Consider the following 121,896-nt stretch of genomic DNA (forward strand, 5'->3'; position numbering starts at 1 on the left):
AAAAGAAAAGAAATCAAATCCTGAAGAGAAGACCTTTCTAAGTGAAAGAAAAGACATAAGTCTCTTATACAGAACATAATCATCGTTATTTTGTGCTATAATCCTTTCATATTTGGCACATTTGGTACATCAAACCATATTGGCAAAAAGGAAATCAAATCCTGAAGAGAATTTTTTTTTTTGAAGTAAAAGAAAAAGCACAAATCTCTCAAACGTAACAACAGTCATTATTTTGTGCCATACTATTTCTACATTTGGCACAGTTGTTAAATAAGATTATATGGGCAAAAAAGAAATAAAATCCTGAAGAGAAATTTTCTCTGAGGTAACAGAAAAGACGCTCTGAAACAAAGCTAGTGCTCTCTCCACGGCGGCGAAGAGAGAACTGAGGAGGGAGCGCCCCTCCTCCCTCCGTCAACTGACCGTTGGGCGGACCGTTGCTCTCGGCCTGGGACGGAGGTGAGGGGAAGCGCTCCAGGCGTTCTGAAGCTCCTAAAAGCTTTCTAGTCAGTTCTCCGCGGCTGGCCTGCGCAAGCGCAGTCCCATGCGGGACTGCACAGAAGCCACGAAGATGAACATTCAGTTTAAAGCCATACACCTGTTACTTCCATACAATGCCATAGAGTCCAATTGCCAAAGTGGCCATTTTCTCCAGGGGAACTGATCGCTATCGGCTGGAGATCAGTTGTAATAGCAGGAGATCTCCAGCTAGTACCTGGAGGTTGGCAACCTTATAAAGATGCCATCTTTGGTTGCCAAAATAGAGGCCATCTTCTACCTGAAACCAGAGCTTTTTCAGGAGTGACACTTGTATTATTCAATCGCCTTCCTGAATGTGTGTCAGGAATACACCCACGTTGTTGGCAATCCGGCACTGAGGCAGGACAGAATGATCTAGATGTGCCTTCCCAGATGAGTAACTTCTGTAGCCCAAGATAGGTCATCTTCAGTTGTGTGAAATATTTTAAATGTATTTGTGGTTTTTTAATTATCTGGTTTTTGGATATGTATCTTAAATAACATTGGTGGAAATGTTATTTCCCACTGGTGGAAAATGGAAGAGGGGTCTTCCTTTGACCACCAAAAAAGGCTATGCTGGGGAGCGTGGGACCTGCAGGGACAAAAGCCATGTGGAATGAGGACCATAGTAAGGAGGAGAATTAGATGAAGTGGAGTGAAAAACCTGACTGGATCTGATCCATTGTAACCGGCCTTGTGTTTGGGAGGAGAAAGGTGGGTTCAGAATGCCATTAATAAATAAATGAAAGCCATCAGGCAGGCCTCAAGGTGAAGATAATTTTAAATGACAGGGCGCCACCACCAAGAAAGCCATGCCTTTAGTTGCTACCTGCCTGCCTCACCTTCCTGGCTAGGGACAAAGACAGCAGGGTTTGAGACGAGGATCTTAACTGGCAAGCTGCATTTTATGGTGTCCGCATGGTTTTCCCACAGAAGCTATTTAGACTTACAGCTAAATTTAGCCATATCCCTGCACGAAACACATTTTGTGTGAAGCAGGCAACCCCGAGGCAGCAAATTATATGTGGACAATTCTAAATGGCATGCTTTCAATACTTAGGATGTTGGCTTGATGCCATTTAAGCATAAGGAACTGCTTTTAAGAGACAGGAAAGTATAAATGACTTCTTAGTGAAGTGAAAGATCATTGTATGGCAGTGGGGGTGGGGGGCAGGGAGAGAAACTGCCCTGTGGCTTAAAATGACTTATAACCATAAGAATGAATATAATTGGCAAAAATCTGACTGCTCTTCAAAATATTGAGAGGATGTCAGAAGCCAGGATTAGCAGCCTCGGTAAACTTATTTATTTATTTGATTGACTGGTTGGTTGGTTGATTGATTAGCATCCCCGGAACTCCAGAATTAGGCATGTTAAGTGGAAAGTGGACTCCCAAAATAGAAAATTGAGAGGAATGCCATCAACAAAATGAGGCAATTTCTCATGCTTTCACCTGCACACAAATGTGCTCTCCTCCTCCATTTAATCCTTACAACAACCCTGTGAGGTAGGCTAGGCTGAGCATAGGGTTGCCAGGTCTGGGTTGGGAAATACGGAGGTTTTTGGGGTGGAGCCTGAGGAGCGTGGGGTTTGGAGAGGGGAGGGACTTCAGTGCCATAGAGTCCAATTGCCAAAGCGGCCATTTTCTCCAAAGGAACTATTGGCTGGAAATCAGTGGTAATAGTGGGAGATCTCCAGCCACCACCTGGAGGTTGTAAGCCAAAATAGATACCTCTGTGTATAAATGTAGTCACTCCAAACACAGATCAACCATACAAAGTATAGCTAAACCACAGACTGTATTATACAATAACGTTGACAAGCACATACAAAAAGTCGTATTTTTAAGCATAAAGACACAAAGTCACAATATTCCAAGGTTTCCAAAATTCACTATCCTAAAGACAGACAAAAAGTCCAACAGGTACCAATTCTAGGTTTTTCTTCTTCTTTCAGGTGTGGATTCCAGGTAAGTATTACTTTTCCAGGTGAACTGATCTGTATTCGCTGTAGATCAGTTGTAATAGCAGGAGATCTCCAGCTACTACCTGGAGGTTGGCAACCCTAGCTGAGTATGACTGGTCTAAGGTCATTCAGCTTCATTACTGAGAAGGGTGTTTGAATCCAGGTCTCCTGAGTCCCAGGATTCGTATATGGACGAATACAGATAGATGGTACACATCTGAAAACACTAACCACAACATACAAAGTTGAGGTTTGTAACTGTAAAACAAAGGGCAAAATATCCACAGTACTTTGTGTGTGTGTGTGGGGGGGGGTGTTAACAGGATCAGCAGCTTTCAGCCGTCTTCTATTACGTCTGAAGAATTCTGAGATTTATGGTCAGCTTCTCATTCATCCCGGATGGTATACAAATAAAAATTCAAGAACGAACTACAGGTAAAGGCCACCCAATTAGCCATATTTCAATGATGAGTTATGCCGGTTGTTCACAAGCAGTAAGTCAAGCCGGACAGTTTGCCTATGAAAAATATTCTCTGGCCAGCAATGTGTAATGAAGAAAGAATTGATTTAAATGCCCGAGAGTAAGAACAGGCACTGGACTGCAAATATCAGCTTCGATCCAAAACCATTCTTCAGAACTGTGATTTTTAAGGTAAGTACTATCTTCTTCTTTTTGGTCTGTTATGCAGGGATGTTTCCCCCGGTCACCCCCGCCGACTGTTTCGGGGCTTCCTTTTAGGGTTGCCAACCTCCAGGTAGTAACTGGGGAGAGGTGGCAGCGGGTGGCTCCGTGAATACAGAATGAAAATTAAGAAGAAAAGCAATTATCTTACTAGTAAATTATGTTCATTTATATAACCAAACCTAGAAGACAAGTGTTCATTTCACACAATATGCCTAGCAGGGCTTAAGAACCAAAAGAAAAAAACAAGGAAAGCAAAAATATGTTAAACATTCATTGCAGCCAATAGGGCTAATACGATTTACACAGGCAAGGTGGAAATTTCACAATGGTAAATTACATATGATCACGAAGAAGGTCAAAAGCAAAAGTTCAAAGTCAATTGCAAGGTTGGGTAGCAAAGACGCGTTTCGAATATCTTCATCAGTTTGCTGAACCAACGATATTTAAGAAGACCATCACAAATAGATTAATCCCATTCGAGATCTCCTGCTATTACAACTGATCTCCAGCCGATAGAGATCAGTTCACCTGGAGAAAATGGCCGCTTTGGCAATTGGACTTAATGGCAATGAAGTCCCTCCCCTCCCCAAACCCCATCCTCCCCAGGCTCCGCCCCAAAAACCTCCCGCAGGTGGTGACGAGGGACCTGGCAACCCTACTTCCTTTTGATTATGCATGCCTTTTCCACCCATCAGAGGTCGCCTTGCTCTCCCCACGCATTTCACCCATGTTTTCCAGATGCTGTTTTAGCCAGAATCTGGAAAATGTGGGGAAATGTGCGGGGAGAGCGAGGCGACCTCTGATGGGCGGGAAAGACATGTGTAATCAAAAGGAAGCCATGAAGCAGTCGGCAGGGGTGACCATGGGGAAACGTCCCTGCATAAAAGGACTTAAAAGCAATAGCATCAGGATTCTTAAGGGGTAGGGTTGCCAGGTCCCTCCCAGCCACCGGCGGGAGGTTTTTGGGGTGGAGCCTGGAGAGGGTGGGGTTTGGGGAGGGACTTCAATGCCATAGAGCCCAATGGCCAAAGCGGCCATTTTCTCCAGGGGAACGGATTTCTATCGACTGAAGATCAGTTGTAATAGCAGTGTCAGGCCTTTGCCTTTTAGCTGGAGTAAAGGCTCTTGACATGAGTTAGGCCAGGAGGTTCTGGCTACACGTCAAGTCCTTGGTTCTCATGCCTGTGAACGTCTGTGTACAGTTTCGCTCCTCCTGTTTTCTGCAGCTGCGGTAATGTTTAGTCTGTCATCCTGGGAACCGCTTATTTCGGGGTTGCCTAGCAATGTTTACCTTTTCAGTCCGTAGTGTCTTAAGCATGTAACTTGCATGTGTTCTGACATTACCAGCCTTACCTACCTGAGGGTAGTCAGTTCTTTCATCTGTCTTTTAGCTCCTAATAAAGTCTTACTGCTTCAGATCTACCTGTCTGGATGAGTTTGCTTATGGGATGCTAGGAACAGACGCCTGATCCTGACAAGCAGGCGATCTCCAGCTAGTACCTGGAGGTTGGCTACCCTATTAAGGGGCGAAACAGTTTCGGCTTCTCAAACTTGCCTCCCTTTAAGAAAATGGTATCCCTTTGGGGAACTTTGGAGAGGCTCACTTATCTGTACCACGTTTAATGAGAAAGTGGAATTTACAAGATAGGGAGATGGAAAAGTGGAACTGGTGAAGAATCCGAAACGGCCGTCTGTTGTCTGCTGATCTCCCTGCACCTACAAAAGGAATATAATTATGGAAATTACATATTATGGACTATGAGAAGGGATTCTATATCCTATAAATCCTTGCTTGTATATTAAGTTTGTATTTTGATTTTTGTTATAGGCATATAGCATTCTGGCCATAGGAGCCAGAGGTTTGGGTGTTCTTTTGAAGAGCTTATTGTTTGTATTATATATATATATATATATATATATATATATATATATATATATATATATATATATATATATATATATATATTTCATCTATGGTGTAGCCGTGTGTTTGTTATAGCCAGCTGTGTCAGAATTCATTCGTCTCCTTTTAAGAAAGAGCAGCTTGCAAGAAAGAAAACGCCACTCTAGCACATGGCAATCTCCCGTTTCATTCCCCTTTGCAAGACATCCCGGGGAAAAGCTGTCTGACAGATAAATGATCTTTCTCCCACAAGAAGACCCTGTGCCGTGTCAGATTCCTAAAGTGTTTAAATTGGTGACATAGATGTCCCCCCCTCCCACCCAAGAACTGCTCTGTGACATGCTTTTAAACTTCTGCTAGCCAATCAAGGTTATGGGGGGGGGGGGCGTCCCTTGTCCTTGATGCTACAATGACTGCATTTTTATCCATTTGCAAGCAAGGCCCCCGTAGTAGCAATTGTGACACGCACCGACAAAATTGTGTCAGCCTAAAAATGCGGCACTTGCTTGAGTTAGCATTCGCTGGAGCCTGAGATGAGAATGCTAAGAGGCCAGGCGTGGCATTGTGACATAAAGCGGTACTGTGCTTTTACTGTAAATCAACGGAGGGCCCTTCTGGGCTGCAAAGGAGCCCTTTGGAACAACAAAATCTGCTCCAGAGCAAAAGGTAAAAGGTTAAGCTTATCGGATCAAATTGATATACATTACTGCAATACATATTGAAGCAATGATTCCCTGTTCTACAGTTTCTGCTGTGATCCTTTTTTTTTTTTGCAGGTTAGGCTGAGGATGTTAATGGATCTCAGCTGTTCGTTCATCTTTGGCCTTTTATGCACGGCTGTTTCCCTCGCGGTCACTCCTCTGACAACTTTGGGTCTTTCTTTTGATTATGCACGCCGTGTCCGACCATCAGAAATTGCTAGGGTTGCCAGGTCCCTCTTCGCCATCAGCAGGAGGTTTTTGGGGCGGAGACTGAGGAGGGCGGGGTTTGGGGAGGGGAGGGACTTCAATGCCATAGAGTCCAATTGCCAAAGCGGCCATTTTCTCCAGGTGAACTGATTTCTGGAGATCAGCTGGAGATCAGTTGTAATAGCAGGAGATCTCCAGCTATTATCTGGAGGTTGGAAACCCTAGAAATTACCTTACTCTCCACCTGCGTTTGCCCGTGTTTTGCCTGCGTGTTCAGGGACTTGTTTTATCACAAATTTGAAAACGCAGGCAAAACACACAGAAAATAGCGGGGAGAGTGAGGTGACCTCTAGTTGCTTGTAACCCTCTTTGGCACGCCAATGGAGGGAGGCGAGAAAGGCCTTTTATGCATGGCTGTTTCCCTCGTGGTCACCCCTCTGATGACTTCAGGTCTCTGTTTTGATTATGCATGCTGTTTCTGACTGTCAGAGGTCGCCTCACTCTCCCCGCTATTTTCTGTGTGTTTTGCCTGCGTTTTCAAATTTGTGATAAAACAGGTCCCTGAACACGCAGGCAAAACGCGGGCAAACGCAGGTGGAGAGTGAGGTAATTTCTAGGGTTTCCAACCTCCAGATAATACTGGAGATCTCCCGCTATTACAACCGATCTCCAGCCGATAGAGATCAGTTCACCTGGAGAAAATGGCCGCTTTGGCATTTTGGACTCTAGGGCATTGAAGTCCCTCCCCTCCCCAAACCCCGCCCTCCTCAGGCTCCGCCCCAAAAGCCTTCCGCCAGTGGCAAAGAGGGACCTGGCAACCCTACCTGTGGATGATTAATGTTTCTTTTTTGTAGCTTTCATAACGTTTTTTTTTAATACTTGACCGTTATTTGACAATATTTGGCCAACCAGCAGATCTTTCTTTCTTGACGGGTTAAACACACAACCCTAGAGCATACTTTCTTTTTGCTGCCCAGGTTTTTTAAAAGAGAGGCACCATCTTTGTGGAAAGACCTGACATTCTTAATTCCTGCTAAGGCAACTGATGTAAAATCATCCCATCCGATAACATAGCCCAGTGATTATTAAGGAATCTGGCACCAGTCCGGGGCTTCGATCTCCCAGCATGTGATGCCTTATTTTGCACCTTCCTGAACAGAGTGTCATGCCTCCTTTTGTGCGTTCGATCTCTACTCAGCCATTCTCATTTACAACATCTAAATACTGGGCACGGCTGAATGTGAGCTAGGACCTGTGAATGGGATAATTAGCAGCATTGATCAGCGTTTAACTCAAGCAAGGGCTCACCATCAGCCTAGGGAAATCAGCACCTTTTCTGGAAATCCAAAGGCAGGGCTGACTCTTTTAGTAAACCGATCAAATGAAATGGACAAAATTAGATGTTAGTACCAGGGACGTGTTATTAAGACCAAACACAGAACATGAGTCAGCAGTGTGATGCGATAGCTAAAAAGGCAAATGCGGTCTTGGGCTGCATCAACAGAAGTATAGCGTCCAGATCACGTGAAGTGATGGTATCACTTTACTCTGCTCTGGTTAGAACTCGCCTAGAGTATTGTGTTCAGTTTTGGGCACTGCAATTTAAGAAAGATGTAGAAAGCTGGAACGTGTCCAGAGGAAGGCAACAAAGATGATGTGGGGTCTGGAGACCAAGTCCTATGAGGGAAGGTTGAAGGAGCTGGGTATGTTTAGCCTGAAAAGGAGAAGACGGAGAGTGGATATGATAACCATCTTCAAGTACTTGAAGGGCTGTCATATAGAGGATGGTGCCAAGTTGTTTTCTGTTGCCCCAGAGGGTCGGACCAGAACCAACAGGTTGAAATTAGATCAAAAGAGTTTTTGTCTAGACATTAGGAAGATTTTTCTAACAGTTAGAGTAGTTCCTCAGTGGAATAAGCTTCCTCAGGAGGTGGTGAGCTCTCCTTCCCTGGAGGTTTTTAAGAGGAGGTTAGATGGCCATCTGTCAGCAATGCTGATTCTGTGACCTTAGGAAGATGATGAGAGGGAAGGCATCTTGGCCATCTTCTGGTCACTGGGGGTGTGGTGGGGGGAGGTAGTTGTGAGTTCCCTGCATTGTGCAGGGTTGGACTAGATGACCCAGGTGGTACCTTCCAACTCTATGATTCTATGATTCTAAATAGTCTATTTTTTAAAAAAAACAGTCGTTTTATGTAAATGAAAGACACAATATTTGCAGCTCGAAGGAAATACAGAAAGCATGTTACCTGGCAACCAGAGAGTGTTATAGAAGGTTTGGCAAAATCAGTCCCTTTGGGGCTGTCCTTCCTGGAAGTCAGAAGACACATTTTCAAGAAGCGGCTTATGGGGGCATCAAGGACATCTTTTCTCCAGTCTTCCCTTATCCCACCAGCTGTTTCCAGATTTATTTATTTATTTATTTATTTATTTTGGTGCCACGGCAGCTTTTCTTGGCAGAACATGGCCCTTGGCAGCAAGGTTGAAGCACAGACTGTAGCCCTGAGGGTCAAATGCCAAGAGGTTTGATTAAAACACCAGTAGACATTGGCCTTGAAACAAAGTGATCATAAGCCGTGGATAGGATACTTACTGGCTTAGAGAGGTTTGAAAGGGATTTGACATTCATGGCCATCTATCCATATCTATTAGCAATGGCAATTAAAAGTGACATAGTACACCTCCAATTACTATCATTTATTTTTTCCCCTTTTTTAAAGATCGGGTCATCAAATCAGTCTATAAGATTTTAAAATGCTTTAACTTCCCTCTCCCCCTTGGGTAGGGTTGCCAACCTCCAGGTACTAGCTCCTGCTATTACAACTGATCTCCAGCCAATAGAGATCTGTTCACCTGGAAAAAATGGCCACTTTGGCAATTAAAATGGACACTGTGGCATTAAAGTCCCTCCCCTCCCCAAACCCCGCCCTCCTCAGGCTCCGCCCAAAAAACATCCCACTGGTGATGAAGAGGGACCTGGCAACCCTACCCTTGGGAGTAGCTTAGTCTACACTATAAGGCTTGGTTCTATTCCCCCCAAAAAATATTGTAACGGATGAGAGAAAGCCTACACCATCACTGCTTCAACCCTTACTCCCTACCACCTATCAAATTGGCTCCAATTTTATGTTGGCTTCTACATAACATCAGCATACTTCCGCCAACCTTCCAGGTTTTCTCCAAACCTGGTGCGGTATGATGATTTTTTCTAAAAGACTATACCCAAAGCAGGTTTGGGGAAAGTTGTGGGTGGCAAGGTGTGGATTTCTCTACCTCCCTACCCACAGCCAAAGATGCTTTGCATCCAGAAAGTCTACAATTCGATCTCTGGCATTTTCTGTTACATAGCAGGTGTTGAGAAAGACTGCTGAAGAGCTGTTAGTCAGAGTAGACTGAACCAAACTAGAAGAAGAGTTGGTTTTATACCCTGATTTTTCTCTACCGTAAGGAGTCTCAAAGCGGCTTACAATTGCCTTCCCCTCTCCCCACCACAACAGGCACCTTGTGGGGTGGGTGGGGCAGAGAGAGTTCTGAGAGAATGGTGACTAGCCCAAGGTCACCCAGGGCTTCATGAAGAAGTGGGGAATTGAAGCTGGTTCTCCAGATTAAAGTCCGACCCTCTTAACCACTGCCCGATGCTGGCTCTAGAAGGACAAGGTGATGACAACGCTTCTGTTAAAGGGATGGGGCATTCTTTTCCCCAGGCCAGCTGGCCAACCCTATTCACTGAGACTGTGTCAGGGGAGAAAGAAAAGTGAAGGGGTGCCATTCTGCTCCCCTATGCATCATGACTGTGGGTGGTGGAAGTCCTGTCAAGTCATAGCTGACTTAATGCCAACTCCATTGGGTTTTCAAGGCAAGAGGCAGAGAGGTAGTCTCCCTCTACGTGCCTCTGCGTAGAGACCCTGAACTTCCTTGTTAGTCTCCCATCCAAGTACTAACCAGGGCCATCCCTGCTGAGCTTCTGAGATCTGGTGAGATTGGACTAGCCTGAGAGATCCAGGTCAGGGTACATATTGACCATAACACATACATCATAACACATGCACATTCCACTAGCCCAATCACTGAAAGGGATATAATATGCTTAGTAACAACACTGGCTCAGATCCTGCAAAGTATTTTCTTTCTTGCTTAAAGGTAAAGGTAGTCCCCTGTGCAAGCACCGGGTCATTCATGACCCATGGGGTGATTTCACATCCAGACGTTTACTAGGCAGACTATGTTTACAGGGTGGTTTGCCAGTGCCTTCCCCAGTCATCTACACTTTACCCCAGCAAGCTGAGTACTTGTTTTACCGACCTTGGATGGATGGAAGGCTGAGTCAACCTTGAGTTGGCTACCTGAAACGGACTTCCGCCAGGATCGAACTCAGGTTGTGAGCAGAGCTTTTGACTGCAGTCCTGCAGCTTACCACTCTGCGCCACAGGGCTCCTATCTTTCTCTCTTACTTCTTGAATTAATGGGCCAGCCTTCGCTAGAGAAGTTTGCTCAACGCTGCTATGAGAATAGAATGCCATTGTTGAAAAATTACCATACTTCCCCATTAGGCGTCACTTTCATGCATTAGATTTCAAACTTTAGTTGTTTCCTAGAACCCTGTGAATATTTGGAGATAATGGCATGGAACCACCCCTCACTGCCAAAAAGCTCCACTGGCTATAATGGACCAAGCCTGCCAAGTCCTGGTGAGCAGGGAAGTTTGAGAAGAGGCAAATTGTAGCAGAGGCTTATAGCGGCAAGCCGCTTAATGACAGAAAGCTTGTTTTTTTTAGAAAAACTTTACTTTTTTTAGGGCACCAGCTTAGTAATCAGTTTAAATGGGCCCATTTTAATTCCTTAGCAAACCGACAGGTTTGCGATTAGTATAAAAAGCAAAATAATATGCATAGCCTCTGTGCAAATTTATCATCTAGAGCTTATGGCAGCCCCTCTGCTTCCCTGACAGTTTGAGATTAACTACTGGGTTGGTGGTTCTGAGAAGGCCATTTATGGGAAATGCATTTTCTCCCTGGAGGTATTTAGAAAGTTTCTTGTCAGTAAAAGTATTCCCTTGTCTGTCTGAAATCCCCTCTAAAGTCTCATAGCACAGAAAGATTATCGTTCACCAATGAAGTCTCCTAGCCTTTAACAACCCCTAGACTACCACAATTCTACTGTTATGGGAGGCAGAAATGGATTTAGAGTCCACGCAATGAAAAGTCTGCTTTTCACCTTCATTGCACAGTATGGCAAGTTTGGAAAGGGGAAAGAGAAATCTCCATATTCCTTAAACTGATGGTTCTCAAGCTTTCTGAAGTGGGACCTATTTTTAATCTTACTCCTCTTTTGAGTCTCACTTAGCCCTGTTCACGGTAACAGTGAACAGGCAAACAATGGATGTACAGTGTATATATGTAAGTGTCGTCAAGTCACAAAAGAGTTATGGCGACCCCTGTAAGGAGCTTTCAAGCTACGTAAGAAGCAGAGGTGGTTTGCCATTGCCTTCCTCTGCAGAGTCTTCCTTGGTGGTCCCCCATCCAAGTACCAACCCTGCTTACCTTCTGATATCTGACCAGGTCAGGGTATACCACATCCCCTCCCATGTACAAAATGCACTTGGTTCTTCTTTATATGTTATTTTTCATGCGTGTGACTTAAACTGCACATTTAGCCAATCCCTAGTTTCATTCGTAAAGTGAACACATGTTGGCTCTTTCTTACAAACAGAGGTTGATCGTATACGCAGGATGTTTGTGTGTTCACTTTAATATGTGAGTAGGGTTGGCAGCTCCAGGTTGGGAAATACCTGGAGATTTTGGGGGGGAGACTGAGGAGGGCGGGGTTTGGGGAGGAGACTTCACTGCCATAGAGTCCAACTGCCAATGTGGCCATTTTCTCCAGGCGAACTGATCTCTATCAGCTGGAGATTAGTTGTAACAGCAGATCTCCAGCTAGTACCTGGAGGTTGGCAATCCTAGGCGTTGTGGACCCCTACTCTAAAAATGGGGTTGCGGGACAAAGGAAAGGACATGGAGGGAATGTGTGAGCTCTTCCCTCTATTCCCCTGTATTTTCCCCACCACTGGATGGAGGGAGATCTTCTCTCCAAGCTCCAGATTGGGAAATTCCTGGAGATTTGGGGGTAGAGCCTGGTGAGGGCAGGGTTTGGAGAGGGGAGGGACCACCGCAGGGTGTAATGTAAGGTTGCCAACATACATAGGGTTGCCAGTGTGGATTGGGAAATACCTGGACATTTTTGGGATGGAGCCTAAGGAGGGCAGGATTTGCAGAGGGGAGGGACTTCAATGCCATAGAGTCCAATTGCCAAAGTGGCCGTTTTCTCCAGGCGAACTGATCTCTGTTGCCTGGAGATCAGTTGTAATAGTGGGGGATCTCCAGCCACCAACTGGAGGCTGGCAACCCTAAACATACAGGTGGGGCCTAGAAATCTCAGAGAGTTACAACTGATCTCCAGACTACAGAGATCAGTTCGCCTGGAGAAAATGGTTGCTTTAGATGGTGGACTCTATGACAACCCTAGTATAATTCTATAGTCCATCCTCCAAAGCAGGAGGGGAACTGATCTATATAGTCTGGAGATCAGTTGCAATTCCAGGAGGTGTCCAGATCCTACCAGGAGGCTGGCAACCCTACCTAGAATCATAGAACCGGATAGGGCCATACAGGCCATCAGTCCAACTCCCTGCTCAAAGCAGGATCAGCCTAGAGCATCCCTGACAAGTGTTCGTCCAGCCACTGCTTGAAGACTACCAGTGACTGCCCTGTGCTATTGCCGCTCTTACTATTAGTTTTGTTGAGCTGCTGCTTTATTTTGTTGTTGTCTTTTTAACATCGTTAGCTGCCTTGAAAAGTGTACATCCAAAAGCAGAATATTAATATTTCAATCTAATGAATCAATTAAATCAGCAAAGGTCATGTTTATGGTTATTAAAACCATATTAAATTATGGGAACATGCTCTTCTCAATTTGTAATATTTAAGCATGTATTCAAGGGGGTAGATGAACATCCAGCTATCAGCTTGATTTAGGTTGTGCCTGGCAACCTTCAAGAGACCGGGAAAGGGGACATGGGTGGTGCTGTCAGCAATGGCATGTCACTTCTGGAGAAAACCTGGAAGTGATGTCACACCGCTCTAGGAGAAACCTCTTTTTTTTTGTTCCCGCAGTTGCTCTGAGCAACAGTGGGAAATAGGATCTGTGGACCTGGAATCTCTGGCCCCTACTGGGATCTTGTCAGCCCTAGCTTGATTTCAGTGGGCTTAAATCAACCCTGCATAGGACTGCACAATCAGATAGACCACTAGATCTGGAGAGGAGGAACCTATCCAGTTGTGGTGGTGGTGGCCGGAGAGATCTCCCACTATTACAACTGATCTCCGGCCGACAGAGATCAGTTCCCCTGGAGAAAACGGCCACTTTGGCAATTGGACTCTATGGCAATGAAGTCCCTCCCCTCCCTAAACCCCACCCTCCTCAGGCTCCACCCCCAAAATCTCCAGGAATTTCCTAACCTGGAGCTGGCAATCCTAGCCAAGGGTGATTTAAAATGTTAAAGGACAATTTCCAGTTCCTTTCCATGGTCACCGTAAGTCACAAGCAACTTCACAGCACATAACACATCTGGCGACAGAGGAGTTTGGGGAGGAAGGAGTTTAGTGGGGGGTAATGCCATGGAGTCCACTTTCTGAAGCAGCCATTTCCTTTAGAGGAACTGATATCTGCAGTCTGGAGACTCCCAAAATGTCCTATCGCTAACAGCCTTGCTCAGGCCTTGCAAACTGAAGGCTATGCCTTCCTTTATTGAGTCAATCCATCTCTGTTGGGTCTTCTTCTTCTCCTACTGCCTCCCATTTTCCCAGCATGGTCTTTTCCAGTAAGTCTTGTCTTCTCATGATGTGAACAATTGTGATAACCTCCATTTAGTTATCTTAGCTTCCAGGTCTCCCCAGGTACTGCCCCCAAATCTCCAGGAATTTCCCAAACCAGATCTGGCAACCCAATTTTATATCCAAACTTACTTTTCAGTCTTAACTACGTATCATATGATGGGATAGGGTTGCCAACCACCAGGTACCAGCTGGAGATCTCCCACTATTACAACTGATCTCCAGCCGATAGCGATCCGTTCCCCTGGAGAAAATGGCCACTTTGGCAACTGGACTCTATGGCATTGAAGTCCCTCCCTTCCCCAAACCCCGCCCTCATCAGGCTCCGCCCCAAAAACTCCTGCCGGTGGCAAAGAGGGACCTGGCAACCCTATGATAGGACTATAGAAGGGAACTAGAAATTGTCCTTTAAAATCACCCCATTGCCACAATAAATTGTTTCTCAAAACTATAAGCCGAGATGGTATACTTAAATTAGCCTCTTTGTACACATTGAAAATACATTTAGCTTTGTGATCAAATGAGATTTGTACATTCATTACACACATTCCATGACAGCCCACTTTTTAAATTAATCCACAGTTTCAAAAGTTCTAAATAACCTTAATTAAGAGACAGAGAAGGGAGAGCTCAGAGGAGCCGTTACGAGCAGTTTGATTGAGTAGCTCATTACTTATCATTATGTAACTGGTCCAAGTTTTACTCAAAAGAGCATAAATTATTCCATTGCTGGCTCCAAAACAGCAGAGAGACTTTCATTTTTGAGGTCTATCAATAAGGATTTTTTAAAACCATCAACAGAAGACCGTCACATGGGAGGAAAACATGTGTAGGTACAGAGTTTAAATTCATTATATCTGGGGCCTGATTATCCCCAGAGCTAACGCAATATCAATCACATAGCAAGATAAGAGGAGTTATGCTTGGTCAGGCCAAAGGGTAGGGTTGCCAGGTCCCTCCTGGCCGCCAGTGGGGGATGAGGGGGGATGAAGTTGCCAGATCCAGTTTGGATAGGGTTGCCAACCTCCAGGTGATGGCTGGAGATCTCCCGCTATTACAACTGATCTCCAGACAATAGAAGTGAGTTCCCCTGGAGAAAACGGCCGCTTTTGGCAATTGGGAACTTCTATGGCATTGAAGTCCCTCCCCTCTCCAAACCCTGCCCTCATCAGGCTCGGCCCCCAAAATCTCCAGGTAATTCCCAACTCGGAGCTGGCAACCCTAGTGATTAGGGTAACACCCTCCTCCATAATCTTCACATCCACCTGCAAAGTAGGTTAGGCTAAGAGAGAACCTATGTCTCCAAAATCCTACTCCAACCTGCTAACCATTATACAGCGTTGCCATCATCCAGGTGGGGCCTGGTGATCTCCCAGAATTACAACTGATCTCTAGATAACAGAGATAAGTTCCCCTGGAGAAAATGCAGAAGTTTGAAGGGTAGCCTCTTTGGCATTATACCTTTCCTCCTCAAACCTTGCTCTTAGGGTTGCCAGTCTTCAAGCACTGGCTGGAGATCTCCCAGAATTACAACCAGTCCCCAGGTTAAAGAGATCAGTTCCCCTGGAGAAAATGGCTGCTATGGAATCTACCTCACAGGGTTGTTGCTGTGAGGATAAAATGGAGTAGAGGAGAACGATGTAAACTGCCATTGGGGAGAAAAGTGGTAAACAAAGACCTAAATGAATTAAATAAGCAGATCCTGGCTTAATGTCTGTTAAAATAGATGGTATGGATCCATCCTTCAGGGCTAAGGAGCCTTCCTCCAATGTAAGGGCCTCTTCCATTGGAGGAAGGGTGCTTCCACTGGAGGAAGGCTTCAAACTTTGCTCTGTGGAGTAGTAGGATACTTGCAAGATTCATACCAATGTCTAGATGCTGTCTTGGATAACTACCACAGCTCAGATTCAACCAATCTATCAGCCATCTGTAGGGCTGCCAACTGCCCAGTTATGGCGGGCACTTGCCCACCAATTAAGGGGGCTGCCCGCTACCCCTCAGCTGGCCGGTGGGCGGAAGCAATCCAGCTGAGAGGAGGAGGGGTCCCACGCTCATGGCACGATGATGTCACGTCCAGTTTTACCCCAGAAATGCCAGCATCGCGACCGGGATGCTCTAACACTCTGCCCCCAAATTCTATGGTTTCCATAGAGTTTTTGGAGGAATATAATAGAGCGTCCCACACAATGCCGGTGCTTCTGGGGTAAAACCAGAAGTGATGTCATCATGTCATGCAAACCGAGTATGCATGGGACACCCCCACAAAGTTTCCGCCATTAGCAAGGGGGGACCTGGCAACCCTAGCCATCTGGGTCTGTTCATATTGTCCTACTGTATAAGGTTGTTGCAGGAAGAATCGGATACTGTATCAGAAGTGCTTATAACACTACAAAGTTGAATACAAACACAAAGTAGGATGATTACTACCAAGTTTCCAGGAAAATTCTTCTAAGCATACAACAGTTAATTCATACCACTGATACAGGCACACACAAAAACCCTGTATCACATAAGTGACTTAAAGGTTATTTGACTAAACAAATTCCCAGCTTTTAGATTAATCTCTTGTAATGTATGAATGTTCAGCTGGTGAAATATCCAAAAACTTTTCTTCTCTAGCGCTGGCAGTGTTCATAATGGTAATCATTTGCTTTTCAAACAAGCCTTGGGAAGGAAAACACATTAAAATGATCACAATGAAGCCGCCAGGGTATTATTGCCACCATTGGAATATCAAAGAAATTCGCAAGCACTGAGGATTTATTGTCATCTGAAAACATTCAAATGTTAATGATACCAATCTGCAATAGGCCACTCTCCCCGTTGATTAGATGCTATGCATCAATCTGACACTCTTAATACTTTTCAGTTAGGCTGAAAAATGAAATCAATTTTAAATTACTTTACACAGGGTGCCTGCTGGTTAATTTGGAAATAAAATTATTTCCTTATAAAGATGATCAACTGGGGGTGGGGGAGTGTAAATAGCCCAAAAAGAAGTGTCCTCCCTTCATTTGCTTTTTTTAAAAAATAGGGGCTGTATCCTTTGGGCAAAGCCTCAGGTTACAAAATTAAAGTCACCAGTTTAAAAGCGTTAGGTTTTAATATGTCAGTAACACAGGAAAATGAAGAGGAGGAGGAGGAGGAGAGGAGGAGTTGGGTTTTATATGCCGACTTTCTCTACCACTTAAGGGAGAATCAAATTGCCTTACAATCACCTTCCCTTCCCCTCCCCACAACAGACACCCTGTTGGGACTGAGAGAGCTCTAAGAGAGCTGTGACTATCCCAAGGTCACCCAGCTGGCTTCATGTGTAGGGGTAAGGAAACAAATCCAGTTCACCAGGTCAGTGTCTGCTGCTCATGTGGAGGAGTGGGGGAATCAAACCCGGTTCTCCAGATCAGAGTCACTCCAAACCACTGCTCTTAACCACTACACCACACTGGCTCTCCACACCACGCTGACTGTTCGGTCCCTGGGAATCTGGGTTGTGGGAAATCAGGATCCAATCCTAACAAATGTATGGCTGAAATTGACAGAGATTGCACCTATGACACTCTCTCTGGCCTTACTCTGGTCCAGCAGGGTTGCCATTGGGTTGCCAGCTCTGGGCTAGAAATACCTGGAGATTTGGAAGGGTGGAGCCTGAGGATGGCAGAGTTTGGGGAGGGACTTCAATGGGGAAATATTACAGTTAGCAGACTTCTGGGAAAAGGAAGCTTGAGTCAGCAGCCCGCGGTAGGGTGGGACCACTTTAATCAAACGGGTTAACGTTGTCCCAAAAAGTCATAATTTACCCTGTCGCTCAGTGTGGCTCAAATATGCAAGCGCCCTTAGATTTAGATATGTACTTGGTCTATGCTGAATTCAGCGTTTCTGCCGAATTGCAGTTTTGCCTCCGTTTCGATCTACAGGGCACCTTGCATGCAGTAACTCTTCCGAGTTATAGAAAGAGACAAGCAAGTTACAAAAAAAAATAGCACCCTATAAAAGTTAAGTGGATTAAATGAAATTACTAGAGCTATATTTTACTTTAGTATAATGGTAGTCTTGGAAATGATAAGAGGAGGCAGAAATATTAAAGTCAAGTCTCAAAAGGGTTGGGCTGGAGGGGGGGGGGAAATCCCACCCATCCTGTCTTCGTCAGTTGAACTGTTAAAAATTACATCCCAAGTCGTTTTTCACAGATCAGTACAACCCATTCATCAAATGTGCAGTAACGAAGCACATAATTTCTCCCTCTTTGAATCCACTGCAGGAATATGGTCTGTGGAAATTTTCTAGTCCTTAAAGGAAATTAGCTGATATCATGCTCCGTTTCCAACAAATGATTTTAGGTTCTACTTTGAAGAATGCCCCGACCAGGATGGCCCAGGCTAGCCCTCTCTCATCAGCTTTAAGAAGCTAAGTAGGGTCGGCCCTGGTTAATATTTGGATGGGAGGCCACCAGAGAAGTCCATGGTCATTACACAGAGGCAGGCAATGGCAAACCACCTCTGCTCGCCTTTTTCCTTGGAAACCCCATGAGTAGGGTTGCCAGCTCCTAGTTGGGAAATACCTGGAGAATTTTTGGGAGGGGGCATCTCTGTCATCTCTGAACCAAGTCTAAAACACAACATTAACGACAAACCATAAAAATTGTAGAGTTCCTCTTGCAGCTATGATAGCATACCCTGATAAATCCCCTAGCTGTTCCTAGGGTTGCCAACCTCCAGGTTGAACCTGGAGTTCTCCCAGGATTACAACTACAGAGATCAGTTCCCTGGAGAAAAATGGCTGTTTGGGAGGGTGGGCTGTATGGCATCAACAGCCTTGCTCAGGTCTTGCAAACTGAAGGCCGTGGCTTCCTTTATTGAGTCAATCCATCTTATGCTGGGTCTTCCTCTTGGGTTTGGGGAGGGCAGAGACTTCAATGCCATAGAGTCCAGTTGCCAAAGCGGCCATTTTCCCCAGGTGAACTGATCTCTATCGGCTGGAGATCAGTTGTAATAGCAGGAGATCTCCAGCTAGTACCTGGAGGTGGGCAGCCCTACCAAAGTACAATAGCCTCAGTTTCATCATTTTTAGATTCTAGGAAGAATTCAGGTTTGATTTGATCTAGAATCCACTTATTTGTCTTTTTGGTCATCCATGGTATCCGTGGAACTCTCCTCCAATACCATGTTTCGAATGTTCTGCCCAGGACATAATGCAGAATTACTCCTCCTGTATTACTGGCAAAACCATTATCCTCCACATTGCTGGCCTCTATCTGCAGCCAGGGAAGATTTCAAAATTGCCCTCAGCTTGTTTATTGATTCTAAAATGCATTTAGTCTTTGCAGGAAGGGAAAGGCAAAAAATCTATCACATTTATTTGTCTGGCCCTTCCTATACAGCGTTCATGGCAGCATACACAATTCTTCTTTCCCATAACAATCTTGTGAGGTAGGTTAGGCTGAGAGACAGTAACTGGCCAGCTTTGGGGTGGAATGGGGATTTGAACCCAGGTCTCCTCAGTCCCAGCCAAATACAACCACTGAGGGGTTTTTAATAAAATGGAACTACTGACTTGATAGTAACAGAAGAAATGAACTAACTGCCTACAGCCAGATGAGAATTTAGCAGTGTGATATCATAGGCCATTTATGTATGGGAGCTTTACCTGAGGTTCATTGCTTACTGGACCCACACTTTCCTGTTGGGAATCTGCACCAGCAGTCTCCAAGCTTGAATCAGGAAGTATTTGAATCCCCGCCCCTTGAAATGCTGCTACGTAATTGCTGTAGTGACAGAAATGTTCCCTCCCCACAAACCCGTAAAAAAACATTTTAAGAACATAAAACAAAAAAACGGAGCAATCTGAAAAGAAGTGGGGGGAATCCAAGCCTCGGTTTTAAAAAGCCTTTCTTCTGCTCAGAAAGAGCTCCCAGGAAGCAGGAAGTATTTGAATCCCCGCTCTGGACATACAGCTTTGTAATTGACTGTGAACGAAACCAAGCTTGTGTGTCCTGCACTTTGCCTTATGCATGGAGATTTCACCTGGGCTGAGCCCAAAGGACAGGGAAGAATCAGGTTAACAGAGGAACGGGAAGGTCCAGGATTTGTGAGGGCTGGCAGCGAGGTCATCTCTAATGGAGGAAAAACTCATGCATAACTCCAAGGAACAACCGAGACAGACCAGGGGCGAACATGACTGAAAGTACCCATAGGTAGATTGTCAGACTAGGATCTTGGAGAACCAGGTTCAATCCGCATTCTGCCATGGAAGTTTGCAGGGTGACCTTGGGCTGGGTGACCTTGGGTCAGTCATATGCTCTCAGCCCAACCTACCTCACAGAGTTGTTGTGAGGAGAATGATGTATACCACCCTGGCTCCCCATTGAGGAGAAAGATGGGGTATAAATGAAGTAAATAAAGAAATAAACACCTAGTAAGGAATCGGTGTTGTTAGGTTTTGTGGCATAAACAAGTCTTCCCAATACAGGCAACTGCACTGCAAGACAATATTCAACCACAGTCAGTTCCATGTTTATGCTTTCATACTGCAGCTCACGCCTATTTGCATGAGTCCTAATCAAAAGATATCGGGAGCGAGGAAAGGAGCCTCATTTTAACAGTACTCTACTATTACTCACCATACTGATCTGGTACACCCAAAGGTCTGGTTCCATACAAGGACATCAAAATACAGCAAACATTCACAAAGAAACTGCCATGCGTAAAATATATAAAAGGACAGCCTAACCAATCTCACAGGGTTATATTGAAGATAAAATAAGGAAGATAGAAATTAGGGTTGCCAGTCTCCAGGTAGTAACTGTACAAAGTCTCCAGGTGGTGGCTGGAGATCTCCCGCTATTACAACTGATCTCCAGGGGACAGAGATCAGTTCACCTGGAGAAAATGGCCACTTTGGAAGGTGGACAGCAATGGCATTATACCCCGTTGAAGTCCCTCCCCTCCCCAAACCTTGCCCTCCTCAGGCTCCACCCCCACAATTTCCAGGTATTTCCCAACACAGAGCTGGCAACCCTATACATAAGCCACCCAAAATTCCTTAGAGAAACACTGGGATAGGGCCGAGCAAGATATTTGCCTGCAATAAAACACACAGTAGTCCTTTATCGTATGAAACAGCGAGCTAATTCCTAAACCTAAGAAGATAGCTGTATTAATAGTCATTTTAAAGACAGAAAAGTATCAACATTTCCTGCTGTAACAGCTTTCATTCCTATCAATGTCCCCTGAGCCCAACACCCCCAAAAAAACTAGTTTCCCTTTTCTCCTTGGTAAAACAATGAAAAGAAAAAAAGTTTCCCCGTTACATTCTTTACATTTAAGCATCCTTAGTTATTTTTAACAATGTTTCAGGCCTTAAATGTATGAAATAAAAGGAATCTAAATTAAACACATAGGACGTGATGTATCATTAAACATTTAGGATGTGATTTTATAACTGCTACAAGAAAAGTAGTGTTTACAGCAGGCATTGATTGCCATCTTCTGGAGTCTTTGGGGAAATTGCTTTGGGTACAGCTAAATTCAATGTGGCCTAACCGGAATAGACCTCGGAAGCTAAGCAGGCTCAGCCCTGCTTAGTACTTGGATGGGAGACTGCCAAGAAACTCCAGGTCTGCTACGCAGAGGCAGGCAATGGCAAACCACTTCGGTTCATCGCTTGTCTGGAAAACCCTACAGGGTTGCTGTAAGTCAGCTGTGATTTGACGACACAAGTGTGGTTTTTCCAAGTCCAAAGATCTGGTCTTACATATAACACAGAATGGGTTTGTAGGAATGAGATAGCAGAATTCTGGACTGTACAACTTCAGATTCCAAGTAGTAGCATTGCCAACCTCCAGGTAGTAGCAGGAGATCTCCTGCTATTACAACTGATCTCCAGCAGATAGAGATCAGTTCACCTGGAGAAAATGGCCTCTTTGCCAATTGGACTCTATGGCATTAAAGTCCCTCCCCTCCCCAAACCCCGCCCTCCTCAGGCTCTGCCCCCAAAACATCCCGCCGGTAGCAAAGAGGGATCTGGCAACCCTACCAAGTGGAGGAATTGTAGTATTGAATGCTCCCCATCACCCCCATACAAAAAAACAAAAACAAAACACCCTCCTTTACATGTAGCAAACAAGCACATTTGAGCAAAAGTTTTAGCACACACTGTCCTCTTGATGTATTTGAATCATCGAATCTGAGAATCATAGAGTTGGAAGGGACCATACAGGCCATCTAGTCCAACCCCCCTGCTCAATGCAGGAACAGCCTAGAGCAGTTCCCAAACTGTACTCCACGGAGCACTTGGTGCTCTGCAAAACATCTCCTAGTGCTCCATGAAGAGACTGGAAAGAAAAATACTACTGTCATTCAGTTTTGTACTCCGTGACGATTTTCTCTCTTGAGAAGTGCTTCATGACTCTAAAAGTTTGGGAACCACTGGCCTAGAGCATCCCTGACAAGTGCTTCTCCAGCCTCTGCTTAAAGACCGCCAGTGAGGGGGAGCTCACCGCCTCCCTAGGTAGCCGATTCCACTGTCGAACAACTCTTACTGTAAAAAAAAAAAAAGTCCTAATATCCTAATATGTTTATTACATAAAAGGAGATTTTTGTATGGGGAGGAACAGACTAGAATAGGATCCTGAAGTGATACGGTCTAGGATTCCACCCTCCTATTTTGCTTCCTCGTTCGGGCATGCTTCTCAAGCTTGCTTTATCTGATCAAGGAAAGGAGGTGGCAAAATACTGAGGAGGAAGAACAGAATGCTGCACAGCAGGAGACGTTGGGAGATCACACTGCGGAATGTTCCTCTATGTTCCAGACTCTCCCCGAACGGGAAATGAGCAAACAAAGCAAGCAGAGGGGGGAAAGAAGTCGTCTGCCTGCTGCACTGGTTTTCTACTGGCAATGGAAGGTTTCCCCCCCCCCTGCATTTAGAGCTGGAACGCCTCCCCGTCTTCCACCATTTCAACCTTCCACCACTTCATTCGGCCGCACCTATGAACCAGGACTTATGCTGTGCTGGGTACAACCACAACATGGTTTAATATGCACTACTGGTGTCATGTGAGGAGTCCCAGGCCATGAGGGATGCTGTGACTCTTCCTTCTACCAGCACTGCCCCTCCTCAAAAGTGGGTCGGTGCCGCCCTGGAGAGGACTTACACCCATCTGAAGCATCCAGATACTTCTGAACAACCTCTGTACCTATATCCACCTGCATATTCAAATCCCGAAGTGGGCCTCTACTCTCCTTCAGAAAGATTTGGACAAAATAGACATTGACAGCCCATTCTAGACCTCAAAGGATGAAAGTCCTTTGGAGGCCAAAAATGGGCTGTGCCGGCGTACGTGGGATGGCCTCAGGCGGCCGTCCCACTTACACCATCCAGGTGGGCTCGGACGCCAGTGGGGGGACCTGGACGCCGGTCTCCCAGCGCTGCCGCAGCAGCACCACCCAGGGATGCCGGCTGGGCCTTCCGCCGGCATCCCACCGGCGCAAAGCCCCGCACTGGTGTCCCCAGGGGACATTCCCAAAGCATGCTAGGGGGCAGAGCTGCCAGTAGGCAGCTTCCTGTTCCATTTCGGCCCAGCACACCGGCATGGAGAACAGCATTGCTGCGCCTGCTTTTTTGCTGGCGCAGCCTCGCTGTTCTCAATGGGGCAAAATGCCCCATTTAAAAATTAAAAAGCCTCCAAAAGACTTTTTAAAGCCTTTCGGCAGCTGGGAAACGGCTTTGGAGGCACTGTGGCAGCACCTCAACCACGCCGTCCCTGCCGCCGAAAGCTCAGGAATGGGTTGTAAGCCTCTCTGCCTTTGTTTTATCCTCCATTAAGGGGTTCTCCATTTTCACCCAATAGCGGACCTAAAACCTCCTTCACCCTTTTATTCCTCCCATAACTGAAAAAAACCTTCTCATCATGGTGAGCTTCCCTAGCCAATCTTAGCTCATTCTGAGTTTTGGCCTCCCTAACAACCATCCTATAGTGTTTAGCAACCTGTAGGTATTGTTCCTTGGTAATTCACCCTTCCTTCCATTTCCTAAACACAAGTTGTTGTTTTCTTCAGCTTCCCATAGAGCTCTCAGTTGTAATGGCAGATCTCCAGATACTACCTGGAGGTTGGCAACCCTATGCTGGGAGGGGAAGACTACAGACCCAGTTCTAAGTCAGTATGGTAATTGGGCCAACTTTTAACTGGCATACAAGAGAACCAGATGCTATGGTATAGTGTCATGTACAGACTAGAGTTGCCAACAACCTGAAGAAAAAATGTCCTGTCCTGAGGGTGTGGAAATGGGCAGCTGAAGCTTTTTCGTTTAATCAAGGCTGCTGTTAACCCTAGTACAGGCTGAGTTTGAACTCCCCAAATAGCTGTGAAGCTTACTCGTTTCATATATGATTTCATGATCTCCAGGAGTTTCTCAACCCAGAACTGGCAACTCTAGAAACCAGCTTTGGGTTAGGAAATATCTGGACATTTGGGGAGTGGAGCCTGGGAAAGGTGGGGTTTGGGGAAAGGAGGGACCTCAGTGGGGTACCATACCATGAGTCCACACTCCGACACAGCCATTTTTTCCAAGGAAACTGATTTCTATTGCCTGGAGATCAACTGTAATAGCAGATCTCCCAGCCCCACCTTAAGGTTGGCAGCCTATGGATGGGAGACCACCAAGGAAGTCCAGGGCCCTATGCAGAAGAAGGCAACAGCAACCACCACCCCTGAATGTGTCTTGCCTTGAAAATCCCACGAGGTCGCCATAAGTCAGCTGTGACTGTGCCAATTTTGAGAGAAGCATAAGTGGTTGGTATTACCTAATGGGCAGAGTAGTGGTTCTCAACCTTTTTTGCTCCATTCCCCGCTTTCACCATTGTTCAGAATATAATTCCCCCCTTCCCAAGATAGTCTAACTAAAAAAAACAACAACCTACATTTGTACAAAATATTGTCGAAGGCTTTCACGGTCAGAGTTCATTGGTTCTTGTAGGTTATCCGGGCTGTGTAACCGTGGTCTTGGAATTTTCTTTCCTGACGTTTCGCCAGCAACTGTGGCAGGCATCTTCAGAGTAGTAACACTGAAGGACAGTGTCTCTCAGTGTCAAGGGTGTAGGAAGAGTAATATATAGTCAGAAAGGGGTTGGGTTTGCGCTGAGTATTGTCCTGCAAAAGTAATGTGCTAATCATTGTCCTGTAAGTATCAAGATAATGTGCTAATGAGGGTATGGTATGTTAATATGGAACCATTGTATCCTGAGGTGATCTGTTAATGTGTGTAATCCAAAGCTAATCTGCATGGCTATTGTTGAATGTTGTCTTTGTTTGTCTGGAGGTTTTTTAGAACAGGAAGCCAAGCCTTATTCATTCTTAAACTCTCCTCTTTTCTGTTAAAGTTGTGCTGATGTTTATGATTAGCACATTACTTTTGCAGGACAATAATCAGCTCAAACCCAACCCCTTTCTGACTATATATTACTCTTCCTACACCCTTGACACTGAGAGACACTGTCCTTCAGTGTTACTCCTCTGAAGATGCCTGCCACAGTTGCTGGCGAAACGTCAGGAAAGAAAATTCCAAGACCACAGTTACACAGCCCGGATAACCTACATTTGTACAGATTGTACATAATCTACAGGACATCACACTTTGCTGAATAGTGGTCCAAATTCACCCCCTTGTTGAGAACCCCCGGGGTAGAGGCTAGATGTCGTCGTCCCCAGCAACAATCCTCAGCTAAAAGAACTGTGTGTGTTAAGTGCCGTCAAGTCGCTTCCGACACATGGCGACCCTCTAATTCAGTGTCCTCCAAAGTGTCCTATCTTTGACAGCCTTGCTCAGATCTTGCAAATTGAGGGTCGTGGCTTCCTTGATAGAGTCAATCCATCTCTTGTTGGGTCTTCCTCTTTTCCTGCTGCCCTCAACTTTTCCTAGCATGACTGTCTTCTCCAGTGACTCTTGTCTCTCATGACGTGACCAAAATACGATAGCCTCAGTTTAGTCATTTTAGCTTCTAGGGTCAGCTCGGGCTTGGTTTGATCTAGAACCCACTGATTTTGGGGGGTTTTTTTGGGCAGTCCACGGTATCCGTAACACTCTCCTCCAACACATTTCAAAGGAATCTGCTTTCTTCCTATTAGCTTTTGCCTGTCTCGAATTTGCCCTTTTTGCTTATGTGATATACAAACACTATATATATATATATATATATTCACTACACTATATTCACCATATATATATATATATATGGTGAATATAGTGTAGTGAATATATATATATATATATATATATATATATATATATATATATATATATATATATATATATATATATATATATATATATATAAATAAATAAAGATATATATAAATATTTTTTCACCCAATATATTTTCACCCCACCCTGAATAACACCTGAAGCCAACAACGACAGCGCCAGAAGGAGAGCGACGAGCCCGCGCAGAGCGTCTCCCGCCTCCATCAGGCGGCGGCAGCGCCCCCCTCGGCCGGGCGGGCGAAGCACCCGAGGAGAGGCGCCGCTTTCCCGCTTCGTACCACCCCACTCCTGCCCTGAAGCGCCTGGAGGAGAACCGCCCTGGCCAATGAAAGCCCGCCTCAGCCCTCGGAGCGCCCGCCCACTTTCCCCGCCGCCCGTCTCTGCTGTCATAACGTCTCGAACGGCGTGACGTCAGCGCGGAGGGGTTAATCTGAGCCTGGCCCCTCCTCGAAGGGCAGGGCGGGAGCCCGGAAAGAAGGGAGAGAGGGGGAGTGCCGCGCGTGCGCGCTCATTCCGCACAGATTTCTCTCTTTTTCCCCCCTCGCCTTCCGTTCCCATGATGCTTTGCCGCTTCCGTCGCTGACGGCCTGTCGCAAACGGGAAGCCCTCGTCCGGCTTCTATTCCCCTCCCTCCCTTTCCCGGGTCCTCGCTCGGCCTTTAACACCGGCGGCGCCTCCCCTTTAACGCTGTCTGGGCCTCAGCGGCGCTTTCTTCCCTATTATTATTGGTGTTGGCCCCTCTCTCCCCCCGTCCATCTTCCCTGAACGCCGGCCCTCCTCCCCCCCCCCTGAAATGGCCCCGAAGAAACCGCCGCCCGCGGCGGCGGCCAACAAGAAGGCGGATCAGAAGAAGAAGGAGAAGATCATCGAGGTGAGTCTCGGCTCTGAGGAAGAGGGGCCTGGCTGGCGTCCAGGGGGGCGGCTGGTCAGAGTGGTAAAGGGGGCTGGGGGGAGGGGGAGCTTGCGAGGCTGCCTCTTCTGAGCCCCCCCTCCCCCCCCCCCAGCCCTCCCTGACCCGATCTGGCTTGGGAGGCGAGAAGGCCCATCTGGGCACTGGCGGTGCCAGGCAAGAGGCGGGTGGGTGCCAGGGATGCCAGCCTCCAGGTGGGATGTGGGGGTCTCGTGGAAGCACAGATCCGCTCCAGAAGTGAAGGGAAAAAAGGGCTAGCACAACTCACTATATTCAACAATTCATTAACCACGTGCTAACAGTGGAAGAAACCACTTTGTGCCTACTGTTTGATATTGTCGACCACGTTTGGATTAGATACACTGGTTCCCAACCAGGGGTATGTGGACCCCCAGGGGTCCGCGAGAACTAAATTAAGGTCCGCGAGACAAAGTTATAAACCCATAATAAATTAATGTTTTCAATTAAAAGTTCTCTATTATAAAAATATATATATTCAAATATTATTCTAAGTTTAATGTTTAACTAACAGTTATGATAAAAGTTTATTTGCAAATTCTCTGAATTTTTATTTTGGACCTTGGGGTCCCTGCACTGAACAAAAAAGTCCTAGTGGTCCCTGGTCAAAAAAAAGGTTGGGAACCACTGGATTAGAAGAATACTTGCCTTGGATTGATGATTGGACTTTGTTATTAGGCTTGTGATTATTATTGTAAATACTGTATATACTTGTACACTTTGTGGTTTTTTTTTCACTGTTAGCACGTTGTTAACGAATTGTTGAATATAGTGAGTTGTGCTAGTCTTTTTTCCCTTAACTTTTTGTTACTAGTATTGTGAGTATTTCCTACAGCTCCAGAAGTGAGCTGTGGCTCACGGAAGCTAGTTTTCTATGCTCGGGGGGATAATTTAATATGGAGCCATGTTCAGTTCTGAGCCTCCGCTGAAGCGGTACAGTTCCGGCACCAGTTTACTACTTCACCAAACACTTCAAGCTCTTCTCATCTGTAATTTGGACTGCCCCTACTTTAGGAGAGGGGCTGTGGCTCAGTGGTAGAGCGTCTGCTTGGCATGCAGAAGGTGCCAGGTTCAGAAAAGCACAGGATTGCAATACCGAGACAGAGCTGGATTCAAAGACCAATGAACAAAAGTAAACCGGCCAGTTGTTCCATTCCCCAAATGCCCTCATGCAAGGGAGGGGCTCTGGCTCAGTGGTAGAGCATCTGCTTGGCATGCAGAAGGTCCCAGGTTCAATCCCCAGCATCTCCATTTAAAGGGACCAGGCAAGTAGGTGATGTGAAAGACCTCTGCCTGAGACCCTGGAGAGCCACTGCCGGTCTGAGTAGACAATACTGACTTTGATGGACCAAGGGTCTGCTTCAGTATAAGGCAGCTTCATGTGTTCAGTGTGTTCAAGGCAGAATTAGGAAGCACTAGGTTTGTACTTTGCCCTGCTGTCCTCCCCATACACGATACTGAATTAGATCTTAGGTCGTTAGCCGGTAGAAATGCCTTAGTGTTATAGATTGTGTTTATGCTCTCCATGGTGTCTCTTTTTGCTACTTATTGAAACACTAAAAGGAATGTGGCATCTATAGTAAAAAAAATCTTGAAAATAAATAGGACTGAATGAGGGCATGTCATAATGAATTTTTGGGGAGGGTGTCTGGCATGACCGTAAGCCTGGGCAAGTAACGAAATTGGGATTTAATTTGGGCAAAGTTTAATTCTGGGGTACTTGAAGTAGGAATTGATTAAAATGCCCCAGTCTAGTGTGTATTTCCCTTACCACTGAGTATTTAGTAGGAGCTCGTACACTAGCTCAAACGGTGATGTTTTCCAACAGCCTTCAGCAGTAGTATTACTTGCTGGAGACCAGATTTTTATGTTAAACTGGAGTTCTATTCACATCTAAGAATTCTGCTAAACTCAGTTGGGATTATTTCTGAGCAATCGTTTTTAGGAACGCATTGTGCCAATATAAACCTGGGCATGCTTTTTGTGTGTTTAACATCACTGTGTGTTAAGTGTCGTCAAGTCACTTCCGACTCATGGCGACCCTATGAATGAAAGTCCTCCAAAATGTCCTATCTTTGACAGCCTTGCTCAGATCTTGCAAATTGAAGGCTGTGGCTTCCTTTATTGAGTCAATCCATCTCTTGTTGGGTCTTCCTCTTTTCCTGCTGCCCTCAACTTTTCCTAGCATGACTGTCTTTTCCAGTGACTCTTGTCTCTCATGACGTGACCAAAATACGATAGCCTCAGTTTAGTCATTTTAGCTTCTAGGGTCAGTTCAGGCTTGATTTGATCTATAACCCACTGATTTGTTTTTTTGGCAGTCCACGGAATCCGTAACACTCTCCTCCAACACCACATTTCAAAGGAATCTATTTTCTTCCCATCAGCTTTCTTCACTGTCCAGCTTTCACACCCATACATAGTAATAGGGAATACGATGACATGAATTAATCTAGTCTTGGTGGCCAGTGACACATCCTTACACTTCAAAATCTTTTCTAGCTCTTTCATGGCTGCCCTTCCCAGTCTCAATCTCCTTCTGATTTCTTGGCTGCAGTCTCCCTTTTGGTTGATGGTGGAGCCAAGGAATAGAAAGTCTTGAACAATTTCAATTTCCTCATTGTCAACCTTAAAGTTGTGTAATTCTCCTGTAGTCATTACTTTTGTTTTCTTGATGTTCAGCTGTAGTCCTGCTTTGGCACTTTCTCTTTTAACTTTCAGCAGTAGTCGTTTCAAATCTTCACTATTTTCTGCCAATAATGTAGTGTCATCAGCATATCTCAAATTATTGATGTTCCTCCCTCCAATTTTCACTCCACCTTCATCTAAATCTAATCCAGCTTTCCTAATTATATGTTCTGCATATAGATTGAAGAGATAGGAAGATAAAATACATCCTTGTCTGACACCTTTGCCAATTGGAAACCATTCTGTTCTAACTGTGGCCTCTTGTCCAGAGTACAGGTTACACATTAAAACAATCAGATGTAGTGGCACACCCATTTCCTTTAAAACCAGCCATAGCTTTTCATGATCCACGCAGTCAAAAGCTTTGCTGTAATCTATGAAACAAGCTGATTTTCTTCTGAAATTCTCTCGTATGCTCCAGTAACCAGCGTATATTTGCAATATGATCTCTAGTGCCTCTAGTTAACATCACTACATCATGTATATTAAGTCTGAGTAATTTTGAGTAAGCATGCATAGGCTTGACCAGTTAAAAATACACTATTAGCCATCTGGAAGTTTCCTTTAAAATGGGGGGGGTAGTTTGTTTTGGTACAATACATGCATGAACAAATTTAGTTGAACTGGATGATGTATTAGGTTTCTATTGGCTTCGATCTTGTGGATCACTGGGTACAGAACTAAATCCAAGAAAGTCTAGGCATGAGAATAAAAAATGGATGTTGAACCAAAACATCATTCCATTAGTGTATTCCTTTAAAAAAGACGAAGAGTTGGCATATAAAAACTAACGTTCTCTAACACTTAAGGGAAAATCAAACTGGCTTCCAATCATCTTCCCCTCCCCACAACAGACACTCTGAGAGGTAGGTGGGGCTGAGAGAGCTCTAAGAGACCTGTGACTAGCCCCAGGTCACCCAGCTGGCTTCATGTGGAGGAGTGGGGAAACCAACCTGGTTCTTCAGATTAGTGTCCACCACTCATGAGGAGTGGGGAATCAAACCCAGTTCTCCAGATTATAGTCCACCGCTCCAAACCACCGTTCTTAACTACTACACCACGCTGGCTCTCGAAAATTACTTCCGGTCTGGCATTCAGATAATACTAAACTAGTGTTATTGATCTGTAAACACAGCACCTATTATGTAGTTACAGCACCAGAACATATCAGTTCCTCAGTGATTATGATGGTAGCAAAAGTTAAAGGTGGATTGCCATGCTTGCCTTCACAAATATTTCTGTTGGGTTGATATATATTCCAATATTAATCAGCTGAAAAACATATCTCAATCTTGGCCATTGAAGAATCATTAACTTTGATAATCAGAAAGTTGCCAAGCGGAAGATCTTTGCTTGTGTCTTCGGAAGTGATCAATTCTCATTGCAAATATAATGTCATTAGCAGCCCAATCCTATATGTATTTACTCAGCAGTAAGTCACTGAACCCTTTGGGACTTGCTCCAGCAAGTGTAGGCTTGTAGCAGAGAAACTGAGTCGGAAGCATGTTTTCTGAGAAGGAGTCTCCATAGAGTTTAATGGGCTTTACTTTCTAGTGAGTCTGTTTAGGACTGCTGCTTGAAGAATCTAGGAATGCTTTTCTCCAGATCCATGCAGCAGAATGTTTCATACAGGAGAGGTATATATAAATCAGAGGCTGTAAATAGAAATCCCAGGAAATGTTGCTGCAGAGAGGAGAATAAAAGGAGCTGACAAATACTGTGAAATTTTAATTGGTCTGACATCACCTCTTTCAAGAAATGCTTCTCCCGGTGGGATTGGAGGTCACGTGACAACTTCCAGACGGTCGCCCAGAATACTGTTTCTTCATAAGTCATTTTGTTTGGCTTAAAGAAACTGCAAATATTATTGTATTGTGCAGGCTGGAAGAAGGATCAATTTAAACACCGCGTTTTCTGCACTAATGAGTCGTAGATTAAGGGCCAGTGTTAAATATCGGTGTATTCTACAAGAGGAAACTAACAAATGGTGCAACATCTGGCTTAGTACCTGGCAACGGATAAATAACTTTCAGAATGCTCAAGAATGCAAGTCACTGTGGACATGCAGTGGATTGGTCACTTTTATTATTGATGTGCAAGCTGATTATATTCTCAGCCAGCCAGACTTCCTATAAACTTCATTTATTTAAAAGCTGAGTTATGCAGCAACCTTTTCATAGCCAAACTCTGCAAGTCCAGACTTTGTGGAGGTTAAGGGTCAGCCACCAGAGAGTATGCCCTTATAAGAGATGTCTTTATTTAAAATGTTTATATCCCACTTTATGTCCTTGGGCTCAAGGCAGCTCACAACTGCAACAGGAAGTTGCAAGGACACAAATCATCATAACAGTCCATCAGCAAAGTAGAAGCACAGCCGCATTTTCCCAAAGGTTCTTTCTCCACCAGATGCCCCCTAAAAGGGACGTGTTCTGCGCACCTTCCTAAATGCAGCCAGTAAACCTATCACAGGAAAAAGCCTGTGACCTAACTGATGCCATACAGGCCATCTTAAGAGTGGGCACCTCGTGGAGAAGACCTCTGGTGAAGAACATAGCTTGCTTGTGGGAGATAGCAGCTTATCCACCCCTAGTTGACACCCAGAAACCTCATTTGTTAACACACCTATTGAGGAGAGGACAGGAAAACTCTGGCCTACTCCCTCACTCTCCTCTGAAAGTAGCTGTCTAGAAAATCTAGTTCCTGACAAAATAGTATAGGTGCTTTGCTTGTTTACTAAATCATTTTGGGCGAGGCACACACTCTGTTTGATACTGGAGCAATGTAAATTGTGCAAACGGAAAAATGTATTGACATATGGATAGAATATGTGGCAGTGGCCGGGGAGTGTGTGTGTGTAAAGTGCCGTCAAGTCACAGCCGACTTATGGTGACCCTTTATGGGGTTTTCAAGGCAAGAGACTAACAGAGGTGGTTTGCCAGGGCCTTCCTCTGCATAGCAACCCTGGTATTCCTTGGTGGTCTCCCATCCAAGTACTAACCAGGGCTGACCCTGCTTAGCTTCTGAGATCTAATGAGATCAGGCTAGCCTGGGAGGGCAAGGTACAAATTGAATAAATAATAATAAAAGAATTCATCGCACTAGAATAGCAGAGTTAACACCTCTGTACACATAACAATAGTTAATAGAAAATTTCAAACAGAAGAGAAATTGAATTATTTCAGGCTATATATTATATGAAAAAATATTGTAAGGGCTTGTGTCCCACAGATGCAACATTATTGGGCTTTTTCTATGTTATTGCCTTTTTCCCCCTGTCACCTATGTAAATTGCAGCATTCAGTCATTCACAAATGGCAATTGAAAGTAACTGCACCAGTGTGGAATACAGACACATGACAACAATTGGTGTGTGTGTAATTTACTGCCATTTTAAACCACCACTTTTATTTCTGATTATGCTTGAGCAACAGTAATCCTAAGAGTTGGTGTTTCCACAAATCTTTAAATTCTTCTAAAATCTTTTTGTTTTGCTACTTTCATTCCTGTAACTTATTTGTGCAGCTGTCCTGAACTGGTAGATTTCCTCACCTAACAAACATTGCAAGAAGCTGTGTAAACAAAGACATACGTGGAAGAAAAGACCATAAAGTCCCTTCGCTGCGTCATTTATTTGAGGAAGAACCTCTAAAATCAGATGACTACATTATTTCAGAAACAAAAATAAGTGAGAAAAATTGTTCAGCCGCTGAAATCTGGATAGTTGTTAAAAGTAGATTATCAGTAAAGAAAGTCTCACATAACTTCAAATCGTCTTGTAATTTCTACACACCTTTCCCATACAGGACAAAACCTTTGGTTTAAAGAACAAGAAAGGGGCAAAGCAGCAGAAGTTTATCAAGGCTGTGACCCATCAAGTGAAATTTGGTCAGCAAAACCCACGGCAGGTAAGCAAACGTTTCCTTGTTTTTCCTCTTGGCGCACGCTATGTAATCGCGTGATGTATCAGCGCAGATTAGGAGTGGGCAGGCTGCAGATGATGTGACTTAATTATAACATTGGCGACAGGCCTTGCCAGTCCTTAATGGCATAACCTCTTGGCGATCAAAATAAAGAACCACTATGTTAAAGAAGGAACCTTAATCAAAACACAAACATAGGTAGCCAAAACTAGAATGCCATATATGTATAATGTTTAGCTGCACATATAAAGAAGTCCATCAGAGTTATGTACAGAAGGGGCCATAGCTCAGCGTTAGAGCATCTGCTTGGCATGCAGAAGATCCCAGGTTCAGTCCCTGGCATCTCCATTTAAAGGGACTAGGCAGGTAGGTGATGTGAAAGACCTCTGCCTGAGACCCTGGAGAGTCGCTGTCAGTCTGAGTAGACAGTACTGACTTTGATGGACCAAAGGTCTGATTCAGTATAAGGCAGCTTCATGTGTGATACAAACACATGCTTATTGGAACACATGTTGTAAGCTGCTTGTAAGCTACACGCTACCTGGAACATTGTATGTAAGCTGTATGCTACTGTGACATGTGTTATTAAGTTAGTGCATGGCAGAATTCAGACGGAACTGAAGAAGTCAGGATGAAACGGATTACTTCTAGAAGATAGTCTTTGCTGTGTTGTTCGCCTTGCAAAATTGCTTTGTGACCATTCTTCAGACTTTATGTTTATATTCTGTACATAACTCTGATGGACTTCTTTATATGTGCAGCCAAGCATTATACCTATATGGCATTCTAGTTTTGGCTACCAATGTTTGTGTTTTGATTAAGATAACTTCTTGGCGGGCATGATACTCTGATGTGGTGTCCAATTTATAAAGCTGCCTTCACTGTTAAGAGAACTTAGCTATTCTGTGTTAAATGTTCCTGAGCATGCACTCTTAATTTCTAAGCAAATGTCTTGGTTGTTCAGAACAAGGCCTACCTAGCCTCCCGTTTTTGACAAAGATCCAGGAACACAGCAGGCACGAGGTGGGCCCACCAAATCGTTCTCAGTTGCCCATGGATGGACTATGGTTTATCTTACGCAAAGGTGGTTTCAGAGATCCTGCATAACATGCCATCGTTTGCAAGTTACACACTTTCAAGCTGTGTCTTCCCCCCTCACTGGCGGCTTGGTTTTCTTGCAGGCTGCTGTAACAGATGCTGACAAGAAACTAAAAAAAGACGACAAGAAGAAAGAGTTACAGGAGCTAAACGAGCTGTTCAAACCTGTAGTTGCTGCCCAGAAAATTAGCAAAGGTAAGCAGCCGGTCTTGTTATTTTCTTGCCTTCCGTGTCTCAAAACATGGTGTGTGTTGTCTTTCCGCATGAAACGGGGGGAAAAATAACAGAGGAAAACTACCTGTGTTACAGGTGCCGATCCCAAATCTGTGGTCTGTGCTTTCTTCAAGCAAGGGCAGTGCACGAAAGGAGACAAGTGCAAGTTCTCTCACGACTTGTCTTTGGAGAGAAAGTGCGAAAAGAGAAGTGTATACATTGATGCACGAGATGAAGAGCTTGAAAAGGGTAAGGGCTGTTTGGGAAAGAGTGTTTTAAAAAAATGCATGTGTTTTTTTTTGGAACGAGCACATCCCTGCACAGATGTCGATACAGTAGAAGCGCAAGACTTGTTTTGGGGAGCATTCTCGTGTAGAAGGACAGAGGGCCTAGAATTAGTTTTCAGCCTCGGGAGAGGCTGGAAAATATCTGCAGCTGTAAAATTTAAAAAAAATTGTCACAGATGGCACAAAGAGTGGGCAGCACCAGTGGAAGATGATGGCAGAGATGGATTCCCCTTCCCCCAGCGCTCTTGAGAACCTCAGAAAGGCAGCACCAAGAGAAGTGCCATAGGCAGAAAACTCAGGAGAGCCAGCATGGTGTAGTGGTTCAAAGCGGTGGTTTGGAGCAGTGGACTCGGGTTTGATTCCCACCTCCTCCACATGAGCGGCAGAGGCTAATCTGATGAACTGGATTTGTTTCCCCCCTCTTACACATGAAGCCAGCTGGGTGACCTTGGGATAGCCACAGCTCTCTTAGAGCTCTCTCAGCCTCACCTACCTCACAGGGTGTCTGTTGTGGGGAGAGGAAGGAAAAATTATTGTAAGCTGGTTTGATTCTCCTTAAAAGGTAGAGAAAATCAGCATATAAAAACCAACTCTTCTTATCATCCAGCAAGTCCCCCCACCTCTTAATATTGCCTTTTTGAGATTCGTAGGCAGCAGCTGTGAGGAAGCAGGAAAAATCTACTACTGCTTTCTGCTGGTGTGCCACAGAACCCAGACTCGCATTATTTCAAAAGCAAAAACATTTTGGCAAGCTGTTGTTGTTGTTGTTTTTGTTTATTTTTAAATTTTTACTCTTGAGTTAACTGCCCAGTTATATAACAGAACTGAAAAGAGTTCGTCTAAGACCGGAGCGCGCAGATTACGTACCTTCCCTTTCAACCGGGTGGTGACAAAGGCTTTAAATTAGATCTGGGCAGCTCGATCAGCTTGGTGATCATGGATGTGGCCAGAAAGGGTGCCTTTTTTGTGTATTGTCTACGTGAAAGCAATGTGCATGCCACGACAACTGGTGAAATAGTTAAATCTGAGAAGCACCATATCAGACAGATAGATTCAGGATTGCAGAAGTCTTAAAGAAAGTCCAGGTTTGCTGTTCGACAAGCTCGGTGTCCCACTGATGGCTTCACAAGAAAGGTGAGTAAATTGAAAGAAAAGGAAGTGCCATTCATGTAGCCCAAGTAGAAATCTAGAAAGCATTTATGATACCCAAGATAAAATATACACAACTAAAGTCATTTCGTGTCATGTGGTATTATCTGAATTCTCCTTTCTAAGATAATATAGAACTTCTTCCAAAAATGAGTTCTTATTGTTCTTCCATGCCGATATATTTTCCTATTTGCTTTCATCTGTCCTGCACTGCCTTCCTACAAAATGCTTAGAAGTACAGTTCTACTTTTCTTTTAATGTGGTAGGGGTATTAAGATGGATGAGGGGTTTTTTCCCTTTTGTTTTGGTGAGAGTTTTTTCTCTTCTGTCTAGACACAATGGATAACTGGGATGAGAAGAAGTTGGAAGAGGTGGTGAACAAGAAGCATGGTGAGGCCGAAAAGAAAAAACCCAAAACGCAAATAGTATGTCCTTTTTCTTGCATTGTGTTCCAGTAACTTGTTAAAATCATTTGGAAAATTATATTGGGTCGGTTGGATTTTAATGCGATTATAAAACTTATGTATGTTTACGATCTCATTTTATAAACCTTGTAAGGCGCTCCTACAGCATTCATGTGCATAATTTGCAACATACTCAAGCTGCGATGATGAAATTAACATGCATTCTTAATAGCTAATATTACAATGGCTCAGCTTTTTTAGAGCTTTATTTAAAATATGGTGCATTTTTAAATCAGATGACATAGTTCGAACAATGACATCTTATACAAACACAATGACAAATAACAAACCCTATTTGCAGCCAGTTGATTATGTAACATTACAGCAAGCCTGATGATACAATTGTCTTAGGCAAATATTCTTCATGGGGTGTTAGGCTATAAACTTGTTTTGAACAATGCTTTATTCTCAAGAAGTTCAATACATCAGCAAGCGTAGTCCCTAGCAGTCTACAGTTATATTGACTAAAGCTAGTGTATTTTAAGCATAAGTTGTAATGATCATAGTTGATTATATATGAAGTGTAAAGTGAAGCTCTGACAAGAAAAATCCTACGAAATCATTATAAGTGTGTCTTAAATAATGTCCTGTATATATAATTTCCACCTTGAATTTATTTAAAGAGAGATCTTTGCTGGCTTGGTTGACGTGTAATGCTAAACCGTGGCACAATTCCCTTGTTCCATCCATCATTCCTCTTGATGAAAACCACAGTTGATGGTTATATCTGAACCAGCAAACTACGGCTTGCACCAAAACCCAGTTGCGCTCTATGCCTTTGATTCTATAGAGCCCACAAATAAAGCAAATTAACAGAAAGGATTTTTTTGCTACTTCTTCTGCCCCGCTGTAGCCTTTTCCGAGCCACTATGTAGCTTTAGAGGACTCTTGGGAATAATGTGAGATGCAGTGAGGGTCGCTGCAACCAGATGAGGATATTGTCCCCCCCTTCCCCCACGTACACACATGCAAACTTTTCCAAGACTAGAGTAGGAGTCCAGTAGTGCCTTAAAGACTAACAAAATTTCTGGCAGGAATTTCGTGTGGCTCATGAAAGCTCATACCCTGCCAGAAATTGTTAGTCTTTAAGGCACTACTGGACTCCTACTCTTTTCTACTGCTAGTGACAGACTAACACGGCTACCCATCATGATCTGTCTTCTGAGACTAGTGCAACCATTAAGGTGAAAGTGACTTCTGCCAGTTTTTCCCTTCTGACTATAGCCTCATTCTGCATCCTGTGTTTTCTGAGCTCTTCTTGTCTCTCAGGGTGGCCTGGGGGGTGAGGTGGGGTTGATGGCAGTGCCGCAAGAAGGGGAACATGGCGGCACTCCGTCTGTAAACCAGCTCAATTAATGGGATCCACTCAAAGTCTTGCATGCACCTGTTAGGCTTCTGACTTTCCTTGAGATGCAGCCCTCTCTTCCATTGTACACACTGTCCCTCCATCTGTATGGCAAAAGGGAGGGCCGGCATGAGAAAACTAAATCCGCAGTCCAGTCTTTGAGTTATGTTCATTTCATCGTGTTCATTTAGCCTTCTCCGGATTGAGCCTCTAGTCCCGTTTATGTGGACCACTTCATTAAATCTTGTTGCAGAGTAGGTGTTGCTCATGTTTTACTTATCAGGAGAGCTAGTGCGGTGTAGTGGTTAAAAGCGGTTCGATTCCCCACTCCTCCACCTGAAGCCTTCTCGGTGACCTTGGGCCAGTCACTGTTCTCTCAGAACTCTCAGCCCATGCAGAGGCAGGCAATGGCAAACCACCTCTGAATGTCTCTTGCCTTGAAAATCCTGCGGGGTGGCCATAAGGCAGCTGTGACTTGATGGCACTTTCCAGCACCAAACTGTACCATTCAACCTTTTAAAAATAGGTAAAGCCTTCAAAGGACTATTCAGATGTGCAGTTAATATGGGTGATGGTTCCTTCTGGTGGGAGTGATATTCCAAGCTTCTAAATTTCATTGAAGAAGAGAAGAAGAAGAGTTGGTTTTTATACCCCGCTTTTCTCTATCTTTAAGGAGTCTCAAAGCGGCTTGCAATTGCCTTCCCTCCCCACAACCTTGTGAAGTAGGTGGGACTGAGAGAGTTCAGAGAGAATTGTGACTAGCCCAAGGTCACCCAGCAGGCTTCATGTGTAAGAGTGGGGAAACCAACCCGGTTCACCAGATTAGAGTCTGCCACTCATGTGGAGGTGCGGGAAAACAAACCCTGTTCTCCAAATTAGAGTCCACCGCTCTTAACCACTACACCATGCTGTTTCTCAGTTGAATTTTTAGAGGGCTATGAAAAGCACAGTGGGCATTTTATTAATACTACTTAGAAACACGGGAAGGCAGATTGTCAGACTAAGTTGATACAGCCGCAGACTGCTTGCTTTAATCTGTATTGGGTGGCTAGAAATAAAGGTTTGCAAATCCATATATTTAAAAAGAAAGCAAACAGGATGGGAAAATAGAATTTGATGATAAATGTTTTTGACAGGTCTGCAAGTATTTCCTCGACGCCATCGAAAACAACAAGTACGGATGGTTTTGGGTCTGCCCTGGCGGCGGAGACAACTGCATGTACCGCCATGCCCTTCCTCCAGGCTTTGTGCTCAAAAAGGACAAGAAGAAGGAAGAAAAGGAAGAGCAGATTTCTTTAGAAGATCTAATAGAGAAAGAGGTAATGCAGTAGATGTTAGTGGAATGCCATACATGGTTCATGACTCACCGGGGGGTGGGGATGAGCACACAAATGTGGAAGATTATTTGCCATGAAAGATTGTGGTGATCGATTAGTTTCGTTTATTTGGAACTTGAGCCTTAATGCTGTCTGGCCATCTTTGCAAATGATAGTTGTCTTGCATTGCAATTTCTGGCTCTTTTCTAAATTATTAAAATAGATTTATGGGATCACAGCAGAACATAATACATTTGTTTTCAATTCCCTAGGGATACTTTTTTAACATTAAGATTTTCAGTTTCTGTTATAAATTCTGTTATAATGACAAGGTAATATTGAATTCCTGTCACCAGGGGGCCCCCGTGTTCCATAGAGAGTGTTTTAACTGTCGACATGTTCAAAACAGAATATAGCGCTTGCGTCAAATATCTTAAAACCAGTTGTCTTGGTGAGCAAGCACTTTGAAAATGTTTAATCGAAAAGGAATATTTTAGGGGTGGGGTGGGGTTGAACAAGTATGATTGTGGCTTTAATTCATGCTTACTAATTCCTTGTCGGCTCCAAAGAGAACAATAAAAGGAGAACGGGGGAACCTTACAGTAGGTTCCAGGTGTGTCCTGGTAAATGTACAAGTGTTGCAGCACACCTCGGTAAAATTATAAATATTTTTAAAGCCTACTTGGGTTAGATTTGAGAGCCATCAAGTATTTTCTTTGTATTTTTCAGCGTGCTGCTTTAGGACCAAATGTTACGAAAATTACGTTAGAGTCTTTCCTTGCATGGAAGAAAAGGAAAAGACAAGAAAAGATTGATAAGGCTGAACAAGATATGGAAAGAAGGAAAGCTGACTTCAAGGCTGGCAAAGCTTTGGTGGTAAGTTCTGCTTCTCTGTAATGTTAACTTGCGGCGCAGATGATAAGAAGCGAACAATCCTTTTCAGCGTAGCAAAAAATCTTGAACTTTGCCTTTGGAATGACGTCTGCATTTCATGTTTCTTAGCAACATGTCGTGCTCTTTTTCTTCATGGCTAGATCAGTGGGCGTGAAGTGTTTGAGTTCCGGCCAGAGCTTGTGGACGCGGATGATGAAGAGGCGGATGACACCCATTACATTCAAGACACTGGCGAAGATGAGGTAAAGCAGCTGCAGGGATATAGTTGAGCACATGAAGACGTGAAGCTGCCTTATACTGGATCAGACCCTTGGTCCATCAAAGTCAGTGTTGTCTACTCAGACTGGCAGTGGCTCTCCAGGGTCTCAGGCAGCGGTCTTTCACATCACCTACCTGCCTAGTCGCTTTAACTGGAGATGCCGGGGATTGAACCTGGGACCTTCTGCATGCCAAGCAGATGCTCTACCACTGAGCCACCGCTCCTCCCCTAATGTGTTCATTAGGGGGTAAAGCTTCCAGGTGTCAACCCCAGAATATCTCTCTTTACAAGCAAGGTAATTATTACTCAGGATAATGAGATTCGAGCCCAATAGCATACATGAACACATGAAGCTGCCTTATACTGGATCAATCCCTTGGTCCATCAAAGTCAGTATTGTCTACTCATACTGGTAGTGGCTCTCCAGGGTCTCAGGCAGGGGTCTTTCACATCACCTACCTGTCTAGTACCTTTAACTGGAGATGCCAGTGATTGAACCTGGGACCTTCTGCATGCCAAGCAGATGCTCTACCACTGAGCTACCGTCCCTCCCCAATATGGGTTCATTAGGGGTAAAGCTTCCAACTCTTCCAAATTAAATAATTTGATGTAACATCCTAGGACAGCACTACATGGCAAGTTCTTCGTCGGCTGTAGTATTTACCGCATTTGGAGAAGAAATAGTTGCCTAAACTAATCTGGCAAGCCCCAGGCTACTGTGATCTCGTCAGATCTCAGAAGCTAAGCAGGGTCAGCCCTGGCAAGTATTTGGATGGGAGACAACCAAGGAATACCAGGGTAGTAACGCAGAGGCAGGCAATGGCAAACCATCTCCCATTAGTCTCTTGCCTTGAAAACCCCACCAGGGGTCGCCATAAGTCAGTTGTGACTTGACGGCAAAAAAAAAAAAAAGACAGATTAGGAAGACTGGTTACATGGGAGGGAAAATACTCTTCACTTCCTTCTGTCTACAGATCGATGAGCTCGTGAGCGTAAATGATGTGGACTTGAACCTCTATGTTCCAAAAGCTGTGGATGAGACTGGAATTACTGTCGCTAGTCTTGAACGATTCAGCACGTATACTTCAGCTGAAAAGGATGGTAAGATTTTTGGAGTGGGGGTTGGTTTTGGGGGGTGCTATTCATTGAAATAAGGACTAGTATACAGTGATACAAGGATAGGGGGCCTACAAGGTCTTGCAGGAGAGGGGAAGTCAGATTTCTCCCCTCCCCCCGCCCCTTCAATTGCTTCCACTTGTTCCATTTCCAGCCTCTGACTCTGCTTTTCCCTCCGACCTCCTTTTTCCCCTCCCCCTTACCTTTAAGGTGCTGGTAGTTGGCACCACTGCCTCGATGCTGGGTGCCGCTTTGCGTTCAGCAGCAACCCGAAATACTGCCCCAAGTCCCCCCAGATGTCTGTGCCTGTCTTGGCATCGCTCAGTGTTTGGGGGTGGTATTCCCCCCCCCCAATATATTTTTTGAAACAAACTAAATTATTTTGCAAACCTGGGGTTTCTCCAGGTTTAATAGGACCCTGAGTTTTAGCTGTGGCTGGCCTCATAGATTTATCGATCCACACATAGGCTATCCCTTGGCTAATCGATATTTGTAAAGATATTTAGCGTTTGGAACAGAGATGTCAAACACATGACCCATGGGCCAGATCTGGCCCCTTGAAGAAGAGTTGGTTTTTATATGCCGAGTTTCTCTACCACTTAAGGGAGACTCAAAGCGGCTTACAATCACCTTCCCTTCCCCTCCCCACAACACACATCCTGTGAGGTAGGTGGGGCTGAGAGAGTGTGACTAGAGGTCACACCAGCTGGCTTCGTGTGTAGGAGTGGGGAAACCAATCCAGTTCACCAGATTAGCCTCCGCCACTCATGTGGAGGAGTGGGGAATCAAACCCGGTTCTCCAGATCAGAGTCCACCGCTCCAAAGCACCGCTCTTAGCCACTACACCACGCTGGCTCTCAGAGCTCCTGGGAGCCCTTATCCGGCCTGCGAGGCAGCCCCCATCCCCCGCTTCTGGTCTGAGCTCGGGAGGCATGGCCCAGCCCGACTAAGTGACATTTATGTCATATCCGGCCCTCGTAACAAATGAATTCGGCACCCCTGGTCTACAGAAAAGTGTGAGACTCCTTCATAACATTGTTTGCCTTAGTATTTGCACCTGCCAAAGCACAGCAGAGCTTGCCGAACGCTGCCGTTCTATTGAAGCAAAATCCTTAAGTTCATTGCTTAGCCGTGCTTCTCCAAATAGCTGTGTGTGCAGAAGACATGGCAGAGTTTGGGCACGCGTAACTGAGTGGTGTAACATTCATTATGATCCATCCAGATCCGTATAAATCCCTGCGTTGTTCCACTAACTCCCCCTGAGATACAGATTATGCCAAGCACAAAAAGAATTTTTTATGGTTTGGATCTTGCACGGCAGAAACATTAATGGGCTTAGTGTCGTCCTGTTAAATGGGTTGCGCGAGTTCTTCCTTGAATGGGGATGCAGAAAATTGGACTTAGCACAGACGGCCACCACAGTCTTCAGCTCACATTTATGCCTGCACAAAAACTCTAGTGGAAACAGAAACTTTACACTTGGCCATGTCAGTCTCACCAGCCTTTTTCTCTTCCCTTGCCCTCCTTCCATTATCTTCCACTCGTATTGAAATCTGAAAGATGGGGAAAGGGAAAACAAATGCTCTGCTGCACCGGCTGGATTTCCCCACAGGCTCTGTATTTCATATCTCTGTACTAGCTTGGTTGTCCTCCTGTGAATCCGCTGCTTGAAAATAAAGCAACCGTCACCAAGGGTGCTGGCTTGGGAAGCCCTTTCAAACTCTGTGGGGCCTGCTTTGTGTAAACAGCATGCTCGTGTTGAGGCGTAAATCTCCCATTTCCGTTGCTTCCAAATAGGGCTGCTTAGGATCACAGTAAGCACTCATCGTTGTTTGGTGTCTTGAGTCATCAGTTCTGAAAGTACATGTTTTCTGAGCCCATCGGATTTGCAACTTAGAGTTGCATAGTCTGTGTTCTCAATTACAGTTAGTGTCAACACGCTTGCTTTAGTAAATGACAAATGGGACCCACGAGGGACTCACGTTTGGAGGGGGATCTCAGTTCCCACTCCTCGTCTTCTTTGCCCTTCTCCTGGCAGTGCCATCAGCCTCTCCCCTGGTCCTTCTTTCCCCCCTACCTTTCTTATTCTAATCCTCTCATTTTTCTGTTCCCCTTCTCCAACTTCATCTTTTTGTTTTTACCTTTTTGTCCCCACCAGCTTTACCTCCCTATCTTTTATCTCTTCTTAGTCTGCCCCCACCCCACGCTGCACTGACTAAGCCTAAGGCCTGGAACCCTGGCAATGTTGGTTGGGGGCGCTCTAGCATCCCCCCAAACGGCCACCAGACACTCACCACTCAGACATTGCTTTTATGATAGTAGGGTTTTTCACACACACACACACACACACACACACACACAGTGTTGTGGGGTGATTTCACATTTTTCTGCAAACCTGTAGCATCCTCTAGGTTTGCCGAGAAATCTTCCCAATCAGTACCTGACCCAGTTCTTCAGAATGGACGATGGAAAGGATTGTTTTCACTTTCAGATAACAAGCTGAGCGAAGCATCGGGAGGTGGACTGGAGAACGGGCTGGAAAGTGATTTGGAAGCTTCCAGCGATGTTGAAGACGCCCAGGAAAATGGAATAATGGATGCCGTTCCGGTCGATGAAAATCTTTTTACCGGCGAGGACTTGGAGGAACTAGAAGAAGAGCTAAACACACTTGACTTAGAAGAATGATTAACCAAACTCAAATACGAATTTAAAATCTGCTTGGCAAAGTGAATACTGGCTCCATCGTGTTTGTCTGCAGTTTCTTAAATGGAGTGTTCTTGGTTCCTCAAGTGATTCTGGAAGGAACATTAAACCTCTTCTCCCCTCACAAGTTCTTTTGTGATTCGGTCTTAACTGCAGCTTCATAAACCATTCAGACAAGACGCTGAGGGGATTCTCTTAACATGGGATCTTATGATAATGAGATCCCAATCAAAAAGTAGGGGGTCTGTTTTCCTAGGATGTACGAAGGGGAACATTGCTGCCGGGTACACAAGAATATCGAAACAAAATCCTTCAGCAGAGCTGCATTTTACAATGAGTCTTTTTTGAGTGATTATGTAACAGTTCGAACTATGTGCTGTAAATCAAGAAATGGCTGTGCGGTTGTGAGCGATGAAGTTGCTTAGATGTGTTTTTGACCAGACTCGATCGAGGCAAAGAATCCGTACGAGTACAGGGCCCTCCGTTTAAAAAGTTTTACACTTAACCCACAAAGGTGTAAATAAAGACTGATTGGAAAAAACACATGTCGGCTCTACATTTAGTGCGTGACGCATGTTCTGCAAACATGCAGTGGACCGTAACTGTCGCAATACTGTAGTTACAAGTTGCGGCTTACGCTGCAGTCTCTAGATTCACATGGAGTGGCAAACAACATATTATCCTTCCTCTGCCTTGCAGGGTATGGGAAACGTTACCAATCATGACTTACTCCTTTCTGGTTTTCCCTACTCTTGCCTGTGTCCACTGGTAGGTAGTGTAAATTTATAAGGATATGGTGAGATTTCAATGTTAGTCATATTGGAATTCAGTTTCAAATGAGCTGTTAAAGCAGGGGTGTCCTACATTTCACAGCTGGAGCAGAAGAGGAGCGATTGTAATAATAGTTTGCAACCGCCATATTTACAGTGGAGTATAAAACACCATTAGGTCCCTGCAGTTGAATCATTACATGAAGTAATCATTGTGTATCTCTTACAAGTGGAGTAGAGAAGTGTTCCAGAGAGGACATTTAGTAAAACACAGAAGGGAGAAAAGCTTAGACAAATGTTTTGCGTTTCTTGTGTGGTCAGGGCTTAGCATCTGAAGATCACTTAATTACAAAAATGCTTTTAACCCCATCATTTGGGGAAGAGTAAGGTGTATCACAGTATGACCGTAGCAAAAAAAAAAACCACTAGATTGATTTGGCAAATGTTATTTGAAGGGAGAGATTTGCGGACTGGGAATTAGTAACTTCATAACCGGTCACCTGAGTTCCATCATGCAAGAATGAATGTTAAAATTGTCCCATAAAGTACAGTGTCCAAGACAGATATGGAGAAACGACGGTTATGGATTAGTCCGCACCGCCTTTCCTGACATTTTATCAAGCTTCGTCCCAATTAAAAGATAAGAACTTGGTCTACCTAAACATATCTCTTCAGTTGCCGACCTGTATTTTTCATTGATTTACTTCATTGTCGTTTTCTTCTTGCGGAGGCTTCTCATCTTGTTGTTCTATTGAAACCCCTTCCGATTGTCACTTGTTACTTCACCTTAGTTGGGTTTTTTTTTGCGAAGCAGAATTCTGGATACATGTTGCTTTTTATTTTTAAAAAGTGTTTGCATTTTTTCCCCCAAGTCTTGCCATATGCTCATTACTTTCAAGGAAGAAATGAATAAATAGTTGGGCATTTTGGTGTTTTGTTTTCCTTTTGCTGTAGTAGGTTGTTACAGTGTTGTCATGCTCAACATACCTGAAATAAGCACAAGTCCCGTTGGTGTGTTTTTTTCCTGAAAGAGATTTGGCTCGTTGAATTGTAGTAGATTGTTTTTACACTTGTACTATACAAGGTTATGCTCGGGCTGGGTCTTATAAGTTATATAATGAAGAGTGCAGTAAACCACGTGGGGAAAATGCCATCCTATGTAGAGTTACACCCTTCTAAGTCCTCGGACTTTGGCCTTGGAAGGGCGTAACTCTGCTCAAGATGACAGAATAACTCATATACCATGAGAATTTATGTAAGATAGTGGCTCTTCCACCCTCAAGTTTCATGTGTACGGTGTATTACGACATGTTGTTTTCCTCAAGAGCGATGTTTCCTCACCAGATCGTCATTTCAGCTTACAGTTTAACATCTGAAACATGGCAATTGTCAGTAAGCGTGTTAAGAAAATTTCCCCTGCGATTCTTACAAAGTAGTTACAATGGAAACGTATTAAAATAGAATTACTTTCTTTTGTGGTTGATAAGTAAATTGATTAAAATGTTTTTGGCTAAAGTGCCCCCAACTAGATAGGTTAAATTGTACATTTCATTTTTTTAGAAAAAATCTCCTAAGTACTTGAAAAGCTATGGGTGGCAGGGTACCTGCTTAGAGAAGGCATTCCAAGTCTCACATGGGAGGGAAAGGCCTCATCTACAGTGATGTCTCCTGATAAACCTGGATAAAAAAACCGAACAAATGCTTTTTTCCTACGGATCTGATTTATTGGTACGTGGATTAAAACTCACATGCTTGACTTATTTCTTTACCTGGTAGTTGTATTTCACAATATTTACTTTCCTCTCGCTAAATGTTGCAGTCTGTGCATCTCACTTAATAGAGCAATGGTTTTTAAACTTTACATCTTCTGTATTGCCTGTTGGACCTCATTGTCACTGTACTTGAAATAAGTTGCTTAGAGTACACCGGTATTTCCCTCTCTGCAGACAATTAAGGTGTGGCAGGTGGGCGGGTATCCAGTCTTGCCAGCAAGTTTGCAAGCCGTTACACAGAAGCCCAGGATTCTCCAGTGCACTGTTTATAAAGTAAGAGCATCTCTTGAGATCTTTTGCAGTTCTAATATAAGGAGAAAGAGCCCCGTGGCGCAGAGTGGTAAGCTGCAGTACTGCAGTCTCCAAGCTGTGCTCACGACCTGAGTTCGATCCTGATGGAAGTAGGTTTCAGGTAGCCGGCTTAAGGTTGACTCAGCCTTCCATCCTTCCGAGGTCGGTTAAATGAGTCCCCAGCTTGCTGGGGGTAAAGGGAAGAGGACTGGGGAAGACACTGGCAAACCACCCCTTAAGCAAAGTCTGCCTAGTAAACGTCGGGATGTGACATCAACCCATGGGTCAGGAATGACCCGGTTCTTGCACAGGGGACCTTTACCTTTAATATAAGGAGGACACAATCATCCTGGCAAGTGATGTACAATGGCAGTGCTCCCTGACATGGAGCCCATGGGTGCCAGGGTACTCACCAATACCTTTCCTGGTGCTTGCCAGATGTTTTTAGAAAATGGGTGGGGGCAGGTGGGGCTTCTGCCCAGCAGGCTTCTGATTCTCCATTGGAGATCTAATTTTTCTGCAGAAGAAGAAGAGTCGGACTTTATATCCCGTTTTTCTCTACCTTTAAAGAGTCTCAAAGCAGCTTACAATCGCCTTCCCTTCCTCCCCCCACAGCAGACACCTTGTGAGGTAGGTGGGGCTGAGAGAGCTGGAAGAGAACTGTGACTAGCTCAAGGTCACCCAGCAGGCTTCATGTGGGGGAGTAGGAAAACCAACCCGTTTCACCAGATTAGAGTCCGCCACTCTTAACCACTACACCATGCTGGCTCTCTGCTTTAGAATGCAGAAAAATTGTATTACATCAGTTGAAAATAATGCAGCGACAGCAGGAGAATACAATGCTGCAAACATAGTATGTCCTATAAAAATGGCAGAGTTCAGAATGACTGCTGCGGGTAATATTGGGGTGGTATTAGTTTTTATGCCTGACCTGGATAGCCCAGGCTAGCCTGATCTCATCAGATCTCGGAAGCTAAGCAGGGTCAGCCGTGGTTAGTACTTGGAAGAGAGATCACCAAGGAAGTCGAGGGTTGATACGCAGAGGCAGGCCATGGCAAGCCACCTCTGTGTGTGTCTTGCCTTGAAATCCTTGTGGGGTAACCGTAAATTGGCTGCAATTTGATGGCAAGAAAAGTGGAATTATGATTGTCTACTAAGCCTAGCTGTGATTTATGGGCATCAGGTGGATTACTGCTGGTGAAGGAGGTGTTCCCTGTTAAGAATTACTGCCCTTGGTTAGTTGGATACATAAGAGCATAAGAAAAGCCCTACTGGATCAGACCCAGGCCCATCAAGTCCAGCAGTCTGTTCACACAGTGGCCAACCAGGTGCCTCTAGGAAGCCCACAAACAAGACGACTGCAGCACCACCATCCTGCCTGTGTTCCACAGCACCCAAAATAATAGGCATGCTCCTTTGATCCTGGAGAGAACAGGTATGCATCATGACTAGTATCCATTTTGACTGGTAGCCATGGATAGCCCTATCTTCCATGGATGTGTCCACTCCCCTCTTAAAGCCGAGTTGACAGCCATCACCACATCCTGGGGCAGGGAGTTCTACAATTTAACCATGCGTTTGTGTGAAGAAATACTTCATTTTGTCTGTTTTGAATCTCTCACCCTCCAGCTTCAGCAGATGCCCTATAAACACAGCTATGATGCCGGAGTGCATCCTTGGAAATTTCAGCAAGGAGAAAGGTTTGTTAAAAATTGTGGATGTTGGAAGGAAATGCAAAACACAAGACTGATGGAGAGCCCTGCCTTAAAGTGGGATGGAGAAAAAGGAAGAATGGCTGGTCTGTGAGATAAAGCTGAGGAGGGGAGGCTGCGTGGTGTAACCCAGTCTTGATAGATCTCGGGAGCTAAGCAGGGTCTGTACATGGAAGGGAGACCACCAAGGAAGGCTCTGCAGCGGAAGGCAATGGCAAACCACCTCTGCTTAATCACATGCCTTGAAAGCCCCTCGCTGAGGTTGCCATAAGTCGGCTGTGACTTGACGACACTTTATACACACAAACACAAGATGCAGCTGAAAACAGGCTATGGTCCTATAAAGACAGTAAAAAGAAATATTTTGTTACTCATAGGAAAATTATTTGGGCCTTCAAGTGAGATACTATCCACAGTAGTGTCTCATGTGACGATGTTCAACAACAAGGAATTCCAACCAGGAAACTTCCTGTAGACTGGCATGATGCCGCTGGCTCAGCGAGTGATTAGAATCCTAGAATAGTAGAAGAAAAAAGAGGGGAATAAAACCCAACCTAGAAAACAGAAGCTGGGTACCCAAGGTTAGGTAAAAGTTTATATGTGTGTGTATCTATCTATATATCTACATCTATATATATATGCATTTCGGCCTATTTGGCCTTCATCAGTGGTCAAAAAACCCATGTAACACCTGCACACATTTACAGAAATATATACATATACAAACAGCTTAAATCAAACCAGGCATGTATATAGGTTGTATACTATATTACCAATTACTCAAACATCTGGTAAGATTGACTCTAGTTGTAATGCTGGTTTACATATGTCGCCCTTATACGATGTGTGCAGTTATCAACCTAGTAAAGCAATTGCTTTACTAGAATCATAGAATAACAGAATCATAGCATTGGAAGGGGCCAGACCGGCCATCTAGTCCAACCCCCTGCTTAACGCAGGATCAGCCTAGAGCATCCTTGACAAGTGCTTGTCCAGCCTCTGCTTAAAGACCGCCAATGAGAGGGAGCTCACCACCTCCCTAGTTAGCTGATTCCACTGTCAAACAACTCTTACTGTAAAAAAAAAAAAAAAAAAATCCTAACATCCAGCCAGTACCTTTCCGTCCGCCCCAGTGAAGGTGTCAGTAACTAGCCATAACTAAATGGGATACCCAGGCGCCTACGGGGAGTTTCAATACCCTGCAGCTCATCTCGTGAAAATGGGTGCAGCCCTTCAGGGATTAATTCTAATCCACAAGAAACTAGCTGAATTTCTAATTTGCTGAATCTGGAAGCTGAGTAATTTTATACCATTCGCATCCCAAGTGGAAAGACTTGATAGCTGCAATGCCACTATCAGGTATTTTGTCTCATGCACCTATCAACTTTTGCAAAGGGGGCAGTCAACAAAATAATGTCAATAATGGGGATATTATGTGATGACCAGAACACCTCTGTATTATGCCTTATTCAGGCAAACACTTGGCAGAACCAGGGCATCCAGTCTCAACAGAAAAGAAGGGCGCTTAAACCTGGAAAGAGTTTGATTTTTACAGTTCCTGAGATAGTAAGTGAGCTAATGTAGGCTCATAGGTTAGTGAATGTTTTGGCCAACCTCTACAAGTTGAGAAGAGGGAGTGTCAGGACCGCACTATGTATGACATAGAGGCAGTACAGAAATTTCTGGGGACATCGAATAGATGGGGGGAATAATAGGGTTGGTAACTGGCCTGAAGAAAACAAATGTCCCGTCCTTCCCTTTGTGTGTGTAAAGTGCCGTCAAGTCACAGCTGACTTGTGGCAACCCAGTAGGGTTTTCAAGGCAAGAGACTGTGAGGGTCTCTGTCTTTGTGTCTCTGCTTTCCATCACCTGCGGTATTATCAGTGAACTCGTAAAAGCAGTTCACACCTTCTGGTCTCAGGCGCCAGGCCTGATGGCCCATGTATCTTCCCCCCCGCTGTTTTCCTGCCAGTACTCCCTCAGGCCGGTGCGGCCTTGGAAGTGTGATAGCCGCACCAGACTTCCTGGGATCCGTCTGATGTTTTGTATTATGCCAAGCTTGTAACTTCCCATAACAATAAGTGTGAACCCCAGTGCCCCAGTGCCCTGGAGTCAATATATTCTGTAAACCCGTATAGCCCCTCACTTGCAACTTTCTACCTGTGCCTGTCTCATCTCCTGAAGGCTTCAATAAATCTATTGTTTCTGTATCAACGTCTGAGCAACTGATTTGGAGAAGCAAACTCAGAGAGGGGGATCTCTCACATTAAGTTGCAAGTCCTTGCCTCTCGGACTGCAGCTGTACCGCTTTGGACAGAATGTCAGCCGACGAGGACACCACCCCTATCCCCGATGCCCCCAAGGATCCGGACGAGCCGGAGAAGCCGGACCCGAAGGAGGAGGGAGCCAAGCCAAAGAAACCGAAGGGTCGCGCCCCCGACCAAGATCGGGACGAACGTCCCCGGGGGCTTACTTATTGGCTGGACTCTCCCAAGGGCTGGTCGCTCTCGCGGACTGCGGCGAAGGATCGCCGGTTGGCCTTCCCCAGCACGGGACTCGAAGGGGACCCGGCCCGCAAAGAGGCCCTCATGGAGGAAGAACGAAAGCAGTGGCAGGAAGACCGCCGGGCTATGCAGGAGCAGATGGAGACCATGCAACGCGTAATGGGTGAGATGGCCACGGCCCTAGATGCGCTGAAGTTGCAACCTCCAGCCGGTGCTCCCCCAGACGGGGCGCCGGTAGTTCCGCCCGCAACCCCTGCCCCCCCGGCCCGTCGGGACCTGAAAGTCACGTATGACGGGTCGGGAGACCAGTTGACCTTTTTTATGGTCCAAGTAGACATTTTTATGCGGGAACAAGGCCGAACCTTCGTTTCTGAGGAGTCCCGGGTGCAGTACGTGGCTTCCTTACTGCAAGGGGAGGCGGCTGCCTGGATGGTGTTGCAGTATGAACTCCGCTCGCCGGTGCTGCGAACCCTGGACGAGTTCATGGTAGCACTCCGAAACCGTTTTGAGGACCCGACTCTGGGTGAGCGGGCTAAAGCCTCCCTGATGCAACTGCGCCAAGGGACTAAGTCGGTGGCGCAGTATGCAAGTGAGTTCCAGTCACTGGCTAGCCGAATTCTGGACTGGAGTGAAGCTACCTTGGTACAATGTTTCAGGGAGGGTCTCAACCCAGACCTCCAACATTGGGCCTTCATGCAAGGGAACCCCCCGGATGTGGAAGGTTGGGTTCGCCATGCTGCTGACATCGAGAATCGCAAGCAACTCCTGAACTTGTCCAAGCAACGGCTTGGGCGAGACCCCAGGCCCCGAGGTGACCGTGGCCGGGAACTCCGGCAAGGGGGTGGCGGGGGTCTCTCGGCCGCGGAACGCCGCAAGCGGTTCGAGGCCGGCGTCTGCCTGATCTGCGGGGGAAAGGGTCACTTTGCATCGCAATGCCCCTCTCGCTCAGGCCGTCCGACCCCCCCCCGCCAAACCCAGGCCGAGCCGACGAAACCGGCCGCCGACAGCCAGCCTCGCCGCAGAAGTGGACCACTGAGCCGGCGCTCCGGCGCACCCTCCGCTCTCCACGCGCGCCCCCAGGATGGGGCATCCGACTCTACGGTCCCATCGGGGTCCCGGATTACAAATACCGTCTTTGATTCGGACGGCTCCCCGGAAGCCACCACCCCGTCCCCCTCTTCCAGCGAGGAGGAAGAGTGGGAACAGCCGGCAAAAAACGCCGTCGGTCTGCTGTAGAGGGGGCTCCGCAGCAGACCGTCCCTATCGTTGTGCAAGGAGCTCCACCGATGGTAAGCGCCCAAGAGGACAATGTATTTGTGCGTGTTCATCTGTCCCTACCCAAAGGGGGTTCCCCGTTAGAGGTCCCCGCGTTGGTCGACTCGGGGTGTGCCCGCACCATGATAAATGAGGAAACTGCCAAGAAGTTGGGTGTCCGGCGCAAGCGGCTTCCGGGACCCCTCCGTTTTTCCCAAATGGACGGGAGTGACTTTAAACGGGGCCCTGTGACCCACAGAACTGCAGCCGTGATTATGTCCGTGGGGGAACATTGGGAACGGTTGTATTTCACCATCGCCCCTATTGTAACCCCTGTGGTGTTAGGGATGAACTGGTTAAGGGGACACAATCCCTCCATTGATTGGGTTAAACGGGTGCTTTCTTTCCCCGAAAACCCCTGTGGGTTGCATGACAAGGAACGGGTACTCAGAACTCCAGCCGCCGCACTGGTAGGGTCCCCCGCCCCAGTCTCTCCTCAATTACCCTCTGAGTACTCGCAGTTTACTGATGTTTTCGATGTTAGAGAGTGCGACGAACTGCCTCCCCACAGAGAAACGGACTGTGCCATCGAGATCGTAGGGGAAGGCAAACTGTCTAAGGGAAAGGTTTACCCCATGAGCCCCAGTGAAAAGACTGTATTGCGAGACTATCTGGATGTCAATCTGGCGAGGGGTTTCATACGCCCCTCCAAGGCTCCTTATTCAGCCCCAGCTTTCTTTGTAAAGAAAAAGACGGGAGATTTAAGACTGTGTATTGACTTTCGCAGACTGAACGCAGTCACCCAGTCTAATGCTTACCCCCTCCCTCTTATTCCTGACCTTCTAGCACAATTAAAGGAGGGCCGAATCTTCACCAAACTGGACTTGGTAGAAGCCTACCACCGCATTCGCATCAAAGAAGGAGACGAACCCAAAACGGCCTTTTCCAGTTGTTTTGGGATGTTTGAGTACCTGGTCATGCCGTTCGGACTTTCGGGGGCTCCGAGTGTCTTTATGCAATTAATTAATGAAGTTTTGCATGATTTACTGTTTCGGGGGGTGGTGGTATTTCTCGATGACATTCTTATTTACTCTGAGACCATGGAAGAACATGTGCGCCTAGTGCGAGAAGTGCTCCAGCGGCTGCGGGAGCACAAACTGTATGCTAAGGTGTCCAAGTGTGAATTCCACCAACCTTCTATTACATTTCTGGGGTATGTGATTTCCCACCAAGGGTTGGAAATGGACCCCGCCAAGGTCCAGGCGGTGCGGGACTGGGAAACCCCCACTACCCGCCGCCAACTTCAACAGTTTTTGGGGTTTGCCAACTTTTACCGGAATTTCATTCCCAACTTTGCCCAAGTTGCGCTTCCCCTCACTGCCCTGTTGCGTACCAAGGACAGGGGGGCTAGCGCCGCACTCCCCTCAGCCCGTCTGCAATGGTCTCCCCAGTGCCAGCAAGCTTTTGAACGTTTAAAGCTACTTTTTTCATCCGAACCCGTTTTGGCTCACCCGGATTGCACCAAGCCCTTCGTGGTGCAGGTGGATGCCTCGGATGTAGCCATGGGCGGGGCCCTATTGCAGAGGGATGAGGGGGGACGGTTGAGGCCATGCGCCTACTTCTCCAAGAAGTTTTCCCAGTCCGAAATCAACTGGGCCATTTGGGAGAAGGAGGCAGCAGCGGTCAAACATGCCCTTACCATATGGAGACACTTCTTGGAGGGGGCCGAGCTGCCGTTCGAAGTGTGCACAGATCACAAGAATCTTGAGGCTCTCAAGGGAGCTAGAAAACTCAATGCCAAACAAATTCGGTGGGCCCAATTTTTTGCAAAATTCCGGTTCACCCTCAAACATGTCCCTGGCAAAGAAAATGCCCTAGCTGATGCTTTGTCACGACTTCCCCAGTATCGCAACGATTTCGATCGCCCCGTCGACTCCCTGTTCACTCCCGAACAGCGAGGGGAAGTCCCTGGCTTGGCCGTCACCACCCGATCCCAAGCCCGCCAACCGGAGACCCCCCCTACGCTCAAAGGTATCCCGGAAGTGTTCCAACAGCGACTCCGGGACGCCTCCTTACAGGAGGAGGAGCACCATCTCCTCCCCCCTGGCTTGGAACGAACCAACACTTGGTGGGTGCAAGGGGGGAAACTATATGTCCCATCTTCCCTTCGCAAAGAAGTATTGGGACTTGTACATGGGGCCAGGCTAGCGGGTCATTTTGGTTTCGTAAAAACGCTTCACCTGGTTCGAAGGCAATTCTGGTGGCCCGGTATGAGATCTGATGTGGAGTTGTATGTGCGCAGCTGCCCCACCTGCGCCACAGCCAAGAAACGGATGGGAAAACCCCCGGGGCTTCTCAAACCGCTTGAGAACCCCTCCCGTCCCTGGGAAGTCATCGCCATGGATTTTATCACCGACCTACCTCCAAGTCGGGGGAAAACGGTTCTCTGGGTTATCACAGACCTCTTTTCCAAACAGGTTCATTTCGTTCCATGTGCAGGTCTTCCTTCAGCCCAGGGCTTAGCTAAACTGTTCATCACGCACGTCCTCAGGCTACACTCGATCCCGAGGAAGGTCCTCTCCGACCGGGGGGTCCAGTTTGTTGCCAAATTCTGGCGGGCTTTCCTAAAGTTAATGGGAGTGGAGGAACAGGGCCTTTCTTCCGCCTATCACCCCCAAACGGATGGTCAAACAGAACGAGTAAATGCGGTAGTAGAATGTTATTTGCGTTGCTATGTAAATTTCCACCAGGACGACTGGGTCGACCTGCTGCCATTTGCCGAATATGCGTACAACAATGCGCCTCATTCCTCTACCGGCTTTAGTCCCTTCCAAGTTATATACGGGACGGATTTTGGCCCTTTCGGTTCTGCCCCCGTCTCGCCAGAGCTCCAGTCTACCCCTGATCTTCAGGAGTGGATTCAGGTGGTTAAATCCACCTGGCCATGGTTGCTCAAAAATCTGGAAAGGGCAAAAAGCAAGTACAAGGAACAAGCGGACAAACACCGGTCTCCGGGATGGGAACTCAAGGTGGGGGAGCAAGTCTATCTGTCCACCAAAAACCTCCGCTCTCTTCGCCCCTGCAAAAAACTGAGCGACCGTTATGTAGGACCTTTCCCCATTACCAGAGTAATCAACGAGGTTACCGTGGAACTGAGTCTCCCTAAGACACTCAAGGGGGTTCATCCAGTCTTCCATATAAGCCTCCTCAAACCTTATGTAGCAGCTCCCCAGTTCCACCCCCCTCCCGCTCATGAGATTCCTACCGTAGTAGGAGGGGATACCCATTTGGAAATATCCAAGGTTTTAGATTCCAAATGGAAGAAAGGGAAACTGTTTTACTTTGTTCGCTGGAAAAACCTTGGCTCCGCTCATGACGAATGGGTGGCCGCACCCCACATGGCAGCTCCTCGCTTGGTCCGAGAATTCCACCTCGCTTATCCCGATAAGCCTCGTCCTCCCGGAGGGGGGCCTTAAGGGGGGCAGAATGTGAGGGTCTCTGTCTTTGTGTCTCTGCTTTCCATCACCTGCGGTATTATCAGTGAACTCGTAAAAGCAGTTCACACCTTCTGGTCTCAGGCGCCAGGCCTGATGGCCCATGTATCTTCCCCCCCGCTGTTTTCCTGCCAGTACTCCCTCAGGCCGGTGCGGCCTTGGAAGTGTGATAGCCGCACCAGACTTCCTGGGATCCGTCTGATGTTTTGTATTATGCCAAGCTTGTAACTTCCCATAACAATAAGTGTGAACCCCAGTGCCCCAGTGCCCTGGAGTCAATATATTCTGTAAACCCGTATAGCCCCTCACTTGCAACTTTCTACCTGTGCCTGTCTCATCTCCTGAAGGCTTCAATAAATCTATTGTTTCTGTATCAACGTCTGAGCAACTGATTTGGAGAAGCAAACTCAGAGAGGGGGATCTCTCACAGAGACATTGGTCTTTTATGCATGGCTGTTTCATGTGCCGTCACCCCTCCGACAACTTTGGGTATTTGTGTTGGTTACGCATGCCGTTTCCGACCGTCGGAGGTCGCCTCGCTCTCCCCCTGTGTTTCCCCGCATTTTGCCAGCATTTTCAGAGACCTGTTTAATCTCAAATTTGAAAATGCAGGCGAAACGCAGGGGGAGAACGAGGCGACCTCTGACGGTCGGAAGCTGCATGCATAATCAACACAAAGACCCAAAATTGTGGGAGGGGTGATGGTGAGGGAAACAGCCATGCATAAAAGACCTATGAGAAGGTTTGCCATTGCCTTCCTCTGAATTGCAACCCTGGACTTCCTTGGTGGTCTCCCATCCCAGTGCTAGGCAGGACCGACCCTGCTTAGCTTCTGAGATCTGACGAGAACAGGCTAGCCTGAGCCACCCAGCTCAGGGCTTCCCTCTCTTTAATAAAGGCTTAATGTATGGAAATAAGTGGTTGAAGCTCTTCAAGACCTGAAGACGAGTAAACATAATCAACTGGTAAATAATGTCCCATGAAGTCTCTGTTAAAGGGATAGGACACTTTTTTTCTTCAGAGGGTGGGCAACCGTAGGTCGGGTTGTCAGCTCTGGTTTGTTTAGTTTGGAGATAGATTAGTTTGAGAAACACAGCTTACACGGAGATACAGAACGGGTTTGGCTGGCATAGAGCGGTCCACTGTTAACTAGCAAAATGAGCATACCTAGCTTACAGAAGCAACACTTGTTCAAGGAGTCGGGTTGCCAAGTCTCTCTCCACCACTGGCTGGAGGTTTTGGGGGCAATGCCTAAGGAGTATGGGGTTTGGGGAGGGACTTCAGTGCCGCAGAGTCCAATGGCCAAAGCGGCCATTTTCTCCAAGGGAACGGATCTCTGTCGCCTGGAGATCAGTTGAAATAGCAGGAGATCTCCAGCTAGGACCTGGAGGTTGGCAACCCTATCGAGGAGGCATAACTTTCACTGGAGGAGGTAGCTGCTGTCAGTCCCATTGTGACACATGCCTTGGCAACACATAGACTAAGTATGGGTGAGGGCCTCAGTTTCACAGCACCGCTGCAGGAGGCTGGATCCCTTGGGAGCTCTGGAAGGCTGCCATGTTGACGCTGCCTCCGGCTAATGCTGTCTCGGCAATAAATAAGAATGAGGTCTCCACGGTGATAAATAAGAATGAGATCTCCACCACGGGTAAAGTGGCTGCTCACGTCCCCGATCTTATTGTGTATGGCAACCTCTCCCAGGAAGTACCGTCCATTGACAATTTTGATGGCGTCCTGCTCTTTATCGACATCTCAGGTAGGCAAAAGCTCAATCTGCAATGACTGGCAGTCTGTGTGTTGATTTTAAAAAGCCAGCGTGGTGTAGTGGTTAAGAACGATGGTTTGGAGCGGTGGAGTCTGATCGGGAGAACCGGGTTTGGTTCCTCGCTCCTCCACATGAGCGGCGGAGGCTAATCTGGTGAACTGGATTTGTTTCCCCACTCCTACACACGAAGCCAGCTGGGTGACCTTGGGCAAGTCACAGCTCTCAGTGGTGCTGTGGGAAAAAAGAGCATAGCGGGTAGACTCTAATCTGGAAAACTGGGCTTGATCCCCCACTCCTATACATGAAGAAGAAGAGTTTTTATATGCCGACTTTCTGTGCCACTTAAGGGAGACTCAAACCGGCTTACAATCACCTTCCCTTCCCCTCCCCACAACAGACACCATGTGAGGCAGGTGAGGCTGAGAGAGTGTGACTAGCCCAAGGTCACCAAGCTGGCTTCGTGTGTAGGAGTGCGGAAACAAATCCAGTTCACCAGATTAGCCTCGGCCGCTCATGCGGAGGAGTTGGGAATCAAACCCGCTTCTCCAGATCAGACTCCACTGCTCCATACCACCACTCTTAACCACTACACCACACTGGCTCTAGCTGGGTGACCTTGGGCTAGTCACAGTTCTCTCTGAACTTTCTCATCCCCACCTACCTACCTCACAGGGTGTCTGTTGGGAGGGGAAGGGAAGGTGATTGATTGTACACATGAACACATGAAGCTGCCTTATACTGAATCGGACCCATGTCCATCAAAGTCAGTATTGTCTACTCAGACTGGCAGCAGCTCTCCAGGGTCTCAGGCAGAGATCTTTCACATAACCTACTTGCCTGGTCCCTTTAACTGGAGATGCCGGGGACTGAACCTGGGACCTTCTGCATGCCGATTGTAAGCCGATTTGATTCTTAAGTGGTAGAGAAAGTCGGCATATAAAAACCAACTCTTCTTCTTCTTCCCATTTTCCCAACTTCTGCCGCACAATTCACACTTCCTACTATGAATGTCAAACCTTTGCGCCCGTTAAAGGTTTCACAGCTCTGACGGAGACCTTCAGCTCGGGCTCCAGCTTTGATTATGGGGCTGACCAGCTGACCGAGACGCTCAATCAATATGTGGGCGACATCGTGGAGGGTGAGTACGGCAACAGTGGATCTAATTTGTCACAAGAAGAATGACCCATCTCTCCTCTTCCCAGCTGTACTAGTGGCCGAGTGCTCTGCTCGTCGAGACAAACCGCTTGCAAATGCATAGCTATTTGCTCAGCGGTTGTTCTGTTTCAGGCGCTGAACTTTCCCATATGCTCAAATAGCAATGCATTGTAGTTAGGAAAGCATCCCAGCTAGTGAAGTCATGTATTACGTTTTTGTCCCTGTGAGGTAGCTAAGGCTAAAATGTAATTGGGAGATTGGGGTTGCTAACTCCCAGTTGGAAATTCCTGGAGATTTGGGGGGTGGAGCCTAGGGAGGGCGGGGTTGGGAAGGGGCTTCAGTGGAGTATAATGCCACAGGCTCACCCTCCAAAGCAGCCATTTTCTGAAGGGAATTGATCTCTGTAGTCTGGAGATCAGTTGTAATGACAGGAGATCTCAAGGCCTCACTTGGTGTTGGGCAAACGTATGGGTAGGGTTGCCAGGTCGCCACCGGCGGGAGGTTTTGGGGGGTGAAGCCTAAGAAGGAAGGGGTTTGGGGAGGGGCTTCAATGCCATAGAGTCCAACTGCCAAAGCGGCCATTTTCTCCTGGTGAACAGATCTCTATCGGTTGGAGATCAGTTGTAATAGCAAGAGATCTCCAGCTAGTACCTGGAGGTTGGCAACCCTACTTATGGGAGATACATGGAATTGACCGTAATGTAACAGCAAAAATAGGCTTGGGCTTGGGTATTCTCTGCTTCCAGGCCAGAGCATGGATTTAACTCCGACCCCCTCCCTTCTTCAGGTGACCTTCCTCTGAACTTCTCTAACTTTTTCAATGTTTTAGTAAATTTCCAGGTCTACTGTCACAATCTAGATCAGGGGTGGCCAACGTGGTGATAGGGTTGCCGATCTCCAGGTAGTGGAAAAAAGAACTAGCACGACTCAATTAAGAAATTGAACAATTCATTAAAGTGCTATAAATGAAACCACCACAGGTGTGCAATACATACAATATAAACACTATAAACACTATAAACAAAGGAGCAAATGGAAAAAGTCCAAAGGTCTTATCCTATTCCAACATCTTCTGATCCAAACGTAGGCACAAAGTCCACATAAGTCCAAAGATTGTATCAAGACAACGGAGGGAGGAAACGCTATTCCGGATATCTTAGCGCTTTCACCAAAGCACAGCTTCATCAGCCTATAAAAATTTATATAATAATTTTCATAATATTTTACATTTTTATATAATCAATGGTAAGTATAAGGATAGACAACAATAATATTATACAAAAGCTTACCTCTTAGTGTGTTAGAAGGCATACTCATTGGGAGGAATATAATCAATATGGTTTAATTTTTTCTTTTTTATTATTCAAACGTATTAGTTTCTTATAATATGCTATTTTTGCAATTTTTTTATTAATTTTTATTAATTTTTTATTAATTTTATGCTCCCCCAAAAAAGGGCTGCTAAACCTTCCGGTCCTAAGTAGATTTGCTCCTTTGTTTATAGTGTTTATAGTGTTTATATTGTATGTATTGCACACCTGTGGTGGTTTCATTTATAGCACTTTAATGAATTGTTCAATTTCTTAATTGAGTCGTGCTAGTTCTTTTTTCCTATACTTGTTGTTACCAGTATTGTGAGCATTTTTTGCATGACCTCCAGGTAGTGGCTGGAGATCTCCCGCTATTGCAACTGATCTCCAGCTGATAGAGATCAGTCACCTGGAGAAAATGGCCGCTTTGGCAATTGGACTGTATGGCATTGAAGTCCCTCCCCTCCCCAAACCCTGCTCTCCTCAGGCTTGTAGGATGCAAAAAGCCACTCATTCTTTGGCCAGATTCAACCAAGAACTGAGACAACTCAGGTTTTTAGAAGCAAGAGGGTAATTTATTTTTCTAGCAAGGGAAAAGTTAGCCTCATGGCCAGAAAATAGGACTCTTCTGAATGTCCACGCATCCCATCTCAGTTTTTATACAATTTCGAAGTCTTTTGTCTTCTTAAATTTCATGATGCAGTAGCCTCGTGATATGCCCGCCCCATGAGCTCAATTTACCCAGCCTGTTTATTCATACCATCTTGCACCATTCACTGATGTCCTTCTTAAGAGTGGACACCTGCTCAAAAGTTTTAGCAAAAGTTTTAGCAGAAGTAAACTTTTGTTAGGATATACTGCTCCCTACTGGCTTATATAGATAATTACAGTTTACAAGTATTAATTAAACTTGTACCTTTATATTTTTGGTGCTCTCATATTCTTTATATATCTTGTGAATGACTAACTTGCTAGGATTAAATCAAATAAATTGAAATTCTACACTTCCCTCAGGCTCCGCCTCAAAAATCTCTAAGCTGGCAACCCTACATAGTGCCCATTGTCGCCAAGGAGCCTGCCGACACCTTTTCAGGCACCTGACTTTTTAGGAAGTTGGTGGGGCCAGATAGAGCTTTTCCCCAGCAAGGCTTCTGATTGACTCGTGGAGATTTGATAGGCTGTGCAGATTTTTTTTTGAAATGTTGCTTTGGCAGCAGCTGCCACCACAGCACAAAGATCTACACCGTGTTACTGTGGCTGGTTCCACCTCCTGCAGCAGCCATTTTTCTGGCAGCCGTTTTGTTGCTGCACCCACTATATCATGTCAGAATTCCAAGGGCGAAAACGCATGGGAGGTTTTGCCTTGGATTTGCCGCTCTCTAGATGCACCTTTTCCCCACCTGAATTCTCAAAACTCTGCATGGGGGACTTATTTTTGAGTTTTGAGAATTTGGCTGGGGAAAATGTCCATTTAGAGAGCGGCAAATCCAAGGCAAAACCTCCTGTGCGTTTTCGCCCCAAATGTGCCCGCGGGCTCAAAAAGGTTGGGGACCCCTGAACTAAGTGGCCTCAGTAAAACCTGAAAGGACCACATCTCAGTGGCCAAGTGCATTCCTCGAATACATAAATTTCTAGTTCAGGCCCTGAAGTGCCTGGTTTAGGGCTGTTGAAAAAAAATTCGGTATAGTTCAGCTTCGGCAAAATTCGGCCCGTTTTTATTCGGGCAGTGCCGAAGTCCGAACTCCCCCACTTCGGATCCCCAGAAATTCGGGGGGATCCGGAGTTCAGGGGGAAATTCGGGCCCCCTGCGCGCCTTCAAGGAAGCCCCCTGAAGGCGCGCGGGGGGCCCTTTAAACAAGCCCCTCTGCGCTGTCTGCGCAGGCAGCGCAGAGGGTTTCCAGACCCCCCAGCCCTGCCGGGACTCCCGGCAGGGCTGGCGGGGGGCTGGCAAGACCCTCTGCGCTGTCTGCACAGACAGCGCAGCTGGAAGGCGCAGATCTGTTTAAAGGGGCCGAATTCGCTGAATTTATTCGGGAACACCCCGAACTCGGTGAATTCGGCTCCCCGGTTCCCCCCCTTTTTGAGTTCGGTTCGTCCAAACTGAAAAACCGCCGAATTGCGATAAATTCGGCTGTTTTTTGGTTCGGACCAAACCGAATCAACAGCCCTAGCATGGTTGTCTTATAGAGTCCAATAAAGACAACTAGGAGGAGGTTAAAAGTAACAGTTCTTTATTTAGCTAAACACAGACCTGGGGTGAAATAACCCACAAATAAGATGCAGAGTTACTCACCAGAGAAACAAAGGAAGCTTAGTATCATTTATGCATTCGCATGGGGCAGGCCCATGGCTGCTGACAAGCAGATTGATACACAAAAGCACCAATGCACATTAGGTGTCTACTCCACTCTAATTAGCATAGCCTATAGATATTGCCCGAAGGCGTCTCTAAGCAAGTGATCTTGGAAGTAGGTCTTGTGATCTTGGAAGTAGAAAACACATTCCTAAGGATGAAGGTAATTCAGAGCTCTCTACTGGTGAAAGGCGTACCAGGCACAGAGAGCATGATTTGTTGGTTCATGGCTCCCGGATGCCAACTTCTCCAAAGCTTCCATGTGTGTGCATATGAGTACATAGTATTTTATATCAGCCCTTATATCTGGGCATTACAGCCCTGGCATTATCAAACATCATATCTCAGGCAGCAGGACTAGGACAAACTGCTGCTTAAGAGTTTGGGGAGCTTCCACTTGTCCTAGGAGACAAAGTCAGAGGGACCAAAAGGCTTGACTGTAAAAGGCAGTAGAAGTTCTAAGAGCCGGCAACAATCTTCAGAGAGCTAAGAAGATGAGCAAACCCACAGTTGTGCCTCAGGCTGACTTTGAGTCTATTCCAGTTTAAACTGCCATAACATCCAGAGAATCCTGGGAACTGCAATTTTGTTTTATTTAATTTAACAGTGTGGAGAATTCGCTGTCACCCAGAATTCTTTGTCTGGGGGCTTCCTAGAGGCACCTGGTTGGCCACTGTGTGAACAGACTGCTGGACTTCATGGGCCTTGGTCTGATCCAGCAGGGCTTTTCTTATGTTATGTTCTTCCATGGAGAAAAAGAAAGACTATTAAGCAAGTTTAAGCCTTGAGGTATCGATATTTCCCATGAACCTTGTTAATGCAAAATAGTCATTGCCAGTGAGTGCCAGCTCAAGGAACCACTTACTTACATGATGCTCACATGCTGATTTGTGCCATTTTGGTTGATCTTAATAAAGGATACTACGTGGCTTACAAAACATTTTCTCCCCTAATTCAGTGCAAGGTTTTTCCTATAACTTTTCCTCTCCCTTTCTTTCATCCACAGAGGTGTTGATTTTTGGAGGCGACATACTGAAATTTGCAGGTACAAATTGTAGAGGAAGATGTTTTTAAAATTTGGAGAGTGCGGGATATGAATCTTGTAAATAAATGTCACATAGGGTTGCCAGATCTGAGCTGGGAAATACCTGGAGATTTTTGGGGTGGAGCCTGAAGAGGGCGGGGTTTGGGGAGGGATTTCAATAGTGTAGAATGCCATAGAGTCCACCTTCCAAAGCAGCCATTTTCTCCAGGTGAAGTGATTTCTATTGCCTGGGGATCAGTTGTAATAGCAGGCGATCTCCAGCCACCACCTGGAGGCTGGCAACCCTAAAAATCAATCAATCAATAATTAAATAACCTGTTTGAGTCTGAAAACGGAGTCTGGTACATTTCATTCAAAGTCGATAGTGAAGCAAAGATTATATGACACTGAAAGACAAACGGGTCTTAGGAGCTCCCTGACTTATCTTGCTCCCTCCAAGGTAAGATATCAGCTGGCTCCTGCTTGTTTACTTCCATAGTATGTATGTACTGAGCAGGACATTATAAGGACATTAGACAGAAGTTGATTCATCCACTTGTGAACCTAAGGGAGTTTGTTTCTGAAGAAGAAATGAATTTTCTGCTGTGGGAAGGGGACACTTTTTGTCTTTCCCAAGTCGCTAAATTGTGCTCAGTGGCAATTAAGATCCGTTCGAGAGAGACCACTAATGGTAATGTCAATACTGGTCACAATTAACTCATATGTAAATTTTAGGACAACGTTTTCAGATGGAATCATTTTGCCTTTTAATATACTTCTGCTAAGTTGCAGAGATACTTTTAGATTTGATACCTATCCTTTTAAAATCCTGTCTAAGATTGTAATTGTTTACTTTGTTCTGGCAAAAGCTGTAAATAAGTTATTCATTCGTTCAGTACATTTCATTGGACTCTATCAATAGGCTTACCAGGTCCCTTTTCTTCTTCGGTGGGAGGTTTTTGGAGTGGAGGTGGGGGGGGGGGGTCGCTTGCTGCATTGCAAAGGGCCAGTTTACTCCAGACTAAACACATTCATTTCAATGGACTTAGACTGGAGTAACTCTGCATAGGACTGCACTGTGAGAGTTTATAGCCCAGTGTGTGGTTTGAAGGCACGTGATGCTGTTGCGATGCGGCACTTCCGCACCACAAGGGGCCGTTTTCCGCTCAAATGGCCCCTTGTGATGCGTTTTACACCTGGAAGTGCCGCATCGCAACAGGCCTTTACCACTCAAACTGGGAGTTGGAGTGGAAACCGGCCCTTTGCAATGCAGCACTTCCGGATGCAAACCAGAAGTGACCTGTCCCTGCCTGCACAGATTGCCCGCCGACCCTCAGCTGGTCAGTGGGGGGCCAGGTGTATTGGCGGGGGTTTGCCCGCCACCACCTGGCACTTGGCAACCCTATCAACAAGGTTAAAATTCTATGTATGCCAAAATCTGGCACTTTAGGCTACAGATGCCCAAACTAATTGATTAGCATTATGCAAATATTCTGTTTCAGGACTTCGTCTCCCCCCCCCCCCTTCCCGGGCAGAGTCCGAAGATGTTTTGTCTGACAGTTTTCATACTGCTTTTGGGACAGCAGCTGAACCGCAGTTTAGAAATTATGCAAGTCAATAAATAAATGAGCCCATCCTTTTCTTCCCATTCTCCACAGGTGATGCAATTCTGGCCCTCTGGAAGGTGTACCGTCGCCATATAAATGACATCATCACCCTGGCGCTGAAGTGTAGTTTGAGCATCCAGCAAGAGTACGGCGTTCACGAGACAGATGTGGGACTGACGATGCGAGTGAAGCTAGGTACTGTCTCCCCTCCCCTCCCCAAACATTGAAGTCCTTCCCCTCCTCAAACCCCACCCTTCACAGGCTCCGCCCCAAAAACCTCCCGCCTGGCAACCCTAGCAATCATGTCCCCCCCCCCCGCAACTTCCTATTGTCCAGACTGAACACTCCCAAGACCTTCAGCCTTTCCTCGTGGGGCTTGGTCTCCAGACCCCAGATCATCCTCATTGCTCTCCTTTGCACCCGCTCCATTCTATCCACATCCTTTTTTAAAGTGAGGCCTCCAGAACTGCACACAGTACTCTAGGTGCGGCCTGGCTAGTGAGGTTTACAGTGGGATTATGACATCATGCCATTTGGATGTTATGCCCCTGTTGATGCACCCCAAGACCACATTAGCCTTTTTTGCTGATGCATCACACTGCCTGCTCATATTCAGCTTACAGTACACCCATACCCCTAGATCTTGTTCACAGAATCATAGAGTTGGAACGGGCCATACAGGCCATCTAGTCCAACCCCCTGCTCAATGCAGGGTCAGCCCAGAGCATCCCTGACAAGTGCTTGTCCAGCCTCTGCTTAAAGACCGCCAGTGAGGGGGAGCTCACCACCTCCCTAGGGAGCTGATTTCACTTTCGGACAACTCTTAGTGTAAAAAAAATGTATAGGGTTACCCAGAAGTGTTACCCATCCAGTATGTGTGCTTCTCATTTTTGTAACCCAGATGTAGCACTCGTCCCTGTTGAATTGCCTCTGGTTCACATCTGCCCACTTTTCCAGCGTGTTTAAGTCACTAACAGTGAAATCCTAAGGAGAGTTACTCCAGTCTAAACGCATTCATTTCAATGGACTTAGACTGGAGTAACTCTGCATAGGACTGTACTGTGAGAGTTTATAGCCCAATGTGTGGTTTGAAGGCACGTGATGCTGCAACCTTTTGAGAATTACTCGCTTTCCACAATGAATATGTTCCATGTCTTGCCAGGACTATCTGCAGGTCACATCTCAAAAGTGATTGTTGGAGACAACAAGCACCAACATTTCGTGGTAATTGGCCGGGCCGTGGACGAGGTGCGATTGGCTCAGAACCTAGCAAAAGCTGGTGAAATTATTTTGTCGCCCAACTGTTGGGAGCTCTGTCACCGGAAATTAATTGTGGTAGAAAAGATCCCAGATGAACGAGCTGTGAAGGTGAGTGCATGTAGAGGTGGGCTGTTGTTGGAAGCAGCCTCTGCTGGTGGTGCCGTTTTGTTTCTATGTCGGGCATTTAAAAGGGTGCGGTAGAATCTGTGGTAACAATCAAACTAAATATAAAGCTGTTTGCAAAAACAAAACTCCATACATTACAAATCAGTACAGGAATGCTGAAAATATTATTTTATACAGAACATTATTTCTATAATGTTATTTTTAATTAATTAAAAGCAGCAAAAATATAAGATAGACTTGTATAGAGACTTTAATGGTTTTTCTGTACGTGCTATTTTGTCGGTTGTATGCCCATACTGTGGGGTTTTTTTCTTTTCTGTCCTCTAGTGGTTCCTTTGATCTTTCATAGCTGTTTCTCTAGTTTATTGACAAGCACTTTTAGAGTGCTCCTTAAAAAAACACCCGGAGAAACAGCTATGAAAGATCGAAGCAACCACTAGAGGGAGCAAAACCCATACAGAAATGGAAAAAAACCCAACGCAGTACAGGTACACAACTGACAGAAGTAATACATGCAGAAAAACCCAATTTCGAAAGCATTCAGACCAAGAAATAAGAGAGTCTTTGCTTGGCATCTAAGTAATACCAACAGAGGTGTTAGATAGACCTCTCTTGGGGGTGGTTGTGGTGGTTTGTCTTCTCTGGAGTTGTTGGCAGTGCTGTAGTATGGCTGCCTTGCCCAGATGTTGATCTGGACCAGGCTGCACATCTGCAGGCTGGAACGTGGCAGGGGAAGAAAAAGCTCTCAGTGATGAGAGAGCAACTTCCCAAGCTCTTGCCTCCCTGACCATAGGAGAACTTTAATACTAGTCATATACTGGGGAAATAAAATGCTGACCAGGCCTAGGAGTGCCCAAAGATACCTGCTGTCAAAGGCCTGTCTTAGATGCCTGGTAATTACTTTAACTGCACTATACCTGTGAATGCTGGACTCCCCTCCTAGATTAGTAACCTAATCAATTACACCCAGAATTAGGGTTGCCAACCTCCAGATACTAGCTGGAAATCTCCTGCTATTACAACTAATCTCCAACCGATAGAGATTAGATCTGCGCAATAACTTCACTTCTAGGGTAAACCCTCCTTTGGTGAGTGATTAATGTTACCTCCAGGGTAAACCGGAAGTGACTATGGAAACCATAGAGTTTGGGGAGGAATGCGCTAGAGCATCCCCATCACTTCCGGGTTTACCCTGGTCTAGCGCATTCCTCCAAAAACTCTATGGTTTCCATAGTCACTTCCGGTTTACCCTGAAAGTGACGTTAATCACCCCCTCTTCTGTTGGCCTGCTTCTGCCCACTGGCCAGCTGAGGGGCGTCGGGCAGCCCCCTTAATTGGCAGGCAATTGCCCGCCATTACCTGGTATCTGGCAACCCTAGAGGAAACACTTTGCATGATGCACTCCGTGTGTCATTGCTTGTGCTGGGAATTGAAGGGTATTATAGATTAGAGGGACTGGAGTTAACGTTGCAGAATAATGCTAATTGTGTTCGTCACCAGCTTAAGTACATTAAGGATGTCCCTACGTTGGATGAAGAGGCATTCTATGAAAGGTGCACATTGCACCTGTTGGGAAATCATATCTCTGAAAGTCCTGGTAAGTCTTGACTGCCAAATCAAAAATCCTGAATCCCAAACATACAGCATGATAGACCAAATAATTATAATATATTTCAATAAATATATACAAAATATACAATTCTATCCCTATGGTACCATCTATGAAACAAAAAATGCATCTAGTAAGAACGAAGTATCAATGTCATCCCGTATAATCTCCCAAAAAGGGAGGCAAGTCCGTTGTTACAAACAAAACAGTCACTTCTAAGGTGCTGGAAAAGCTGCGATGAAATCTTTCCGGTGAATCCACAATGGCCACTCTCCAATCAACAAGTGTCTGTGGAACTCACAAAAGGGTGGCAATTTCCATCTGAATAGCTTTGAAAGCCGATAGCTCTAAATAGCTTTGAAAGCCGATAGCTCCCTGAGCCAGCCGGCAAGTCTGAACTGGACCCAGGTTCCAGGTCCTCTACTGAAGAGTAGGGAAGTAGGAAATTTTGCAGAGCGCTTACAATACACCAACGTGACATGACAAAACATCAATCAACAAAGTAATTTAAACTTGTACATAGAAGCAAATGGGCATGAGGATGGTGGCTTGGTCTCTTCACCCATTACGTACAGGGTACTTTCTCAGAGAGGCTCTATTTGGGAAACTCGCATGTTCCCATGATGCAAAATGAACAGGATGTGTGTACATCAACCTGTGATCAATCTGAATTGGCCGTTTATATAGGTGCCCCACTACGTCCTCCCATTGGCTGGGGTTAGTGCAGCAACCAGCACAGCTGTGACCTGTTGGGGCTCCCCGTGCTCCATCCCTACATAGGGCCGGGCACAGTGGCATCACCCCACTGCAGGAGCAGGGAACAGGAGTAGCCTTTATATTTAATTTTTGCATGAAATCTGTATGTATCTCCCAATGGGTATTGTGCCAAATTTTTAATGCAAAAGTTGCCATTCCATTACCTGTCGGTGCTGAGCAGAAAGACTTTCGCTTTACAAGCCTTCCACCTTATAAGACGTAGGTAAGGAGTTATATAATCTCAGAAGAGAATATCATTCCTGCTTCAGTCCTGTACTTCATCTACCTCCTCTGAATTTTCTCATTGAAAAATTCCACCTTACAAGTATTCCACCTTATAAGTTGTAGGCAAGAAGCTATATGACATCAGAAGAGAATCTCATTCCTGGTTCAGTCCTTTAGTGTACCTACTGCCTCTTAAATTTCTCACTGAAAAATTCCACCTTATAAGTCTTCCACCTCATTGCTTCCCACCTCATTGCTTCCTCATTGGTTATAAGTCTTCCACCTCATTACTTCCACCTCACCTTATAAGTCTTCCACCTCCTTATAAGTCTTCCACCTTTTCCACCTCAATTTCTCATTGAAAAATTCCACCTTATAAGTCTTCCACTTCATTGCTTCCACCTCACCGTATAAGTCTTCCACCTCATTATAAGTCTACCATCTTTTCTACCTCAATTTCTCATTGAAAAATTCCACCTTACAAGTCTTCCATCTTATAAGTTGTAGGCAAGAAGTTATATAACACCAGAAGATAATATCGTTCCTGCTTCAGTCCTGTACTGTACCTACTGCCTCTTAATTTTCTCATTGAAAAATTCCACTTTTCATCCCTAGAGATCCTGAGACAAGCATCAGTACTGGCTCCAAATGAAGAACTTGAGAAAGGACTGAAAAAATTTGTGATGAGGAACGTCTCGAAGAAGGTACTTCAGAAAGCATTTTAATTGCTGATTGTTGTCTGATACCCGGGGAGGGGGGACTGCAACCGATCCAAAAATACCTAAAACAAAATGAAGTTGGGGTATGTATGTATGTAACACTTAACTATAAATCCAATAAATTCTAAACTAAATACATAAATGTCCTTTAATAAGTAAGTATAGCAAAATATTCACAGCATATGCAACTTTTATACTGTCATTCAGAAGATAAAAGACCAAGCGTGTTTCAACAAAGATGTCTTCGTCAGTGGTCAACCATTAATTTTTTTTTTGAAAAGGTACAGCTGATTCCGATGTCAAAACTATATATAAAACTTATGAACTATTGCAGACAATATACCAAAAAATAAAGCATCAGTGTTAATAATTGCGCATCTCAGGTTGGACCAGCTCAAATAGCATTCCTTTAAAAAGATGATTTTAGATAAACATAACCTCATTAATCTGATGCTGTCATTTCACACTGAGACTTCGTAATGACCATGTGTCATTTGGCGTAGTCCCCTCTACATAAATTACCTTTTTTAGTAAGATCTGGGTTTGTTCTTTAAAGAATTTTTAATAATCTTGGAAATCTCTTTGCTCAAATTAATATACTTTTAACAGTAATGGCAAAATAGAGAGATTTTATTTCTTCAGTCTCTGAGAATTCTGCAAGCACCTTTACTAAAAAACCAATGAATAGATTAAAAAGAAAAAGAAGAGGAGTTGGTTTTTATATGCCGACTTTCTCTACCACTTAAAGAAGAATCAAACTGGCTTACAATCACCTTAACTGCCCCTCCTCACAACAGACACCCTGTGGGGTAGGTGGGGCTGAGAGAGCTCTAAGAGAGCTGTGACTAGCCCAAGGTCACCCAGCTGGCTTCATGTGGAGGAGTGGGGAATCAAACCCGGTTCTCTAGATCAGACTCCACCGCTCCAAACCACCGCTCTTAACCACTACACCATGCTGGAGGTTATGGTTTTTAAAGGAATGCTATTTGGGCATGGCCCAACAAGAGAAGGTGAGCCTTGGCTACCTGGTAGTAAACACTATTGATCCTTAGCTTAAATGGATTTTTGCTAGCTGGAATATGGTGAAATGCCATGCACCCAGGGTTGCCAGGTCCCTCTTCGCCACCGGTGGGCGGTTTGGGGGGCGGAGCCTGAGGAGGGTGGGGTTTGGGGAGGGGAGGGACTTCAATGCCATAGAGTCCAATTGTGAAAGCAGACATTTTCTCCAGGTGAACCAATCTCTATCGGCTGGAGAACAGTTGTAATAGCAGGAGATCTCAGGTAGTACCTGGAGGCTGGCAACCCTACTTGCGCCCCAGGATTTGGGACCACAGGGGCAGTCCAAAAGTATAATCCTTGGTCTCGAATTCTGTACAGGCTCAGAATTTGTAAAGTGCTTTTGCTGGCTGGCAGAAGGGAAAGAGGAGAAGTAAACAAATATGAGTCTCCTCCTAAGCCCAGAGCCGTTCAGTGCTATAGAAATGCAGATGGTCCTAGCCATAGGAGAACAATAGGCAGCCAGAGTCACACCTAAACTATAGAGCTTCAGGAGGCCAAAGTAAAAAGTGGACATTTCTTTTAGACAGGAAGAGTAATTGGGTCTTCCACAAGGGGTGGAAGGAAAGGGGAGATAATAAATCCCCTGAGCAAGTTGAAGAAGTAGGGCCCAGTATCTCCACTCATAGTGATTCTGTGGGGAAGTTTATTCCCCTGTTTTCTAGTTGGTTTGACTCAATGCCCTCTTTGATATACAAAGCAACACATCTTCCAATGTGTCCCTCCTAGTCCCGTGTGCAGTTTTTATATCCAAGGATAACAATGTCCCATTGATTTCCCCCATTCTACCACATTTCTTATACCCATGCTATATCTGTATTGTTATTTAGCACCGAGCACTCAAACCCCTCCATCTTGGCTCAGAAACATCTAGCATTGGCATGTAGACACCCATAACACATTCTCCTGTCCAACAATCCTCACCTTGCTCAGTCCTTTGGTCTCTCCCATGGCTAGGGTTGCCAATCTCCAGATACTAGCTGGAGATCTCCTGCTATTACAACTGATCTCCAGCCGATAGAGATCAGTTCCCCTGGAGAAAATGGCCGCTTTGGCAATTGGACTCTATGGCATTGAAGTCCTTCTCCTCCCCAAACCCTGCCCTCCTCAGGCTCCTCCCCAAAAGCTTCCCGCCAGTGGCGGAGAGAGACCTGGCAACCCTACCCGTGGCCCTCCTTGGAGGGGGGGCTCAGTAGTAGAGTGTCTGTGTGGCATGCAGAAGATCCCAAGTTCAATCCTTGGCATCTCCAGTTAAAAGGACCAGGCAATAGGTGGTGTGAAAGACCTCTGCCTGAGACCCTGGAGAGCCACTGCCAATCTGAGTCGGCAATACTGACACTGATGGACTGAAGGTCTGATTCAGTATCAAGCAGCTTTGCGTGCGTGTCAATTTACTCTCCCTCTCAAATTCCTACTAATATCACCCTAAGCATTTTCCCCATCATCCCCATGGGATGAGTCATCCGCAACCAGAGGCTCTCCCGCTCTTGTTGGTTCTAACCCAGGTGCTAGCTTAAAAACTGCCCTGGCACCTTTTTTGATATGAAGACATTTGACGGTGTTATGTGTGAAGGAGTTCTGTGTGATTTTGTGCTTGAAAAGGAAGTCACTTTAACAACCCAACTGTGATCCTGGAGGATATGTGCCTCTTCAGTTCACAGACCACCTTCCTGCTTGCCAGTCCCTTCACAGTCCTGAATCCAATAAACAATGTGGTGTTTAAAGTGTGTGTTAAGTGCCGTCAAGTCGCTTCTGACTCATGGCAACCTGAATCAATGTCCTCCGAAATGTACTATGTTTTACAGCCTTGCTCAGGTCTTGCAAATTGAGGGCTATGGCTTCCTTTATTGAGTCAATCCATCTCTTGTTGGGTCTTCCTCTTTTCCTGCTGCCCTCAACTTTTCTTACCATGATTGCCTTTTGCAGTGACTCTTGTCTTCTCATAATGTGACCCAAAATACGATAGCCTCAGTTTAGTCATTTTAGCTTCTAGGGTCAGTTCAGGCTTGATTTGATCTATAACCCACTGATTTGTTTTTTTGGCAGTCCAGGGTATCTGTAACACTCTCCTCCAACACCACATTTCAAAGGAATCTACTTTCTTCCTATCAGCTTTCTTCATTGTCCAGCTTTCACACCCATGCATAGTAATAGGGGATACGATGGTATGAATTAAAGAGTTTAAAGAGTCTTTGTGAAATATAAAAGATGGTGGAGTGGTGTAATAGAGAAGCTTCTTCCTCCCTAGGATTGTAGAAGCTAAAGAGATATTGGCCTGTTTTTCAGATTGATGATGACCAGCCGCTGGAGTACTTATCAGAACTACGTCCAGTTACCATCGTCTTTATAAACTTGCAGTTTCTTGGAAGCGCCAATATATCTCATTTGACAAAGGCCATTCAGGAAGCCAACAGTTTTATCACCGGAACAATATACCCCTTCAGAGGCAAGATTAACAAAGTCTTCATGTTTGACAAAGTAAGTTTTTCTGATCAGGGGTTGCCTCGACTCCTGGGGACAGTGGGCATTTTGGTTATGGTTCTAAAGCAGGGGTCCCCAACCTTTTTGAGCCTGCGGGCACCTTTGGATTTCTGACATGGCACAGTGGGCGCAGCAACTAAATGGCTGCCACAGGAAGCGCAGCCCGCCACAAAGTGATTGCCACAGCTTAGCTTCAGTAACGCAGGATAGATCCTTGTGCTGTGGTGGCAGCTGCTGCCAAAGCAACATTTAAAAATGAAAATCTGGACAGCCAATCAGATCTCCAATAGTCAATCAGAAGCCTTGCTGGGCAAAATCCCTACCTGACCCCACCCATTTCCTAAAAACACTTGGTGGGTGTCAGAAAAGGTGTTGGCCAGTGCCATGGCACCCATCACCATGTTGGGGGGGGGTAGGAGGAGGAAGAGAAGGAGGAGGAAGAAGAATTGGTTTTTATATGCCGACTTTCTCTACCACTTAAAGGAGACTCAGTCTGGCTTACAGTCACCTTCTCTTCCGCTCCCCACAACAGGACACCCTGTGAGGTAGGTGGGGTTGAGAGAGTTCAGAGAGAACTGTGACTAGCCCAAGGTCACCTAGCTGGCTTCGTATGTAGGAGTGGGGAAACAAATCCAGTTCACCAGATTAGCCTCTACTGCTCATGTGAAGGAGTGGGGAATCAAACCCGGTTCTCCAGATCAGAGTCCACCGCTCTTAACCACTACACCACTAATTCCCATCCCACCCCTCCTAATTTCTTGCATCAGTTAATAAGATATTCTGTACTGTTTCTTCCCTGGCAACCTCTGCGCTACCCGGTCTCATGCACTCCCGTATCTTTTTCTGTTTCCTGTTTTCACCTTTTTTGCCCCTCTCCTCTGGATTGCAGCTTTGGGTATAAAGTTTAAACCAATGGATTATTGACAAAAGAAAATCAGCTGCAATATTAATCGCCAGTCAGCTTTAACGTGTCTTTGGGTTGCAGCCACATCCCCTTTGTCAAAAGTAGTTGTCTATATAATTCTGGCTCATGAACACAACTAGTAGATGCTGCCTAGCTGCTCTTTGAGTCAGCTCTTTCTGACCTCTGCTTCTCTCCTCTCCCCAAAGGGCTGCACTTTCCTTTGTGTATTCGGTCTCCCCGGAGATAAGCAGGCGAATGAAAGCACACAGGCTCTTGACTGTGCCTATGAAATCTACAAATTCTGTGCTATGTCTCTCATGAAAATCAAGTAAGTAAGTAAAGTGAAGTAATACAGCAACCTGCTCTGAATAGGCTGACCATATGTACCGTTTTGAAAGGGACAGTCCCATTTTTACCATATTTCCCTGCCGTCCCTTTTAATTAAAATGTCAATTTTGTCCCATTTTGCACCTCATTACGCTTCCAACGTTTGCTTCCTTCAGTCCTGACATTTCTTATGATGCATGCAGGCATGGCTAGGTAAATTCCCATAGAAAAAGTGCTCCGATCGGGTTACACTGTTACATAACCCCTGTCCAGTTTTTGTCTCAAGGAAATATGGTCAGCCTAGCTTAGAATGATCATGATCTCAGCTGTTTCCCCCTGAAACCATTATGCTTTTGTAACCCCTGCTAGATGTTTAGCAGTCACTCACTGAAAAGACACTGGGTGGTGGGGCCATGGGATTCAGATGAAGGGGCTGCAGGCAGATCCCGGAGGAGTGACAAAGCAGGGCCCTTGACTACATTCAGGCGATCATCGACGAAAGCTGCCTCTGTCCTATACCCCAGCTTGAAACCAGACTGGGAAGGGGTTTAGAGCCTTTAATCTATCCAGGACGTCCACTACTACTCTCTCAATCACTTTGCCTGGAAAGGGGAAATCAGAGGCTAATTATTAGCAGCATCACTTTTTTATTTAGGGATGGGTTTTCATAGAATCATAGAGTTGGAAGGGACCACCAGGGTCATCTAGTCCAACCCCCTGCCCAATGCAGGAAATTAAGAACTACCCCCCCCCACATCCCCAGTGACCCCAACCCTCCCCCCACCATGCAGGATCCCACAACCAAAGTTATTAAGCAGAGGGGGTTGGCCATTGCTTTCCTCTGCAGAATCTTCCTTGGAGGTCTCCCTTCCAAGTACCAACCCGGCTTGGCTTCCGAGATCTGACGAGATCAGGCTGTACTAGTAGTAGTAGTATTTGTTTATTTGCTTAGCCATAGGCCATTATAAAACATCCTTACATAAATACAGAAAACTTAAAATGATATCAAAAAAAGATAAAATTACAACAGTATGCAATTCCCTGGTAGAATCAATGACATACACAATCTCTGTTAAAACATTATTTGGATTCCTGTGCAGAATTCTTCTTAATAACTTCAAGAGCTCTAATCTTCCTGGCTGCAATAGCAAATTATGATAGTCTAAAGGTTACATGCGAATCAGAAAGTAGGAAGATCAATTTATCAAATTCAGAACAAAAAGTTACTCCCTTCAGGATTCCGTCCAGAAATTTGGCTCTAGGCTCACTATATAGTGGACATATTAACACATAGTGAAAGATGTCCTCCAGTGATGAGGATCCACAGATACATGTGCGATGTTCCTTTGGAGTTTTGTTATACCGTCCTGACAGAAGGGCCGAAGGCATCGTCTGAAATCTGAGGGAGGTGAATGCCACCCTAAGGTTAATCAGGCTATACTATACCCTTCCACATCCCAGTCCTCTCTTACCAGTGGCATTTTATGTATGTTTGTTCCTAGTTTTGTTCATTTGGCACAGTACTAGGAGACATTCCACTGGCAAGAGGGATGTCTGGAGCTTACTTCCCTTCATGTTGCTGACATTGTGCTCCTCTGTTTGTGTTCCAGGGTCGTCTCCATTGGAGTCACCAGTGGGACCGTATTCTGTGGAGTAGTTGGCCATCATATGAGACATGAATATACAGGTGCAACCATTCCCCACTCCTCCACATGAGCGGTGGACACTGATCTGGTGAACCGGGTTGGTTTCCCCACTCCTACACATGAAGCCTGCTGGGTGACCTTGGGCCCATCATTGTTCTCTTAGAGCTCTCTCAGCCCCACCTATCTCACAGGGTGTCTGTTGTGGGGAGGGGAAGGGAAGGTGATTGTAAGCTGGTTTGATTCTTCCTTAAATGGTGGAGAAAGTCAGCATTTAAAACAAACTCTCCTTCTTCTCCTTCTACTTCTCCTCCTTCTCCTCCTCCTCCTCCTGGCTCGTATAGCTTCTCCCCATTCACCCAGCTGGGCCTACGTTCCATCAGACTTCCCCCATCTTATTTATGTTTCTGCCTGAGAGAGTCATTCCAGTTCTTTTGGTTTGACCCTCCCCTCTCCCCACATTTCATCCTTCATCTGTGCCATGTTCTCTGGGTATTGATAGACTGCTTCTATAGACCTTCCCATGCTTCACCTCCTGGTAGGGGTTTGGAGGACAGCCGCCTCCTCCTTTCACTGCTGGGATCCCAGTATTTTCACACTGGCTTTCCCTTCCTCCCTCTACCTGCAAGACTTTTGTTTGTCATTTTTTTGTCACCCTTGGACAGCAGAAGCACAGAGGTAGCTATGGGAGTTCTCTTCTAACTTCTTTTTGAGGGGGGGAAATATTGCCCATACAAAATGTTGTCCTAGTTGATTAGGGGAATCGAGCCATACCTGTGGTCCTGCTTGCAGGTGTTACTGATCAGCGTAGGGATGCCAGCCTCCAGGCGGAACCTGGGATCCAACAGAATTACAGCTCATCTCCAGACTACAGAAATGAGTTCCCCTGGAGAAAACGGATGCTTTCGGAAGGTGGACTCTATAGCATTGTACCCCATTGAAGTCCCTGCCCTCTCCAGGCTCCATCCCCAAATCTCCAGGAGTTTCCCAACTTGGATCTGGCAACCCTACCCCTCATCCCCCAGTGGTGGCCGGGGGGGTGTAAGGTTCCAGTCTCCAATCAACACAATAAGCAAGAGAGAAAGACCTGGACCTATTTTATTTTGGACCAGTAGTTTCCCAATACTCAGGCTTTACTACTCCAGGTTCGTTTCTGGGCAGGGAAGAGCCATGGACAGACTAACAGCATGTCTAACACAGCCCAAATAATGCACTTTCAGTGGACCTTAATGATCTTTTGCAAGTGGATTTTGCCAATTCGCACAGTAAAATCCACCTTCAAAGTGCATTGAAAGTGGATTGAAAGTGCATTATTTGGGCTGTGTGAACGGGCCCTTAAGTCTCACACCTTTGTTTAAACAATACAACAAAGTTTATCGGTTTCAGAGAGAGCAAAAGAAAAGTGAACTCTCACACCATCACAGGCAATTAAAAAGGAAAATAACAAACTCAAAGCGACTAAAGAGCTACGCTGCTTACAAAGCAGAGCTGGTCTTGTTCGTCCTTACTGCCAGTCCCTGTAGCAAAAGCCAAAGAGCCCGGAAAAAAGCTTCCTCCCCCGGAGCAACTTCCATTTTTCCCCTTAACCGCCGACTTTGGCTTCCTACCTCCTCATTCGTTTCACCTGTTCCCAAAACTATCCCAGCGGTGTGAAACTCTCAAGGCCGGATTGCTCCTTATGCCACCCCCTGTGGTTCCAATAGCTTCTTCCTTAGGGGGGGGGGGGCTGGCACCCTCACCTAGCAAGAAGTGTTCTAACGTGTCAATGTCTAGGCTCAGCCAAACCTGTTTCTCCCTCTTCCCACGATACAGTCATTGGTCAGAAAGTAAACCTGGCTGCCCGGATGATGATGTACCATCCCGGAGTAGTGACCTGCGATGAAGTCATCTACTCGGAATCCAAGTTGCCGTACTATTTCTTTCAAGAGGTCCCAGTAATTGAGATGAAAGGCATTCGGAATCCTGGCCCAATCTATAAGTATCTTGTCACTGAGAGAACGTAAGTGCTTCCTCCGTATATGGCTGGGAAAGGGAAGGGGTTTAGGCAGGATGGGTGTTCCTCTGGTTGACCCAGGCCCCGGTGAGGAGCATCCATGAGAGACAATTGCGTCCAAAGAACTTCACCCCTAACAGACCGCACCCCTCACCTTCCATTTTGAAAAGAATACACTTGTCTTGCTAGTTTCTGATGTTCTTTTTTATATCAAAGCTCAAATGAGCATGGGGGAAAATCAAAAGAACTAGGGGTTTTCTCATTCTATGGTCGTTTATGCATGGGTACTTTCACTCACATTGGCCCCCAGTCTGTCTCGGTTGTCCCTTGGAGTTATACATGAGTTTTCCGTCCATTAGAGATTACCTCGCTGCCAGCCCTCACAAATCCCGGGACTTCCCGTCCCTCTATTAACCCAATTCTTCCATCTCCCCTGAGCTCAGCCCGGGTGAAATCCCATGCATAAGGCAAAGCACAGGACACGGAAGCTTGGGGGAGTGACGTTTCTCTCACAGAAAGCACTACAGCCAATTTCAAAGCAGCATGTCAAAGGGCCGGGATTCTAATGCTTCCTGCTTCCTTGCAGTTCTTTCTGGGCAGAAGAAAGGCTTTTAAAAATGAGGGTTGGGTTTCTCCTCCCCCATTCCTTTCAAACAACTCAGTTTTTTGTTCTTAAAATGCATTTTTATGTGGCAATTGGGTTTCCGGGGGGAGGGGACAACTTCTAAGCACTACAGCCCGTTACAAAGTGGCATTTCAAAGGGCGGGGACTCACAAGCTTCTTGTTTTGAGCTTGGAGACTGCTGGTGCATAGCTTCATGAGAAGGAAGTGTGGGTCCAGCGAGCAATGGAATCAGAGCTCTCAAGGGACCGGATCCGCCCCCCGGGCCTTATGTTTGACTCTCCTGAAATAGAATATCAAGAAATACTGGCTGAGGACTATTCATTTTCCCTACAGTTACTCTGTAACTTGTAACCCACTCCTGTGCATGCAAGGGCAAACTGGCCATTACGGCCACCAGGAAAAATCCCAATGGGCCCATGGCCTGAGACACCACCTCTCCTGTGCTCCCTCCCAGGTCCAGCCAGCTGGACCAGCCCAGCTCAGCATTAGTTGGTTGAGCAGGAGGATCACTGAGGGAACGCTAATGAAACAAAAAAGTCTTCACCCGCCGGTGGAAGACAGCAACAGAGGGGCAGACAAAGCTCCCTGGGGTTAGGATATGTGGACTGGCAGGAAGAGGTAAATAGTGTGCAGAGGCAATAAAGGGGAAAGCAAGGCGCTTCTCTAAAGTCCTTAAAGGTTCCCTGCCATGCAACGTGGGCCAGCCCGAGTGGTCCCACACAACTCAGCCCAGCCCAGCAGTTGGCACTGTGCAACTGGGTCAGACTTTTCCCAGGGAGAAGCTGCCAGAGGGAGGGAAGGAGGGAAAGCTGAAGCCAAGGGAAAGCAGGTAAAGGTAGGTTGGCTGGTAGGTAGGACAGAAGAAAGCAGGACAAGTGGAGACATTTATGAGGGCTTTTGGGAAAGAGGAAACAGTGGAGGAGAGGAAAATGAGATGTCTAGGGTTGCCAGCCTTCAGGTGCTAGCTGGGGATCTCTTGCTGTTACAACTGATCTCCAGCCAATAGAGATCAGTTCCCCTGGAGAAAATGGCCACTTTGGCAATTGGACTCTATGGCATTGAAGTCCCTCCCCAAACCCCTCCCTCCTCAGGCTCCACCCCAAAAACCTCCGGCCGGTGGCGAAGAGGGACCTGGCAACCGTAGAGATGTCCCACGCAAGTCCTTGCAGATCCCCCACTTGAGAGATACTAACTTCCAAATGTATTCTCACTACTTAATCACTTTGTAAGAATGTTCATTTTCTAAGCTGACTTTTATTTTATTTTTTATTGAAAATGTTTATATTCCACCTTATCTCTGCCAGCTCAGTGTGGCTAGCAGAATATTGCTGATCCTGGAATTCCTTGGGAGTAGCTCTGCTCAGTTCAAAGAAGCCCTGCTCAGTTCATTCCGCTTTCTCCCCCCGCACCCCACCCTCTGAAAAAATTTTATTCTGCCCCTCGAGATTTGCACATCCTCCAACACTTGCTGCAGGGGGCAGCCGATGAGTCTGAGACATAAACTGAAACTCTCTCTTCTTGCTCTCTCTTTTTAGAGTGATCGGCAAAGCATACCTGACCAAGCAGAGATTTGAAGAGTATCCTTTACTGGGTAGGTGGATTTCTAACGTCCTGTGATGATAATGTCCAGATCACGTGAAGTGCTGGTATCGCTTTGCTCTGCTCTGGTTAGACCTCACCTAGAGTACTGTGTTCAGTTTTGGGCACCGCAGTTTAAGAAAGATGTAGACAAGCTGGAACTTGTCCAGCGGAGGGCAACAAAGATGGTGAGGAGTCTGGAGACCAAATCATATGAGGAAAGGTTGAAGGAGCTGGGTATGTTTAGCCTGAAAAGGAGAAGACTGAGAGGGGATATGATAACCATGTTCAAGTACTTGAAGGGCTGTCACATAGAGGAGGGTGCCGAGTTGTTTTCTGTTGCCCCAGAAGGTCGGACCAGAAACAATGGGTTGAAATTAAATCAGAAGAGTTTCCAACAGTTAGAGCTGTTCCTCAGTGGAACAGGCTTCCTCGGGAGGTGGTGAGCTTTCCTTCCCTGGAAGTTTTTAAGAAGAGGTTAGATTGCCATCTGTCAGCAATGCTGATTCTATAACCTTAAACAGATGATGAGAGGGAGGGCATCTTGGCCATCTTCTGGGCATCGAGTAGGGGGTCACTGGGCGTGTGTGTGGGAGGTAGTTGTGAATTTCCTGCATTGTGCAGGGGGTTGGACTAGATGACCCTGGTGGTCCCTTCCAACTCTATGATAAAAGGAAAGAAGCCATGGGTCTATGAGACCTGGATGGGCCAGGCCAGCCTGATTGGGGAAGCTAAGCAGGGTCAGCCCTGGTTAGAACTTGGATGGGAGACCAACAAGGAAATCCAGAGTTGTTATGCAGAGGCAGGCAATGGCAAGCCACCACTGTTCATTTCTTGCCTTGAAAAGCCTATAGGGATTGCTATAAGTTGGCTGTGACTTGGCAACACTTTCCACCACCATATGAGAGATGTGAGTAGGGGTTATTTATGCCTGTATTGTCTTGCCCATTGTTACTCTGCTCATCACAAGTCGTATATGCATGGGAGTTTTACCTGAGGTTCGTTGCTCACAGGACCCACCCTTTCCTGTTGGGAGTCTATGCACCAGCAGTCCCCAAGCTCAAATCAGGAAGTATTTGAATCCCCGCACCTTGAAATGCTGCTTTGTAATTGGCTGTAGTGAGAGAAAAGTTCCCTCCCCGCAAAACCAAATTGCCACATAAAAAAGAATGTAAAGAACATAAATCAAAAAAGGAGCAATCTGAAAAGAAGGGGGAGAAATCCAAGCCTTGGTTCTGAAAAGTCTTTCTTCTGCTCAGAAAGAGCTCTAAGGAAGCAGAAAGCAGGAAGTATTTGAATCCCCGCCTCTGGACACACTGCACTGTAATTGGCTGTGAGAGAAACAAAGCTTGCGTGGCTCGCACTTTGCCTTATGCATGGAGATTTCACCCGAGCTGAACTCAGGGGAGAGGGAAGAATTGGGTTAACAGAGGAACGGGAAGGTCCAGGATTTGTGAAGGCTGGTAGTGAGGTCATCTCTAATGGAGGGGAAACCCATGCATAACTCCAAGAAACAACTGAGACAGACGGGGGGGGGTGAATGTGAGTGAAAGTACCCATGCATAGACGACCACAGAGAGCCACATTAGCTTCCCTGGCATGAGGCTTGTACCTCAGCTACTCATTCCTCCACTGGCCATTGTCTCGAGGTGAAAACCACCTGCCAACCACATGCCCCGCCCAGGCAAAGATCTTGCCCACTTTCCTGAAATGTGGGTCAGGTGCCACATGGAGGAACAGTGCTCAGAAGTCCCGTAAGTGGCACGTCAGAGAGCCACATGTGACCCCCAAGTATCACTCGTCTTGATACTCTTTGGGGATTTGTGCATAAGGCAGGTCTAACTGCAGTGGGTGGGGAGATACTGAAAGAGAGATCAGCAAGTGTGAAGCTGTTGTTCCACGGTTGCCATTTTAGACTGCGCCCTCTCATCTGATGCTGCTAGTCTTCACATGTTATTTAAGAAGCATTGCCAGCAAATGCAGCCACATCTGCATTCAGCTTCAATGCTTCTCATAATAATAATACATATTCAGAAGGGAACTTGTGGATGGGGCGAGAGACCATAAGTCACAAGCTCACAGTTCAAATTCTAGTGCATCTAGCTCTAAAGCATTTGCCTGGCTGCATTTCTTAAGTTATTCCCAGATCAACCCGTCATTGGGATTGCACGAGGATTGTCCCAGGGCTTTTCCCCATTCTCGGGTCTTTTATGCATGGCTGTTTCACTCGCCGTCACCCCTCCGATGACTTTGGGTCTTTGTGTTGATTATGCATGTAGTTTCCAATAGTCAGAGGTCACCTCGCTCTCCCCCTGTCTTTTCCCATGTTTTGTCCACGTTTTCAAATTTAAGACAAAACAGGTCTCTGAAAATGCGGGCAAAATGCAGGGAAATGCAGGGGAAGAGCGAGGCGACCTCTGATGGTTGGAAATGGCATGCATAATCAACACAAAGACCCGATTCATCGGAGGGGTGACAGCAAGTGAAACAGCCATGCATAAAAGAACTCAGTTTCCTCACTTCTAAGTTCCTGTTTCTGATGGGGGGGGGGTCAGTTCTGCACATGGTTTGCTCCCTCTAGTGGACAATGTGACATACAACAGCTTAAAATCCAGAGTAAAAACCCGCAGTTTAAATCTGTAGGGAGATACACTACATTTAAAACTGTTTTATATTGAATCGACCATGAGAGGGAGCAAAACGTGCAGAACTGGGGGGGGGGGGAGTCCTGTAGAAACAGGAACTTGGAAGCGAGGAATTTGAGAATGCAGAAAAGCCTTAGAGGCCCATGTGACACAGGAAGGGGCTTTGGGATTAGGGTTGCCAACCTCCAGGTACTAGCTGGAGATCTCCTGCTATTACAACTGATCTCCAGCCAATAGAGATCAGTTCCCCCAGAGAAAAGGGCCACTTTGGCAATTGGCCTCTATGGCATTAAAGTTCCTCCCCACCCCAAAACCTCACCCTCCTCAAGCTCTGTCCCCAAAAACCTCCCCCTGGTGGCGAAGAGGGACCTGGCAACCCTATTTGAGATTGGGGGGCGGGGGAGTCCAGCAAATGCTACATATGTTGATGTTTTGAAGATATTCTCATTTGCTTTATTGTTTTTTCCCAGGTAGGAAAAGAGAAACAGATCTCTTCGAAGCCACACTGGAAAAATTCAAAGTCTCCCAAAAAAGCCATATCATGTTGTTTGAAGGCCTCTTTGGATATGGGAAAAGCCAGTTAATGGCTGAAATTGCTTACCTAGGGCAAGCTGGTGGCCAAAAGTTAGTGCATTTAACCTCACTTTTTGTTACATATTCCAGACCACTTTGAAAACCCACATTCTGCTCCTCAAACAATCTATCACTCCCCAGGCTGGGCTCAGTTCTGGTCTAAAGGAATATCTCCTAGCAGTACAATGTTTCCCTATCACCATCCTGGCCCAGGCATTTCTGTTCACAGTGGTGCATCAAATTTATAGGTTTACTTATGAACTTGAAAAGACAAGTGGTTGTGTAAATCAGCTGTGTTTTCTCCTCCAACAGCATGATCTTTGTTATATTAACCATTCCCAATGCAAGGAAATTATTCTCTGCCTCCTAGCACTTGCAGGCTGGTTGCCCCCCAAATGTCCTGACATTTCTTATAGATGGTGGACAGCATGGGGCCCTCCACACCTTCATGGGGAGGGTGTTCCATAATGCTGGAGCTGCCACTGAAAAAGACCAGGGCACTGCTACAGCCGAATTGGTAGGGTTGCCAACCTCCAGGTACATTAGAAAATTTCCAAAGGAAAATCAATATATCAACACGCAGCCACTAATTATGATATGTCTCTATATTTGTCAGTCACTCATGTAGGTAACTTATTGCAATTAAACCAACTTACAAAATAATACAGTGAGCTGTGTTATATATAATATTCAATACAAAAATCGGACCATATGTTAACAATGTGTAGACTTTCCCAAAGTCCATAACCTCCGTTATTATGAGTTTGTTGTTTGGTCCCGTATCAGTTCCAGAGACGGGACCTAACAACTAACTCATAATAACGGAGGTTATGGACTTTGGGAAAGTCTACACATTGTTAACATGTGGTCTGATTTTTGTATTGAATATTATATATAACACAGTTCACTGTATTATTATTTTGTAAGCTGGTTTAATTGCAATAAGTTACCTACATGAGTGACTGACAAATATAGAGACATATAGTAATTAGTGGCTGCATGTTGATATATTGATTTTCCTTTGGAAATTTTCTAAATTACTGATTCAACCTCCAGGTACTAGCTGGAGATCTGCTGCTATTACAACTCATCTCCAGTCGATAGGGATAAGTTCACCTGGAAAAAGTGGCCGCTTTGGCAATTGGACTCTATGGCATTGAAGAACATTGTCTCTTTACCTTTGATCACTATTTCTATTAAAGGTACCATACTTGTCAATCAAGTATACCATTTATAGATTTAGTCATCAATAACGATACAGAGTCCGTTTCAGGCCATTTATGCAGGGTCAGTTGTGATGCTCGCTCAAATCTCTTTTTTTAAATGCTACCTTTAAAATGCCTGTTCACGGTCCCGACGCAAAAGGAGAAATTCCACACACACACACCACTCGCCTGCTCCTTTGTTCCTTTGTTTGCATAGCCATTAGTAAAAGGCGAGTGCACAGCTAACGAGCAGATGTGATTTTGCATGGCTCCTTGAGGGGATTCTTCACGGCGGGGGCAGAGCAAGCACAAAAGGTCACGTTAAAGGGGCTGTTAAGATATGCGAAGCAGGTCTGCACCAGCTTTGCAGTCACTTCCTGAAAGACAGTTCAGCATGAAAAACTCAAAAAAATATTTGGGGCAATTCAGCCTGGAACTCTCTGCTAATTACCAAGAATAAATGGCAATAGAGATTTAAGGAATTCCTAGACCGCCGTGTGACACCGATTTGTGCAGTCTCTGTCCCCCCCACTCCATGGTCCTGCAGGTGGACAGCCAAGTGCTGGCAACACTACAGCCAACTCCTTAATCTTAGGTTCCTGTTTATTGTGTGCTACTTTAAAAAAAAAAAAACCTGGAAGAGAAATCTGGGCTTTCCCCCCTTAGAGTAGGGTAAGCAGTACACCAGGAGTTCTTGTGTAGTTTTCAGCGTGGTGCCAGCGTGGTGTAGTGGTTAAGAGCGATGGTTTGGAGCAGTGGACTCTGATCTGGAGAACCGGGTTTGATTCCCCACTCCTCCAAATGAGCGTGGAGGCTAATCTGTTGAACAGGGCTGGTTTCCCCACTCCTCCACATGAGCCGGTTTGATTCTTCCTTAAGTGGTAGAGAAAGTCAGCATAAAAAAACCAACCATCCTTCTTGACCTCCTCCTCCTTCTCCTTCTCCTTCTCCTCCTCCTCATGTTGGCCATGAATGTTCAGCATCAATACCTTAGTTTATCGAGCTAGAACTAAGTCCATTAGCACCTTAGAGACCAATGAGATTTTTGGATTTTAAGCTTTCAAGAGTCAAAGCGCCCTTCGTTAGTTTATCGAGGTTGCATTGTGATAATCTCCTGCTTTGTTTTTGTCCTCCCACTGAAGATAGTTTGCATTCTTCTGTATTCCAGCAGGGTTGTGGCTATGGAGTTAGGAAAGGTAAATGGATCACAGAATTTCTTCACCATCCAGACACTCATGGCTATACTCCTGGGGATTGATACCTGCAAAACCTATGATGCCAGACAACGCATCCTTCTGAACAAAATCCGAGGAACGATACAAGACTCCTATTTTTGCCTTCTCAACAAGCTCTTTCATGTTAAGGTAAATTTGTAAGTGTGCAATAATTGCGGGAGAGAAGACGTGGGCATCGTAGCCAGGGTATGTAGATTATTCAGTGAAGCGGGAGAAAAGCAACTCCCGGCGTTGAAGGGGCCATGGCTCAGTGGTAGAGCATCTGCTTGGCATGCAGGAGGTCCCAGGTTCGATCCCTGGCATCTCCAGTTAAAGGAACTAGGCAAGTAGGTGATGTGAAAGACCTCTGCCTGAGACCCTGGAGAACCACTGCCAGTCAGAGTAGACAGTACTGACTTTGAAGGACCAAGGGTCTGGTTCAGTATAAGTCAGCTTCATGTGTGGCATTTTACATGGAATGTCCAATTGCGCCACTACTCACAACATGGCATTGAGTGAATGACACCACAGTGCTCATTACAACCACCCACAGCCAAAGGGACAAAGAGAATGGCAGGTGTCGTGGTGTGTTTAGGGTGGTCAATTTTCAAATGTTTTGAAGAGGGACTTCGTATTCTATTTTCGGGGACTCACTTTTAAATTTACCGTCCTTGGAATTCCACACTACTTTCTTACTTCACAACATAAAATGCAGGGATCTTGCCTCATTTAACGTGGACCGAGTTTATATTTGCACCTGGCATTATTGAGCAAGAGGCTGTCTTTCATGGCCATTTCACGTGTGATGCAGAGGCAAACCCCAAATGTGTCATCCAGCCTCACTGAGTCTCCTCTCTCAGCTCTCTCACCTCTTCCCTCCTGCCCTTGCAACATGGCTGCAGGAGAATCACAGCCCAAGGCCATAGAGTCCAAATGCCAAAGTGGCCATTTTCTCCAGGGGAACTGATCTCTGTCCCCTGGAGATCAGTTGTAATAGCAGGAGATCTCCAGCCACCACCTGGAGGTTGGCAACCCTAGCTGGTGAGGCATGGCCAGGCCTGACCAAGTGACATTTATGTCATATCCGGCCCTCATAACAACTGAGTTCGACACCCCTGCTCTAAGCTATCTATCATACTGGCCTCCCCAACCCTTTTCCCTCTGCTTGCCATCTGTGGGGGCAATCCTGCTGTCCGGTCCACGGCGATCACTACTATCTTAATGCCATCTTGTTTTAAATTGTTGTATTTTAATTATTGATATTTTAATGTTTAGTGGTTTGGTTGGTTTTAGAGATTGCAACCCGCCCTGAGCCCAGTCTGACTGGGAAAGAGGGTGGGCTATTAATAAATAATTTTTTTCCCTGTCAAATGCTTTTGAAAGAACACGCTTGAATTCATCAAGTTTTCAACAGGATTTTTTTTTAAAAGAGCCAATTTTTGTTCAAAACGAGCCAAAGGAGGGATTTCTCACTTCATTAATCAAGCCACTGTTGGGGTTTTTTTTTTTTTGTTCCTGCACAGTTCCCCACTTCAGAAGAGGTTTCCAAAATGGACAATGAAAAGAGGAAAGCGGAGATGGAAGCAGTTCTTCTAAAGATTCTTGGGAGGGTAAAGAGCTTCTCCTCTTCAAATTTCACACACCGGGCCGGATTAAGACCTTTAGGGGCCCTAAGCGCTTAAAAGATTTTGGTGCCCCCGTATATATGTAATTCAAGATATGAACAATAATAACAAAACTTACAGTAAGATGGAAAATAATGTTTATTTTTGTATGCTTCCACTTTGGGAGGGGCTGTGGCTCAGTGGTAGAGCATCTGCTTGGCATACAGAAGGTCCCAGGTTCAATCCCCAGCATCTCCAGTTAAAGCGACTAGGCAAGTAGGTGATGTGAAAGACCTCTGCCTGAGACCCTGGAGAGCCGCTGCCGGTCTGACAATCCTAACTTTGATGGACCCAAGGGTCTCTGATTCAGTATAAGACAGTTTCATGTGTTCATATGTTTATTTATATTTGTGTGACTATTCTCAGCTCCCACTTTGCCTTCAACCTAGAGTAAAAATTGTGATGTTCAGGGGGGGTTTTTGGAGTCACTGTATGTATGTAATTATTTAATTTATTGTGGGGGGCCCTTTGGTGTAAGAGTATCAAAAAGAAGAAAGCCTCTTTCGTTTCCCTTTTAGGTGCCAAATCACGAAGAAACGTAGGTCATTTTCAGAATGTTTAAGCTCCCAAAAATGGCTGACCACCGGGTCGTCTATAACCTTAGCGTGGATCCTTGAACAGGAAACAATTTGACAGACGAGATGCTGAAAGAATACTTAGACAGAAGAGGCTTTCTTCATACATCTTTTTGATACTCTTACACCAAAGGGCTTAAATCTAGAAAATGATTTGTCATACTTTGTATAAAAGGCACGCAGCTCCTTTAATTAGAGCAGTTTGGAGAATCACACACCTGTATGTCATTACAAGAGTGATAGAAATGTTTGGGTTGTTTGTCACAGTTAGCAGTATCCCTTTTGGGAACTCAGCTCACTATCCTAACCTGGTAATTGAACAAAACTAAGAAATTTAATTGCTGTTGAAAAATGGACCCAAAAATGGATTTTTGGGGCAGAGCCTGAGGAGGGTGAAGTTCAGGGAAGGGCTTCAATGCCATAGAGTCCAGTTGCCAAAACAGCCATTTTCTCCAGGGGAACTGATCTTTGTCGCTTGGAGATCAGTTGTAATAGCAGGAAATCTCCAGCTAGCACCTGGAGGTTGGCAACCCTACTTGTGACAGCTCTGAGTCGGAGACAAGGACTCCCTGACTGTCAAATCATCTCACTATTGGGGGTTCTTGATGTCCCCCCCCCCTTATTTTCAGGCTGCGGAGAAAGAATTTCTTATTTGGATCATCGACGAAGGCCAGTTCATTGATCCTGCCTCCTGGGACTTCCTGGATAACTTGCTGAGGGCCATCTCCATCTTTGTCGTGATGTCTTTGTCTCCTTCTGAATACAAGGGACTGATACTCTGCTCCACTGCAACTCGAATCCTGGGCAGTATGGCGAACACTTATGTTAAATTAAAGGAGTTAACTCCTACTGTGATTGTTCAGAAGGCCTGCCAGGACCTCGGGGTGGTCAGCATCGCCAGGGAACTTGAGATGTAAGTACGGGGAAGTCAAAGTACTCTGCTGGTTAGAGGGGAAAAAACTAGAAAGGGGGAGGCCTGGGTTGACGTTAGGGTTGCCAGGTGCCTCTTCGCCACCAGTGGGAGGTTTTGGGGAGGGCGGGGAGGGAGTTCAATGCCATAGAGTCCAATTGCCAAAGCTGCCATTTTCCACTTTCCAGGGGAACTGATCTCTATCAGCTGGAGATCAGTTGTAATAGCAGGAGAATGACAGACAATGATAACCAAATCTCCAGTCGTGCGAAATTGTAGATGCAGAATTGTCTGTCATTCAGTGCTTTGAGTTGATTGATATTTGACCATACACAAGCAGACATCCTCCAATACGGGACTTGTGGTGGAATGTTGTTATTGGACTTCTTTATAGATAATCTGCGTTGTTGGTTGCGTTGTGTTATGACTGTATGTTAAGGTTTATTTTTCTGTATAGTAGTATTAGGGGGGTTGACAGTGAGGCATGCAGTTAATGCTGAGAGTTGCTGACGTTATATTAAATAACATATTGCTTTCTCACCCTTGAAAAACGTAGAAATCATCATCGGTTTATATATATTGAGCCTTCGTGCTGACTGTTTTCTCCAGCAGTACCTGGAGGTTGGCAACCCTTGTTGAACGTCTCACAGCCATGAAGTTTACAGGACGATCTTTGGGCCTCAGTCACCCTCAGCGTAACCTACTAAACCGGGTGGGATATGGGATGAAATGGGGGAAGGGAGAACCCCCATCTTCTTGGAAGAGGCCCAGGACACAAATTATTTGGTCCCTCCTGACTACAGTTGCTCCGGTTGCCCGTGCTGCTCCCATTGTGTGAAGAGGCGCTGGCCGCACAAACAAGAGTGTAATTGTCGAAGGCTTTCACGGTCAGAGTTCATTGGTTCTTGTAGGTTATCTGGGCTGTGTGACCGTGGTCTTGGTATTTTCTTTCCTGACGTTTCGCCAGCAGCTGTGGCAGGCATCTGTCCTTCAGTGTTACTCCTCTGAAGATCCTTGGCACAGCTGCTGGCGAAACGTCAGGAAAGAAAATACCAAGACCTCGGTTACACAGCCCGGATAACCTACAAGAACCAAAGAGTGTAATTGTTGCTTTGTCTCTAAGGATGCTTGGGAAATATCATCTGAATTCTTCCTCAGAGCTCAGAGTTTTAAGATGCCCGCTCTTGTTTTTGAAGTAGAGTGAGGCGAGGGCTTGTTTGTGGGCTTCCTAGAGGCCCCTGGTTGGCCACCGTGTGAACAGACTGCTGGACTTGATGGACCTTGGTCTGATCCGGCATGGCCTTCCTTATGTTCTTATGAGGGGTGCTTCTGAATTTTCTAGAGAGTGCTGTACAGGTTGCTTCAAAGTTCGTTTCTCCCGTTCCTAATGTCTCCCCTCCCTCATGCTACCCATACTCAAGGGCATGTTGCTAAAGCACTACAAGAAGGCTGCCTTGAAGTGATACAGTGGTTTCCAGCATCTTTTTGTGTGTGGTGTTTTCACCAATTCACTGTAAATGTAGCTGCTATAGGGTTGCCAGGTCCCTCCTTGGAACCGGCAAGAGGTTTAGGGAGGTGGGGTTGGGTGGGTGGCAATCGGCGTCATCTATGCGATGATGTCACTTCCGGTGTATGCGAAAGTGCCGGCATTGCGCTGGGGGGACAGTTTAGCGCTCATGAAAAACTCCCAGCACAATGCCAACACTTCTGCAAAAACTGGAAATGATTTCATCAAGTAGATGACACCGATCGCTCCCCCTCTCTTCCCCAGGCTTGCTTCCGCCTGTCGACCAGCTGAGGGTCGGCAGGCCGCCCAGGTAATTGGCAGGCAATTGCCCACCATAACCAGGAAAATGGGAACCCTAAGATGCTATGATAACAAAGTAGTAAATAAAGGCTTCATCCTTCTGTGGTGTTGTGGTTAGAGTGTCATACCAGGATCAGGGAGGCCCGGGTTCAAATCCCCACTCTGCTATGAAGCTTGCTGGGTGACCTTGGGCCAGTCTGTGTGTCACTTTGACCTACTTCACAGGGTCGTTGTGAAAATGAAACAGAGAAGGTGAGGCCAGTGTATGTTGCCTTGAGCTCCATGGAGGAAGGGCGAAAGTGTTCTAAATAAATATTTGCCAGCGACAGCACTTTGTGCCTTAAGCAGCACAGGATACACCATAACATACATAAGGTTTGAGTCCAGTGTGTCATAATGGGTCACCTAAGGGGTTTTCTTTCCAGCATGTTCCTCATCCAATATATGGGCACTTTCACACATGCCCAATAATGCACTTTCAATCCACTTTCAATGCACTTTAAGGATCTTTTGCAAGTGGATTTTGCCCTTTCACATAGTAATATCCAGCTTCAAAGTGCATTGGAAGTGGATTGAAAGTGCATGATTCGGCCTCATCATCATTCCTTTATTGGCATACAAACGCAATTCAAAAGGTTACCAAAGGAATGGAAATGCTAAACGGGGCCCTTTATAATATGGTTAAAAGGTGTTTACGTTGAGAAATACAGTTTGTTGTTACTGCTATCTAATTAGCTGTTTGGAGGGCTTTTAAAACAAACTTTAAAAACTGTGCCGACCGTCTCCAAATTTTGGGGCGAACGATTGTTCAATAAATAGAGAACGTTAAAAGAATCTGAGACATTTCAGTCGATTTACCAACAGGGGGCTTAGTAGCTCATTACGAGATTCTGTGTAGCAACTGCAATAAAATAAAATGCGAGCAACCGTTTCTATACAATTATTGTCACAAGTTTGAGTGGGAAAGGCCTCTTGATGCAGCACTTCCCGTTGTAAACTGGAAATGATGTAATCGCGTCGGCGCGGCCGTGTGCGTGAGCGCAATCCCACCTCACCTTCGCCCTAAAAACCTCCCACCGAAGGACAGGAGGGACCTGGTAAGCCTAGCCTGTGGCATAGAGGAGAGGGGCTTCCCGTGCATCATTTGCCTGATCCAAAACCGCACTAGGGGGACATTATTTGCCCCATTTTTGGGGGGTCGGTGTATGCGTCGGGTCGCCAACCCCTAGGTACTAGCTGGAGATCTCCTGGTATTACAACTGATCTCCATGGCCGCTTTGGCAATTGGACTCCATGGCATTGAAGTCCCTCCCCTCCCCAAACCCCACCCCCTCAGGCTCCGCCCCTAAAACCTCCCACCAGTGGCAAAGAGGGACCTGGCAATCCTATTTATGCGGGGTTGGGCATCCCTGCAATGGGACAAAAAGAGCCCCCAGACCCAACTCACGGAAAAAGTCACGCCTAGTTTGTCCCTTAGGTGTATCCGCACCTCAACTTGGTTTCTTCCAAATGCTTCGCTTGAACATTGTTCTAGGTTCTTAATACAAAGAAGCCACGGAAACCCCTTTTACTGTGAGGAGCTCCTCCGGAACCTCCACCTAAACAACGTCCTTCAGTTCTGCGTCCTAGAAGAAGAGGGAGAAAGCGAGGATGAGTGGGAAAGCCTTTTCAGTAAGCCGCTAGCCACTAGCTGCCCATGCAAGCTACTATTTTCTGAACTGCATGCTCCAGAGCAGTGATGCTCACTCTGTGGCTTGTGGAGAGCCACGTTTGCAATTGCTGTCAACCAGAAGGAGCCCCCTGACTACTGTTTGCCCTGGGTGCCACCCCAGATGTCCAAAATCTAGAATTTTCCCCATGTCTCTATAGTCTTTACCATACAGATTAGGGATAAATTCCTAGAGATTCACCCAGAAGTGACATCAAATCCTCCCCAAACTCCACCCTACGAAGGCCTTTGCCAGTAGGGTTGACAACTCCAGGTTGGGAAATACTTGGAGATTTTTGAGGCAGAGCCTGAGGAGAGCAGGGTTTGGTAAGAAGAGGGACTTCAGTGCCATAGAGTCCAATTGTCCAAGCGGCCATTTTCTCCAGGGGAACTGATCTATGTAGTGCGTACCTAGGCTACGGTTGCCAATCCCCAAGTAGTAGCTGGAGAACTCCTGCTATTACAACTGATCTTCAGCCAATGGAGATCAGTTCACCTGGACAAAATGGTCGCTTTGCTAATTGGACTCTATGGCATTGAAGACCCCCCTCCCCAAACCCCGCCCTCCTCAGGCTCTGCCCCCCAAAATCTCCAGGTATTTCCCAACCCAGAGCTGGCAACCCTAACCTAGGCCCTCAATCGTTACTCATCAAGGGGGGAGTCAACCCTGGAACAACTCTACTCATCAAGGGGGGAGTCAACCCTGGGACAACTCTTGCCCTTCTTGGGGGCTAAAAGCACCTCTCAGGTCTAGTTCCCTCAGCTGCTCCTTCCTTACTGTAGTACGGAGGAAGCCATCGGCCTAGACTGCTATGGGAACTCTGAGATGTCATTCATTATCATGACCTCTGAGCCTCAGTGCTTCACCCCACCCACACACAAAAACAACACCCAAAAACTGAAAACGTACATCACCTGTGGAGCAAGTCTGTGCAAAACAAGAGGGGAAATTTTCCTGGTTTCATTTATTTTAATGATAAGTACATTGTTGAATTTATTTTAATTATGAACAGGAAGAAGGGGTGGGGAGTTTGGCACAGCATGCAGTCAGACGCAGAGTACTGTTATGCGCTACTTTTCCTCTGTCGGTGTGGTTTCACACATCTCTCTGATGAGCAAATTGTAATCCATGACTGTGGTACTCCCTATCTCCTAGGGTTTTGTCAGAGATTTTGCAGGGGTGATCTGACCTTCTGTTACCTCTTTGCTTCTCCCATTTCTCTCCTCCACGAAGCCACCACGACTCTCAAGCCACAGGAGTCCAAACTCTTTGAAAACAATGAGAAGTTATCCTACATTTGCACCGTCAGGGAGAATGTGAAGCTGCACAACATATTGCTTCCTCCGATATTAAAAGGTGAGGCCAGTCTACTTGAACTCCTGCCCTGTTGAGGTAACAAGGGATGCCCAAACACCCACTGGTTTGGCCCGTTTCCTGCCTACCAGTCACAAACAGGGAGCTACTGCCACAATGGTCAATCAGTCAATCCATCAATCTTTATTAAAAACAGTCATAGACCAGCACAGCACAATTTACCATTAGAACCCTTAGTGTTACGCTCTACCCACAGGTTAATACAAATAGTAAAAAAGTTGCTTGGACTCTTTGCAAACGATATAAACTACCTATTAAAATTATTGACACACCGGTGTTCTCATCAGCGTCTGGCGGATTCTACAGGCCGCTGCACAAAACGTAACCGTTCCTACTGTAACCTGTGGATTTTCGTCTATAAGCAACATTTCATTTTGCTCCTGACCTGAATGGCTGGTAAAATGGACTGCTGAACAATACATGTTCAATAGTTTTTATGCCACTTGTCCTACAAGGGTACAGTCTTTCAGATCTTGGGATCGTCTTATATTTTCCATCTAAAACCGCTGATGGCAGGGCTTGGCATCGGGCTAAAGTGTAGGCCTTCCTATAGTTTGTATATACAGGTTGAATATCCCTTATCCGGTCCATATTTCAGGTCTTTCCATATATTGGAATATTTTTGAATTTTTGCATATACATAATGAAATACGTCATGAAATCATGAGAGGGAGGGCATCTTGGCCATCTTCTGGGCATGGAGTAGGGGGTCACTGGGGTGGGGGGAGGGTAGTTGTGAAATTCCTGCATTGTGCAGGGGGTTGGACTAGATGACCCTGGTGGTCCCTTCCAACTCTATGATTCTATGATTTGTAGTCTCCCAAGAGTTTCAAACCATGGTCAAAAACGCATGGTCCCTTAACCCACTTTATTCCCCGTTTCAGCCAGGATCAAATTGACCCGGGCTGGGGGGGAAACCGTACGCATTACCTTGAAAAGCAGGGACGAAACTGTGTGCAAATCCATCCATGTAAACAGAAAGTGCGAGAGACGTGCACAGTTCCTGTTTAGCTTGCAACACCCCTGCCCCGGTGATTGGTCATTTCCCAGGGCAGGGAAGGCCCTCATTGGTCAATTTGAAACGTCCAATGTAGGGGGGCATGGGGTGTGTGCCAAACTAAACAGGTACTTCATGTCTCCCGCACTTTCTGTTTACATGGATTGATTGGCACAGTTTCGTCCCTGCTTTTCAAGGTAATCTGTAGTTTACCCCCCAGCCCGGGGAAATTTGATCCTGGCTGAAATGGGGAATAAAGTGGGTTATGGGACTACGCGTTTTTGGCCCATATCTCACGTTCATACTGTCATCTGTTCCAACATCTCCTTCAGTGATGTCCTAACATACAACTTGAACATACGTTAATTAGATTATCATAATAATTGTAACAATAATAAATTAATAAATGATTACCACTTAAACCCCGGGACATTCACCCCCCCCCCCCCCAGAGCTCAGCCTAGGAGAGGAAAGGTGCATTTTTAGTGAATACGGTGTCAAAGCCATCTACTTTTCTAAAGGTGTTACGTTGTCCTAAATTGTTCCTGTAGAACAGGGTTCCCCAACATGGTGCTTCTGGGCCCCCTGGTGCCTGCCAATACTTCCCTTGGTGCCCGCCAAGCTTTTCCCAAAGTGGGCGGGGGCATGTAGCAGCCATTTTTGGGTGGCACTCACTACGCTCTCTCCAAAGGTGCCCACATGCTGAAAAAGGCTGGGGACCCCTATAGAAGGCGGCTGGTCTATAGTGAATCTATCCTTTGGGGGGGGGGCAAGTTTTGATTCCTTGTACAAAAGCAGAACACAAAGGCAAAAGGCTCTTTACTCACATGAACACATGAAGCTGACTTATACTGGATCAGACCTTTGGTCCCTCAAAGTCAGTATCGTCTACTCAGACAGGCAGTGGCTCGGCAGGGGTCTTTCACATCACCTACTTGCGTGGTCCCTTTAACTAGAGAAGACGGGGATTGAACCTGGGACCTTCTGCATGCTGAGCAGATGCTCTACCACTGAGCCAGAGCCCCTCCCAAAGTCAGTCGTCTACTCAGACCAGCAGCGGCTTTCCAGGGGTCTCAGACAGGAGTCTTTCGCATCACCTACCTGCCTAGTCCCTTTAACTGGAGAAGACGGGGATTGAACGTGGGACCTTCTGCATGCTGAGCCGATGCTCTGCCACTGAGCCACGGCCCCTCCCTGCATTCTTATCTACGCTTGGCACTGTTTATAGAACCTGAGCTCTCTACTGTTCCCACCTGGCATTTTTAAAGGTCTCCCTATTTGGAACACCGCTGTTTTAAATTCTACATGTTCTTAAATACTTCCCGTCGGTTTTCTTTGGGTTAGGGTTTGCTCTGTCGAAGATTGACAACATGAACCCTTCAGAGCAGATGGTGGTGAAGTGCGCCGCTGTCATTGGAGTTTCTTTCAGCACTCACCTGCTGCTCCACATCCTCCCCAAAGGGACCAAGGTGAAGATGAACCAGACGCTGGCAGCCCTGGTGGAAACCCACGTCTTTGAGTGTTTTACTGAAGGGAAATCGCGGCTTACAGCCAAAACCATGGACATATTCGCCCACGAGCTTGGCAACCTCCCCAAGAAAACCATAGCAGCAGATGGGCCAGATTCAGGTTAGGTGCATTCCTTTGTTTTTGTTTTTTTTATATATTGAACACATGAAGCTGCCTTGTACTGGATCAGACCCTTGGTCCATCAAAGTCAGTATTGTCTACTCAGACCGGCAGCTGCTCTCCAGGGTGTCAGGCAGAGGTCTTTCACATCATCTACTTGCCTAGTCCCTTTCACTGGAGATGCCGTGATTGAACCTGGGCCCTTCTGCATGCCAAGCAGATGCTCTACCACTGAACCTCAGCCCCTCCACGGGACTGTTTCTTTCTTTGAACGTCCATACTTTATTTCTGACAGATCTGAAGTTCTTGGAGATGGTGCAGCTGTCTGGTAGTCCTCTTCTCACTGTTCATTATTGCTTGCTGGCATCTTAGGGAGATACCTTCAGATTATCTCTATAAAAAAGGAAATTTCTCATTAGAGGGGTCTTCCCCACATTCCCACAACACAATTATATCCATAATAAATTCATTAAGGACACTGAAAGCCAGCTAGAGTTGCCAGCTCTGGGTTGGGAAATTCATAGAGATGGAAATTTGGGGGATGGAGCCTGGGTAGGGAGGGACTTCAGTGGGGTATAATGCTATAGACTCCACCCTCTAAAGCAGCCATTTTCTCCAGGGGAACTCATGAACACATGAACACATGAAGCTGCCTTATACTGAATCAGACCCTTGGTCCATCAAGTCAGTATTGTCTACTCAGACTGGCAGCGGCTCTCCAGGGTCTCAGGCAGAGGTCTTTCACATCACCTACTTGCCTGGTCCCTTTAACTGGAGATGCCAGGGATTGAACCTGGGCCCTTCTGCATGCCAAGCAGATGCTCTACCACTGAGCCATGGCCCCCCTCTCCAAGGCTCTCCAGGGGTCTCAGGCAGGGGTCTTTCACATCATCTACTTGCCTAGTCCTTTTAACTGGAGATGCTGGGGAATTGAACTTGGACCTTCTGCATGCCAAGCAGATGCTCTACCATTGAACCATGGCCCCTCCCTGCATACACATATATGTTTGACAGTGTTTATAGAACCTGTTCCCACGTGACCTCTCTACTGTTCCCACTCTTGAAATCTACCCAACAATAAGAGTTTAGCTGTTTTTGCATGTGAACATTTTTTTCAGCTTCTCGCCCAGGTTGTGGGTTGTTGTTTTTTTGCAGGAGGGACTTTGTACTTTCACAAAGCAAACACTGAGGCCAAGCAACCACTTTGGTCCTTTATGCATGAGTACTTTGACTCATGTTCGCCCTTGGACAGGGGAGCTGGGGGGGTGACGTTTTTCTCACAGTAAGCACTATAGCCAATTACAAAGCAGCAATTGCACGGGGTGGGGTACACTTCCAGATTTGAGCTGGTAATTTTGCTGGTGCATAGCATTTTTTTTTAGAATTCGCAACAGAAAAGTGTGGGTTGAGCGAGCATCGAACCCCAGGTAAAACTCCCATGCATAAAAGACCCTTGTCTTTCAGATCTCGGATTGGTCATTTCCAATAGCATCAAGCAAGAGGAGGCAGTGATACACTGCAGACTCATGGGATTCTGCACCCCACTGTTGCAGGAAGCTGCCTACGAGCTCTGGCTCAAGAGCCAGAAGACCAAGTTGCACCTCATGTGCGCCAAATACCTGGACAGCGATGCTCACCGATGCAAGTGCTGCGGGGAAGGAGATTTTGTGGCCTTCCACCGCTATGCGGTGGATGGCATGGTGTGGGAAACAGCCTTACAGGACCTGCAAGATGTGTTGGAACAGGACAACGTGAGCGCGGCTGCCTCCCTCATAGTTTCCCAAACAATTCTTTGTCTGGATGCGGAACAACCAGAAGGTAAAGATGAATCTTTCATTGGGGCATGTCTTGGGGGTTGTGGTGACCTAACGTGTGTATGTGCGGAGCAGTGCCCTTAGTCAGAACACAGGGAAAGGTGCTGGGAAATCCCCAAAATGGAGAAGGGAAAGAGAGTATGGTTGTTTATGCGTGGGTACTTTCACTCACGGACGCCCGCAGTCTGACTCAGTTGATCCTTGGAGCTATGCATGAGTTTTCCATCCATTAAAGATGACCTCTCTGCCAGCCCTCACAAATCCTGGGACTTCTCATCCCTCTGTTAACCCGATTCTTCCATCTCCTCTGAGCACAGCCCGGGTGAAATCCCCATGCATAAGGCAAAGCTCGGGACACACAAGCTTGGTTTCTCTCACAGCAAGCAGTACAGCCAATTACAAAGCAGTGTGTCAAGGGGCGGGGATTCAAATGCTTCCTGGAAGTTCTTTCTGAGCAAAAGAAAGGCTTTTAAAAACGAGGGTTGGGTTTTACACAAACACACACACACACACACACACACACACACACCTTTGCTTTCAGATAGCTCCGTTTTTTGTTTTTGTTCTTAAAATGCATTTTTATGCAGCAATTGGGTTTCGGGGGGTTGACTTCTAAGTACTACAGCCAATTACAGAGTGGCATTTTAAGGGGCGGGGACACACAGGATTTTTGTTTTGAGCTTGGAGACTGCTGGTGCATAACTCATGAACACATGAAGCTGCCTTATACTGAATCAGACCCTTGGTCCATCAAAGTCAGTATTGTCTACTCAGACCGGAAGCAGCTCTCCAGGGTCTCAGGTAGAGGTCTTTCACATCACCTTTGCAAGAAGGAAGTGTGGATCCAGCGAGCAGTGAACCTCAGGCAAAACTCCCATGCATAAGCGACCTTTGCCTTGCCAAGCGACCTTTGCCTTCCTCTCCCCACAACAGACACCTTGTGAGGTAGATGGGGCTGAGAGAGTTCTGAGAGAACTGTGACTGGCCCAAGGTTGCCCAGCAGGCTTCATGTGGAGGAGCAGGGACTCAAACCCGGTTTACCAGATTAGAGTCTGCCGCTCATGTGGAGGAGTGGGGGGATCAAACCCAGTTCTCCAGATTAGAGTCTGCTGCTCTTAACCGCTACACCACTCTGGTTCTCAACGTATAGTTGAGGAGTTTTTTTAGGAGCTGGATTTGGGTTCTTTCAAGGCTCAACTTTGGGTTATTCGTGCCTCGTGTCTTAGTTATGAAATATCAGAGGAAGAAGCGGTCCGATCAGCATCTCTCTTGACTTTGCAGGGTCTGAGAATGCCGATGCTCAAAGCAGTGAATTATCTCCATCCACAGTGGACCCAAAGCCAAGTAAAGGTAAATTCCCCTTCTTGATGGGACATGTTACAGGATGATGAATAGGACGGCCAACAGAAAACTGGAACGCCGGTTTAGAGGGAAGGAAAGAATAAGCTTGGACCAACTAGATGGATCCATATTTGGATCCCAGATGTGAAACTGAGTGGTCATAAACAGCTGGGCTGTGGAGGGGTGACGTAGATCAGGGCTGCAGTGCTGGGGAGAGTGAGGTCCTGAGTGGAAAATGAACCCTCTGGCTTCTTTTAACCATGGTAGGGAAGAAGACAGGTACCTGTACTGTACGCATCTTTTTCCTTCTCAGAACCAAAAGTCGCATTGTCAATAAAAAACCGAGAGAAGATTTTACAAAGAACTGGAAACTATATTATGAATACATTGCTAAATAATTCAACTAAGTAGAAAGCTATAATCCGAGATGATAACTATATAAGATTATGATATATGCAAGCATCTCATCATTTTTAAATCTGCTTTTCAAATTCCATATAAGCTAACTTTTGATACCAGCAAATATATAGATAAATATAAAGTAGGTCAATGCAGTTTTAACCAATCAATATTATGAAGAAGAAGAGTTGATTTTTATATTCCAACTTTCTCTGCCACTTAAGAGAACTGTAACTAGCCCAAGGTCACCCAGCTGGCTTCACGTGGAGGAGCGGGGAAACAAATCCAGTTCACCAGATTAGCCTCCGCCGCTCATGTGGAGGAGTGGGGAATCAAACCCAGTTCTCCAGATCAGACTCCAAACCATGATTCTTAACCACTACACCACCATGTTGTGTAAGCATCTAATAGTTTTATAACAGTTTAAGTTAGAAAGATTATAAACCCGTTCCAGTTATTCATAAACAGCAACCTGTCCTAGAGATGTATTGACAGGCAGAATTGTTACGTCATGTGGTTTGTATGCCTTTTGTTGTATGTTGCATGATTTATAATACATTGAAAAATAAACAATTTTTTAAAAAAATAAAGAACTAAAAGTCGCTAGAGGGAAAGGCATTTCCGGTTAGAGGAATGTTCTGGGAGAGAGTTATATCCCTCTCTCTCCAGTGCAATGGTCCTGGCAGTGGTGTAGGGAATCACTGGAAATTGTCAACCCCCATGGCGCAGAGTGGTAAAGCTGCAGTACTGCAGTCCAAGCTCTGCTCACGACCTGAGTTTGATCCCAGCAGAAGTCGGTTTCAGGTAGCCGGCTGAAGGTTGACTCAGCCTTCCATCCTTCCGAGGTCGGTCAAATGAGTACCCAGCTTGCTGGGGGTAAAGGGAAGATGACTGGGGAAGGCAAACCATCCCGTAAACAAAGTCTGCCTAGGAAACGTCAGGATGTGACGTCACTCCATGGGTCAGGAATGACTCAGTGCTTGCACAGGGGACCTTTACCTTTACCTTTCCGCAAACAGAAAGGCCATGACGCTGCCTTATTAGGGTTGCCCCCTCCGGGTTGGGAAATTCCTGGAGATTTTGGAGGCGGAGCCTGAGGAGGGCAGGGTTTGGGGAAGGGGAGGGACTTCGATGCCATAGAGTCCAATGGCCAAAGCGGCCATTTTCTCCAGGGGAACTGATCTCTACCGGCTAGGAATCAATTGTAATAATGGGAGATCTCCAGCTGCTACCTGTAGGTTGGCAACCCTATGCCTTATACTGAATCAGACCCTTGGTTCATCCAAGTCAGTATTGTCTACTCCGCTCTGCAGGGTCCCCAGGCTGAGGTCTTTCAATTCACCTACTGCCAGATCCTTTAACTTAAGAAGCCAAGGACAGAACCGGGAACCTTCTGCAGATACTCCGCCACTGAGCTAAAGTCATAGCTGCTCCTTATTCTATCAGAGGAACCGTGATGTTGGATACAGGCCATTCTGTTTAATGCTGTTAATAATTCAAAGGGAGACACTCTTGAATTCTGTTTCCTTTCTAGCATCGACATCCTTTGACTTTCTCAACAAACAATATACATCTTTCAGCCCTGTTCAGACTGAATCAAGTAGTGGTAGGTAAAAAACATTGGTTTTATCTGCCTCCACCCTCCCGAGAGCATGCAATAAAAGCACTTTTGCTCTTTAGTCTGTTTTGAATGATGAAACCACACTGGCGATATTTTACCCATGTGTATCTCTTCTTTACTGTCAGCCAGTAGTACTATGGGCGTCTCTGGATCATCAAGGCGCTTGTATAGAAGAGGTAGGTCTTTTAATGAAACAGATTATTATTACTGAAAAAGTAAAAACGGCAAATGTACCCCACTCCAATATTCAGAGGAAAGCACTAATATTCTTAGATCTCCTTAAATTCCTGTCCACCCAAAATAGTTCCTGTTTGGAGTGTGTGTGTGTGGGGGGGGGGAAATTGCTTGTTGCAATATATTATTGGTTGGTTGGTTTAAAACAGGGGTGGGGAACCTTTTTTCTGCCAAGGGCCATTTGGATATTTATAACATCATTCGCAGGCCATACAAAATTATCATCTTAAAATTAGCCTGCTATATTTGGTCAAACGTTCAGCCAAGAGGCACGACCGGAGACGGCTCTGAGTGTCTGCCACGTAAAGCGACTTGCTTTTGAGCTCTTCCATCCCCAGCTGGGCCTGAGACATTCAGGCAGGGCAGCAAACACAATATGGCATGAGTGACAAGCCGCTCCGGGCTTGTAGGAGAGGGAGCCCAGTCCAGTAATGCCACAATCCGGCACTTTCCGGCCCTATGCATCTTTTTCAGGACTTAGATGGGAAAGAACCAGAAGGGAGAGGCGGTACTGACCAAGCCCCAAACAGGCAGCTGCCCAGATGACCCCCCCTCGCATGGGCAAGCAGGCAGGCAGGCATCCAATCGGTGGTGCACTCACCCACTTGGTGGCACAGGATGGTCTGTTGTACCAGCCGGGCGTAGCTGTCCAGCCGTATGCCGGAGTTGCTCCTGCTTCGCATGGTGGGGCTGGATTCTACAGCCGGCTCCTGATACCTCTGCCTGCAGGGATGAAATGAGGACACACTGGCTAAGAACACACACACACCGCACCTGCGCACATTCTGGCACTGCCTCTTTTAACCCCTCCATTGTCGTCACTTCTGCCCCCAGCCCTCTTGTAGTACAGACGGAATATGTTTCTCCATGGCTCAGGTAGGAAAGGGTTAACACAGTTTCTTGGGCAGTCCTAGCAGTTCCATAGCTAACGACTCTTCTGCAAGGGGGAAAAAAGGTTCCTTTTCTCGGCAAAACAAACTCACATCTGCCTTGAATAGAGGCTATTCCTGTCCGCGGGAGGGGGTGAATCACCAGTCTCAGATCCTTCTGAGCGAGAGATCTGCCAGGACCCACGAAGGGCCAGACCAAAGGATTTCATGGGCCTTATACGGCCCCCGGGCCTGACGTTCCCCACCCCTGTTTTAATATAACAGACTATTATTTTTATCTTTTCTTTCTTTTCCATTTAGAGATGCCAATGCTCTATCAAACACCGTTAAACATCGAAGACTTCTTTAGGTTTGGCAAGGACTCTCCTCTTCTTGAAATTTCTGTTCTGATTCGGGGAGCAATGCTTTGATAAGGCTCTTAAGGGATAACATGCCCCGGTCACCCAAAATGCAGGGGCTAGACTCATGTAGGCCATCCGCACAGGAATGTTCCCCAGAACTGGATTCTTAGGCAATCTTTTAACCTTTGGGATAGCTCTGTATGTGGTGTGAAGGAGGGCAAATGAGATCTTTGTCAGGGAGGCTGTGGTGGTTCTGGGTTGCCAGATTCCCCCCTGACAACTGGCGGGGGATGAGGGGTAGGGTTGCCAGATCTAGGTTTGTAAACTCCTGAAGGTTTGGAGATTGCAGTTGGGGAGGTCAGGGACCTCAGTGGGGTACAATGCCATACAGTCCACCCGCCAAAGTAGCCATTTTCTCCAGAGGAACTGCTCTCTGTAGTATGGAGATCAGCTGTAATTCCGGGGGATCCCCAGGTCCCACCTGGAGGCCGGCATCCCTAGTTCTGGGCCACCTGTAGGGTTGGCAGGGCCCTCTTCGACATCAGTGGAAGGTTTTTGGGGTGGAGCCTGAGGAGGGGAGGGACTTCAATGCCACAGAGAGTCCAATTGCCAAAGCGGCCATTTCCTCCAGGTAAACTGATCTCTATTGGCTGGAGATCAGTTGTAATAGCAGGAGATCTCCAGTGAGTACCTGGAGGCTGGCAGCCCTAGCACCGACCCTCTTTCTCTCTCCCTCTCCTTTCGGACAGAGCGGAAGATGCAGAAAAAACGTTTCTATACAGGTTGGATGAAATCATCTGGCTTCTTGAATATGGCTTGAAAAAGGTCAAGATGGGGGGCTCGTGTAATTGTGAAGAGACCGTGGAGTATGTCATCGTGCCCTTGTCCCACCACTGCATGGCACTGGGGCACAACGTCCGTGCCTTTTATTACTTGCTGGAAAGCGCTGCTGCTTATGTACACCTCTCCAACAACTACATGGTGAGTGAGGGTGTCCCATCCTCTTCATCTCCCAGCGTGGAGTAGTGGGTAAGAGCAGTGGTTTGGAGTGGTGGACTCTGATCTGGAGAACTGGGTTTGATTCCCCACTCCTCCACATGAGTGGAGGACACTAATCCTGTGAATTGGATTTGTTTCCTCATTCCTACGCATGAAGCCAGCTGGGTGACCTTGGGCAAGTTACAGTTCTATTAAGAGCTCTCTCAGCCCCACCTACCTCACAGGGTGTCTGTTGTGGGGAGGGGAAGGGAAGGTGATTGTAAGCCGTTTGAGTCTCCCTTAAGTGGTAGAGAAAGTCAGCATATAAAAACCAACTCTTCTTCTTCTTTCCCCATTGTCGGAGGACAGGCCAGATCTTGGTACCTTAAACACACTTTTTAAGATTTATTTTCACTTCTCTGAAAAATCTTAAGGCACCTGGATTTATTTATTTATTGTTCATTAAGTGGTAGAGAAAGTCTGCACATAAAAACCAACTCTTCTTCATCATCATCAATAAAAACAATTAGAATACTAAAACATAGCACAGAAATGTCTAACAATTAAAACCATAGATGGTGCATAAGATTGCAAACTGTTCACTGAAAGGGTGTAAGCAGGCAGGACCCCCTCAAGTCAATACATACGCAGAGTCCTTGATGAAGAAAGATGGAGGGGGGTAGGGAGGCCAGCATAGATAACACCTGTGGTTGCCCTCAGTTGCCCACTCTTGTCAGATCTTGGCAGGGGAGATCAGTTCCCCTGGAGAAAATGGCCACTTTGGCTATTGGACTCTATGGCATTGAAGTCCTTCCCTTCTCCAAACCCCGCCCTCCTCAGGCGTCACCCTAAAAACCTCCTGTTGGTGCCGAAGAGGGACCTGGAAACCCTAAGTGACCCCCTGAAGGTTGGCAACCTTACTTGTGCTCCATCGACAACCATAATTGTTAAATTTCACGAGTTGATAGAGTAATGTGGGGCGCAAAGAAAGTTACAGAAAAGTTAATTCTCTGTTCTGTGCTGTTCTCATTTGAGGCCTTTACGTATCTGAATACAGCAGAGAGCCTGTTAAAATCCCTGGACCCCAAACAGAAAATCATTAACCCGTTTGAAAAGTCCGTTTTGTACAGTCTCAAAGGCGAGGTAAGAAGACATCGTCTCGGTTTAATATTGTGCGGGTGGGACCACCTGGATACTTCTAGACACTGTTTCCTTTTCTGATGAGCCCATCATGCTGTGGAAATGAAAATCAGCCCAAAACGTACAGACCTCGTTGCCTCCTTGCTGTCAGAAGCAAGGCCTGTACATGTTCTTGCATTGGCTGGGTAAGCAAGGGCACAGACCACCTGGTGGATGGCAACCCTAGTACTTGTGCTTGAATGGCTCAGGAGACAAATCAGATGTGTTTTTCTCTCTCAGTTCAAAGGCCTCAGTATAAGGCAGCTTCATGTGCACCTAACTGATCTCCAGACTACAGAGATATACCCCACTGGAATCCCCCTTCCCTAAACCCCGCCCTTCTTGGGCTCCACCCCCAAAATCTCCAGGTATATCCCACCCTGGAGCTGGCAACCCTTATGTACATACCTGCCCCCGATCTGTTTGCTTGCTTCTCACAGCTTTCATGAGCGGAACTTACTCACATACCTTTTTATGAACCAGAGATGGGTATCAGGAACCTCGGTTTGTGCTACCGTGATTATATTCTGAGCAGGGTATAGAGTTGGAAGGGACCACCAAGAGTTGGAAGGGACCACCAAGGTCATCTAGTCCAACCCCCTGCACAATGCAGGAAATTCCAAGCTACCTCCCCCCAACACACACCCAGTGACCCCTATCCACACCCAGAAGATGGCCAAAGTGCCCTCCCGAGGAAGCCTGTTCCACTGAGGAACCGCTCTAACATTTTCCTAATGTCTAGACGGAAACTCTTTTGATTTAATTTCAACCCATTGGTTCTGGTCCGTCCTACTGGGGCAACAGAAAACAACTCAGCACCATCCTCTATATGACAGCCCTTCAAGTATTTGAAGATTGTTATCATATCACCTCTCAGTCTTCTCCTCTTCAGGCTAAACACACCCAGCTCCTTCAACCTTTCCTCAAAGGACTTGGTCTCCAGACCCCTCACCATCTTCGTTGCCTTCCCCTGGACACGTTCCAGCTGTCTATATCCTTAAATTGCGGTGCCCAAAGCTGAACACAATACTCCAGGTGAGGTCTAACAAGAGCAGAGTAAGACACTAGACACTATACTTCTGTTGCTACAGCCCAGGATCCCATTTGCCTTTTTAGCTACCGCATCACACTACTGACTCATGTTCAGTGTTTGGTCTGCTAAGACCCCAAGATCCTTTTCTCACACACTACTGCTGAGACAGGTCTCCCCCATTCTATAATCATGCATTTGATTTTTCTTACCTAAATGCAAAACTTTACATTATCTTTGTTGAAGTGCATTTTATTAGTTTTAGCCCAGTTCTCCAGCCTGTCAAGATCATCCTGTATCCTGGCTCTGTCTTCTACTGAACCCTGATGACCTTAACAGTGATCCCCATTGGTTTCTCCCACACATGTTTCTATAGGTCTGTTACAATATGGGTCAGTTTAATTTGGCAAAAAAACTGGTGAGGAGAGCTTTGGAGTTTTTGAATAAAGGCTTCCCGGTGACCATAGTTGGAGCCTTTTTCATGTCCATGGTGGAGTCTTCCAAACATAGGTCGTATCAGAAGAAGACGATTTCTTGCGAAACATCTAGCGGGTAGGATGTTAACAAACTTTTTTTAAAAAAAAAAAGACGTGAAGTCCCTTGAGTTCAAAGGGATTCTCAAGTGCTACCTGATCCCTCAGACATGCTGTCTTACAGGGCAACTGGCTGGCCACTGTGAAACTGGATGCTGGACTCGATGGACCAACTGGTCTGACCCAGCATGGCTCTTCTGTTGGACATTTTGCCACAGTCACCCCCATCGACTGCTTCGGGGCTTCCTTTTGATTATGCATGCCATTTTCACCCATGAGAGGTCGCCTCGCTCTCCCCGCGCATTTTGCCCGGGTTTTCCAGATGCTGTTTTAACCGGAATTTGGAAAATGTGGACAAAACGCACAGGGACAGCGAGGCAAAGGCATGCATAATCAAAAGCAAGCCCCGAAGCAGTCGACGGTGGTAACCGCAGGGAAACGTCCCTGCATAAAAAGCCATTCTTATGTATAGCTGTCTAGTCAAGGTTGTGTGGAAGAGATACAATAATGTAGTAGAGAAATGTGTGTGTGTGTGTGTGTAAAGTGCCGTCAAGCCGACTTATGGCGACCCCTTTTGGGGTTTTCATGGCAAGAGACTAACAGAGGTGGTTTGCCAGTGCCTTCCTCTGTATAGCAACCCTGGACTTCCTTGGTGGTCTCCCATCCAAATACTAACCAGGGCTGACCCTGCTTAGCTTCTGAGATCTGACGAGATCAGGCTAGCCTGGCCCATCCAATCAGAATGAAAAATGCCACGTGTGGTTCAAGTCTATCAACCTTAAGAGATGCCTTTTACCATGTTTTATTATTTTTAATGTTTTTAATTCTGATTTAGCGCCTTAAAATAAATATATATATATTTCTCGACTATATTATTTTATCTCTTCCACCCAGCCTTGGGTACCCAGCTAGAGTATATATAAAACATAAATGAATTTCGTGTTTAGACTCGGGTCTCATCCCCATGATATCTCATTATGTATATGAAAAATTATTCCAAAATACAGAAAGATCCAAAATACGGACCACTTCTGGTCCCAAGCAGTCCAAATAAGGAATACTCAACCTGTATATGAAATATTTGAAGACTGTCGTCATAGCCCCCTTGGATCATCTTTTCTTCTCCATTGTCTCTGGAATTCTGCTTTTGGAATTGCCTGTGCAAAGTTCATATTAACCTTTTCTTCAAAGCTCTGACAGGGGTGAAAGTGACGTGTTTTGTGGAATCCCAGATGGAAGTGGGGCTTTCGTCATACCTCCCCACCCCTTCACGTTGGTTCCCATTATCCTCAAGAACCTGAAACAGGATGAGCCCATTTGCAAGCTAGTGTCTCTAAACTGGTCTCATCAAGGGAGGGGGGAAATTCCAGGGTGGGGAGAACTGGACAAGGATGAACATTCCTTGGCAAAAGACACTTACTGATTTACATTGCTTTCTTGGGATGACCATACCCTTGCTGTCCTGCCATCCCTCGCTAGTCTGGGAAGAAGGGATCCAGGAAGAGTAGTTTTGTACGAATGTTTCCCTTTAGTACTCCACCATTATTTGGAAAGCCTCCTGGTGAAAGAGACATTTCACCAGTCCAGGATCTTCTAATCTAGAGCCAGCGTGGTGGGGTGGTTGAGAGCTGTGGTTTGGAGCAGTGGACTCCAATCTGGAGAACCAGGTTTGATTCCCCACTCCTCCACATGAGTGGCGGATGCTAATCTGGAGAACTGGGTTGACTTCCCCACTCTTAGCCATGAAGCCAGCTGGGTGACCTTGGGCTGGTCACAGCTCTCTTCAAGCTCTCTCAGCCCCACCTACCTCCCAGGGTGTCTGTTGTGGGGAAGGTGATTGTAAGCTGGTTTGATTCTCCCTTAAGTGGTAGAGAAAGTTGGCATATAAAAACCAACTCTTCTACTTCTTCTAATCAAATGCTCTGCAAAACTCTGGATCCAAGCCAAAGCGAGCACTATATAGAAAGCTTTAAGGTCAGTATGAGGCACAGATCATGTGACCTGACGTCCATTATGTCAGTAGTTAATGTCTGTGATGGAGAGATTCTAAGTGCTGAGGTGTTCCTTCCTTACCCACCCACACCTCACCAACAAAATTCCATGTAACCCCTTCCAATGGTTGCAATTCCACTGTGAAATAATTGGGACATTTGGTGGCATCTTTTGTAGCAGAGAGAAAAGACTGGCTGCCCTGTATCAGCAGTGCCACTGCCTTTCTCTGCTGTGGCAGATCTTTAGCCTGGACCCTTCCACAAACAGTAAGAAGTTGGCCCACTTGGCGGCTCTCATGATGGTGAACTGTGCAGAGGAGTCTCATAACGAGTGCCAGGTAGGTCCGTCACAGCCAAAGAACTTTTCCTCCTGACTATGCGACCTTTCTCGGAAAGCCAGCATGGCGTAGTGGTTAAGAGCAGCGGACTCTAATCTGGAGAACCGGGTTTGATTCCCCACTCCTCCACATGAGTGGAGGACTCTAATCTGGACAACTGGGTTTGATTCCCCGCTCCTCCACATGAGTGGCAGACTCTGATCTGGAGAACTGGGTTTGATTCCCCTCTCTTCCACATGAGCGGCAGACTATAATCTGGAGAACTGGGTTTGATTCCCCACTCCTCCATGTGAGTGGAGGACTCTGATCTGGAGAACTGGGTTTGATTCCCCACTTCTCCACATGAGCAGCAGACTCTAATCTGGTGAATGGGTTTGATTCCCCTCTCCTCCACATGAGTGGCAGACTCTAATCTGGAGAACCGGGTTTGATTCCCCACTCCTCCACATGAAGCCATCTGAGCGACCTTGGGCTAGTTACAGTTCTCTTTGAGTTCTCTCAGCCTCACCTACCTCACAATGTGTCTGTTGTGTGTGTGTGGGGGGGGGGAGGCAAGGCGATTGTAAACTGGGTTGATTCTCCTTTAACAAAAAAAAGGTAGAGAAATTGGCATACAAAAACTAACTCTTCTTCTTGTTTTTGCCTTGTTTTACATCTGTGAGAGGGAAAGCATTTACTTGGCAATGTCTTAACACAAGTAATGCTAGATGGTTTCATATTAATTGGTTATCCGTTTCGACCAAATCATATTCACAATCAGGAAGGTTAAAGAATGGTCAAAGAGTAAATTTGTTTCCCTCTTTTCTAATGCATGATTGTCGGTGAGGTGAGAATTCTCATCCGCATGATTGACTGCAAATACCAAGATCTTCACTTGTTCCAAAGTAATATGGGGAAGTGTAGTGGTTTCCCACCTTGGTCACATGATACATGCACTAGTCCTGTTCACAAGTGACAATCCATGGACAATATACACGGTTTTTCTGTATACATGGTGATGATAGAACTTTCCACAGTCGACTTATGGCAGTCCCATAGGTTTTTCAAGGCAAGAGACATTAAGAGGTCATTTGCCATTGCCTGCCTCTGCATAGCAACTTTGGACTTCCTTGATGGTCTCCCATCCAAGTACTAACCAGGACCGACCCTGTTTAGCTTTCGAGATCTGATAAGATCAGACTAACCGGGGCTGTCCTGGTCAAGGCCCCATTTACATGCATTGAGCCATTCTCATATAATGATATTCAATGCATGTAAACCTGAATGTGTTATTTAAACCCTTCATTTATCCAGGGTTCGTTTTTAAAATGAATATCCATTCACATTGTCCCCATTTCATTTTTGAAGTGAACATGCATTGGCCCACCCTTAGATTGCCGACCTCTAGGTATTAGCTGGAGATCTCCTGCTATTACAACTGATCTCCAGCCGACAGAGGTCAGTTCACCTGGAGAAAATGGCCGCTTTGGCCATTGGACTCTATGGCATTGAAGTCCCTCTTCAGGCTCTGCCCCAAAAACCTCCCGCTGGCAGTGAAGAGGGACCTGGTAACCCTACCCTTACAAACCCTACCCTTACAAAGACATCCAGCATATACATGCATTCACTGTATCATGTGAACAGGGCTAGTGTGGTTTCCTAAGGCACATTCTCAGGATGAAGAAAACACTTCTGCTAACATTAAGATAATATAGGATACATGTTTTCTCCAGCATAAATCCTAAATCTTTCAATTAAAAAAAAAGAACATTACTTTATACAAACTTGTTGCTGTATAAACTCTGCGGCTTCCAGTTTATCAAGCCACTTACAGTCCAGCCCTTAAGTGTTCCCTAACAGATTTCAACATAAACACCATGTGTTGTTTTCTCATTTGCAACATCACAGATCATCTCTTCCTACATGGAGTTCTCGCTCTGCTGTCAGCTGTTAGGCCGTCAACAGGAATGGATGAAATACGAGGCCATGGTCATTGACCGTAGTTCACACCTTGGGATTGTTGGAGGAGAACTAGCTACAATCGCTAAACTGGTGGTGTCCTTAGCCTACATGAAGCTTTGCTTGGGGAACCTGCCTTTAGCCATTCAATTAGGTAAGCCTGCTTGACTGCACCTGGCCCATAACGACTTTGTAATCAGGAGGGAAGGTAGGGTTGCCAACCTCCAGGTGGTGGCTGAGGGTCTTCTGGGATTGCAACTGACCTCCAGGCGCCAGAGGGTCAGTCTGCCTGGAGAAAATGGCCACTTTGGAAGGTGGACTCTATGGCATTGTACCCGACTGAAGTCCCTCCCCTCCTCAGGCTCCACCCCTAAAATCTCCCAAGTATTTCTCAACCCGGAGCTTGCAACCCTAAGGTCATTTCATTCACTGCTTTCTTTGCAGGTTACCGAGGGCATCAAATGTGTGTGCAGATGAAGAAGTTTAAGCTCGACTACAGTGCTCTCGCAAACCTTTTCAGCGCTCTTTTTCTCAATGTCAGGTACTTTTCATATAGATCTTTCTATGTTGACTTAATATGGTGGTTTTCAGAATGTCTACCTTCAGAGAATCCTTTTCATTTCACCTTGCCGGGAGTGGAAGTCTGGTGTATTGGCCACAGAACCTCTGGATTAAAGAAAACTTTGAAGGATGTTCTAAATAGGAATGCAGCCAGTTTGGCTCATGGCCTGCTCACCAGGTGCAACCAGGGCAGCTGAATGTTTGCTTACTGAGCATATGCAAACAGTGTCCATATCATTCATAAAAAGACAATCAAATGGGCACAGTCTCCTGCTTAGGATTGCCAACTCTGGGTTGGTTATACCTGACGATCTTTTAGATGCAACCTCAGATAACTCTGCACTTGGCGACTGGGTGTTTAGGATGGATGCCTTAATTGATAAAGTAGTAATCTGAGAATCTAAATTTCCCCCCTGGTTCCATACCTATAAGAAAGATCATCTCAGATCCCCCTATTTGTCAGCCTCACATCACAGAACCTTAGGGTGGCATTTACCTCCCTAAGATTTCAGACTATGCCTTCAGCCCTTCTGTCAGGACGGTGTAACAAAACCCCAAAGGAACATTGCACATGTATCTGTGGATCCTCATCACTGGAGGACATCTTTCACTATGTGTTAATATGTCCACTGTATAGTGAGCCTAGAGCCAAATTTCTGGACGGAATCCTGAAGGGAGTAACTTTTTGTTTTGAATTTGATAAATTGATCTTCCTACTTTCTGACTCTGATTCACATGTAACCTTTAGAATATCACAATTTGCTATTGCAGCCAGGAAGATTAAAGCTCTTGAAGTTATTAAGAAAAAGTCTGCACAGGAATCTAAATAATGCTTTAACAGAGATTGCATATGTAATTGATTTTACCAGGGAATTGCATACCGTTGTAATTTTTTCTTTTTTTGATATCATTTTAAGTTTTCTGTATTTATGCAAGGAAATTCTGTAATGCCCTATGGCTAAACAAATTAACAAATACTACTACTACTATTAACTCTGAGTTGGAAAATACCTGGAGATTTGGGGGGTGGAGCTCGAGGAGGGTTGTGGGGAGGGAGGGACCTCAGCAGGGTACAGTGCCATAGAGTCCATCCTCCAAAACAGCCATTTTCTCCAGGAAAACTGATGTCTATTGTCTGGAGACTAGTTGTAACAGTTGGAGATCTCCAGGCCCCACCTGGAGATTAGTAACCCTACTCAGGGTGAGAGCCAGTGTAGTATAGTGGTTAAGAGCGGTGGTTTGGAGCAGTGGACTTCAGTATAGTGTAAGCATAACTTTTATATGCACTGGGAAACCCAAAAAAAATTGTGTGACTCGCTTTATTGCGATATTCAACCTAACCTGCAATATCTCTGAGATATGCTTGTAAATTAAATAAACATGACATAAATGCATGGCTTGGTGCACAATTATCAAGTATTCACAACAAATCAAAGCAGCCCTTTTAGGTACTAGGGTTGCCAACCACCAGGTACTAGCTGGAGATCTCCCGCTATTACAACATCTCCAGCCAATAGAGATCAGATCAAGGTCGCTTTGGCAATTGGACTCTATGGAATTGAAGTCCCTCCCAAACCCTGCCCTCCTCAGGCTCCGCCCCCAAAACCTCCCACCAGTAGTGTAGAAGGACCTGGCAACCCTACTAGGGATTGATCTGCCATAATTAAACAGAGCGGTTTTTCTGTTGAGATAGATTGCGATAAATCGTGATCTTGTGGATCATAAATTAGGCACACACACAAAGTTCAAGACACGTTGCTTTCTTTCAGTCCATGTGGAACAGGGGACTGAAACCATTGAACCTGCACTGATATGTTGCCCATTCTACCACGAAGTTAGATCAAAGCTTACTCCCCTCTACTTGGTAAATTCCCTGATGAGTCAGTTGAGCTTTTGGCAAAGAAGCTCCTATTAGGAGAAGACCTCAGCTTACGCTCCAAACTGCCAAGTTCTGCGCTGTTGCTATTAAAATACGCAGAGCTTTATTAGAGAATGATTGCTAGAATATTTTACAATTTTATCAAATTTAATGTGATAATTTTAACCAGGGGTTGCTTTTATTGACTTTACACCTTTGTATGAACGGGCAGTCTGTGATTCTGTGGTGCAAAACTATTGTGCCTGGAAATTTTGATGTGTTGGCACGTGATTGGTCAGTTGACCTTATTAATAAACTTGACTTGACTTTCAGTAGAGGTTTGATATAGAGGTTTACTGTATCAAAAAGAGGATAAACTTGGAATATAAATTAATAACTCATGTCTCCAATTCGTTTCCTATACTTGTCAGCAACAGGTTCTAAGGCTTAAAACACAGTAAAGAATATAGTTAACATTATTTACTCTAGGAAGAAGTGAAAAGAAGGAAGTCTCTTCTTAACCAAAACAGTAGTTCAACTTAGGGCTGTCAATTCGGTTCGGTCCGAACTGAAAATCAACCAAATTTCCCCTGATTCAGTGATTTTCAGTTCGGACGGATCCGAACTCAAATCTGGCGGGCAACCGGGGGGGCCGAATTCAGCGAGTTCGGGAGTTAGCGAATAAATTTGGCCAATTCGGCCCCCCCTTCAGGGGAGCCCGCTGAAAGGCGCGGGCTGCCCTTTAAACTGATCTGCGCCTCCCAGCTGGGAGGCTCAGATCAGTTTAAAGGGCAGCCCGCCTCCCTTCAGCGGGCTCCCCTGAAGGGAGGCGGGCTGTCATTTAAACTCATCTGCGCCAGGCGCCAGGCGCAGATGAGTTTAAATGACAGCCGCGCCTCTCCAGCGGAGCCCGCTGGAGAGGCGTGGCTGTCCTTTAAGCTCATTTGCTCCTCCTGGCCGGGAGGCGCAGATGAGTTTAAAGGGCAGCTTGCCCCCCTTCAGCGGAGCCCGCTGAAGGGGGGCGGGCTGCCCTTTAAACTGATCTGCGCCTCCCAGCTGGGAGGCTCAGATCAGTTTAAAGGGCCCCCGCGCGCCTTCAGGGAATCCCTGAAGGCGCTCTTCGGCCGAATTTTCCCCCGAACTCCGGATCCCCCCGAATTACCGGGGATCCGAAGCGGGGGAGTTCGGACTTCGGCACGTACCGACCCCACAAGGGACAAATTCGGCCGAATCCGAACTGTACCGAATTTTTTTTTTTTTGACAGCCCTAGTTCAACTGGAGCTTCTAGGATCGCGCCAGAACATCACATGACCAATAGCTCTTGATCTGACCAGTCAACACTTGCCAAGTGGCTAGCCCCATCCCCCTGAGTCAATGGGCAAAAACGCATGGTCGCTTTATCCTCCTTTAATCCCTGTTTTAGCCAGGATCGAACGCACGCGTTTCGCCTAATGTGCGTTCGATCCTGGCTAAAACAGGGATTAAAGGAGGATAAAGCGACCATGCGTTTTCGCCCAATGTCAACGAAACACAAATATTTAACTCTTTTTGTAATCCTGGCAGAGACAAAATTCGTAGGCCATTTATGCAGGGACAATTTTGATGCTCGCTCAAAGCTGTTTTTTTTAAACGCGGCCTGTAAAATGCTTATTCGCTGTCCCAACGCAAAAGGAGAAATTCCACACCCACTCACTTGCCTGCTCCTTTGTTCCTTCCATTAGCAACCTCCGTTTGCATAGCTAACGCACAGCTGTGAATTTTGCATGCTTCTTTGAGGGGATTCTTCACAGCAAGGGCGGAGCCAACACAAAAAGTCGCGTTAATGGGGCTCTTAAGAAATGCGAAGTAGGTATGCGCCGGCTTCGCAGTCATTTCCTACATGACGGTTCAGTGTGCAAAACTAAAAAAAACCCTGCGGGGGCACTTCAGCCTGGAATGTGCTGCTAATTACCAAGCATAAATGGCCGTAGACTAATTCCCAACATCCCCCCCTTTGTCCCACTCTAGGTACAAAGAATCTGTACAAGTCCTGAGTTGGCTGGAGGACCTCTCCTTTCGAGATGACAATGTGATTGGGAAGGCCTACTTCATTTCTGGATGTCTGGATCTCTTGCTTTACGCTGGTACGTCCTGGGTGCTTATCATAATGTGCCTGATGCATGAGTCTGATTCAACAGCAAGCAAAGGTTTTGAACTGGGAGAGGTGGCTGTCGAAGTGTACCAACGTAAGCACAGCAGGGGTTGAAGAGGAGGTGGGTTGAGGCTTGTACTCAGGGGAGTGGTGTCAAGTTGGAGAAAAGCAGACTTCTGCGGTCTCTTAAAGACCTAGGGCGCTTCCACACCAGCTTCAGAACTAGCTGGCTCATTTATTTCTGAGAACATGGACGGCATTTCCCCACAAACCACTGCACTCTCGTTTCTTTTCTGAGTCATCCTAGTTTTTAAAGTGCTGGTTTGTAGAAATTTTATGAGATTTGGAGAGCCAGTGTGGTGTAGTGGTAAAGAGCGGTGGTTTGGAGCGGTGGATTCTGATCTGGAGAACCGGGTTTGATTCCCTACTCCTACATGAGTGGCGGAGGCTAATCTGGTGAACTGGATTTGTTTCCCCACTCCTACACACGAAGCCAGCTGGGTGACCTTGGGCTAGTCACACTCTCTCAGCCCCACCCACCTGACAGGGTGTCTGTTGTGGGGAGGGGAAGGGAAGGTGATTGTAAGGAGGTTTGAGTCTCCCTTAAGTGGTAGAGAGAAAGTCGGCATATAAAAACCAACTCTTCTTCTTCTTCAATGGTAGCACAATCCCCTCAGGTGTGTACTGATGTAGCGTTACTATGGTTTTCCCTCAGCTAAAGGTTGGCTTTTGATGTGCTTTCTCCATTAGATGACCTCCATTATTATTAGTAGTAGTAGTAGTACCCGGCAGGTCCTTCCTCAGAGGACTCCTGGTGCTGAAACAGAAGTGAGACTCTGAATTATGCAGACAGAGTACAATGCCTCATAGAATGGGCATTACAGAAACAACCCAGAAGTCCAACATGTCAAGCCCTGGTTGGTAATTAGTTTTTTCCAGTGGACCACCTTGAGTAGGGTTTGGAGGAACTCCTCTCCCTGGCTCCTCTGCAGCCTCCATTCAGTTTCTTCTGTGCAGTGTCTACTCTGTGTCTATATGTGTTTGTGTGTGTGCCATCAAGTCATAGCTGACTTAACGGCGACCCCATAGGGTTTTCAAGGCAAGAGATTTTCAGAGGTGGTTTGCCATTGCCTGCCTCTGCGTGGGCTGAGAGAGTTCTGAGAGAACTGTGACTGGCCCAAGGTCACGAAGCAGGCTTCATGGGGAGGAGTGGGGAATCGAACCCGGTTCTCCAGATTAGAGTCTGCTGCTCTTAACCACTACACCACACTTGCTCTAGCATCTACTTTCCCTCCCTTACTCTGTGCCTTTCTTCCAGCGCAACACTCTTTTCCATAATGTTTCACATTATGTAAAAACCTCGTAACAAAGATGTTGAACTTCGTGGCCCATATTTTCAAGGGTTCCTCAGAAGCAGGGAGTTCCCTTTTGGGTCCAATCTGAGTGAAACATCCATTCATGGGATTTGAAGATGGCTATCATATCCCCTCTCAGTCTTGTCCTCTTCAGGCTAAACATACCCAGCTCCTTCAACCTTTCCTCACAGGACTTGGTCTCCAGACCCCTCCAGACTATCGTCAACACAGCCAGAGAGTCACTGATGCCAGTTTTCTTTTGCAGGTTTTTCATATAAGCCATTTCAGTACTGCCTGGACTTCACTGTTGCCAGTGAAACAAACTGCATCCTTATGTCTCAGAGTGGCATCATGCTCGGCCTGTATTCTTCTCTGGCAATTTGGTAAAGCTTCACGGCATCTTGCGTTTCCCCCTCCCAGTCCTGGAGCTGCTGCGGCAGCACAACGTGGTCGCCTGTGGTGTTATATCGGCACTGTGAGCTAACATACACAGGTCACTGTACTGTGTGGCTGATGCTTAGAGTGGCCGGGTCCCTCTTTGCCACCAGCAGGAGGTTTGGGGGGCGGAGCCTGAGGAGGGCGGGGTTTGGGGAGGGACTTCAATGCCATAGAGTCCAATTGCCAAAGTGGCCATTTCCTCCAGGTGAACCGATCTCTATCGGCTGGAGATCAGTTGTAATAGCGGGAGGTCCCCAGCTATTGCCTGGACGTTGGCAGCCCTACTGGAAGTGGGCAACCCTATCAGAAAGGAAGGGCCCAGCTCTCTGGCTTCCTGAAATGTGATTCATGTAGGTCTGTCTTGCACGTGAAGGTTTGCCAGACTTCATTTGTGGGAAGAGTTCAAAGAACCGTTTGAACAGGCCAGAAGGCTGGTGAGGAGAACGAGCGGCTCACTGTCTGCCAATTACGGATTCTGCAAGTTTGTGGAATGCGAGGCGCTGCTGCTGCAGAGATATATTGACAAAAGGCCTGAGAAAGTCCGCGAGATGCGCAATAAGACTTTAAAGGTGAAGAGCGTGTTTGCCCTTGCAAAGGCCTGGAAACCCTAAGTCAGTGGGAGATAGGGTTCCCATTTGCCCACTTACGGTAGACCTCCAGGTAATTGGTTGTGCCCCACAAACCTCCCGTCGGTGGCAACGGGGGACCTGACAACCCTAACAGCACGGGACCTTGACAACAGGGAGCTTCACAAAAGTGTGTGTCTTTCCTTCAAGTCTAGTTATGGCCTTTCCTGTTTGGCCTTCCATCTAGTCTTTAGTTACACCCTTGGCTCTACCTGACGTAGGGTTGCCAGCTCCAAATTGGGAAATACCGGGAAAATTTGGGACGGAGCCTGAGGGGGGGTTTGGGGAGGGGAGGGGCTTCAGTGCCATAGTCCAATTGCCAAAGTGGCCATTTTCTCCAGGTGAACTAATCTCTGTTGGCTGGAGATTAGTTGTAATAGCAGGAGATCTTCAGCTACTCTCTGGAGGGTAGCAACCCTACAAAATGGCCATATTCTCCAGGTGAACTGATCACTATCGACTGGAGATCAGTTATAATAGCAGGAAATCGTCAGCTAAGACCTGGAGGTTGGCAACCCAACAAAGCGGCCATTTTCTCCAGGTGAACTGATCTCTGTCAGCTGGAAATCAGTGGTAATAGCAGGAGATCTCCAGCCACCAACTGGAGGCTGGCAAACCCTAACCTAGGGTTGCCAGGTCCCTCTTTGCCACCAGCAGGAGGTTTTTGGGGCGGAGCCTGAGGAGGGTGTGGTTTGGGGAGGGGAGGGACTTCAACGCCATAGAGTTCAATGGCCAAAGCAGCCATTTTTCTCCAGGGGAACTGATCTCTGTTGGCTGGAGATCAGTTGTAATAGCAGGAGATCTCCAGGTAGTACCTGGAGGTTGGCAACCCTACCCTAACCTGACGTGACTCTCCATTGATCTCTTGCTAGCATTTGGAACTTGTATTGACACAGTGCTCCACGAGCCCAGTCTACTACCCCAGGGTTTACCACCTGAAGGCGTACGTCCACTTGATGCTCGGGAACGATGAACAGAGCCAAACCTTTCTCAACATGGCTTTCCAGAGCTGTAATGAAAACAAGTTGGAGAAATCCTGGCTGGAGTTTAGCAAGGTACGGTCTCGTCAACCATCAGCAACAGCTTTCTTTGGGACTCCAGACAATGCACTGTGGTACCATAGCATACCATATGGGGCGTGTAATAAACTGGGAGCTGAATTTTAAAGTATTGGGCCGCAAACGGGCCCACGAAAGCTGGGAATTTCTCCAGGGCATTGGGGTTTTGGGGTTGTTGTTTTTAAGTAGTAGTGTGTCCAGATGGAACGAATCCTTGCTCAGTGGGCACATGACTAGGGTTGCCAACCTCCAGGTCCTAGCTGGCCAAGGTGCCCTCCCTCTCATGATCTGCCTAAGGTCATAGAATCAGCATTGCTGACAGATGCCCAACTAACCTCTGCTTAAAAATCTCCAGGGAAGGAGAGCCTACCACCTCCCGAGGAAGCCTGTTCCACAGAGGAACCGCTCTGTTAGAAAATTCTTCCTAATGTCTAGACGGAAACTCTTTGGATTTAATTTCAACCCGTTGGTTCTGGTCCGACCTTCTGGGGCAACAGAAAACAACTCGGCACCATCCTCTATATGACAGCCCTTCAAGTCCCTTCTCAGTTATCATGTCCCTTCTCAGTTTTCTCCTCTTCAGGCTAAACCAGTACTATAGTTCTTTTTTTACAGTTGGGACATTGGTGCATCAGTTTCGAAGTCATGCTCCCACTTGGCTTGGTCCTTCCCTTTAAGTGGAGCGGCGCATGTGCTAATCACAGGATCTTTTACCCTATCAAGATTCCAGCATGTAGCCTTAAACAAACTGCAATTACAGAGGGCTCAAGGATCCATCTCGTCTGGCCCTCTGGGAAGTCCTGGCTCCTTTCAGTCATATTGTGAGCAGTTTCCTCATTTCTTCTAGGAGTGGTGGTTCACTGGCGTGGAACCCATGGAAGACTGGTGGTTGAAGTCAGCTCCAGATTTTCCAGAGTGGACATTAGGAATGTCAGCTGTAGACCTTGAACCATTTGATAAAAATAAGTACCTGCTGAAGATGCCAAAGTCGGATATCGACACTCAGTTGGCAGCAACAAAGAATAATGACCAGATGACATAGTTCTTTTAGTATCCTGGGAGCTCTTCAGATCTACAGGCAATTTACCCTCCTATCAATAAAGCACCAGATAACAAAACTCAGGTTAAACTGGGTGTATTAAATAGCAGCTAATCTGCATGCCTATTGACTATCCTTCACCCCTCTTACTAGAAATTTTCCTGTCTACTGGGCGGACTGAAGGCATGCCTTATTAAAGAACAATGCACCTAAACTCAGAGCTGCATTTCTGCTGTCCATCACCCTTCCAAATTTTGGTTTTCCTAGGCATCTCTCGAATCTTTTTCAAACCGGCTTCGCTGTGTTGTTTTAGGGAAGATTGCAGCAAAGCTGGGCTCACTGCCCTGTGTGTAGGAAAGTCTGGATTTTTTTTAGTCCCTCTCACACAGGCAGTAGGGTTGTCAGGTTTCCTACCATGGCAACCCCAGCTGCCCGCAACCACTCTGTTGGCTGGAGGGGAACTCCCCCCCTCAAAAAAATCAACATCGGCACAATGGTATTGGGGCACCTCTGGGGAAACCCAGAAGTGCGGTCAAACCTTCCCCCCTGGAATTGCCAGAAACTCTATAGTTTGACCATAGAGGTCCCAGCAATTCCTAGAGGGGCATGAAATTGTTTTCAGGTTTCCCCCAGAAATGATGTAACACTTTCATGTTGACACTGTCCCCCTCATGTCCCCACCATCCCAGACTCCTACCAGTTGGCCATCAGCTAGCAACCCTACACAGCAGCCATTCCCCTCAGTGCCACTAGGGGAGACTCTTGTGACATTTTTAAACAATTGGTAATTGTCATGTCAATATCGTAGTATATTGGTATGTCCATTGGGTGTGAGAAGTGCCGTCAAGTCGCATCCGACTTATGGCGACCTCTTTTGGGGTTTTCATGGCAAGAGACTGACAGAGGTGGTTTGCCAGGACCTTCCTCTGCACAGCAACCCTGGTATTCCCTGGTATGTCCATTACCAGTAAAAAAAAAAGTCAGAAAAAACTCCCCACGTACACACACACACACACAACATGGAGCGAATGACTGCCATGGGGACAGGGGCAGAGAAAATATAGGGAAAGCTGCCATTTGGAAGA

The 121,896-nt window shown here is 46.1% G+C and overlaps 2 protein-coding genes across 2 annotated transcripts; both read left to right on the forward strand.

Annotated features, from left to right (window-relative positions):
• The first annotated feature begins 26,905 nt into the window (after positions 1-26,905).
• Positions 26,906-44,605, forward strand: ZC3H15 (zinc finger CCCH-type containing 15). Its single transcript, XM_056861109.1, has 10 exons — positions 26,906-26,993; positions 33,542-33,643; positions 34,840-34,951; positions 35,066-35,218; positions 36,739-36,830; positions 39,351-39,533; positions 40,260-40,406; positions 40,565-40,666; positions 41,658-41,784; positions 44,291-44,605. The coding sequence occupies exons 1-10, from the start codon at positions 26,916-26,918 to the stop codon at positions 44,482-44,484; spliced, it is 1,290 nt and encodes a 429-aa protein (XP_056717087.1). The 5' UTR covers positions 26,906-26,915; the 3' UTR covers positions 44,485-44,605.
• Positions 44,606-57,856: 13,251 nt separating this feature from the next.
• On the forward strand, positions 57,857-120,814 carry LOC130487699 (adenylate cyclase type 10-like). The gene is made up of 32 exons (XM_056861199.1): positions 57,857-58,055; positions 59,098-59,202; positions 63,889-63,927; positions 65,565-65,708; positions 66,676-66,881; positions 68,400-68,496; positions 70,105-70,193; positions 73,551-73,742; positions 74,856-74,977; positions 76,587-76,663; positions 78,432-78,618; positions 80,773-80,828; positions 83,931-84,084; positions 86,410-86,602; positions 87,976-88,062; positions 89,321-89,604; positions 92,943-93,079; positions 94,351-94,473; positions 96,833-97,117; positions 98,582-98,935; positions 103,717-103,765; positions 104,507-104,738; positions 105,771-105,878; positions 107,321-107,496; positions 109,647-109,806; positions 111,694-111,898; positions 112,189-112,285; positions 116,172-116,287; positions 117,916-118,033; positions 118,462-118,657; positions 119,587-119,769; positions 120,620-120,814. The coding sequence occupies exons 1-32, from the start codon at positions 57,857-57,859 to the stop codon at positions 120,812-120,814; spliced, it is 4,965 nt and encodes a 1,654-aa protein (XP_056717177.1).
• Positions 120,815-121,896: the final 1,082 nt, after the last annotated feature.

This window comes from Euleptes europaea, chromosome 15 (genome assembly GCF_029931775.1).
Source record: "Euleptes europaea isolate rEulEur1 chromosome 15, rEulEur1.hap1, whole genome shotgun sequence".
NCBI classification, from domain to species: Eukaryota; Metazoa; Chordata; class Lepidosauria; order Squamata; family Sphaerodactylidae; genus Euleptes; species Euleptes europaea.

What these genes read in the sequence shown, in the direction of transcription:
- ZC3H15 (XM_056861109.1), top strand. Translation starts at nt 26,916, where the DNA reads ATGGCCCCGAAGAAACCGCCGCCCGCGGCGGCGGCCAACAAGAAGGCG. An exon ending in AGATGAAGAGCTTGAAAAGG is followed by an intron (nt 35,219 to 36,738) that starts GTAAGGGCTGTT and finishes TCTTCTGTCTAG; the next exon opens with ACACAATGGATAACTGGGAT. An exon ending in AAGATCTAATAGAGAAAGAG is followed by an intron (nt 39,534 to 40,259) that starts GTAATGCAGTAG and finishes TGTATTTTTCAG; the next exon opens with CGTGCTGCTTTAGGACCAAA.
- LOC130487699 (XM_056861199.1), top strand. Translation starts at nt 57,857, where the DNA reads ATGTTGACGCTGCCTCCGGCTAATGCTGTCTCGGCAATAAATAAGAAT. An exon ending in GCCTTTAGCCATTCAATTAG is followed by an intron (nt 111,899 to 112,188) that starts GTAAGCCTGCTT and finishes CTTTCTTTGCAG; the next exon opens with GTTACCGAGGGCATCAAATG. An exon ending in CCTGGCTGGAGTTTAGCAAG is followed by an intron (nt 119,770 to 120,619) that starts GTACGGTCTCGT and finishes CATTTCTTCTAG; the next exon opens with GAGTGGTGGTTCACTGGCGT.